The sequence below is a fragment of the Oncorhynchus clarkii genome, chromosome 18 (genome assembly GCF_045791955.1).
Source record: "Oncorhynchus clarkii lewisi isolate Uvic-CL-2024 chromosome 18, UVic_Ocla_1.0, whole genome shotgun sequence".
NCBI classification, from domain to species: Eukaryota; Metazoa; Chordata; class Actinopteri; order Salmoniformes; family Salmonidae; genus Oncorhynchus; species Oncorhynchus clarkii.
In genome coordinates this window covers 31,077,201-31,221,379 of record NC_092164.1, presented here as the reverse complement: position 1 = coordinate 31,221,379, position 144,179 = coordinate 31,077,201, and the positions used below count along the sequence as shown (strand labels likewise).

The 144,179-nt window shown below is 42.3% G+C and overlaps 1 protein-coding gene and 2 pseudogenes across 8 annotated transcripts; 1 reads left to right on the top strand and 2 right to left on the bottom strand.

Annotated features, from left to right (window-relative positions):
* The first annotated feature begins 26,296 nt into the window (after nt 1-26,296).
* Nucleotides 26,297-81,003, top strand: LOC139373325 (sodium bicarbonate cotransporter 3-like). 8 transcript variants are annotated; one of them, XR_011627561.1, is made up of 28 exons: nt 26,309-26,503; nt 40,841-40,922; nt 42,526-42,663; nt 50,963-51,101; nt 51,710-51,870; nt 52,086-52,274; nt 53,365-53,742; nt 59,336-59,418; nt 61,604-61,761; nt 62,010-62,097; nt 62,327-62,473; nt 62,994-63,103; nt 67,885-68,059; nt 70,289-70,422; nt 71,122-71,367; nt 71,566-71,671; nt 71,750-71,911; nt 72,299-72,412; nt 75,177-75,338; nt 75,580-75,705; nt 76,039-76,164; nt 76,398-76,466; nt 76,688-76,861; nt 76,981-77,118; nt 77,294-77,403; nt 77,595-77,646; nt 78,137-78,247; nt 79,059-79,160. XR_011627561.1 is itself a non-coding variant. In XM_071113721.1 (27 exons), exons 1-27 carry the CDS (start codon nt 26,468-26,470, stop codon nt 79,080-79,082), a joined length of 3,588 nt encoding a protein of 1,195 aa, XP_070969822.1. In that variant the 5' UTR covers nt 26,297-26,467; the 3' UTR covers nt 79,083-81,003. The 8 variants fall into 8 exon arrangements, 7 of the variants coding, with proteins under 7 accessions (XP_070969822.1, XP_070969820.1, XP_070969818.1 ...); XM_071113721.1 differs by lacking the exon at nt 78,137-78,247 and having other exon boundaries at nt 26,297-26,503; nt 52,086-52,235; nt 79,059-81,003; XM_071113719.1 differs by lacking the exon at nt 78,137-78,247 and having other exon boundaries at nt 26,297-26,503; nt 79,059-81,003.
* Nucleotides 81,004-83,207: 2,204 nt separating this feature from the next.
* On the bottom strand, nt 83,208-92,439 carry LOC139372296 (protein C-mannosyl-transferase DPY19L1-like; annotated as a pseudogene).
* Nucleotides 92,440-93,055: 616 nt separating this feature from the next.
* LOC139373324 (homocysteine-responsive endoplasmic reticulum-resident ubiquitin-like domain member 2 protein) lies at nt 93,056-102,948 on the bottom strand (annotated as a pseudogene).
* Between the last annotated feature and the right edge of the window lie 41,231 nt (nt 102,949-144,179).

Here is a 144,179-nt window from a genome sequence, read left to right as displayed (position 1 = left end):
CTGCTGGAAGGTGAACCTCCGTCCCAGTCTCAAATCTCTGGAAGACTGAAACAGATTTCCCTCAAGAATTTCCCTGTATTTCAAGAATTTCCAACATCCATCATTCCTTCAATTCTGACCATTTTCCCAGTCCCTGCCAATGAAAAACATCCCCACAGCATGATGCTGCCACCACCATGCTTCACTGTGGGGATGGTGTTCTCGGGGTGATGAGAGGTGTTGGGTTTGTGCCAGACAGAGCATTTTCCTCGATGGCCAAAAAGCTATATTTTAGTCTCATCTGACCAGAGTACTTTCTTCCATATGTTTGAAGAGTCTCCCACATGCCTTTTGGCAAACATGTTTGCTATTTTTTTCTTTCAGCAATGTTTTTTTTCTGGCCACTCTTCCGAAAAGCCCAGCTCTGTGGAGTGTACGGCTTAAAGTGGTCTTTTGGACAGATACTCCATCTTTGCTGTGGAGCTTTGCAGCTCCTTCAGGGTTATCTTTGGTCTCTTTGTTGCCTCTCTGATTAATGCCCTCCTTGCCTGGTCTGTGAGTTTTGGTGGGCGGCCCTCTCTTGGTAGGTTTGTTGTGGTGCCATATTCTTTCCATTTTTTTAAATAATGGATTTAATGGTGCTCCATGGGATGTTCAAAGTTTCGGATATTTTTTTATAACCAAACCCTGATCTGTACTTCTCCACAACTTTGTTTCTGACCTGTTTGGAGAGTTCCTTGGTCTTCATGGTGCCGCTTGCTTGGTGGTGCCCCTTGCTTAGTGGTGTTGCAGACTCTGGGGCCTTTCAGAGCAAGTGTATATATACTGAGCTCATGTGACAGATCATGTGACACTTAGATTGCACACAGGTGGACTTTTTTAAAACTAATTCAGTGACTTCTGAAGGTAATTGGTTGGACCTGATCTTTTTAAGGTCCTTCATATTAAAAGGGGTGAATACATATGCACGCACCACTTCTAAGTTTACATTTTCTGGTTTTTGAAACAAGTAATTTTTTTCATTTCACTTCACGAATTTGGACTATTTTGTGTATGTCCATTACATGAAATACAAACACAAATCAATTTAAATTACAGGTTGTAATGCAACAAAATAGGCAAAACACCAAGGGGGATGAATACTTTTGCAAGGCACTGTATGCCATAGTTTGAACATCTCAATTATCAGTATAAACCACATTTGTTTAATCAAGTCAGCCATATCAGCTATGTTGTTTTAAAAGGCAGTAAATGTGGCTGAATGAACTGTTTCGCTGCCAGACAAGGCTCCGTTGATAGCCAGGTGTAGCAGTGGTAAGGTGTTGGGACTACTGTTAGGACTCTGCTGTGGGGACAGCTTTATGTAGGCCCTAACAGTTTGTGGGCAGCGTTTGTCACAGTTCTTGTGCAGTTAATGTATTGTTTAGTGTTGTGTTGTGTAGCGGCTTTGCTGGCACGCATCCCACATTTATTTTATTTGTCCCACCAAGATTTACATGCTAAAATCGCCACCGCCTAGGAGTCATAATCCGTACGAGAACGTCATGTAAGAGCCATGAGAAAGGCCACAGTGGCCTCTGAGACAGAGATACAATGACATCCTCAGACCAGAACCTGAGGCTGTTTCCTCACCTCTCCAGTCACACACTATCACTGCTCTCACTGGCTAAATGGGACCACAGGCAACAACATGTTTCTGGGTCAGGAGGATTCTAAAGCTCCCCTTCAGAAAGAAAGATACGCATTGGTGCATTGAGATAGTGGTGATTGTTTTAAAGATGTAAAGTAGACTGTGTCTCAATGGGACTTTTCCTGGTTAAATACAGGTTCAGTCAAATAAAACATTTATTATTTGTAATATTTCCTCTTTGATGTGTTGGATATTATGTCAGCCGATCTGTTAAGATCATTTAACGAAAAGTCGCAGCTCAACAGATCTGTAAAAAGATAAGACAAGCATTTGGTTAACAACATGGACCTAGAGTCACCATGTCAAAGTATTGCTTTATTGGTACCAGTTTAATAAAACTTTCATGCAGTTCTCGGCATATTTCATGCCCCCCAAAAAAATCTTACAAGCAAGGAAAATGTATCTTTGACTTCTCTATTTTCAGGAACTGGTTCTTCACACATACATAGACTGTACAAACACATACAATACATCCACCCTCAAAAACATACTTTTTCTCTTTTTACCTTCATTTAACTAGGCAAGTCAGTTAAAATGAACTTGTTATTTACAATGACGGCCTAGGAACAGTGGGTTAACTGCCTTGTTCAGGGGCAGAACAACAGATCTTTAACTTGTCAGCTCGGTTATTCGATCTAGCAAGCTTTCAGTTACTGGCCCAACGCTCTAACCACTAGGCTACCTGCCACCCCATGAGCTCTGTGACACTTCCACATTCCTTTATAAGGGAGACTGGGGCTGGGTGTCACTTTTTACTCAGACGTTTTACTCTTGTGTGTTTTTCTCAGCGACAGTACATCTTACAATACTATTTTCAACATGAATATAAAGACCAAGGTCTTGGGGAGAAATGGTGACCGTTCTTATCAGTTTTCAGCGAGGTCCAGAGGGCCGCACTGAAAATGTGTTATATTTCCTTGCTGTCAAAATTTTCCAAAAATATTATTTAGCTGTCCCCATAGGAAAACCCTTTTTGGATCCAGATAGAACCATTTTTGGTTCAAGGCGGGACTCTTTGGGTTTCATGTCGAACCCAATGGGAAAAGGGATATACTTGGAACCCATTAGGGTTCTACCTGCAATCAAAAGGGTTCTTTCTGGAACCAAAAAGGGTTCTCCTATGGGGACAGCCGAAGAACCCTTTTAGGTTCTAGATAGTACCTTTTTTTCTAAGAGTGTAGCCAACTACGTCCTCCTCGGACCCTGAGAGTTAGAGCCTAGCCATTGAGGGTCCCACTCGGTGGCGCATGAATAATGCCGGAGTGAGAGAAAGAGTGTCCTGCGGCTAGGCTGCACTTAACAGTGCATTGATTTTAAACCCCCAGTGCTCTTCCCATGGGGTGGTGGAACGCACCTCTGCCCCGCCGCCTTCCCCCGTCTATCGCAACACCACATCCTGTACCCGCCTCTGTGCCCATTTGGGTGAACTAGATTGGATCGGTCTCTCCATACCCCCCCCACCCCCCCCCCCTTCCCTAGCTTCCCCATGCTGGGGGTCTCAGGGGAGCCATCCAAGGTTCAGGGGCACTAAATCTCCCACAAGACCGCAGACATGGTTTGGAGGTGGGATTGGGCCAAGTGGAGTCAGGAGACGGCTGAGTGGAACAGGTCTGTGGTCAAAATCAATGCATTGGCAATTTGAAGGAGCGCTTCAGACACATTTGGGAATTTCACATTAACTATACCCTTCTCTCCTTGCGCCTGGTAGAGCTGCACAACTAGAGAAAAACAGACGGATTACCAGGACGAGTACTCAGAGCAAGTGTCTTCACTGACATTTTCAACCTCTCCCTGACCCAGTGTGTAATACCTACATGATTAAGCAGACCACCATAGACCATATGCCCAAGAACGCCAAGGTAACTTGTCTAAATGACTATCACCTCGTAGCACTCATTCTGTAGCCATGAAACACTTTCAAAGGCTGGTCATGGCTCATATCAACACCATCATCCCAGACACCCTGGACCCACTTCAATTCACAGACTGCCCCAGCAGATCCACAGATGACACAATCTCTATTGCACTCCACACTGCCCTTTCCCACCTGGATAAAAGGAACGCCAACAGTGCATTCAGAAAGTATTCAGACCCATATACTTTTTCCACATTTTGTTACGTTACAGCCGTATTCTAAAATGTATTAAATTAAAAAATGTTCCTCATCAATCTACACACAATAGCCCATAATGACAAAGCAAAAACAGGTTTAGACATTTTTTCAAATGTATGTTTCTACAATGGGATTAAGTCCAACTGTGGTAAATTAAATTGATTGGACATGATTTGGAAGGGCACACACCTGTCTATAGTTGACAGAGCAAAAACCAAGCCATGAGGTCAAAGGAATTGTCCGTAGAGCTCTGAGACAGGATTGTGTCAAGGCACAGATCTGGGGAAGGGTACCAAAAAATGTCTTCTGCATTGAAGGTCCCCAAGAACACAGTGGCCTCCATCATTCTTTAATGGAGGAAGTTTGAAAAGCCAAAACTCTTCCTAGAGCTGGCTGCCCGGCCAAACTGAGCTATCGGGGGAGAAGGGCCTTTGTCAGGGAGGTGACCAAGAACCCGATGGTCACTCTGTCAGAGCTCCAGAGTTCCTCTGTGGAGATGGGAGAACCTTCCAGAAGGACATCCATCTCTGCAGCACTCCACCAATCAGGCCTTTAAGGTAGAGTGGCCAGACGGAAGCCACTCCTCAGTAAAAGGCACATGACAGCCCGCTTGGAGTTTGCCAATAGGCACCTAGAGGACTCAGACCATGAGAAACAAGAATCTCTGGTCTGATGAAACCAAGATTGAAATCTTTGGCCTGAATGCCAAGTATCACGTCTGGAGGAAACCTGGCACCATCCCTACGTTGAAGCATGGTGGTGTCAGGCGGTGTCAGAGGAAGGCCCTAAAACTTGTCAAAGACCCCAGCCACCCCAGTCATAAACTGTTCTCTCTACTACCGCATGGCAAGCAGAACCGGAGTGCCAAGTCTAGGACAAAAAGGCTTCTCAACAGTTTTTACCCCAAGCCATAAGACTCCTGAACAGGTAACCAAATGGTTACCCGGACTATTTGCATTGTGTGCCCCTCCCAACCCAACCCCTCTTTTACGCTGCTGCTACTCTCTGTTTATCTTATATGCATAGTCACTTTAACTATACATACTACCTAAATGGCCCGACAAACCAGTGCTGCCACACGTAAGCTAACTGGGCTATCTACATTGTGTCCCACCACCCGCCAACCCCTCTTTTTATGCTTCTGCTACTCTCTGTTCATCATATATGCATAGTCACTTTAACCATACCCACATGTACATACTACCTCAATAAACCTGACTAACAGGTGTCTTTATATAGCCTTGCTACTCTTTTTTCAAATGTCTTTTTACTGTTGTTTTATTTCACACATAAAAAAAAAAATTCTTGCACCAGTGGTTAGAGCCTGTAAGTAAGCATTTCACTGTAAGGTGAAATGCTGTTGTATTCGGAGCATGGGACAAATAAACTTTGATTTGATTTGGTGGTGGTAGCATCATGCTGTGGGGATGTTTTTCAGCGGCAGGTACTGGGAGACTAGTCACGATCAAGGGAAAGATGAATGGCGCAAAGTGCAGTAGCCTACAGGATGGAGTCTTCTTTTTTCAGCAGGAGCCATTTGCTCTCCAACCTGTGTTTTACCTCAATTGTATTTGAGGCCTGTTTTGTCTGCATGCTGTTTTTTCACAGACAGATTTTCACTATTCCTTCTTATTGGGCTACAATCCACAGCTAGGCTATTTAAAAAAAAAAGAAGCTATTGATCTTCTGTGGCTAAATTGTAGGCCTTCTCGTGATGTAGTAGGCTATTCTGAATGATTTCATTTATTTCTGAACAGACAGCAGTAATTCTATAACTTTGGCAAATGTATTTCAATTTATCAGGGGTGCTGCAGTTCCTTCCGAACCCTTTGCGTGGCTATGATTCTATAAGGAAATACATGAGATTTCCAGGCTCATGTCTATCAGAGCAGAGAGGGAAAGAGATCATAGAAAGTGAATGTCATTCAAGTTATGTGCCTGATACTGGCGTGCTTCTCACATAGCCACTGGCACGCCTTGGTCTCAAACATAGGTTACAATATTTTGCAAACCATGAACCCGGTGTTGTAACTTTAATGTGTTACAGAGTTAATGTTTAAGTTTATTCTTTGAGCTGTATCTAAAGATATTTCTTTAGATTTATTTGCATATGTAATTGTATTGGGTTGTGTTGAATTACGCTTTTTGACTGCAAGTCCCAGAATGCCTTGCGAGAGGAATGAGTGATAACGCGCCAATTATGTGCAGGTGCTGGTGATTGTGGCTGACTTTCCGATAGCATCTTACCTGCATTGCTCTGTACCGAAACAATTGTTGTTAAATGTAACGTAAACAAGTATTCTTACTAAAATAAGCTTTCGTATCAAAACCGACGTCCCGAGTCATTACTAAGAAGTTAGTGAATCTAAAATTTGGTGCCGAAACCCGGGATATGAGCTGCGACGAAGAAGTGGCTGAGGAGGAACGTCGGCATGAAGCAGAAATAATGAGACGAAAGCGGGGTACCATTCGAGGCGCAACAACGCGGATTTTGAATCAGATTGACGTGGAAATATCCCAGTCAAATCCGGATACCGATCACTTGAGTACATTGTTGGAATTGTTATCAGCTAAGGTGGACAGTTTGTTTGAACTCGATCGTGGAATTGAACAGTTAACGTCATTGGACGGATTGGAGGCAGAGTGCATGCCCGGAGGATTATAAAGAGCGCATTATCATGCTGAAGAGTCGTGCACAAAGAGTGATAACGAAGAAACAGGACGTCAATCCACTACCAGCCCGGGTGAGTGACGCTAACTCAGTAAGGCTACCGAAGTTGATTATTGAGAAATTCTATGGAGATGTCAGTATGTGGCAGGAGTTTTGGAGCCAATATGAGACTGCTATTCACAACAATGATTCACTGTGTAAAAAAGAGAAGTTTACCTATCTGAAAACATATCTCACTGGACCAGCTGCAAAGGCAGTAGCAGGACTGATGTTAACAGACAGTAACTATGATAATGCAATCACTCTACTCAAGAGCAGATTTGGAAGGAAAGATCTTGTGATTAGTGCTCATATGTCAAAGCTGCTGAATCTCACACCTGTGAAGAAATCCTCTGATCTAAATGCATTGAGGCAGCTATATGATGAATGTGAAATTCAGATTAGGAGCCTGGAATCACTGGGTGTAGTGTCAGAAACCTATGGAAGCCTACTATGCCCAATCTTACTACAGATGATTCCAGAGGACATAGCTCTTGACTATAGTCGTCAGAGGGGAGTAGATGATGAATGGAAAGTGTCTGAGATTATCAGTTTCCTACAGAAAGAGGTTCAGAGCAGGGAGCGAGCGCTACAAATGACAAGATCATACAACCAACAGAAAGAGAGCAAACCATGGAACAAGTCATGCTTCCCCAATGAAATGAAACCAAAAAGACCCAACATGCCCTCTGCTGCTGCACTGCATACAGCCAGCCAGAAGGAACAGCAAACGTGTCTATTTTGTGACAGTGCAGATCACAAATCAGAAAACTGCCCTGACTACAATATTGCTACACGCAAAGAGAAACTAAAGAACATGGGAAGATGCTTTGTATGTTTAGGACAGAGACACATAGCAAAATTCTGTAAAGTCAAAGATGTGTCATGTGGAAGCAGACATCACATTGCGGTTTGTACCAGTAAGAGGAGTGAGGTGCAACCCCCTACTGTTTCTGTAGATGCTGTTGTTTCCTCAGTTATTCCCCATTCAGTGAAGATGAAACCAGATGGACAGAACACTGTTGCTACAAATGGCAAAGGCATGGGTAGAAGGCCCATCGGGCAGGAAGATAGCTCGTTGCTTACTAGATGGAGGCAGTCAGAGAAGCTTCATACATGAAAACCTTGTGAAGGGCTTGAAGCTACCAGTAATCAGACAAGAGGCACTCACTCTTCACACGTTTGGCTCCTCTGCCCCAGCAACATCCCAACGCAACACAGTGAAAGTAATCTTGGAGAATGTCTGGGACAAACAGCAGAGAATAGAGAGAGAGAGGCAATTGAAACCCCACAAGTGTGCACAGCTGTGATGAAGGTTCCTGGTGAACGGATTCAGCATGAGCTCAGTAAAAGGGGACTGCAGCTCGCAGACTTTCCAGGAGATGACAATGATCCTGAACTCTCTGTCCTGATAGGAGCAGACTACTACTGGCAGATAGTATCAGGCAGAGTGGAGCGACTGACGGAGACGCTAGTTGCTTTAGAGAGCACCTTTGGATGGTCGGTGCAGGGACCCGTGTCCATGTCAAGTGTCACCGAGGCAACCTGCATGTTCATCCCACTTGAAGACACACTAGTCTCCAAGCAACTGCATGCATTCTGGGAGCTTGAGTCTCTGGGTATTCTAAGCGAGAAAACACAGAACTCAGAGGAAAACGAGGCTCTACAAAGGTTTGAGGAAACAACCACCTTCAAAGATGGGCGATACCATGTGGAGTTGCCATGGAAACGAGAAATGCCAGAACTCCAAGACAACTATAGAATCGCCAAGAAACGGTTTGAAGGTCTGAAGAAAAGACTGAAGAAGGATGTGACGTTGTACAGCAGATACAATGAAGTAGTAGAAGACTACTTACAACAAGATATGGCAGAGGACGTGCCCAAGGACAACGCATCAAGTGCAGACAACGTAAAATACTACTTACCTCACCATGCAGTACTCCGAGAAGATAAGGTGACAACAAAACTGAGAGTGGTGTTTGATGCCTCGTCCCATGAAGATGGCTGTCCATCTCTCAATGACTGTCTACTCACAGGACCGAACCTGAATCCGGATCTGCTCAGCGTTCTGATAAAGTTCAGACTACATGAGATCGCATTCATGGCAGACATCAAGAAAGCTTTCCTGCAGATATCCCTAGCAGAGAGAGACAGAGACGCCGTGAGATTTCTATGGCTCACTGGCCCACCAATGGGAGAAAATGAAGAGGAGCTGCGTGTGCTGAGGATGAAGAGTGGTATTTGGAGCTTCCCCAAGTCCATTTTTGCTGGCAGCTACAATCAGGAAGCACCTGAAACAATATGAAACAGAACAACCAGAAGTTGTAGAAATACTGAGAGAGTCACTCTACGTAGATGACTTCATTGCAATTTCACGCAATGTTGAAGAGGCTTACCTTGTGACAACAACTGCAAAGCGAATGCTGTCGAATGCAGAATGCAGGCATTCGAATGCAGGCACACCTCTGCAAGTGGATGACCAATTCTCCTGAATTGAAAACAAAATGGGAGGAGAGTACGACAACTGACCACCCGTTGACGTTACAAACACAAGGAGTAGTGCTGAAGGTTTTAGGTTTAGTATGGAGGCCGGAAACGGATGACTTTGTGTTTGACCTCAGGCCGTTACTGAGCATTCTAAAGCAAAAGGAAAACACAAAGAGAAGTGTTCTGCAGTCGTCTGCACGTATCTTTGACCCTCTTGGTTTCTTAACTCCCTTCACCATCAGGATCAAGTGCATGTTCCAGGAAATGTGGGAGAGGGGACTCAGCTGGGACGAAGAATTACCACCTGATCTGACACGAGAATGGCAACAGTGGAGTTCAGAACTACCCCAGTTACACCAGCTCACCATACCAAGGTGGTACAGAACAGATATGGGGCCACAGAATAACCACACCCTGAAACTACACGTGTTCTGTGATGTAAGTGAAAGGGCTTACAGTGCAGTAGCTTACTTGCAAGGTGAGTCACAAGACAGGGAAACAACAAGTCTAGTCGCATCTAAGTCCAGGGTAGCCCCACTTAAGAAAATGATGCTGCCATGCCTGGAGCTCATGGGAGCTGTGATTGGAGCGAGACTAGCAAACAACTTGATGACCACACTGAAAATGGAAGAAAACCAGATCAAAATGTGGACAGACTCGATGATCGTGCTGCATTGGATTTGCAGCTCAGCTCAGAAATGGAAACAGTTTGTTGCGAACAGAGTGACGGAGATCCAGTCCTTGACCAATCCACAATCATGGTCACATATTGAAGGGAAAACTAATCCAGCTGACCTCCCTACAAGAGGACAAACTGTTCGAAACTTGACACAGAGCGAGCTATGGTGGAATGGACCCAGAATTCTGACATCACCCAATCAGTCCGAAGAGACTGATGATAACAAGGTTCCGGATGAGGTGAATATAGAACTCAAGTCCAGTTGCCAGGTTACTGTACAACTCGCAGCAAACAGCACAGACAGCACTGAACCTGTGTTGGAGCTTGAAAGGTACAGCAAACTGAAAAGAGTGTTCAGAGTCACCGCCTGGATAAAGAGATTCATAGCCAATGCTCGTACAACCATAAAGATGCAATGTGAACTGACTGCTGACGAACTGTTCGATGCAGAAAAGTACTGGATTAAGGTAACACAACAACAGAGTTTCGGACAGGAGATCAAACTACTGAAGGCAGGAAAAAGCCTAAACAATGACTGTAAAATCAGAGAACTGCTCAGTGTAGGACACGAACACGAACTACTCAGTGTAGGAGGAAGACTGCAACAGTCCAACTTCACATTCAGAGAGCAGCACCCATGGGTTCTGCCCAATAAGTCCAGATACTCAGAAATGCTGATACAGTACCACCATGAGAAGGTGAAAGACAGAATAACTGAATCCCCACCATTCGAAGTCACAGGTGTGGATTTTGCAGGACCGCTCTATGTGAAAGAAAATGGTTCTGTGAAGAAGTCATACATTGCACTGTTCACTTGTGCTGTAACCAGAGCAGTGCATTTGGAACTGGTCTCAGATCAGTCAACAGAGACATTCTTGTTAGCTCTAAAAAGATTCATCTCAAGGAGAGGATTATGCAAGGTAATCTGCTCAGACAATGCAAAAACGTTCAAGAGAGCTGATCAGGACTTGAAAGAGCTGTGGAAGGCAATCGAAGAGCCCCAACTCTTGGCGTTCTTCTCAGAAAGGGGCATCACCTGGAGGTTCATCGCAGAGCGAGCAGCCTGGTGGGGCGGATTCTGGGAAAGACTCGTCAGGTCAGTAAAAACATGCCTGCGAAAGGTTCTTGGGAGAGCTTCACTTAATTTTGAAGAGATATGCACAGTCCTGACAGAGGTTGAAGCTATCCTCAATTCTAGGCCTCTGACCTTCGTGCACAATGAGGTGGATGAACCACAACCCCTGACCCCAGCACACTTCCTGGTGGGTAAAATACTAACCTCTTTGCCTCCAAAGCCATTTCCAGCTGACACTCAGCACCCAACGTTAAACAAGGGGGAAATGACACGCAGATGGAAGTACAGGCAGAGACTTGTGACCAGTTTCTGGAACAGTTGACGAAGGGACTACTTGCTGGATCTAAAGTCAGCACACCGCTGTGACACACCACAGCCCACCCCACTGAAAGCGGGTGACGTTGTACTCATTGGAGAAGATAACCTACCCAGACAAACCTGGAAACTAGGAAAGATTGAGGAACTGTTTCCAGGCCGAGATGGCTTAGTTAGATCATGTTCAGTTCGTACTGCTTCAGGGACTTTGTTGAGAAGACCTATTCAGTTGATATACTGCCTAGGCATTCTGGAGCAAGAGACACTCTAGTACAAATCAGAGAGCGATACTGGATCTTGAGTGCTAGGCAGCTAGTCAAGAGCACAGTGGCAAGATGTATAGTGTGCAAGAGATTCAAGACAAGGGCCGGACAGCAGGTCACTGCGCCTTTACCAAAAGATCTAGATTAACACAATTGTTCATTGGGGGGGGAGGATGTTGTAACTTTAATGTGTTACAGAGTTAATGTTTAAGTTTATTCTTTGAGCTGTATCTAAAGATATTTCTTTAGATTTATTTGCATATGTAATTGTATTGGGTTGTGTTGAATTACTTTTTGACTGCAAGTCCTAGAATGCCTTGCGAGAGGAATGAGTGATAACGCGCCAATTATGTGCAGGTGCTGGTGATTGTGGCTGACTTTCCGATAGCATCTTACCTGCATTGCTCTGTACCGAAACAATTGTTGTTAAATGTAACGTAAACAAGTATTCTTACTAAAATAAGCTTTCGTATCAAAACCGACGTCCCGAGTCATTACTAAGAAGTTAGTTAATCTAAAACCCGGGCAAGCCCAACCTGAATCAATTCTTGGAATATTAGGCTTGGCTGAAAATCTATTTTTTCACCTGCCATTTTTTTGTGGGGGCAGGAGAATTAACGAAGAGGCAACTCGATTGAACTTTTGCTGCTTTTCAAATTTTTACATTGCAAAAAGTGAAAATAATTTTTCAGCCCAGTACATCACTGGGGCAGCTCTCCCTGACATCCAGGACCTCTATACCAGGCGGTGGTGTGGACAGCCCAGTACATCACTGGGACAGCGCTCCCTGACATCCAGGACCTCTATACCAGGCGGTGGTGTGGACAGCCCAGTACATCACTGGGGCAGCGCTCCCTGACATCCAGGACCTCTATACCAGGCGCTGGTGTGGACAGCCCAGTACATCACTTGGGCAGCGCTCCTTGACATCCAGGACCTCTATACCAGGCGGTGGTGTGGACAGCCCAGTACATCACTGGGGCAGTGCTCCCTGACATCCAGGACCTCTATACCAGGCGATGGTGTGGACAGCCCAGTACATCACTGTCCAAGACTCCAGTCACCCAAGTCATAGACAGTTCTTTCTGCTACCGCATGGCAAGCGGTACCGATGCACCAAGTCTGGAACAAATAGGACCCTGAACAGCTTCTAAAGACTGCTAAATAGTTAGTCAAATAGTCCGGGTAGCTATTAGTTAACTATCTGCATTGACCATTTTTTCATTAACTGTTTTGACTTCTTACATAAGCTGCTGTTACTGTTATTTGTCTATCCTGTTGACTAGTCCCATTATCCCTACCTACAGTATATGTACATATCTACCTCAATTACCTCATACCCCTGCACATCAACTTGGTACTGGTACCCTGTGTATATAGATAGCCAAGTTATCGTTACTCATTGTGTATGTATTCCTTGTGTTATTATTTTTCTATTCTTTATCTTGTTTTTCTCTCTGAATTGTTTTCCGAAGAGCCCATCAGCAAGCATTTCACTGTTAGTCTACACCTGTTGTTTACGAAGTATGTGACAAATAAAATGTGATTTGATTTGACATCCCGTGAATCTGCAGGGAAAGAGACAAGAGACTCCTGATTTCTGCAGCCTCCTTGCATAGAACATGACCGGTTCAATACTCATCAGTGTGATGGCCAGTTAAACACTCAAATATATTGCATCATATGGAAAATATTTAAGATGTTAGGCTTTTACTGATATCATCCACAGTACTATGTGAAAAGCCTATTGATTGGCTAATCTTCACTAACCGGCACGAGTTTCTAGGGTTCTGATCAAATTTGCCTCACAATATCACATTACAGCTGAGCAACTAATCTAAAACTGTAGAAAGTTCCCCCTTACTGCTTTTATAAGAGAGTTGCTTGATGATATTGCTTTCAACCTACAGTGCCTTGCAAAAGTATTCATCCCTCTTGGCGTTTTTCCTATTTTGTTGCATTCCAGCCTGTAATTTAAAGAATAAAAAATAATCTGGATTTCATGTACTGGACATACACAAAATAGACAAAATTGTTGAAGTGAAATGAAAAAAAAACTTGTTATAATTTTTTTTTTTTTTATGTCAAACTGAAAAGTTTTGCATGCATATGTATTCACCCCCTTTGCTATGAAGCCCCTAAATAAGATCTGGTGCAAACAATTACTTTCCGAAGTTACATAATTAGTTAGATTGCACACAGGTGGACTTTATTTAAGTGTCACTTGATCTGTCACAGTATATATACACCTGTTCTGAAAGGCCCCAGAGTCTGCAACACCACTAAGCAAGGGGCACCACCAAGCAGGTGGCCCCATGAAGACCAAGGAGCTCTCCAAACAGGTCAGAAACAAAGTTGTGGAGAAGTACAGATCAGGGTTGGGTTATAAAAAAAATATCAGAAACTTTGAATATCCCACGGAGCACCATTAAATTCATTATTAAAAAATGGAAAGAATATGGCACCACAACAAACCTGCCAAGAGAGGGCCACCCACCAAAACTCACAGACCAGGCAAGGAGGGCATTATTCAGAGAGGCAACAAAGAGACCAAAGATAACCCTGAAAGAGCTGCAAAGTTTCACAGCGGAGATCGGAGTACCTGTCCATAGGACCACTTTAAGCCGTACACTCTACAGTGCTGGAGTGTTCGCCAAAAGGTATGTGGGAGACTCCCCAAAAATATGGAAGAAGGACTCTGGTCAGATAAGACAAAAATTTAGCTTTTTGGCCATCAAGGAATACGCTATGTCTGGCAGAAACCCAACACCTCTCATCACCCCGAGAAAACCATCCCCACAGTGAAGCATGGTGGTGGCAGCATCATGCTGTGGGGATGTTTTTCATCGGCAGGGATTAGGAAACTGGTCAGAGTTGAAGGAATGATGGATGGCGCTAAATACAGGGAAATTCTTGAGGGAAATCTGTTTCAGTCTTCTAGAGATTTGAGACTGGGACGGAGGTTCACCTTCCAGCAGGACAATGACACTGAGCATACAGCCAAAGCAACACTTGAGTGGTTCAAGGGGAAACATTTAAATGTCTTGGAATGGCCTAGTCAAAGCCCAGACCTCAATCCAATTGAGAATCTGTGGTATGACTTAAAGATTCCTGTACACCAGCTGAACCCATCCAACTTGAAAGAGCTGGAGCAGTTTTGCCTTGAAGAATGGGCAAAAATCCCAGTGGCTAGATGCGCCAAGCTTATAGAGAGATTTTTTGTTTCACAAATTTTTATTTATTTCGCATCTTCAAAGTGGTAGGCATGTTGTGTAAATCAAATGATACAAACCCCTCAAATGATACAATTCCAGGTTGTAGGGCAACAAAATCGGAAAAATGCCAAACGGAGTGAATACTTTCGCTAGCCACTGTAGATACCTCCCATTTTTAAACTGTGAAATCAATGCCTTTTGCTCTCCACTTTGGTGTTTTGAGATTGAAAACTCGTCATGCATTGTTATGTAGAAATGTGTATGTGTTAATATCTCCCAGTGCATGTGGGGAAGCCTAAGTAGCTTTCATGTGTGCATGATATTTCAGACTGATTTCTTCCAGCTGCATTCAGTATGGTGCATGCTTTAAGTACGGAAGACGGCATGTTTCTCTGTGTGTTAATGGGCTCTCAGCCTATTAAGACTCAGGGCACAATTAAGAGGTGCTAGTTTGATCTCCCACCTCACAGTTCTATTTCAGCTCTGCCATGTGATTATGCCTTTGGGGAGGGAGGGGGGGGGGCTCTATTTAAAGGTAGGCTCCCACGAACACTGTTGAAAGGCAGGGTTTGGCTGGTTAAACCTTTCTGTTTGACTTACAGCACTCTCATGTTGTAATGTTCAGAATGACTATGGGTATGTCTTTTATCTGAAAGACGGTGTTGGGGTTAATAACATAGAGAGACATCTGAGGACTTCAAATTAAATCGAAAGGCTTGTTGATCAGACCAAACATGTCAGGGTTGGGGATGATTGTATTTCAGTGCATTGGGATTCCAATTCAAGAATAGAACAATTTACAATAAATGTTCCATTAAATAAACAAATTATATTCTTAGGGGAAATTCAATACATTTCTAGAATTTAATGTAGCTTATGGAAATGATCCCAACCCTGTAACATTTTACAATGCATGAATTAAGAAAATATTGCAATGTCTGAGTAGTTTTAATCAAGAACTTAACTGGCCCTTCTATTCATAATATAGTTCAGTATTGTGATTTGTGTTGAGTAACTATAACCATATCTTCTAATGTGTGGACCATTCCTCCCTAGGGCAAAATTTAGTAATACTGGACTGCCACTTGCTGGTTAGAATGAGAAAGTGCATTCTAACTCTGACACTGATCAGACTCAGAAGCCTTACTTATTTAATCACAATAACAACAGCAAAAATGGTCTATATAGTTTTAATCATTGTAATACATACTTTAATAATCAATCAAAATGGTTTTGTTCCAAATTGTATAATTATATTCAGTCATGTAATTAACTTACATGACTGAATATGCCTTATATTTCTGGTTTTAATTGAGAAATGATGATGATCTCTGAGGTCTGCTGTGGAAACTTGACCTATCCTTTAGTCTAGGGACTAGCAGTGATTCTCAACTAAAGTATCTATATCCACAGTAAAACGAGTCCTATATGGACATAACCTGAAAGGCCGCTCAGCAAGGAAGAAGCCACTGCTCCAAAACCGCCCCAAAAAAGACAGACTACGGTTTGCAACTACACATGGGAACAAAGATCGTACCTTTTGGAGAAATGTCCTCTAGTCTGATGAAACAAAAATATAACTGTTTGGCCATAATGAACATCGTTATGTTTGGAGGAAAAAGGGGCGACGCTTGCAAGCCGAATAACACCATCCAAACCGTGAAGCAAGGGGGTGGCAGCATCATGTTGTGACGGTGCATTGCTGCAGGAGGGACTGGTGCACTTCACAAAATAGATGGCATCATGAGAAAATAAAATTATGTGGATATATTGAAGAAACATCTCAAGACATCAGTCTAGGGTATGTGGGACGCTAGTCCCACCTGGCCAACATCCAGTGAGATTGCAGAGCGCCAAATTCAAATACAAATTCAAATACAAAATCAAATACAAATATAAATTCAGAAAATATACAACTATTTTACATAGGTTTAAAGATTAACTCCTTGTTAATCCAACCACGGTGTCAGATTTAAAAAATGCTTTACTGCGAAAGCATACCTTACGATTATTTTAGAACATCGCCTAGCAGTCAAATCATTACAAACAGTAACCAGCCAAGCAGAAGAGTTACATAAGTCAGAAATAGAGATAAAATGAATCACTTACCTTTGATGATCTTCATATGGTTGCACTCAGAAGACATTCATTTATTCAATAAATGTTTGTTTTGTTCAATAAAGTCTCTCTTTATATCCAAAAACCTCAGTTTTGTTTGCGCTTTTTCTTCAGTAATCCCCAGGCTCAAACGCAGTCACAACAGGCAGACAAAAAATGTAAATAGTATCAGTGAAGTTCATAGAAACATGTCAAACGATGTTTATATGTCAAACTATGTTTATTTTAGCCTAAATAATCGATAATATCGCACGCATGAAAAAGCTCTGTGACACTGCAGGGTCCACTCATTCAGACAGCTCTTACTTCCTCATTTTTCAGAATACAAGCCTGAAACAATTTCTAAAGACTGTTGACATCTAGTGGAAGGCATAGGAACTGCAATTTGAGTCCTAAGTCAATGGATACTGTAATGGCATTGAATAGAAAACTACAACAACAAAAAATCCTACTTCCTGAATGGATTTTTCTCAGGTTTTCGCCTACCAAATCAGTTCTGTTATACTCACAGACACTATTCTAACAGTTCTGGAAACCTTAGAGTATTTTCTATCCAAATCTACCAATTATATCAATATCCTATCTTCTGGGCCTGAGTAGAAGGCAGTTTAATTTGTGCATGCTTTTCATCCAAAATTCCAAATGCTGCCCCCTACCCGAAATAAGTTAAATCTTGGTCGCAAATGGGTCTTCCAAATGGACAATGACCCCAAGCATACTTCCAAAGTTTTGATAAAATTGCTTAAGGACAACAAAGTCAAGGTATTGGAGTTGTCACGCCCTGACCTTAGAGAGCCTTTTTATTTCCCTATTTGGTTAGGTCAGGGTGTGATTTGGGTGGGAATTCTATGTTTTCTGTTTCTTTGTTTTTGGCAGAGTGTGGTTCCCAATCAGAGACAGCTGTCTATCGTTGTCTCTGATTGGGGATCATACTTAGGCAGCCCCTTTTCCCACATTTAGGTTATAGGATCTTTTCTTTGTTTGTTGCAGGTGTTGCACTCCGAAGCTTTACGTTCGTTGTGTTTATTGTTTTTTTTGGTGGAACATTTAATAAAGAAAATGTACGCCTACAACGCTGCACCTTGGTCCGGTCATTCTGCCACTAACGACGGACGTAACAGGAGTGGCCATCACAAAGCCCTGACCTCAATCCCATAGAACATTTGTGGGCAGAACTGAAAAATTGTGTGCGAGCAAGGAGGCCTACAAACCTGACTCAGTTACACCAGCTCTGTTAGGAGGAATTGGCCAAAATTCACCCAACTTATTGTGGGAAACTTGTGGAAGGCTATCTGAAACGGTTGACCCAAGTTAAACAATTTAAAGGCAATGCTACCAAATACTAATTGAGTGTATGCAAACTTCTGACGCACTGGGAATGTGATGAAAGAAATAAACGCTGAAATATATAATTCTCTGTCACGACTTCCGCCGAAGTCGGCTCCTCTCCCTGTTCGGGCTGCGTTCGTCGATTGAAGTCACCGGCTTTCTAGTCATCGCCACTCCATTTCTCATTTATCCATTTGTTTTGTCTTGTTTCATACACACCTGGTTTTCATTCCATAATCACATTACATGTATTTAGTCCTCCGTTCCCCTTCATGTCTTTGTGTGTGTGGTGTATGTTTGTGTATTAATGGTGTATGTTCATGCGCTATACTTTTGTTTATTGGTCCGTGTTTTTGGTCACTTAGATGTCATTTTGTGCCTATTTTTTGACCGGAATAAAAGTGTGCCTGTTTACTCTACTCTGCTCTCCTGCACCTGACTTCACCTCCCTTACACAGCCATAACATTCTCTCTACTATTATTGTGACATTTCACATTCTTAAAATAAAGTGGTGATCCTAACTGACCTAAAACAGGCAATTGTTACTAGGATTTAATGTCAGGAGTTGTGAAAAACTGAGTTTAAATGTATTTGGCTAAGGTGTATGTAAACTTCCGACTTCAACTGTGTGTGTGTGTGTGTGTGTGTGTGTGTGTATATATATATATATATACACAGTGGGGCAAAAAAGTATTTAGTCAGCCACCAATTGTGCAAGTTCTCCCACTTAAAAAGATGAGAGGCCTGTAATTTGCATCATAGGTACACTTCAACTATGACAGACAAAAGGAGAAAAAAAATCCAGAAAATCACATTGTAGGATTTTTAATGAATTTATTTGCAAATTATGGTGGAAAATAAGTATTTGGTCAATAACAAAAGTTTATCTCAATACTTTGTTATATACCCTTTGTTGGCAATGACAGAGGTCAAACGTTTTCTGTAAGTCTTCACAAGGTTTTCTGTTAGTAAAATTATGATTAAATGACTGAACAAATCATTTTAAATGGAACTGTAACTAAGTAAAACTTCTACTCTGTTATTGTATCTGATTAACAATATGAGTTCATAAGAAGGGATTGTGTGACACGGACAAGGAGTAATTAAAGTTAATGAACACCATTCCAACTAGGAAGAAACGAATGGGTTGGGGACTGTGTAAACACATAAGGTCGTTAAACTAGCGTTGAACCTACAGAAACTTAACTCTGGGGTTTTTAGATAAGACAGTGAGTGCATTCCTAGGTTTTCTGTTAATTAGAACTGTCAGCTCAGTGGTGATCGATAATGTTGAGGGGTCAAAGTTACCTGGGAGTGTGTTAGTAAGTTAGAATGAACTTTTCATCTCACTTTGTCCCGGTCGAGAGGAGGGGATTCTGTAAAAGCAATGAAATGACGTCATGATCTGTATATAAACTGTTGCTCGTGGTTAAGTAGCAGCGCGCTCCGAGAATAAATTATGTTACCTATTATTGAAAGACTGGTCTGCGTCTATTTTATGCAAACAAGAATCTTATAAATTATCATAAAATAGATTAAGGGTTTTCAATTGATGAAAGCACATTGGCATAATTAAATTACAATAACATTTTCACACACTGTTGCTGGTATTTTGGCCCATTCCTCCATGCAGATCTCCTCTAGAGCAAAGATGTTTTGGGGCTGTTGCTGGGCAACACAGACTTTCAACTCCCTCCAAAGATTTTCTATTGGGTTGAGATCTGGAGACTGGCTAGGCCACTCCAGGACCTTGAAATGCTTCTTACGAAGCCACTCCTTCGTTGCCCGGGCGGTGTGTTTGGGATCATTGTCATGCTGAAAGACCCAGCCACGTTTCATCTTCAATGCCCTTGCTGATGGAGGGATGTTTTCACTCAAAATCTCACGATACATGGCCCCATTCATTCTTTTCTTTACACGGATCAGTCGTCCTGGTCCCTTTGCAGAAAAACAGCCCCAAAGCATGATGTTTCCACCCCTATGCTTCACAATAGGTATGGTGGCCTTTGGATGCAACTCAGCATTCTTTGTCCTCCAAACACGACGAGTTGAGCTTTTACCAACAAGTTATATTTTGTTTCATCTGACCATATGACATTCTCCCAATCTTCTTCTGAATCATCCAACTGCTCTCTAGCAAACTTCAGACGGGCCTGTACATGTACTGGCTTAAGCAGGGGGACACGTCTGGCACTGCAGGATTTGAGTCCCTGGCGGCGTAGTGTGTTACTGATGGTAGGTTTTGTTACTTTGGTCCCAGCTCTCTGCAGGTCATTCACTAGCCCCCCCCCCCCCCTGTGTGGTTCTGGGATTTTTGCTCACCGTTCTTGTGATCATTTTGACCCCACGGGGTGAGATCTTGCGTGGAGCCCCAGATCGAGGGAGATTATCAATGGTCTTCCATTTCCTAATAATTGCTCCCACAGTTGATTTCTTCAAACCAAGCTGCTTACCTATTGCAGATTCAGTCTTCCCAGTCTGGTGCAGGTCTACAATTTTGTTTCTGGTGTCCTTTGACAGCTCTTTGGTCTTGGCCATAGTGGAGTTTGGAGTGTGACTGTTTGAGGTTGTGGACAGGTGTCTTTTATACTGATAACAAGTTCAAACAGGTGCCATTAATACAGGTAACGAGTGGAGGACAGAGGAGCCTCTTAAAGAAGAAGTTACAGGTCTGTGAGAGCCAGAAATCTTGCTTGTTTGTAGGTGACCAAATACTTATGTTCCACCATAATTTGCAATAAATTTGTTAAAAATCCTACAATGTGATGGCGGTGCTGGTGGTGCTTTCACTCTAGTGGTAGCATGAGACGGAGTCTACAACCCACACAAGTGGCTCAGGTAGTGCAGCTCATCCAGGATGGCACATCAATGCGAGATGTGGCAAGAAGGTTTGCTGTGTCTGTCAGCGTAGTGTCCAGAGCATGGAGGAGCTACCAGGAGACAGGCCAGTACATCAGGAGACGTGGAGGAGGCCGTAGGAGGGCAACAACCCAGCAGCAGGACCGCTACCTCCGCCTTTGTGCAATGAGGAGCAGGAGGAGCACTGCCAGAGCCCTGCAAAATGACCTCCAGCAGGCCACAAATGTGCATGTGTCTGTTCAAATGGTTAGAAACAGACTCCATGAGGGTGGTATGAGGGCCCGACGTCCACAGGTGGGGGTTGTGCTTACAGCCCAACACCATGCAGGACGTTTGGCATTTGCCAGAGAACACCAAGATTGGCAAATTCGCCACTAGCGCCCTGTGCTCTTCACAGATGAAAGCAGGTTCACACTGAGTACATGTGACAGACGTGACAGTCTGGAGACGCCGTGGAGAGCGTTCTGCTGCCTGCAACATCCTACAGCATGATCGGTTTGGCGGTAGGTCAGTCATGGTGTGGGGTGACATTTCTTTGGGGGGCCCCAGAGCCCTCCATGTGCTCGCCAGAGGTAGCCTGACTGCCATTAGGTACCGAGATGAGATCCTCAGACCCCTTGTGAGACCATATGCTGGTGCGGTTGGCCCTGGGTTCCTCCTAATGCAAGAGGAAGGCATTGATACTATGGACTGGCCCGCCCGTTCCCCAGTCCTGAATCCAATTGAGCAAATAATTTGCAAATAAATTCATTAAAAATCCTACATTGTGATTTTCTGGATTTTTTTTTCTCATTTTGTCTGTCATAGTTGAAGTGTACCTATGATGAAAATTACAGGCCTCTCATCTTTTTAAGTGGGAGAACTTGCACAATTGGTGGCTAACTAAATACTTTTTTGCCCCACTGTGTGTGTGTGTGTGTGTGTGTGTCGTCGCCCATAATGTCTTTGTTTGTCTTAGCAAATGCAGAGACGGAGAAAGATATGCTTCTGCCCCTGTGGTCCGGTCTCTGTACTGGATTGAATAGCTTTTGTTGTACAACACGTGGTGAAAATATGATTTTAAATTGTTTTGACAATGACACCTACGTAAAGCAACCGTTATTTTGTTTTCACAGCTTTAACTTCGATTTTGGGGAATGCTAACAAGCTAGCCAAGTTGCTAGCTAATGCCAACAAGAAGCTCGTGACTTTATGTTTCTGTAAAGTATATGAAGCTCCTGAGGAGGATGAGCGAATCATGGGTCTTTCCTCCTCAGGAGCCATAGATTGTTCAAATCCTGCGTCCTCTCTACTTCGTCCCCACTGGCCTTTTGAAAAAAGTCAACAGTAAGAGAGGAGAGGGGAAAGTGGATGAAAATGTTATTATATGAAAGACTCTCCTCCAATTAAGCGTCATCAGGCAAATGAGGTGTACAGGGTAGAATCCCAAAACATATGTATAAAGTGATAAACACTAATTTAGCTAATTGTGCAAGACAGGGGTGGCACTTTGGTTTAGAAATGGGTGGGACATAACCTAGCGGGAAATCTGTGGGTCCTCCCCCAGAAATGTTTTGGGTATTTAAAGCTAATTTCCTGCATTTTCACACAATGCAATATGCCGTCTCTGTTTAGAACAAAAAGTAAGCAAAAATTACCACAATTATCAAGCTAAGTAAGAGATTATTATTAAATATTAATAAGACTGAACTAGATCAATGATAATTCAATAATAAATATTGTGTTGCACCTTTAACCAGTAGCCTAACAAATGAACAACTCTTGAAAAAATACGAAGACTATTGATTGTCTTTAACTTTTTATGGCTGGGGGCAGTATTGAGTAGTTTGGATGAATAAGGTGCCCAGAGTAAACTGCCTGCTACTCAGGCCCAGTTGCTAGTATTTGCATATTATTAGTAGATTTGGATAGAAAACACTCTGAAGTTCCTAAAACTGTTTGAATGATGTCTGTGAGTATAACAGAACACATATGGCAGAGAAAAAATCCAACCAGGAAGTGGGAAATCTGAGGTTTGTAGTTTTTCAACTCATTGCCTATCGAAAATACAGGGTCTATGGGGTTATATTGCACTTCCTAAGGCTTCCACTAGATATCACAGTCTTTAGAACATTGTTTGAATCTTCTACTGTGAAGGAGGGGGGAATGGGAGCTGAATGAGTCAGAGGTCTGCCAGAGTGGCTTGAGCTGGTCAGAAATTCTCCAGTTGGAACATTATTGAAGATTTATGTTAAAAACATACTAAAGATTGATTCTATACATCGTTTGACATGTTTCTACGGACTGTAATGGAAATTGTTGACTTTTCGTCTGGACCTAGTGATCGCACCTCATGAATTTGGATTTGTGAACGGAGGTATTTGGACATAACCGATGGACTTTATCGAACAAATTAAACATTTATTGTGGAACTGGGATTCCTGGGAGTGCATTCTGATGAAGATCATCAAAGGTGAGTGAATATTTATAATGATATTTCTGACTTTGTTGACTCCACACATGGCGGATATCTGTATGGCTCGTTTTGTTGTCTGAGCGCTGTACTCAGATTATTTATTGCATGGTGTGCTTTTCCGGTAAAGCTTTTTTGAAATCTGACACAGCAGTTGCATTAAGGAGAAGTTTATCTAAAGTTCCATGCATAACAGTTGTAACTTTTATTAATGTTTATTATGAGTATTTCAATAAACTGATGTGGCTCTCAGCAAAATCACCGGATGTTTTGTAAGCAAAACATTACTGAACATAACGCACCAATGTAAACTGAGATTTTTGGATATAAATATGAACTTTATCGAACAAAACATAAATGTATTGTGTAACATGAAGTCCTATGAGTGTCATCTGATGAAGATCATCAAAGGTTAGTGATTAATTCTATCTCTATTGCTGCTTTTTGTGACTCCTCTCTTTGGCTCCTCTCTATGTTTTTCTGTGAATAGGTGCAGACCTAACATAATCGTTTGGTGTGCTTTCGTCGTAAAGCCTTTTTGAAATCGGACACTATGGTGGGATTAACAACAAGTAAAATACTTCTATGTTTGAGGAATTTAAATTATGAGATTTCTGTTTTGAATTTGGCGCCCTGCACTTTCACTTGTTGTTGTCATATCGATCCCGTTAGCGGGATCTAAGCCATAAAACGTTTTAAGACATCCTCTACAGTGCATTCGGAAAGTATTCAGACCCCTTGACATTTTCTAAAAAATGTTATGTTCCAGCCTTGTATTAAAAACATTATTCACACACTCAGAATTTATTGCTTCAACTTCAGTAGCCTAACTCCCTATTTGGGCGTGAGAGTTCAAGTGTGTCTAGTATGTGTGATCTCATGGAAATAGAGTAGGCTGCATACATGGGCGGAGAATGACGTGGCAGTTAACTTAAATATGAAATGAACGTAAATATGATTCGACTGTAGTTTACTTCAGTGTCTGTAAATAAATATTGACAATGGAAAGAAGTGGAGGGCGCTCAACCAACATGAGTCGAAGTGCAATCAAAAAATGTCATAATTGAAAAGGCACAACGCTCAGGTTAGGCTACTATAGGTAGCAAGGATTGTGCCTTTTCATTTTCAATAAGAATCGATTACCCATTTATTGGTCTCTGCCTGCAAATCGTCCTCCTAAAAGGTAGGCTATATCCTATAGGCCTGTGCGAAAACGTAGCAAGTGTTGCTGTCATCATTCTTGCTGCTTCAAGTTCAGTAGCCATACCAGTGAGATTGGGTGTGTGTGTGTGTGGTCTCAATTAAATAGAGTAGGCTATAGCTTATGCATGGGGCAGTTATCCTTCTAAGGAAATGTACTTCCTAAATAGTTTACAACATTGCCTAGAAATAGCCCAAAATATTGATCACCCATATTTCTTAGTCTGAAAGTCTTCCCACTCATAAAAGGTAGGCTATACAAATAGCTTAAGAGAAAGTGCAAGTCTCTCCTACTCTCCTATTTTCTTCAAGCTCCATATAGCATATTGGCTGATTATTTTTGCGCATTTAATATTGCCTATAGGGTGCAGAATTGATGGGACCATGGCTGGCAAGTGAGCTGTGACACATATGCCTAAAATAACATTGCAAGGCTGCGGTTGGATTCAGGACCAGTTCTTGGGGTAGCAGAGCAGTGCTGGCAGAGTGAGGTATGAAAAGCTGAGGGAGCAGGCTAAAGAAATCGGTCTGTGCAGACCTCTACTGTGCACCATGACTCCTCTACTTGAGTGACAGGGTGGGACTAGGTCTGTGTGGAAAGCGTAGCGGAGAGGGATGACTCAAGTAGAGGAGAAAACTATAAAATTGGACATTACACACGGCGTATCACATTTAACAAACCAAACATTCAATATCCGTTATAGAAGGTATAGTAAAAACCCAAACCGGTCCGTGCATCAATACCGGTATATAGTCAAATACGGTATATCGCCCAGCCCTACACAGCACAAAAACATAATTAGGGAGCCTGACCTTCAAATCCTGTTTAAAATAAATTAGCAAATTGGCCTTGCCTTGCTTTCTTATGAATTGTAGGAATGTACAATCCCCCATGTTTGTTTCAGCGTGTGTGTGTGTGTGTGTCTCAGCTGGCTTGCTTTGCCTCAGTGTGAGATTCCGAATCTGCCATTAGGTGTCACCCTGCCCCTCAGTTTCCATGGAACTGTATTTAATGTGAGGCAATGATCAGTTGTATGGCTTCGTCCTGTCTCTAGTCATTAATGACTTGTACCTTTCTGTGTTTGAGACTGAAAGAGGAAAATGGATTTGATTTAGGTAGTGTAGGTCTATTTGAAATACCAGTTTCCTCATGTTGTAGACCTAGTCTGAGTCCCAAGTGGCACCTGATTCCCTATATATTGCACTACGTTTGACCAGGACACACAGGGCCTATGTAGGTATAAGTGTGTCATTTGGGATACACAGAGTCCTTGATTTACCCTTTTCTGTCTTACTATTGCACAAGCATGATGTTACACTGACCACCCCATAAGTCCTATGTTTTACGACCTTATGGAACTGTTTGTGGACGTGGTATTCTGAGCGCATGAGTCATGAGTCTCCATGGAATTAGAAGGTGCTGAAAGATGTGTACATGACCTTGAGACTGTGATAAAGATCACGAATGTAGCAAAATCAATGGAGGCAGAGACACGTAATGAACACATCTCTGTCTGTCCTTTTCAATTCTCATCGCCCTCTGGGTAATGTCTGTGAGAAATGTGTGTGCGTGTGGGTGTTTGCCCTGAATGCCACTGTGGGTGTGTGTGTGTGTGTGTGTGGAGGGGGGGGGGGGGGTATGTGTGTCCTCTGTGTATGTCCTCTCTGTGTGTATGCCCGCCTGCGTGTGCTTTTGGCTGGGCAAATTAAATATTCATGGTTGCGGGGGATTGGCTGCTGAGAAAGGAGCGGGTTGTCGGAGAGGAGCAGGTCTGTTTTTAAGGCAGGCAGTGCTCTGCTCTCTCACTCCGTATAATCACAGACGAGCCGGCAAGAGCAGCCCAGTATTCCGGTGTCTCAGTTGGAGCTCAGACACACACAAGTCCACATACACGCTCATAGAAACACACACACGGGAGATAAGAGAGAAGAAGCCAGCTAACGCCACAGCTGCCTCGGCTGCCACTGATGTTTTAGCCCAGATGGCGGGGAACTGTGAAGGGGAGCATGTGCTGACGGTAGGTCTGCTCTGCTCTGATAACATGAGTGTGTTTTTTTTGTGTGTGTGTGTGTCTTCTCCATCTCTGACATTGTCTTGCTGTACCGTAGAATAGTGGTCGTGGTTGCAGAATAGAATAGAGGGTGTTCTATAGGATGTATCTCAAAGGGGAAGAGAGAGGGCAATAATGTGGTAAAGGGGAGAGTCCCTGCATGTCTCTTAGAAAGGAAATGGTCATTCCCGCCCTTCACTAGCCGGAATGGGAGAAAGAGACAGGAACAAGATATAGCTGCATTAAAGAGAGACCAGGAGAGAGAGAGAGAAGGGAGGGAGAAGGAGGAGCGTGAGAGAGGAGCAGAGGAGGAAAATGTGGAAGTGGACTAGAATCAAAACAAAACAGAGCATGCTCCTTTGATAAAAATTGATAGATTAGGAATAGGATGTTTGTTTATCCATTGAATGGAAGTTGATGTCAGTCACACTGAGGGAAATAAGAAATGATAGGGTATTGAAATAGCCTAGATAAGAGGATAATGACAGGGAAGGGAGAATATGTAGACACCTGTGGTTACTAGGTTGTACATACAAGGAGAGGAAAATGTGTTTTTAGAGAGGAGTGGAAATGGTTTCCATTTCTGTGTAGCCTATGCTTTAGCCTATTTTCTGGGGGCGGGGGCATGCTATTTTCTGCTGCCTCTGGTATTGCGTTTGGCCTGTGTGTGACAGTGGAGATACAACTCAGGGGACTGGCGTGTCTATAGAGCTATGCAACTCCTCACTTATGTCACCTCCCCTGCCTGGAACGAGGCCCAGTAACAACATCCTGGAATAGAGGTAACCTGGCTGGGTCCGAAATCACTCCTACACTAAACCAGAGTCACCCACACCGATAACATTCACAGTGACAAGAACCAGGGTCGAATGCACAGTGAATTTAATTGAAAATGGAAGTCCCCATTTTAACAGATAGGCTATACAGTAACTGACCCTTCACACACACACACACACACACACACAGTTGTGATGGCCATGGAATTTTGGATTACGGTAATTGGACAGCCAAATGAATTTTTGGGGGACTCACATTTTCTCATCTCCTTAGCTCATAACTGCATTTGCTGCCATGTGCTGCCATAGAAATAGAATGAATAGTCCCCATTCAAGTCAATAATGACATAATGGGTGGACTGGCGGCCATTGCGGGTGTACCCATAGAAGCAAAGCAAGGAAGTGTGAGCAGGAAGTGTACCCATCAATATTTGCTGTGATTTGTTGATTAAACTCAACTGACATTACAAAAAATACGTTCCATTGCATGAGCCACATCAGTTAATATCATTTGAATTAACATTCTACATTACCATGGAAAGGGAAAGGGAAAGGGGAATACCTAGTCGATTGTACTGAATGCATTCAACTGAAATGTGTCTTGCAAAAGTATTGGGCAATACTTCACTTGACACCCAGCATCATAACACGTTATGACACGGTCATAACCACGTCAAAATATATCATAACAGCTGACATAACTTGTCGTAGCACATATATTTAGAACTGTTGTGACATACACTACATGACCAAAAGTATGTGGACACCTGCTCATCGAACATCTCATTTCAATATCATGGTTGTGGAGGCTGTCTTTTTAGACTTCAGTGCAGCTTTTGACATTATTGATCATAGTCTACTGCTGGAAAAACGTATGCGTTATGTTTTTACACCCCCTGCTATAATGTGGATAAAGAGTTTCTTGTCTAACAGAACACAGAGGGCAGCTTATTAAATATAATCCAGTTAGAATCAGGAATAATTTGCAAATAAATTCATTAAAAATCCTACAATGTGATTTTCTGGATTTTTTTTCTAATTTTGTCTGTCATAGTTGAAGTGTACCTATGATGAAAATTACAGGCCTCTCATCTTTTTAAGTGGGAGAACTTGCACAATTGGTGGCTGACTAAATACTTTTTTGCCCCACTGTAAAGCACCCACAATCATCGCGGGATGAACGAGTGACGAATTTCCGGCCAAGGGTGGTCCATTTAAAAATCATTCCTTCCTCCCTCGCCCCTTTCCCTGCAAGTGTATACTCGTCAGGCGTCATGATAGGTCATCAGAAGGGTCCACTTAATTTAAGGGCTGTGGAGATAGGATGTCTTTTAAGTGTTTGGACCGCATCCTTTGGCTACATTGAATGTTTTTTTTTAGCTACTTCAAACAGCTGACATATTCTTGCTTTGAGTATTCCTCTTTGATTTAGAAGAAACTGTTGCACAAATGTAGGTCTACACCATCACTGGTATTATCAGGCTGTATAGCTAGTTACGTTTGCTCTGACTCAGCACATGTATTAGCTAGTTAGCGATTGTTTTTTATTTAATACATTTTAGAATATGACTAAGGTAATAAAATGTGGAAAACGTAAAGAGCTCTGAATACTTTCCGAAGACACTGTATATAGTATATATTGCAATATTTTATGGCTGGTTATGACACCTACATAAGAGTGTCAAAACACACAAAACCTACCACACATGGCAAAACATTCCATTACACCAGTGGTTCCCAAGCTTGTTAATGTACCACCAAGTATATTTTGTTCTGCCTGGAGTACCCCTGAAGTACCCCCTCATGTGAATTTTACCAGTAGGCCTATGGTCTCATGAGTCTTTTCAAGTACCCCCTGTGGATGGGCCAATTACCCCTTGTTGGGAACCACTGCATTACAACATAGCCTACATGTCAACAGGCTATGGTTATATCACCTTTTTGTTTTCTTCACCATATTAAATTATCATTGAAATTGCACACATATTGATGTTAAGCATGCAGCTACCCCAATGCTCTGTTGCAGATTTAGGAGCAGATTTTAGGAGCAGGCCAAGACACCCTCTTTTTGACTGATGACTGATATAAGGGCATGCATGTGATAGGCCTATCTGGCTTGTATGATTATGATGGTCATACACTTTATGACACTGTCAAGAAGCATTATTGTCTTAGTACAATTACAGTGACATGGGATGGTCATAATGCTTCAGGACCGTGTCCTAAAGTTATTTAAAATATGATAATAAAAAAAACGTGACTGTAAAAACAACAAAAAAGGATTTAAGAAACCAACTTTAAAACTAGAGCAAACTTCTTGGCAGGGAAAAACGAATTTCAATAAATTTGGGTTTTGACACTCTTATGTAGGTGTCATAACTAGCCATAAAATAATGCAATATATGTCACAAAGGTGTAAATATTTGGTTCATGATAGTGTTATGACAGGTTATGTCATGGTTATAACATGTCAGAATGTGTTACCAAGTATTGTGTCACAATACCAGAGGGCCAATGTGAGTGTACCTATGAGTTTACCAGTCAAATTGCCAGGGTTAGAGGTTCCAAGCCAGGTCTATTCATTCTATTTACCAGTCAAATTGCCAGGGATAGAGGTTCCAAGCCAGGTCAATTCATTCTATTTACCAGTCAAATTGCCAGGGTTAGAGGTTCCAAGCCAGGTCTATACATTCTATTTACCAGTCAAATTGCCAGGGTTAAAGGTTCCAAGCCAGGTCTATTCATTCTATTTACCAGTCAAATTGCCAGGGTTAAAGGTTCCAAGCCAGGTCTATTCATTCTATTTACCAGTCAAATTGCCAGGGTTAAAGGTTCCAAGCCAGGTCTATTCATTCTATTTCGATGTGTGCTGCTGCTGCATTGTGGGGGGCATTGCCTAGGCAACCAAAGTGTCCTTTGCTCGTTTCTTGTTTCAGCAAGGAGCTACAAAGCATCATCACGTTGTTAAGAGCATGTTACCGTAGAAACCGACTCTACTGCACAAATGCCCCCCCTTGCCCATCTTTAGTTTTCATGGCAGTCTTCATCCGTAACCGTCAGTTACACGGTTATACTGTAATACGCGCTGCTGTTGACATTGACAGCTTTAGATCCGATGCTTCTTGTGTGTCATTGCCTTGAGAACATACACATCATAGAGTATTTTAATGTCAAGTCATGCTGTTTTTAGACTGCAGGACGTCCCTAGTCCCCCAAAAATCATATTTGTCTACAGTTCTCTACGGGGATCCAGTCTTTTGGGTTCAATAGATAGGTCTATCACCTTTTTATGCTTGGCTGGTGAACTCTAGAGTGATCCTTGATGTCTGTGAGAGGTTTTGCATGATATTATGTAAACTATGGTGTGATCTTGGAAGGTGTCAGAAGCAGAGGGGGCTGGGTGCGCTTAGGGCACATGGGTTAGCTATGGGGTAGAGGATGAGATGACTTTGTTATTGCTAGGGAGGTTGGCTGCCAGCTTTGCCCCCACCCCTTGTTACCCCCTGGCCTTGAATGAACAGGGTTGGGAACGGCTTATCCCAAATGAGGCTCTATGCATGCCCCCCATTCTGCTGCTCTCTCACACTCCAGGTGACGTTATGGTCCCTGGGTCGTGAGCCCCCCCATTTATAGTCCCCCTCCTCTCTCTCTCTGTTAGGGACAGTCAGACCTTGCTGTCCCCCCCCCCCCCCCCCCCCCCCCATCTGCAGCTGTGTTCTGTGGGTAACTGGGCATGACCAACCAGCTCCCATGGGGGTTATTTTGGACTGGAGTAGCCGCAGCAGCAGGTTGCATAATGTGTTTTGAAATTGTGATGAGCGGAATAAACCAGCTCTGATTCTGAACACATGTGCTTAACTTACCCACAACATGGACTCAAGAAATGAAATGCATACCAAACACACGCTGCCTGACACACATACAATAAACAGCTTCACATGCATGCTAACAGATTTCCGCAGGCACTAGGCCTATTTTAAGAGGCTTTGAAGTGGTAATGAACCTGGAATAATCATAATTTCTCAGGTGTAAACATTGGCTTAGTATAGCCTTGGACTATTTGATGCCTTGTATCCATCACAATGAACAGTCAACAACAGTAGCAATGCAGTCCACTGAGCCAAGCCCAGCATCATCAGTCCAGCACTCCTAGCCCACTATCAAACCCCTTTCTTTATTTCTTGGCTCACCTCTCACCTTCTTGGCTCACCCCTGAGTGTGCAAAGCTGTCATCAAGGCAAAGGGTAGCTACTTTGAAGAATGTCAGATATATTTGGATTTGTTTAACACTTTATTGGCTACTACATGATTCTATATGTGTTATTTCATAGTTTTGATGTCTTCACTCTTATTCTACAATGTAGGAACTAGTAAAAAATAATGAAAAACCCTGTAATGAGTAGGTGTGTCCAAACGTTTGACTGGTACTCTATGTAGTAGCTCATGAGATTGGAGGCTCAGTTCAAGAGGGGCTTGCATGGTTCAGTGAAGAGAGAGCAGTCGGAGCAAATGAGACTCCAATGCCAGAGAGATGTGCTCTGTGCATATCATGTTCCTATCCTCCCACTGTGTGTTTAACATCCTCACCTATCGAATCAGCTCTCTCTGCTGCTTAGCAGCAGTACTTATCTGTGTTTAGTGGGATATCTCAATGCCTCCTCCAATGGAGGAGGATGTTTCAAATTTCTGACGGTATTTGACAATACCTGAATATACATTTTGTTTGAGCTGTTTATGACCCTACGGTGGCAACACTTAAATGATAAGTTATTTCAATGGGGGTTTCTCCATTCTGATTGTTTTATACTGTTCAATAAAACTTCAACCAAAAGTGTGTCTGATTTGAGATCATTTCCCCACTGCCACGTAGGGCTGCACGATTTTTTCCAATTGCAATTTAGATAAAAACAGTTGGGTGAACTGTTGGAGTCATGGAAATAGAACGATTATTCAAATTCTATAGTTAGAAAGTAATATTGGGCCGGGGAGGCGTTTATAGAATCTCTTTGGAGGTGTTATTGTTACAGGGTAGGAACCAAAGTGTTGGTCAGTGTTTCCCAGAGGAGTGGGACCCTATGATCTTTGGCTACAGTTAATGTTTTCTTTTACTTCATGTAGCTAACATATTGATGCTTCGCCTATTCCTCTCTGATTTAGAAGATACTGTTGCACATTCAGGCCTACACCAGCACTGGTATCAGGCTGTATTAGCTAGCTATGTTTGCTCTGAATTAGTACAATTATTAGCTAGCTAACTAGCGATTAGCATAAGTGGCTAACACAAGTTGCTAAGAAAATACAAAATAGCTGTTTGCAGACAGTAAGATACACAAACGAATAGTGTAATTATAGAACGCTTGTGGATTTATATTAAGAATCAAAGCTGAAAGCAGCATCATTGTCATCAATATATTGTTACATCTGCTGCATTGACCATGCAAACCAAAGAGTGAACCAAAGAAAATACAGTAACTGACTGTGAACTATCGGTAAATGATCTCGTGGTCGAGCAACAACAAGTGCTCTCCTTGAGTGACAGGAGGCAGGGATTGGTGAGAGAGAAGGAGAGGGATGACCCAAGTAGTGGAGTAAACTATAAAAAACGGATTGGCGTATCACATTTAACAAACCAAATATCGAAATATATCAAATCAAATGTTATTGGTCACATACATGTGATTAGCATATGTTATTGCAGGTGTAGCGAAAAGCTACCTTCTAGCTCCGACAGTGCAGTAATATCTAACAAGTAATATCTAACAAATTACACAACATATACCCAATACACACAAATCTAAGTAGGAATGAATTAAGACTATATACATATATGGACGAGCGACGTCAGTGCGGAACGGACTAAAATACAGAAGAATAGTATAGAATACACTATATGCATATGAGATGAGTAATGCCAGATATGTAAACATTATTACAGTGACTAGTGTTCCTTTCCTTAAAGTGGCCAGTGATTTCTAGTCTATGCCTGTAGGCAGAGGCCTCTAATGTGCTAGTGATGGCTGTTTAATAGTCTGATCGCCTTGAGATAAAAGCTGTTTTTCAGTCTCCCGATCCCAGCTTTGATGCACCTGTACTGACCTCGCCTTCTGGATGAAAGTGGGGTGAACAGGCAGTGGCTTGGGTGGTTGATGTTCTTGATGATCTTTTTGGCCTTCCTGTGACATCAGGTGCTGTAGGTGTCCTGGAGGTCAGGTAGTTTGCCCTGAACGATAGCTAAGAGGTCGGTGAGAGTGGAAAGGCAGTTTACCAGTTAACTTACAACAGCCCGTCCCCTGAACGATAGCTAAAAGGTAGGTGAGAAGGGAGAGGCAGTTTACCAATTAACTTACAACAGCCCGTCCCCTGAACGATAGCTAAGAGGTAGGTGAGACGGTGATGAAGCATACTTCATGAGCTGTAACCGTAAAACAACTGGTATTTGGAAAGTTTGAGGTGAGGGAGAAAGTGTGGTGGAACAAGTTTTGTTAACATTATTAAGTAACGTTATCTTGCTAGCTGGATCGATTTCTCCGTTAGATAGCCAGAGAAATGTTTAGCAACATTAGCCAACTTAACTGATAAAATATTTGAATTCATGATGTGAAAATTTGCTGGCTAATAATGTCAGACAGCTAACATTAAGTACTTAATGTTACAATATCAGATGAGCTAACGTTAGTAACCAAAACAATTCGCTATAGTATTAACTGGTATACGACTCCTTGCCGTTCCTCAAGTTATAACGTGTTAGTTGCTTACTGGACCCTGGCAATCTGTGTGAAATGTTAGCTAGCTAACGAACTAACTGCTATCTGCGAACTAATGTTTTCCCTTTACAGTATGTGGTTAATTTTCAGAATAAGAGAATTAGGTGAAAATGAGACTTGCTTGTTAAACAAGTGTAGCTGGAGCTGGGCCTGGCTTAAGCTGGAAGCCACTATAAAGGTGAAAGAAACCCCACACACTTTCCCTCTTTCTCACTTTTTCAATACAGTTGATAAAAAGGGTTATGCCAGGTGTACTCTGCCTGAAAGAGATCAGTTATGCCAACAAAGGGTATCATGCTCTACTGGCACATTGTAGAACCGTTGTCCATAGGCACATGTACAGTGTAATAATGTGTAGCCCAAAGATATTGCTTTTGTTGTGTTGAACGTGACAGAAACACGTGTGAGTGAGGGGGGGGGATTTAATTTTCTACTCAGTGAACTATTTTTGCATACATGTAGCCTTGTGCACTTGATTGATGTCTACTATAGTGGCCACTATAATAAGGTAAAAATAGAATGCCTGTTAGTTTCAATCTATTTCTACTTTAAGATGTTTTTTCCCCCAGGTGGAATATTTAGATGTGTGGTAAAAAGTATTCTATTATAATATTATAAAGGCTGTCATGGCTAACTGCAATATTAGTGTATTGTTTTTTTCTCAAGACTTGAGTGTCATTCGCAGTAAAGTCTAGGCAACAGATAACATTGGATTGCTTTCTTTACATTTTTTTTCCTACGAGCTAGGTTCACATGAACCACTTTTTATTTTACACAGCAACTGATCATGTAGATCATATTCTTTGTTCAATTAGTTAAAACCTACTAAAACCTAAAACTACTACTGTTGTGTCGTCTGCAAACTTGATGATTGAGCTGGAGGCGTGCTTGGTCACGCAGTCATGGGTGAACAGGGAGTACAGGAGGGGGCTGTGCATGCACCATTGTGGGGCCCCAGTGTTGAGGATCAGCGGAGTGGAGGTGATGTTTCCTATCTTCACCACCTGAGGGCGGCCTGTCAGGAAGTCCTGGACCCAGTTGCACAAGGCGAGGTTCAGACCCATGGCCTCCAGCTTAATGATGAGCTTGGAGGGTACTATGGTGTTGAATGCTGAGCTGTAGTCAATAAACAGCCTTCTTATAGATGGCGATTGCATCGTCTGTGGATCTACTGGGGCGGTAAGCGAATTGAAGTGGGTCTAGGGTGGCAGGTAAGGTAGAGGTGATATGATCCTACAAGGTAAAGTAAAAACCCAAACCAATCCTTGCATCAATACCGGTATTAGGGTAAAATACGGTATATCTGGACAGCACTCCTGGTTTTACAGAAATAAAAGCCAAAACACTAGAGAATTGCACTAGCAGTCTCTCCATGCTGCTTACCTCACAAGACCTAGCCCGCCCCCTGTCACTCAAGGAGCACATTTGTTGTTCCTTGACCACGAGACACTTTCGTTCAGTCTGCATGGTCAATGTAGCACATGCAACAATGTTGATAATAACAATGCTGTTTCCACTTTACGTCTTAATATAAATCCACAAGCATTCTATAATAACACTTAGTTTGTTTCCTACATCTGCAAATCAAATCAACATTAGCAAACAGCTAGTTTGTCTTTTCTTAGCAAGTTGTTACTAAATTGTATTCGCCACTAATGCTAATCGCTACTTAGCTGGCTAAGTGTACTGAGTCAGCTATGTAGGTCTCCTAGAAAATACTGACCAACACTTTGGTTCCTACCCTGTAACAATAACCCTGGCATTATAATAATAATAATATTATAATAATTATTCTATTTCCATGATTCCAACAGTTTACCCAAGTGTTTTGATCTAAATCAAATCGCAATTGCATCATAAAAAGAATGCCTAGTTTTTCTGCCAATATCGTGCACCCATACATGGCAGTGTGGAAATGATCTCAAATGAGTGCAGAAACTGCAGAAATGGATGAAAATGCAGAAAAATATTTATGGTTGAAGTTTATTTGAACAGTATAAACCAATAAAAATTGAGAAAACCCAAATCACTTACAATGTATGTGTTGCCACCCTAGGGTCATGCCCCTACTCATAAGTCAATGTATTATTCCAAAACATAAAATAACATCAGAAATTAGATAAATACTGTGATATGATATTTTGGCCATATCGCCCAGCCCTATAGGAGGCACAGGCAGGTCAAAAATAGTCTCATCTCCCAGTCACAATACCTCATGTGGGGCTGAAATAGACACTGTGGTGGGTGCTGGAGAGTTGAGAGACCTCTCTGTCATCGTCAGGGGGCCATAGGAAACAGTGGGAAATATTGTGAGGAAGCAGAGTGATGATCTCTTATTACATTTGGTTGGATTCTGGTCACATATCAAGTGTAATTAGTAGACTAGGCCTATTGTGTGTTTCTGCCCTGCTTGTCAGGGCTGAGTGTCTGTCACTAATACAAAACACAGTGTTTTTTCCTCTTCCTGTCTGACTGCACTGCCAGCCAGGCAGAACCTCCCCTGTTCCTCTGCACTGCCTGCCAGCCAGAATCTCCCATGTTTCACTGCATTGCCTGCCAGGCAGAACCTCCCCTGTTCCACTGCACTGCCAGCCAGGCAGAACCTCCCTTGTTTAAAGCAAATTCATGGTCAATCTCGAAAGTGTACTGTCCTTACATCATTTACTGCGATGCGGCCTCTGCAGAAGTGAGCACATTCACACTTGCGCTTCGCAGAGCTGTTGTGAAGGAAGTTGTCAAGGAAGTCAGTTTGTGTGTTTATACAGGATGTGCACCCCTACCTACCCAATCATGTGAATGCAGAGCTATAGGGAGCCCTCCGCGTTGTTAAAACATTTGGGATGCACACGGCGATGCCTTGATTTGAGGCTTGATTTGGTCTCCGCAAGCTTCCAGAGGCTTTGCAATTGAGTCACAAAATCCGTACGGAGCATCCGGACCTCATTGCCTGATCAAGCATAAATTGGCTTTTACCTGCACTGCCAGCCAGGCAGAACCTCCCCTGTTCTACTGCACTGCCAGCCAGCCAGCCAGGCATAACCTCCCCTGTTTCACTGGACTGCCAGCCAGCCAGGCAGAACCTCCCCTGTTTCACTGGACTTCAAGCCCACCAGCCAAACATAACCTCCTGTTCCACTGCAATGCCAGGCAGGCAGAACCTCCCCTGTTCCACTGGACTGTCAGCAAGCTAGGCCATACAGAGTGCAGCTTGCATTATTGAAGCCCCACAATTATTGGTGTAACTCCCACAGTTCAAAGTCAGATGCTGAGCACTGCTGATTGTGCTGGTTAAAAGGTAGACTCAGCAATGCATGAAGTAAACGGAAATATCTTGTCGAATTCAGCAACAACCAAGACCGTTGGAGCATGAGGCTAACTCCACTGTTTTGGTTCTGTAGCTATCATGTTGTAGCTGGGTGAAGCGCACCCTTGCACATGCACAGATACTCTGTGTGCCTGTGTGAGAGCAGTGTTGCATTGCGCTCATCTGAATATCTGCGCTGCTGCTCATACCAACATCGCTGAGTCAGTTTAATATTATATTATTTTAAAGCCCATCTAGTTACCGATGCGTGCAACTCCCACAGTTCAAAGTCAGTTGCTGAGCTTTGCTGATAGTGCCAGTTAATATTATATTATTTCAAAGTCCATCTAAGGACTGATGCTGCAAATTTGGGCAAGCTTTAAAGGACTGTTTAAAAAATATATGTTTTACCATATCTCTATTTTTGATGAAAGCACGCATTTGCTTGTGCACTAAAAAGTATTGCTCAAATCCAACAAAACAGAATATAAAATACTGAAATTACACTATTTCACGTGTACAACATCTGCATCACTATATTATAGTTTTGCAGTTTTTAAAAGGACGTTCATTAGTGTTTTTGGAGCTTTGTCCATGTTTTCTGCACGCCCACATTCTGCCGAATGAGCCTGAGGAGGTCTATCGCTGGTCGGGAAAGTTTCTCAGAACCAAGTGAAATCACATAAAAAGTGTCTGTACACTTTTATAGCATGCCATCCTTTAAGCATGATGCTGCAATGCTCTGACTGTTGATAGGCCTAATTCAATGTGTCAATGTTTGAAACTATTAACTTTTTTATTAAATTACCCCATTTCTGGGATGCCATTTTGCATCACAGCATCAGTACATTTATGATAAAAGAATACATCTACTTACTTACTGTAGCCAAACTGATTTATGTTACCTTATGCTAATACTGTTCCAGTACAGGTCTGTGAGGAATAATTAAAGCAGATATGTGACCCACCACCTGGATTCGGTCCTACTGTATGTACTGTAGCAAAATTTGAAGCTCAGAGCTAGAAAAAAAATCTCATACACTGCAGTTGTATGGTAGTGTACTAAACAACCAAAGGTTTCAAGACTAAAGACTGGGTTATACTACTGCTATCGACATGTCTGTATACAGTTGTTGCAGTGACATTATGAACATTCTATTGTCGTATGACATCAAACTTGTTCTTGTCGTTATGAAAAAGTATAAACACAAAAGCAGTCTGGTGGTCCAAAATAGCATAACTGGTGTATTTTAACACCAATAAACCAATTTCTTTCAAAATGTATCTAGTAAACCAGGCAACTAAAAAGCAACTTTCTAAACAATGCTTTGGTTAGTTTTTAGCTTGTTAGCTAGCTAGCTAATGTTAAGTTAGCTGGCTAGCCAGTTCAAATAATGACCACATCATATAGCTGACAAAGTATTCATTATTACAGGAAAATAAACTCACAACAAGATACTTCTTTACAAGTTAATTACAGAAAATAGCTTGGTTGTGAGTGTGATTAAATAAAAGCAGGGCATTCTACCAGATAATTTTAGAATTTGGACACTGTATCGTTGGCCTAACATTATATCCTAATTTGACTTTGGTGCATGTTTTGACTTTCATGTGTCATGTTGTTCTTCACATTACCGCCTCTGTTAAACACACAATATCAAATAAAATCTAAGTTTATTTTTCACATGCACAGGATAGAGAAGGTGTAAACGGTACAGTGAGCTGGTTACTTGCATAGTGGGGTCTTTTGTTTAAACATGTAGTTAGCTTAACTAGCTAAACAATGAACCATAATCCCAACTCATAACGTTACTATCCTGCATGAATCTACAGGTAGCTAAAGCTAACCGAACTAGGTTCAACGTTAGCTAGCTAGCTAACATTAGGCTATAACACGCAATGCAAATGGCTCTGAGATAAGAATAATATTACTACACAGATCATACATGTAACGTTGGCTAGCAAGCCAGCCAGCTAACGTTAGCTAGCTAACAGTACGCTTTAACTTACAATGAAAACAACTTTCTGACAAAATTTGAAATGTATAATATCTAAAAATGTAGCTAGCTAGACTCTCTTCCACGTATACATGGATGAACGCTTCTCCCACTCTGTCACGGATGCCATGGTTGCCCTTAGTTTGAAGATGTAATCCGGAGACAGGGGTTTTATACAACAGCTTTTTGTGTGTTCTCTTTTCGACTCCCTCCACATACTTGCAATCAAACACCTGAATTTTATCCTTCTCCTTAGCTATCATACTCTGCTTCCACCGAACATTTCACTGATTTCAAAACTCTACCCTCCAGAAAGTGGAGAGCATTAGCAACACATTTGCAGTTCTTTGTGATATCTTTCAAAAATATGCGTTAGAAAGGATTACCTACACATACTGAGCAACTCATGTTATAGACGGAAACGTGCTACATGGCAGACCAATCCAAATTAATTTCTCGGCATGTCCAGCCCATCCATTATCCCAGCCAATCGTGGCTAGTGGGAAGGTTCCTTCCTTTTTCCGTGGCTAAACCAACTAGGCTCATAATTTAACAATTTTATTTGTATTTACAGATGGCATACAAGTTTGTTATTAAGGCACATGAAAGTTCATATGTTCCTGAAGGCATTTCTGCCAAAAAACGCATTCTGTAAGAAAAAAAAGGATTACGTTCAAATGCCTCTTCTGTGAACAAGTCACATATAGGCCTAACCCCCTAGTGTAGGGGGATTAAAATCTTACCCTATAAGTTCCGGAGCTTGCTGGTTTTCTGTTCTACCTGACAATTAATTAATGATACCCACCTGTTGTCACAGGTCTAAATCAGTCCCTGAATAGAGGGGATTTTCTTTTTTAAGCAGTAGAACTGGCTTTGAGGTCCAGATTTGGATTTGAGGGCCCTAGTGTACCTCACAACAAAGATCTCCTGGAACACGCCTGTGATAAAGTACCATTACCTTTCCTTCAGAGGATGGAAAAATAGGAATCTCAAGCCTCGTATGACCATCCTGATCTCACGAGTGTACGGTATTCTGTTTTGCTGCACGGATTCTGTTAAATGAAGCAAAACAAGAGTGCAGTGGTCAGGATGGTGGATCAGGCTAACATTTCCTAGCCCAGGTGCAGGAATACAGTCAAATAGGCCTAATCCCGAAGACAATACATAATAATAGACTGTTATTCCTGAATCCTGAAATCAAATCAAGCACAAATGCTGTGTGTCAAAGCAGCTTGTTCTCTGCAAAGGCACCAAAAGCTGTTGTTCCTGTTGTTCTTTGAATATCAGACAAACATCCATCTTGTTGGTAATTTCGGTAGTACCTATACTAATGGCTGAAGGTGCTGTGATACCAGTCTGGTGGTCTTATAAAGTCGTTTTTATAAGCCTCTGGCTCAGTCGCGGTTTCAACTGTCAGTTTATTAGTCCATTAAAGGCCTAAAATCTCTTTCCATCTCTCTTAGGGTCTGGACGAGGAGGCCATCATTGACCTCGGGAAGACCAGCTCCACCACCAACACCAACTATGAGACGGAAGACCTGGAGAGTAAGTCTAGTCTAGACTTCTTCCCTGGTCCATACAGCCCTACCAACTTACTGTACCTATGTGTATGTCTATGCCTGTGTGTTAATTCCTGTGTGCAATGTGTTGGAGAAATGGTGTGCTAGTTGAATTGGCTCAATTCAGTCAATTGAATTGAAATTGAACTCAACCCTGGTTCCAGTCAGCCTCTGTGAATGTACCAGTTTGTGTACCTGCCTTTATTACTGTTGTGTCTAGATGCCCGTTTTTCTGTCTCTGTGTGGATGATTTCTGTCCACATTATAGGCCTAGATACGTGCTGTGAATAGAAAGAACAGGTGTTGCTGGTTTTGTTTCTCAGGGGGCCTTGGCAGATTAAAGCCAGCCCCAGCCTGGCTCTCCTCACCTGGGTGTGGGGTATGTTCATTAGCCAGACAAACATGAGCCCACTGACATATGGCAAATGTAATTGAGCTTAACTGTTGTGTACGCCTTTATTCAAGTCCAGCTGGTCGTATCACATGAAAGTACTGTACATATGACACGGTGGTGTCTGACACAGTGGTGTCGCCTTACAACCCAAACATTCTCTGCCTATCTGACTATGATTAGCCGCAAATCTGGCCTCTGATTATCTGGCCCGTCTAGGTAACAAAGCTAGCATTTTCTCTCTGAGCTGTACATTCCAGGGGATTTCAAACACGACCTGTGATTATCTCTAATGGGTACTGAGAACGCCTACCAATCACCTGCCTAGTTCCCCAAGCAGAAATAGGCTGCATGTTTCATTGGAGCTTGCAGTGAAGTACATGGTATGGTTGACTAAGAGAGTACTAAATGGTCAGTAGACTGTCTATGGTCATACAAAACAGTATGATGAGTAACTTTTTATTAGACATCAATGTGTATGTCATGAAATTAATGACTACTTTCAATTTATGTAGGAAAATCGAAATAAACAAAAACTGAGATGCAAGGTTTTTCCAGGAAGCAGACGATATTTGAGTTATAATTAATTTAGAAACAGAGCTGGCAGCGAGCCAGTTGTTATTGAAACCAATCCTCTGTGGTCCTTCTCCTGGGAACGAGGCAGAGACAGGAGAGTGTTTTAAAGGAAGTGTCATTGCACAGCTAGCAAATAACATCATTACCACATGTACTGTACATGTTCTCTTTCTCTCTCTCTCTCTAGTTTGCCATTCTCTCTCTCTCTATCCATTATCCCTCTCATTTCCCCTGTTTTGTTTCTGGTATTTTTGTCTCTCTTCATTCCTCTCAAACACTATATCCCTCTCTCTATCGCCTTTCTCTTTTTCTTTGTATATCCATCTGTTAGGCTCATGTCTTTCTCTTATCTTTTCCTTTTCCTTCTCCCCTTCTTATGTATTGTTTTCATCAGCTCTCCCAGAGTATCTCTCAAATCAAAGTAGAATGACTCATCCTCCCAAAACATCTATTGGCACAAGAAAACTAGGACATTTGCATTTCATAGCAAGAATCCAACAAACAGTGGAAATAAACAAATATGAAAAAAGTGATGGTATTTTTTCCTGTCTAAGTAGGTTATTCACAGGAAATGGAGCCTGGTAATCTGTAAATCTCTCTGGTTTGGTGTGGTGTGTCTCAGGCCACAGGGCGGTCTATGTCGGGGTCCATGTGCCGCTGGGCCGGGAGAGCAAACGCAGGCACCATGGCAGAGGCCACAAACATCACCGCAAGAGGAGGGAGCGGGAGGAGGACCGCGAGGAGGAGGACCCCACTTATGGTAACTAACTTCTAGCTTAAAGTCCAGTTAAAAGCATCAGCTGACTGTTAGAAATGTTAGTAGAGGTGCTGACTAAAGGATTAGTAAACGTCAGACACTTTATAGGCTGACAGAAATTGCTGACAACAATTAAATAGGTTAACAATTTTCATCTATTAAATTGTTGGGAGCATACATAGAATGTGCGACTTTCTTTGTTTTTACCCAACAATCTTCTACCTTCCTTGATGCTCTTTATGCATCTCCTCATGCAATTGAATAAATGTGTGGTGGAACATATGGCTAAATAGACTTAAATCTATGTTGTTACCCTACATATAGTAAGTAGGCTATCATGGGGTAATTTGGATAAAGAGTCAGGGCTTTTAGTGTCGTGCTAATGTCCCGGTAGACATAATCATAATGTATTGGAATCGTGTCAACGCAAAAACTCCCACCACAAATTGCCCTTAAACATTTTCCCCCATGTGATTTGTAACAAATTACTTTATTTGTTGACATTTCTTAATTTTCACAAGCATCCCCCCTAAAAAATGACAACTAACATAATGCCCCTTTTACCCCCCCCCCCCCCCTTCCTTCCCACACAGAACATCACTCTCCCCAACACATACACAGAACAACATGCTACATGCTACACCCCCCCCCCCCCCCCCCCCCCCCCCAGTATTGGCCTCAATTATGTACAAAATAACAAGACAGAGTGTCCTCAAAATCAAATAATAGCAGATAAATGAATCAACACAAATACAATATACACTCACTGGCCAGTTTATTACGTACACCCGTATAGTACTGGGTCGGACCCACCTTTGCCTCCAAAACAGCCTGACACAAGGTGTCGTAAATGTTCCTTGCTTGGTGTCAAGGGACTTAACGTGTGCCAGGAAAACCTTCCCCACACCAGTACACCACCGCCACCAGCCTGTACCGTTGAGACCAGGCAGGATGGGTCCATGGACTCATGCTGTTTACGCTAAATCCTGACTCGGCCATCAGCATGACGCAACAGCATTCGTCGGACCAGGCAATGTTTTTCCACTCCTCAATTGTTTGTTGTTGGTGATCGTGTGCCCACTTCAGCCACGTTTTAGCTGATGGGAGTAGAATCCGGTGTGGTGGATTAGCCCATCCAGATCGACAAGTTGTGTGTTCCGAGTTGAAGTGTTATTTTTATACAAAAGTGTTGAGAATGACACAAATATTAATTTCCACAAAGTTTGCTGCTTCAGTGTCTTTAGATATTTTTTGTCAGATGTTACTATGCAACACTGAAGTATAATTACAAGCATTTCATAAGTGTCAAAGGCTTTTATTGACAATTACATGAAGTTGATGTAAAGAGTCAATATTTGCAGTGTTGACCCTTCTTTTTCAAGACCTCTGCAATCTGCCCTGACATGCTGTCAATTAACTTCTGGGCCACATCCTGACTGATGGCAGCCCATTCTTGCATAATCAATGCTTGGAGTTTGTCAGAATTTGTGGGTTTTTGTTTGTCCACCCGCCTCTTGAGGATTGACCACAAGTTCTCAATGGGATTAAGGTCTGGGGAGTTTCCTGGCCATGGACCCAAAGTATCGATGTTTCGTTCCCTGAGCCACTTAGTTATCACTTTTTTATTTATTTTTATGGCAAGGTGCTTCATCATGCTAGAAAAGGCATTGTTCGTCACCAAACTGTTCCTTGATGGTTGGGAGAAGTTGCTCTCAGAGGATGTGTTGGTACCATTCTTTATTCATGGCTGTGTTCTTAGGCAAAATTGTGAGTGAGCCCTTGGCTGAGAAGCAACCCCACACATGAATGGTCTCAGGATGCTTTACTGTTGGCATGATGCAGGACTGATGGTAGCGCTCACCTTGTATTCTCCGGACAAGCCTTTTTCCGGATGCGCCAAACAATTGGAAAGGGGAAAAATGACTTTACCCCAGTCCTCAGCAGTCCAATCCCTGTACCTTTTGCAGAATATCAGTCTGTCCCTGATGTTTTTCCTGGAGAGAAGTTGCTTCTTTGCTGCCCTTCTTGACACCAGGCCTTCCTCCAAAAGTCTTCGCCTCACTGTGCGTGCAGATGCACACACACCTGCCTGCTGCCATTCCTGAGCAAGCTCTGTACTGGTGGTGCCCCAATCACGCAGCTGAATCAACTCTAGGAGATGGCCCTGGCGCTTGCTGGACTTTCTTGGGCGCCCTGAAGCCTTCTTCACAACAATTGAACCGCTCTTCTTGAAGTTCTTGATGATCCGATAAATGATTGATTTACTGTAGGTGCAATCTTACTGGCAGCAATATCCTTGCCTGTGAAGCTCTTTTTGTGCAAAGCAATGATGACGGCACGTGTTTCCTTGCATGTAAACATGGTTGACAGAGGATAAAAAAATGTAAAACTGAAATATCATCTTTACAAGTATTCAGAACCTTTACTCAGCACTTTGCTTAAGCACCTTTGGCAGTGATTACAGCCTCAAATCTTGGGAGCGTTGCTGCACAGTTCAAGTCCGGGCTCTGTCTGAGCCACAAAGGACATTGAGACTTCTCCCGAAGCCACTCCAGCGTAATCTTGGATGTGTGTTTAGGGTCATTGGAAGGTGAACCTTCGCCCCAGTCTGTGGTCCTTAACACTCTGGAGCAGGTTTTCATCAAGGATCTCGCTGTACTTTGCTCTATTCATCTTTCCCTCGATACTGACTCGTCTCCCAATCCCTGCTTCTGAACAACATCCCCACAGCATGATACTGCCAAACCCATGTTTCACCGAAGGGGTGGTGCCAGGTTTCCTCCAGATGTGATTCTTGGCATTCAGGTCAAATAGTTCAATCTTGATTTCATCAGACCAGAAAATCTTGTTTCTCATGGTCTGAGAGGCCTGTAGGTGCCTTTTGGCAAACTCCAAGCAAGCTGTCATGTGCCTTTTACTGAGGAGTGGCTTCCATCTGGTCACTCTACCTTAAAGGCCTGATTTGGTGGAGTGCTGCAGATATGGTTGTCCCTCTGGAAGGTTCTTTCATCGCCACAGAGGACCTTCGGGTTCTTGGTCACCTCCCTGACCAAGGCCTTTCTCCCCCCGATTGCTCAGTTTGGACGGACAGCCAGCTCTAAGAAGAGTCTTGGTGGTTCCAAACTTCTTCCATTTAAGAATGATGGAGGCCATTGGGTTTTTGGTGGAGGCCATTGGGTTTTCAATGCTGCAGACATTTTTTGGTACCCAACAAAACCTGCCAAGAGAGGGCCGCCCACCAAAACTCACGGACCAGGCAAGGATGGCGTTAATCAGAGAGGCAACAAAGAGACCAAAGATAACCCTGAAGGAGCTGCAAAGCTCCACAGCGGAGATTATAGTATCTGTCCATAGGACTACTTTAAGCCTTACACTCCACAGAGCTGGGCTTTACAGAAGAGAGTCCAGAAAAAAAGCCATTACTTCAAGAAAAAAATAAGCAAACATGTTTGGTGTTCGCCAAAAGGCATGTGGGAGACTCCCCAAACAAATGGAAGAAGGTACTCTGGTTAGATGAGACTAAATTGAGCGTTTTGGCCATCAAGGAAAACGCTATGTCTGGTGCAAACCCAACACCTCTCATCACCCCAAGAGCACCAGCCCCACAGTGAAGCATGGTGGTGGCAGCATCGTTCTGTGAGTATGTTTTTCCATTGGCAGGGACTGGGAAACTGGTCATAATTTAAGGAATGATGGATGGAAAATTCTTGAGGGAAACCTGTTTCAGTCTTCCCGAGATTTGAGACTGGTGACGGAGGTTCACCTTCCAGCAGGACAATGACCCCAAGCATACTTCTAAAGCAACACTCAAGTGGTTTAAGGGGAAACATTTAAATGTCTTGGAATGGCGTTGTCAAAGCCCAGACCTCAATCCAATTGAGAATCTGTGGCATGACTTAAAGATTGCTGTACACCAGCGGAACCCATCCAACTTGAAGGAGCTGGAGCAGTTTTGCCTTGAAGAATGGGCAAAAATACCAGTGGCTAAATGGGCCAAGCTTATGGAGACATACCTCAAGAGACGTGAAACTGTAATGGCTGCAAAAGGTGGCTCTACAAAGTATTGACCTTTTGGGAGTGAATAGTAATGCACGCTCAAGTTCTCTGTTCTTTTGTATTTCTTCTTGTTTGTTTCACAATAAAACATATTTTGTATCTTCAAAAAGTGGTAGGCATGTTGTGTAAATAAGATGATACAAACACCCCCAAAAATCTATTTTAATTCCAGGTTACAAATGAACAAAATAGGAAAAATGCCACAAGCCACTGTACTGGACAGGTGTGTACCTTTCCAAATCATGTCCAATCAATTGCATTTACTACAGGTGGACTCTAATCAAGTTGTAGAAACATCTCAAGGATGATCAATGGAAACGCACCTGAGCTCAATTTCGAGTGTCAGTGCAAAGGGTCTGAATACGCATGTAAATAAGGTATTTCAGTTTTTTATTTTTAATACATTTGCGAACATTTCTAAAAAAAACTTTTCACTTTGTCATTATCGGGTATTGTTTGTAGATTGATTAGATGTATTATTCATTTAATCCATTTCAGAGTCTGGCTGTAACATAACAAGAAGTGGTAGAATTCAGAGTCTGAATTTTTTACGAATGCCCTGTATACTACATAACCAAAAATATGTGGACACCTGCTCGTCGAACATCTCATTCCAAAATCATAGGCTTAGTATCAATGTGTTCCCCCCTTTGCTGCTATAACAGCCTCCACTCTTTTGGGAAAGCTTCCCACTTTTTGGGACATTGCTGCAGGGAATGTCTTCCATTTAGCCACAAGAGCATTAGGGAGGTCGGGCACTGATGCCGGGTGAATAGGCATGGCTTGCAGTCTGCGTTCCAACTCATCCTTAAGGTGTTCGATGGGGTTGAGGTCAGGGGTCTGGGCAGGCCAGGTAAGTTTTTCCACACCGATCTCTGCAAACCATTTCTGTATGTACCTCGCTTTATGCTGAGGAAAGGGCCTTTCACAAACTGTTGCAACAAAGTTGGAAGCACATAATTGTCTACAATGTTAATTTATGTAGCGTTAAGATTTCCCTTCACTGGAACTAAGGGAACTAGACCTAACCATGAAAAACAGCCGCAGTCTATTTTTCCGACTACTCCATACTTTACAGTTGGTACTATGCATTCAGGCAGGTAGCGTTCTCCTGGCATCTGCCAAACCCAGATTTGTCCGTCGGAATGCCAGCTGGTGAAGCTTGTTTCATCACTCCAAAGAACGTGTTTTCATTGCTCCAGCTTCAAATGGCGGTGGGCTTTACACCACTTGGCATTGCACATGGGGATCCTAGGCTTGTGTGAGACTGCTCGGCCATGAAAACTGATTTCATGAAGCTCCGAACGAAGTTCTTGTGCTGACGTTGCTTCCAGAGGCAGTTTGGCTACGAGGACAGACGATTTTTACGCACTGCGCACTTCAGCAGTCGCCGGTCCTATTCTGTGAGCTTGTGTGGCCTACCACTACGCGGCTGAGTCGTTGTTGTTCCTAGATGTTTCCACTTCACAATAACAGCACATACAGTTGAACAGGGCAGCTCCAACTGGGCAGAAATTTGATGAACTGACTTGTTGGAAAGGTGGCACCCTGTGACCGTGCCACGTTGAAAGTCACTGAGCTCAGTACTACTGCCAATATTTGTCTATGGTGATTGCATGGCTATGTGCTCGATTTGATACACTTGTCAACAACAGGTGTGACTGGAATAGCTGAATCCCCTAATTTCAGTGGGTGTCCACATACTTTTGTATATATAGTGTATATGGACACAATCCAGTTGTTCGTTCTATATGTTCCGTTCTTATCCCTTGCTTTCTAGCTAGCCAACTAGCTACGGCTAACACAGTCACTACCTCTGCAGCCAGAATAACAGCAAAGAAGCTGCATTTGCGTTTGTTTAAGCTGTTTTCTAAATCAAATCTGAAATCCAGGTTTATTTGTCACGTGCGCTGAATACAACAGGTGTAGTAGACCTTACAGTGAAATGCTTACTTACAGGCTCTAACCAATAGTGCAAAAAAAGGTATTAGGTGAACAGTAGGTAGCTAAAGAAATAAAACAACAGTAAAAAGACAGGCTAAACACAGTAGCGAGGCTATAAAAGTAGCGAGGCTACATACAGACACTAGTTAGTCAGGCTGATTGAGGTAGTATGTACATGTAGATATGGTTAAAGTGACTATGCATATATGAAGAACAGAGAGTAGCAGTAGCATAAAAGAGGGGTTGGGGGACACACACAATGCAAATAGTCCGGGTAGCCATTTGATTACCTGTTCAGGAGTCCTATGACGGCTGGGGTCTTTGACAATATTTAGGTCCTTCCTCTGACACTGCCTGGTGTAGAGGTCCTGGATGGCAGGCAGCTTAGCCCCAGTGATGTACTGGGCCGTATGCACTACCCTCTGTAGTGCCTTGCGGCCAGAGGCCGAGCAGTTGCCGTACCAGGCAGTGATGCAACCAGTGCTCTCGATGTTGCAGCTGTAGAACCTTTTGAGGACCTCAGGACCCATGCCAAATCTTTTTAGATTCCTGAGGGGTGAATAGGCTTTGTCGTGCCCTCTTCACAACTGTCTTGGTGTGTTTGGACCATTCTAGTTTGTTGTTGATGTGGACACCAAGGAACTTGAAGCTCTCAACCTGCTCCACTACAGCCCCGTCGATGAGAATGGGGGCATGCTCGGTCCTCCTTTTCCTGTAGTCCACAATAATCTCCTTAGTCTTGGTTACGTTGAGGGATAGGTTGTTATTCTGGCACCAACCGGCCAGGTCTCTGACTTCCTCCCTATAGGCTGTCTCATCGTTGTCAGTGATCAGGCCTACCACTGTTGTGTCGTCTGCAAACTTAATGATGGTGTTGGAGTCGTGATTGCCATGCAGTAGTGGGTGAACAGGGAGTACAGGAGGGGACTGGGCACGCACCCCTGGGGAGCTCCAGTGTTGAGGATCAGCGTGGCAGATGTGTTGCTACCTACCCTCACCACCTGGGGGGCGGCCCGTCACGAAGTCCAGGATCCAGTTGCAGAGGGAGGTGTTTAGTCCCAGGATCCTTAGCTTAGTGATGAGCTTTGAGGGTACTATGGTGTTGATGTGAGCCATTACCAACCTTTCAAAACACTTAATGTCTACAGACATGAGTGCTACAGGTCTGTAGTCATTTAGGCAGGTTGCCTTTGTGTTCTTGGGCACAGGGACTATGGTGGTCTGCTTGAAACATGTTGGTTTTACAGACTTAATCAGGGACATGTTGAAAATGTCAGTGAAGACACCTGCCAGTTGATCAGCACTTGCCCGGAGCACAAGTCCTGGTAATCCTTCTGGCCCCACAGCCTTGTGTATGTTGACCTGTTTAAAGGTCTTACTCACGTCGGCTACAGAGAGCATGATCACACAGTCGCCTGGAACAGCTGATGCTCTCATGCATGCAGCTCGCGGCTGTGCTTCCCTTTGTAGTCTGTAATAGTTTGCATGCCCTGCCACATAAGACGAGCGTCGGAGCCGGTGTAGTATGATTAAATCTTAGCCCTGTATTGACGCTTTGCCTGTTTGATGGTTTGTCGCACGGCATAGCAGGATTTATTGTAAGCTTCCGGGTTAGAGTCCCGCACCGTGAAAGAGGCACCTCTACCCTTTTCCCTGTGTATTTATCCCTGTGTTTCCTGTCTTTCTGTGCCAGTTTGTCTTGTATGTTAGTCAAGTCAACCAGTGTGTTTTTCCTGTACTCCTTTTGTTATTCTCTTTCTGATCATCCTGCCTGTTTTGACCCCTGCCTGAATCTGGACTACTTTCCCCCCCTGCCTGCCCTGACCTTGATTCTGCCTGCTCTTCGGTACCTTTTGGACTCTGAACTGGTTTTGACCTTTTGCCTGTCCACGACCATTCTCTTGCCTTACCCTATTGGATTAATACATATTGTAAGACTCCAACAATCTGCCTCTTGTGTCTGCATCTGGGTCTCACCTTGTGTCATAAGTAGTTTGTTGCAAGCAAACCTGTCAATATGACAACCCGAATTCAAAAATATCTGAAACCAGCTGCTCAAACCAGAAACAAGGGAGCAATTCTGACGTTATTGTTTTGCTGATTCACTCAGTCTTGAGTTCCGGCTCTGTTCTTTCACATTTACCTTTTTCTACTCCCACCACAACACATTTAATTATTCCACTCTTTGTAATGCAGAGGAATTCACAGCACTCTATCCAGAAGCTAAGCTTTGGCTCCTGCTCTTCCCACACTCTCCTCATCTCTATATCTCCTGTCATCTCTCCCTGCCTGCCCCATCTAGACACACCCTCCCAGCGGGTGCAGTTCATCCTGGGTACCGAGGATGATGATGTGGAGCACGTCCCCCATGACCTTTTCACCGAGTTGGACGAGCTGTCTTTCAGGGACGGGAGCGCCACTGAGTGGAAGGAGACCGCCAGGTAGGTCACAGCCCAGCCCAGGTTCCAGACTCCCTACTCCAGGGTCCATGTGGCTTTAGAGAGGCCATATTTTTATGCCATTCTTTGTTCATTCAGGCCTAGATTCAACAGCACTTTATTGGTGCCGTAGGTTTTCCCTGAAATGTTGATGACTTTAACTAATTTTGAAGTAGTCTCCTAGACTGTGGTAAAAGATTCAGGGAAACTGACTTTTTAAAGCTAAAACTGTACTGCTGCTAGACTGTTGGGGAATGGTTACGTGTCTTGAATATGAATGTGTGATTAATGGGTAAGATTGACAGAGCTCTACTGCCTACAGGTCTGACTGTGAGTCTATCTTAGTCCTCCTCCATAGCCATGGCACCATCGCCATCCCAGACATTGTCAGCCTACGCTCACGGGCTCGGACACAAATACCCAGCAATTTACTGATCTTAAAAAATGAGTTAAAAGCCTAAAAAACTGAATCAAAGGTTTTCCATTACCTCTCAAAAGTGAACACCTCAAGGCAAGGCAAAATGTCTGTTTCTGCTCAAGTTGTTCTTAGACAGCGTTTGGGAAATGGAAGTATGAGTATTGAAGCCATATTCGTGTGTTGTGTTGTGTAGGTGGTTGAAGTTTGAGGAGGACGTGGAAGATGGAGGGGAGCGTTGGAGCAAGCCCTACGTGGCCACCCTGTCTCTACACAGCCTGTTTGAGCTGAGGAGCTGCATCCTCAACGGCACCGTCATGCTGGACATGAGGGCCACCTGTATCGAGGAGATTGCAGGTACAGAAGACGTTTGTGTGTTCACATTTGCATGCTCTACGATTAGCTAGATTTGTGTGTGCACCAGAGGTAAAAAATGATAAACAATGATAAAAAGTTGGTTGAATAAGGTGAAATTGAATTGATCTCTCTCTGTGTGTGTGTGTATGCAATCTCATTTGCAAATGAACAACAATACAATGCGCCCGTGTCTGTGTGTGTCCACGTGTGTCCAGACATGTTGATTGACAGCATGGTGGCGTCTGGCCAGCTGAAGGAGGAGCTGCGTCAAAAGGTGCGTGAGGCCATGTTGAAGAGACACCACCACCAGAACGAGAGGAAGCTCAGCAACCGCATACCGCTGGTGCGATCAATCGCAGACATAGGCAAGAAACATTCAGACCCGTTCTTGCTTGAGAGAAATGGTGAGATCCCCTGCGCCGCGCACACTCCATTTCTTTTTCCTTATCTTCAAAGGGCGTTGAAATAATCTATGTAATCCTTGGTATTCCAAAAAAGGAAAGCTGACAGCATCTCGTACATGTGACCACAACAATCATGTATGTGATGTTTGCCATTTAGCAGATGTTTTTATTAAGTGACTGACAGTGAGGTGAGTGCATACATTTTAGTATGGGTGGCCCCAGCGGGATTCCAATCCACAACCCTGGCGTTGCTAGCGCCGTGGTCTTACCAACTGAGCCACACAAGACCAAATCCACCATGGCTGTTCAGGAGGTGTCAAACTAGTGATGTGAGTAGATGCTACGATGAGGACATAAGCCTCATAGAGACAACTACTACACCCCAATGTGAAAGAGAAATCTGGGTGCGGATGGTGCAAGCATGTGTGGCTGCCCTGTCTCAGGGTTTTGCTTCTGAGAATTAACAATGGCTTCTACTCCATGTTGGAATGGTTGGGGTAATGCTCTTCTTGCAGTTCAATATGTTTTGTTTACTGAGCATGACCTCAGGTTGTGGTGTGTGTGACTGTTTATGTGAATGAAATAATTAGCTTGTGCTACAGTTCCAATGCTCTCTGGTCTCTGTCCTACTGTCACATTTTGTTTAATTAATGCAATGTTGCCTGGGTATAAAATATGTGTGACATGTCATATATTGCATAGCTTGCTTGCAGTGTATGTATACCAAACACGAGACCTGTATGTACACCTCTTCTCTTGCCTGCAAGCATCTCTCTACCCAAAATGCTCTCCCTTAGTACAATATATGTCACTGTGTGATTGGTGAGTGGACAAGCTTATTGTTCTGTGTGGACATCTCACCTCTCTCACCGTTCCCCTGCAAGAACCTCTCGACACCTCTGTCTCTTTCTAACCACACTCCTCCCAAGCTCCCCCCACCTTCCTTCTGCCACCAGATAATGCACCCCTAAAACCACCTCTCTGATGAAATCCTCCCTCATATGTTTCTCCTTTTACCCTCCTTATTCTTTTTCCCTTTCTTCTCTCCCTCCTCTCCCTTCTTTGTTGTTGTGTCTGCCTGCCACTCCAGGGGAGGGCCTCTCTGCCTCCCGCCACTCCCTGAAGCCGGGGGCCTCCGTCTCCAACCTGTCCCAGAGGCGAGAGTCCCGGGTCTCCATCCTCCTCAACCTCCTCCTGCCAAACTCCTCCTCCACCTCCGCCGGGGGGCCCTCCACCGGACCCTCGCCCCTCACCACCCCCCAGAACACGCCTCCTACTCCCCGCCGCTCCCCAAACCCTCCCCGCGCTTCTGGCCCCGCCCCGGTCCGCCAGGCCATCCCTGAGGTGGTGGTGTCACCGCCTGAGGACGACGAGTCTCCACCCACCGCCATTACGAAGGATGAGGAGGCGTATTCCGCTCGGCAACCGTCGCTGCAGACTAGAGGGCTCCAGCAGCTGCCCTTAGAAGGCAAATATCTGTGTAGCCTGCCAGTGTGAGTCACGGCTTGAACAGAGAACACTAGCACCAGCATGCTGGCTGTGCCCTCCTTCTCTACCCTACCATAAATCTATTATCAACCCCCAGCAATGTTCACTTTTTATACCCCTCCATTGACTCAACAAGACCTCACACAGCTCTCTCTCTCTCTCCACCTCACTCGGTTTTTCTCTACCTCATTCCATTCTTGCATACCTCTCTGTTTCTCTATCAAAACATCTTTCTGCACTCTCCCTTTCTCTCATATCGCGCTCCATTCCTAGACTATTTCTTGTTCACATTCCTTTCTCTCTATCTCCACCTTTCTTCATCCAGCCCTTCCACACTACCCTCACCTTGCTTGGCTTGGTCCCTCCACTTCTCTTTGCTCAGTGTGTGTGCATGGCTCTTCTCGAGAATGGAAAAAGTGTTTTTATCATTTTACCATGCCATAGTTCTGCAGTGTCCGACATCAACGAGGGCCCGCTGTCCCGGGGCCAGTGAAAACGTGTGTTGGGCCAGTAACTTCTCAGTGCATTTTGGCATTCCAGTTTGACATTTACCTGCTGTGTAATCTCTCATGGACAGATCTACGTAAACATAACTGGTACCGTAGAATCTCTTGGGAAGGAATGGGATCCGTGGGATAGAGAGCAGCAGTAGTTCTGGTGTTTTTTTTGTTGTTGTTTTCTGTAGCTGGTTATTTGGACATATCACGATTTCGCAGGTGTGAGCATCTTTCGAATTTCGGCAATGGGAGGGGGATCTTCGGCCCCATAACTTGTTCTGGTTCCGCTCCTCGTTCTAGCATCTCTTCTCTCAACACGTATGGACCCAGAATCGAGCAGCTGACTACAGGAAACTTTCATTTGGGGTTAACCAAGATTATCTGCTCTGTCGCTGTCTTGAAAACCATTTGAAGACTACACGTGGAAAAGTCATGCTATTTGTATTTCAGCAATATGATTGGTCATTCATTCAACCATACTCCTCGCGAGTCAATTTCTCGAGCAGTACATACTGTAAGCTGATGCGTTCACACGTGAGCTGTCCAGAATAAAAAGAAGCGCTCACCAATCCATTTCCTTTAGGAAAATTTATTTATAAACGTAAACCTTCAATAGTGAACATATAGTGCTAGCAATATGCTGGCTACTGTTGATAAAAAGACGCCTGGCATTCATCTTGGCTAGCCTACTTTAGCCAGATTAATATCTTCTCTTTTGAAAGGCAGTTGTCATAATGGGGAAGCATCCTATTCTTAGATCCTCTCAAAATAACATACAAAAGTGAATGCAATTAATACAATGCAATTCTAAATAATGATTTTGCTAGATATTGCTAGATTCTATTGCTCGATTATATTCTACAGCATAATAACCAAATGTAGCCTATTACTAGCTAAACATAGAGAGAAAGCATGCCAACCTATAGGCCCTGTATGACCCCAATGCATTTTAACTACACCATGTTCGGGCCAGTAGAGATTATATTTGGGCCAGTGAGAAGAGAAGGTCACCTTTCACTCTGGTTCTGTGATTATTTCTTTGTCCACTTTTTCATTGCAAACCTTTTTTTTATTCATTCAGTCCTAAAATGAGACCCTGAAGGCGTTTAATTGACTGCAAGTTTTCCATCCCTTGAGGCCTGCTTAGTCTAGTCAGTGTAATAGATGAGTCGACATAATATTCTGGGTTATTTTTCCAGTTACTGTCACTTCTCTCCATGACTGTCCCATTGTGAATATACTGTACAACCTGGACAGACTTAAAAAACGTCAAATATCTTGTATTTTTCCAGAGCAGCATCGTTTGGCGCCTCCTCCATAATTCCTGAGTATAAACACACACGTCTCAGACGTTTTCCCCATAAAGAGTCTAACAAGGAACTCCTACAGTACATGTGCAAACAGCATGCTAAATATAAAGCCATAGAGAGGGGTTGAGGTGGGAGGGTTTTAACGTTGACACGTAACTCTCTCAGTTCCAGTGACATCCACAGTGACTTTTTTGTTCTTCCCGGACTTGGATAGTATTTAGCCCCTGTATTTATAGCAGTGTGTGTAGAAGAGAGCTGAACTGGAAGGCTGGGTCATGAGAACTAGAGACTTCTAGTTTGGAGGGAAACATGATTTAAGGTGGGCAACTGGTTGTCTTATTATAGGTACTAGTGAGGTTCTGTAATCTTCCATTACTTCTGTCTAGGAGACAACGTTTGCCAAGAAACTATATACTGTACTTGACCACCTTGTGAGTATCGCTCGAGTGAAGTTTGAATCCCATGTTTGACAACAGTTGCCAAGAAACCAAATACTAGACACTTACTTCACCTCGTTCTGAGTATCGTTCATTTGAGTTTGAATCCCATGCTTGCGTAGACAGGAAGTGTAGGATGATTTCTAGGAACTATTAGGCTAAACCTTATAACACCCAAACCAGCTATCTCACCCACAAAATTGCTTGGTAAACCACCTCTCCCTAATGGCAGGCTATAGAGAGTTATTGTAGATTCAATAGAGCGTCAAATGCCTTCATTGCATCCGACACACGATGAATGCAGCTGCTCATTCCTGATCAGGCCCTGGGGTCACTTTAGGCTATTCTTCACCGTTAGTGTCCGCTAACAACATAATTGACCCTGAGAGTTATAACTGCAATCTACACTGTATCAGCATCAGGGGAGTCAGATCATCATCAGTCTTCCAACCAAGGCTTATATACAGTTGTGAACTAAATATATTGGCAGCCTTGCACTTTTCTTAAATAATTCCCTATTTCATATAAAATAAGTTGAACTTGAAAACAACATTTGGTCTCCACACCTTTTGTTATTGGATTTTCAACATTGCAGAACAAATTGTATTTTTGTAAACTTAAATTGGCATGGACAAAATTGTTGGCACCACCCTGGAGCTAGTACTTGGTTGCACAGCCTTTGGCCAAGATAACTGCCAACAAACATTGCACTCCAAAACACCTTGATAATCTGCTGATTTCATGCTGTCTTGTACACATTGAAGGACCCCAGTGCCAGAGGCAGCATGGCAACACCACAGCATTAACAAACCTCCCCCGTGTTTGATTGGGAGGGTGTTCTTTTCTTTATTGAATGCTTCAATTGGTGGTTGGTAAACATAGGAAGTCCCCACTGCTGAAAGAGACACAAGAAAGCCTGATTGAACTTCTCATAAACCCACCTTAACAAGCATAAATCCTGGGGACAATGTTCTGTGGACCAATAAAACAACATTTGAGCTCTTTGGAAATACAAATCAGCGCTGTGTCTACTGACAAATTAATCACACCCTCCTTACAATCAAATATGGGAGGTTTGATAATGATGTGAGGTTTCTTTACTGACTCTGGTCCTGGGGGCCTTGAACGTGCACAAAGCATCATGATCACACTTCCTCAATTCAAAAATGATGGTGACACTTTCCCAAAGATGGTTTGGTATAGTTCAGAAACTTTGGGAACCAAGCTCGAGTTATCAGTGTTATCACTGTTTTGTGAAATGTCATCATCCCAGAAAAAGAGTGAGAACTTTCTCTAGTAATACTAGTCCTGTGTGAGTGGGGCTATAGCCGTAATAATAACATGTGCAGAATTAAGCTTTTCTTGCAGTAAAATGATACACCAAATGTAGGAAGAATTTGGACTTGGGAACAGGATTGGAGAAATATGATTAATTTATTTTTGAACATGTGAGAATACAATGCTCAGTTAGCACCTTCACAGATGGTATCTTTATCATAAAGCGTCATAATATAAAAGCTGATTAGTATTTCAACCACATAAAATATGCATCAAAGCCGAACTGAAATCCCATCAGAAACAAGTTTGGTCGCTTTCACAGCCTTCTTTTTCCTTACAGCCGGTCAAACTGATGTCATTAGGACATTTTAAACAGAAAATCTTTCCTGTTTTATTTTTGCTTTATTGTAATGTTATTTTCTCCCCAGGCCCTAAACTTCTTTGCTACGCAAAAGAAGACAGAGAAAAATTGACCGATGTCAACTAGATTGAAGAATTAATTATTCAATTGATCTATTACATTCTATTTAGTCTTCTAGGGCAACATATAAGAAGCTACATTAATCTAATTATAGACAAGTTGACTAACAAATAGCCTACCAAAATGTCAGAAATTATAAGCAGAAACATCTAAAACAGGCAACACCAAATAACGCACGCCTGTCAAATCGTTCTGCAGTCTTTGACTGGAGCCTGTAGCACATGTTCTATATATGCAGGTTAGGGTTGGGTGCGGAGCTCAGATTTTCACTTTGTCACATAGTCGGGCAGTTGTGGATGGGTTATTAGCAATTAGCAATTGCGGATGAACAAACGGCTGACCCATGCGCCAATAATTTTGTCCATGCCTTTTGTATTTATTTTCTGAATTAAAATTGACTGAAGTTTACAAAAATAAAATTTGGTTCTGCAATGTTAAAAATCTAACAATAACATATTTTGTACTTATTTGAGAAGAAATGGGGAATTATTTAAGAAAAGTGCAAGGGTGCCAATATATTTGGCTACAACTATATATACAGTACACCTGCTCACCTTTTGACTGCCGGATTCTTTAGTAAGAACTGTCTAATGCCACTGCAGCACTCATGTCACAGTACCACACAACATGTAGTGTCAGCTCTTGGTATGCAGATGAAGACAAATGATCATAGAGTCAGTAGTGTTTGTCCTCAGTGTGCCCCTGGTTTTGGAATGATATGATTTGATTAGTCAAACTTGTTTACTGTACATATAGCGTGGCCTGAGGTCCAGCATGGAGCGCGCATTCCGGGTTTAAGCTTCTGGATGCAATCTCCCCTAATCCCTGTCACTCCCAGGGGCTTTGTAGGGAATGTGAGCAATAGCGCTTCTGTTCGTCCCAACATGGCTGCCTCATAGCCCGCAGGGACGAGTTAGAATAGGTCACAGGTCAAGGATGACCGTCACCCATTCATATTCATTTGAACATTCCTCTACGTTCTAGGTGACTTGAGACGGAGGGAGTGGAGTGTGTGGTGTCGCTATGTTACAGTTCATTCATTTCTGTGGTTCTTTCCTCAATGCACGTCTCCCTCGCTGAAGTGCTGGCGTTTCCTGTGTACGGCTCACCTCACATGGCTATAGGGCGCATTGAAGTTGAGGTGCAATTTCTTGAACCCTTACCACTGCAGGCCATAATGAAGTTTCATTATGTTGTCAATTAATTAAGTCTTTTGAGATTGTATAAATTGAACATTGTATCAAATACTATTTAGCAGTATGCATCGGTAGTCTAGGCCTATACAAGAGAACCTATAGAAAAATAATTGTAATTAATTGATCAGAGTATGGCTGCATAATTTTTGTATAGATTAAGGCTTCTCAAATTAAATATGAGAACCGGTATTGTGTTTTGATGCTTTGCAAACTGTCTGCATATGAGTGATATATGAAAAACACAATATTATCAAAAGCAGGCATTCTAATCTCAGTATCCACAAGAATGCATTGAGCAGCAGGAGCCCCGGTGCTCCAGAGCTGACATTGCTAACACTCTTCTGCCACTATCCCCTGTCTGTTTGTCGTTTCAGGGCCACTGATATCCACACACTCTGTCCCCAGTAACCTGGATAGCAGCAGCAAGGCCGGAGACAGGAGGCCCTCCAAAGTTGGGGTCAGTAAAGATAATAGCAATGTGGACTTCAGCAAGGTAACCCCTGCTACTGGGCAAAGAAACAGATGGCAGTTCTGCTTCTAGCTCCTAAGAAACTTTGCAACAAGCATTTCACTACATCACAAGTGTTTCGCTACACCCGCAAAAACATCTGCTAAATATGTGTATGTGACCAATAAAATTTTATTTTCACCACATTCATCCAGAGGACCAAGACAACCATCATCAATCCACAGCTCTTACTCTCTGGGCATAATAAACATCACCTGCCTTCTATAACCAAGAACCAGTCTCAAAGTTAACTGTACAGTGTTTTATTTCAATAACTGGATTTGGTTCAGTGAGCTCTCCCTCATTATATCATTTTACGACTCTTTCATCGATGTAATAAGTAGGCTGGCGGCCATGAGGAGTCATCAGCATCTAACCAGCTTTCATGTGTATGCCAAGAAGAAACTTCTTACTGGGGGAGTCTAATCAAGAGAGGGAGACGTACTGTGTGTGTTTTTGAAAAGAGGGAGATGCAGATATGACCCATCTCAGTGGGCAAGGTTTCCCAGCTCTCTTAAATAGTTCACGCAAACGACCTTGTGACGAAAGGAACTCCATTGCCCTGTACTGCCCTTATATTCTCCCTCTACGCCAGTGGTTCCCAAACTTTTGGGTGCGCCCCCTAGGGGAACTCAGTGCGGTGTTCAACTTAGTCTTGAAATTGGGTAGTGCATCATCCGTATTCCTCTTGTCATGTCAGTCATTGCATACCTCAGAGAGCTATTTATAACTTTATAACAGATCAACTAGCCCATGCCAGCTAACTTTTCTTTAGCTAGTTTTTTTAGCCCATGTTTGAGTCACTCAAATATCACATGAATACACATTAGACATGGTAAAATGTATAGAATTGCAAAAAAATAGCTTTAAAACGGCTAAATCTTCTCTGCACCCTATGAGAAAATGTGTTGAATTGCAGGAAATAAGATTTAAACCTGCAAAATGTTATCTCCACCAGCAAGAGGGTTGTGAACAGTGCTTGTGCCCATAGAAATAGACATGGGGGGGGGGGTAGATACTCCAGGTAGATACTGTAGGTAGATACTTTCCCAATATAAATCTGCATTCCCGTGGGCATCCCCCGGGACCCGACAGACATCATTGCAGTGTGGTTGGCATTTTTCAAGCTATGGGTGTGGGGGTCAGATAAAATTTGGGCTGAAAATGTTGTATGGTATATCCCCACTGATTATTTAGAACAGTTGTCTTTCTGTTTTGTATGTGTTATCTATTGTATTAGTTAGCATAATACAAAAAAATCCCCATACAAATCTGTCAGTTTAAGCTAGAGATTTGTTTTGCATTGGATGAGTCTCAATCCGCCGATGTCGCACTTTATCTGCGGTGAAAGGTGGCAGAGCTAGAGCGGTGTTTGCTCTACGATCCCCACAAGCGTCTTGGGACTCATCTGAAGTCGGTACAGCCGATCTGCCAACTTCTGTCTGTAGCATCTGAACAGTTTGGGCTACTCGCTAATATGACCCCTTTGTGGAAATGTGAGACTCTCATGAACACGTGCATGTGGTTTTGCTCTAGGTCTTGCACGACTCGTCTGAAGGTCCCCCGGTACCAGTTGAAAAAATGAATGAAAGTATATGGAGACTGTTAGTGCCACAAATAAGGGGTTATATACATGTCAAAACAAAATGAAACATGTTTCCTTATCTGTCTTATATCTAAGATATAGGACAATTAATACGATAGCCTAATATAATGGGCCACTTGAGAATCTCGGGTATTTTAACCCATTAGCCTATTTTTGTGCATTTTGATCTTGCCTAGGGTGGCAACATTGCTAGGACCAGGGCTGCAAAGCGAGCTATGTCACATACACCTAAAATAACATTGCGGGACTGTGGTTGGGTTCGGTATCAGTTCTTGCGGGAGCGGTTGGGAGTCGGACAAGAACTCAGCAAGAGCTAGAGGGCACAGTATGAAAAGCAGTGGGCGGGAGCGGGATGAAGAATTATTTCCTGCGCAGACCTCTCTCCCTAACACTAACACTCTCGATTCAACTAATCAAGCCTTTGCTAGGGCAACAAAAAACTCAAATGTGCTTTGGGATTGGGAGACACTCTCTTATAATGTTGTTACTCCCTAAAGTCTCTCTCTCTGTCCCATTCGGGTCCTATAGGTGGACATGAACTTCATGAAGAAGATTCCTCCGGGCGCTGAGGCGTCCAACGTGCTGGTAGGTGAGGTGGACTTCCTGGAGAAGCCCATCATCGCCTTCGTACGCCTGTCTCCCGCCGTCCTCATCACAGGGCTCACGGAGGTGCCCGTGCCCACCAGGTAGGTACACTACATCTCTACACCCACTCTTTCACTGGTCTTTCTCTGTCTAACCTGCTTGTCCTAGGCTTTATTCATGCACCTGCTCCCCTACAGTAACCTAAACTATTTGGAGTCATATGTCCTATCACCAAATACACTCACTTATGTTGGGTTTTGAGTAAAATACATTGTATTAGCCTATATCTGTCCATCTACATATATTTGCGTTGAGTCTAATGTGTGAAAATGGTTTGTGTCCTCTACAGATTTCTGTTCCTGCTACTGGGTCCACACGGGAAAGGCCCTCAGTACCATGAGATTGGCAGATCCATGGCCACACTGATGACAGATGAGGTCAGAGGAGGGGAGATGTTTTACGTGCTGTTTGTGCAATTATTATTTTATATTCTTATCAGGATTAGTAACATTCATTCATTAACATTAATTATATCCCCCCCTGACATGTATAGAACATAATAACCTTGAAACCTTGAATCCTTAGGTGTGGCATTCAGATTAGATACATTTTACGTTAGTTAGATCAACATTTAAAAGCTATACTCTTTCCTGCATGTCTCTGTAGATATTCCATGATGTAGCGTACAAAGCCAAAGACCGGACGGACCTGCTGTCTGGGATAGATGAATTTCTGGACCAGGTGACAGTTCTGCCCCCAGGAGAATGGGACCCCACGATACGAATCGAACCCCCCAAGAACGTCCCATCGCAGGTGTGGGTCTAAGATGACAATGAGCTTGCCTATAATCAGAAAATGAACAAACCCATACAAAAATATATATACATAGATGTCTGAAGTTAAGTTAAACCTGATGTTAGATATTGGTCACATATTTAGTGCTCTTCAATCATGATCCTGGAGACCCCCAAGAGGTGCAGGCTTTTGTTTCTGCCTAGCACTAATACACTTGATTAAACTAGTCAAGGGCTTGATAATTAGTTGAATCAGATGTGGTAATACTAGGTTGGCGATATAGCCTGCACTGCACCACCTGTAGGCCCCAGGACCAGGATTGAAGAACACTGGCTTGCATGGTAGTTTTCCATGATGTTTTTGATGATGTGTATGACTGTGCCTCCTGGTGGCAGTAGAGGATATGTCAGCCCTGTAATAACTTAGTCATGCATGCATACATGTGGGTGGCCCCAGTGGAAATCGAACCCACGACCCTGGCGTGGCCAACTCCATGCTCTACAAACTGTGCTACACCTATAATGACTCTCACCTTTAGATGAAGAGGAAGATACCCTCCCAGCCCAATGGGTCGGCCTCACCCTCTGGGGAGATGTTGGAGGAGGATGAAGGCCACGGAGCTGGGCCCGAGCTGCAGAGAACCGGACGGTGAGTTAGACATATGAATTCACAGGGGAGGTTTCCCGGGGCACAGATTAAGCTTAATTCTAGATGTAAAAGCATTTTCAATGGGGATTCAATTTTGAGTTTGTTTTTTAGTCCTGGATCTTAATATGTGTCTGTGGAAACTGCCCCATAGAGGAGAGTTGATAAGGCAAAATAATTCAAGGCGAAAGATCCGGGTGCCTTGCGAGGATCAGGTGGCAAGTGGCTAATCTGCCCTTGCCTTCCATTTTGCTAACTAACATTCAATCGCTGGAAAATAAATGGGACGAACTGAAATCACATATCTTATCAACGGGACATTAAAAACTGCAATATCTAATGTTTCATCGAGTCGTGGCTGAACGATGACATTAAGAACATACAGCTGACGGGTTATATACTCTATCGGCAAGATAGAACAACAGGGGTGGGGCCCTATGCATTTATGTAAACAACAGCTGGTGCACAATATCTAAGGAAGTCTCAAAGTTTTTCTCACCTGAGGTAGAGTATCTCAAGGTAGAGTATCTCATGATAAGCTCATGATAAGCTGTCTACCTAGAGAATTGTCATCTATATTTTTCGTAGCTGTTTTACATACTACCACAGAGCGAAGTTGGCACTAAAACCGCACTCAATGAGCTGTATTCCGCCATAAGCAAACAGGAAAATGCTCCCCCAGAGGTGGCGCTCCTGGTGGCCGGTGACTTTAATGCAGGGAAACTTAAATCAGTTTTACCACATTTTTATCAGCATATTAAATGTGCACCCAGAGGGAAAACAATTCTAGATCACCTTTACTCCACACACAGTACAAAGCTCTCCCTCGCCATCCATTTGGCAAATCTGACCATATCCTCCTGCTTACAAGCAAAAATGTAAGCAGGAAGCACCAGTGACTCGGTCTATAAAAAAGTGGTCAGATGAAGCAGATGCTAAACTACAGGATTGTTTTACTAGCACAGACTGGAATATGTTCCGGGATTGTTCCGATGGCATTGAGGAGTACACCACATCAGTCACTGGCTTTATCAATATGTGCATCGAGGACATCGTCCCCACAGTGACTGTACGTACATATCCCAACCAGAAGCCATTGATTACAGGCAACATTCGCACTGAGCTAAAGGGCAGAGCTGCCAACTTTCAAGGAGCGGGACTCTAACCCAGAAGCTTATAAGAAATCCCACTATGCTCTCAGACGAATCATCAAACAGGCAAAGCGTCAATACAGGACTAAGATCGAATCGTACTACACCGGCTCCGACGCTCGTCGGATGTGGCAGGGCTTGCAAACTATTACAGGCTATAAAGGGAAGCACAGCATGAGAAACATGCATGAGAGCATCAGCTGGTCCAGATGACTGTGTGATCACGCTCTCCGCAGCCGATGTGAGTAAGACCTTTAAACAGGTCAACATTCACAAGGCTTCTGGGCCAGACGGATTACCAGGACGTGTAGTCTGAGCATGCGCTGACCAACTGGCAGGTGTCTTCACTGACATTTTCAACCTCTCCCTGTCTGAGTCTGTAATACCAACGTGTTTCAAGCAAACCACCATAGTCCCTGTGCCCAAGAACACCAAGGTAACCTGCCTAAATGACTACCGAACCGTAGCACTCACATCTGTAGCCATGAAATACTTTGAAAGGCTGTTCATGGCTCACATCAACACCATCGTCCCAGAAACCCTCGACCCACTCCAATTTGCATACCGCACCAACAGACCCACAGATCTCTATTGCACCCCACACTGCCCTTTCCCACCTGGACAAATGGAACACCTATGTGAGAATGCTATTCATTGACTACAGCTCAGCGTTCAACACCATAGTGCCCTCAAAGCTCATCACTAAGCTAAGGACCCTGGGACTAAACACCTCCCACTGTTACTGGATCCTGGACTTCCTGATGATCTGCCCCCAGGTGGTGAGGTTAGGTAACAACACATCCATCCAGGACCTCTATACCAGGCGATGTCAGAGGAAGGCCCTAAAAATTGTCAGACTCCAGCCACCCTAGTATTAGACTGCTCTCTCTGCTACAGCATGGCAAGCGGTACCAGAGCGCCAAGTCTAGGTCCAAGAGGCTTCTAAACAGCTTCTACCCCCAAGCCTTTAGACTCCTGAACAACTAATCAAACGGCTACCCAGACTATTTATGCATAGCCACTTTAATAACCCTACCTGCATGTACATACAGTGCCTTGCGAAAGTATTCGGCCCCCTTGAACTTTGCGACCTTTTGCCACATTTCAGGCTTCAAACATAAAGATATAAAACTGTATTTTTTTGTGAAGAATCAACAACAAGTGGGACACAATCATGAAGTGGAACGACATTTATTGGATATTTCAAACTTTTTTAACAAATCAAAAACTGAAAAATTGGGCGTGCAAAATTATTCAGCCCCCTTAAGTTAATTACTTTGTAGCGCCACCTTTTTCTGCGATTACAGCTGTAAGTCGCTTGGGGTATGTCTCTATCAGTTTTGCACATCGAGAGACTGACATTTTTTCCCATTCCTCCTTGCAAAACAGCTCGAGCTCAGTGAGGTTGGATGGAGAGCATTTGTGAACAGCAGTTTTCAGTTCTTTCCACAGATTCTCGATTGGATTCAGGTCTGGACTTTGACTTGGCCATTCTAACACCTGGATATGTTTATTTTTGAACCATTCCATTGTAGATTTTGCTTTATGTTTTGGATCATTGTCTTGTTGGAAGACAAATCTCCGTCCCAGTCTCAGGTCTTTTGCAGACTCCATCAGGTTTTCTTCCAGAATGGTCCTGTATTTGGCTCCATCCATCTTCCCATCAATTTGAACCATCTTCCCTGTCCCTGCTGAAGAAAAGCAGGCCCAAACCATGATGCTGCCACCACCATGTTTGACAGTGGGGATGGTGTGTTCAGCTGTGTTGCTTTTACGCCAAACATAACGTTTTGCATTGTTGCCAAAAAGTTACATTTTGGTTTCATCTGACCAGAGCACCTTCTTCCACATGTTTTGTGTGTCTCCCAGGTGGCTTGTGGCAAACTTTAAACAACACTTTTTATGGATATCTTTAAGAAATGGCTTTCTTCTTGCCACTCTTCCATAAAGGCCAGATTTGTGCAATATACTTGTCCTATGGACAGAGTCTCCCACCTCAGCTGTAGATCTCTGCAGTTCATCCAGAGTGATCATGGGCCTCTTGGCTGCATCTCTGATCAGTCTTCTCCTTGTATGAGCTGAAAGTTTAGAAGGACGGCCAGGTCTTGGTAGATTTGCAGTGGTCTGATACTCCTTCCATTTCAATATTATCGCTTGCACAGTGCTCCTTGGGATGTTTAAAGCTTGGGAAATCTTTTTGTATCCAAATCCGGCTTTAAACTTCTTCACAACAGTATCTCGGACCTGCCTGGTGTGTTCCTTGTTCTTCATGATGCTCTCTGCGCTTTTAACGGACCTCTGAGACTATCACAGTGCAGGTGCATTTATACGGAGACTTGATTACACACAGGTGGATTGTATTTATCATCATTAGTCATTTAGGTCAACATTGGATCATTCAGAGATCCTCACTGAACTTCTGGAGAGAGTTTGCTGCACTGATAGTAAAGGGGCTGAATAATTTTGCACGCCCAATTTTTCAGTTTTTGATTTGTTAAAAAAGTTTGAAATATCCAATAAATGTCATTCCACTTCATGATTGTGTCCCACTTGTTGTTGATTCTTCACAAAAAAATACAGTTTTATATCTTTATGTTTGAAGCCTGAAATGTGGCAAAAGGTTGCAAATTTCAAGGGGGCCGAATACTTTCGCAAGGCACTGTAATTACCTCGACACCGGTGCCCCTGCACATTGACACATTGACTATGAATCGGTACCCCCTATATATCCCCACTATGGTTATTTACTGCTGCTCCTTAATCATTTGTTTTTCATATCTCTTACTTTTCTTTGGTATTTTTTTGGTATTTTCTTAAAACTGCATTGGGCTTGTAAAGTAAGCATTTCACCTGTTGTATTTGGCGCATGTGACAAATATAATTTGATTTGAAATAAATGTTATTCGTTTTGAAATTCATTAAACATTTTTAAGGCAAAACATTATTGAAACTGTTTATGAAGTCAAAAATTAACGGCATACAATTCCTACATACTGTGACAAGTCATGAACATAACTGCACAGCACATAACCACGGATATTGAATGGTTGATTTTAATGTTGTATAGATCATTATGACTGCACAATTACGATGCTGGCATAAAATGCTGGCATAAATAGAGACTCAGGTTCTAGGTGTGAAAGCCTCTGTGATCACGTGGCTGCTTGTAGAGTGTGTTTATTTGTAGAGTGTTTATTTGTGCTTGTGTAAGTTAGGTGAGTGTGTGAGGTAGAAAGATGGGCTGACTGGTATCTGGGTCTGAGAGCAGGAGTGTCCAACCCCATAGGGAAATGTGAATGAATGCTTGTGAAATAAGTGTCAAAATATCTGTACCACCAATGAACTGCCATTCACCTACTGTGATGCCCCCCAAAAGTTCTCTGCAGGCTCCAAAAAGTAATCTGGCAGACCCTATTGATGATGGTCTGAAAATGTTATCTGCTGGTCCTGAAAAAATATCTGCCGACCCTATGGAAGGTCCAAAAGAGTCGACAAATGTGTTATGGTCCCCTATATGGTATAAAAACCAAATCCAGAAGTACAAGATGTTATCTGGGGTACTCTACCCCATTAGTATAATGCTGCTACTTCAGTTAGCCTGCTGCAATGTGTTGTGGTTTTCCCTTCCTATAGGATCTTTGGAGGCCTGGTGATGGATATAAAGCGGAAGGCCCCGTTCTACTGGAGCGACATCCGGGACTCGTTGAACCTGCAGTGTCTGGCCTCCATCCTGTTCCTCTACTGCGCCTGCATGTCCCCTGTCATCACCTTCGGAGGGCTGCTGGGCGAGGCCACAAAGGGCAACATAGTGAGTGGGTCCTTGTACATGAGTGTCAATGAATGCCACTCCGATTACATCTGTTTGTCTTCTATCTGTGCTATGTCACCTAATACAGTTGAAGTCGGAAGTTTACATACACCTTAGCCAAATACATTTAAACTCAGTTTATCACAATTCCTGACATTTAATCCTAGTAAAAATTCCCTGTCTTAGGTCAGTTAGGATCACCACTTTATTTTAAGAATGTGAAATATCAGAATAATAGTAGAGAGAATGATTTATTTCAGCTTTTATTTCTTTCATCACATTCCCAGCGGGTCAGAAATGTACATACACTCAATTAGTATTTAGTAGCATTGCATTTAAATTGTTAAACTTGGGTCAAACGTTTCAGGTAGCCCTCCACAAGTTTCCCACAATAAGTTGGGTGAATTTTGGCTCATTCCTCCTGTCAGAGCTGGTGTAACGGAGTCAGGTTTGTAGGCCTCCTTGCTCGCGCACAATTTTTCAGTTCTGTCCACAAATTTTCTATTGGATTGAGGTCAGGGCTTTGTGATGGCCACTCCAATACCTTGACTTTGTTGTCCTTAATCCATTTTGCAACAACTTTCGAAGTATGCTTGGGGTCATTGTCCATTTGGAAGACCCATTTGCGACCAAGCTTTAACTTCCTGACTGATGTCTTGAGATGTTGCTTCAATATATCCACATAATTTCCCTTCCTTATGAAGCCATCTATTTTGTGAAGTGCACCAGTCCCTCCTGCAGCAAAGCACCCCCACATCATGATGCTGCCACCCCCGTGCTTCACGGTTGGGATGGTGTTGGTGATGGTGTTCTTCGGCTTGCAAACAGTTTATTTTTGTTCCATCAGACCAGAGGACATTTCTCCAAAAAGTATGATCTTTGTCCCCATGTGCAGTTGCAAACCAAAGTCTGGATTTTTTAATGGCGGTTTTGGAGCAGTGGCTTCTTCCTTGCTGAGCGTCCTTTCAGGTTATGTCGATATGGGACTCGTTTTACTGTGGATATACTGTAGATACTTTTGTACCTGTTTCCCCCAGCATCTTCACAAGGTCCTTTGCTGTTGTTCTGGGATTGATTTGCACTTTTCGCACCAAAGTACATTCATCTCTAGGAGACAGAACGTGTCTCCTTCCTGAGCGGTATGACAGCTGCGTTGTCCCATGGTGTTTATACTTGCGTACTATTGTTGGTACAGATGAACGTGGTACCTTCAGGTGTATGGATATTGCTCCCAAGGATGAACTAGACTTGTGGAGGTCTACAATTTGTTTTCTGAGGTCTTGGCTGATTTCTTTTGATTTTCCCATGATGTCAAGTAAAGAGGCACTGAGTTTGAAGGTAGGCCTTGAAATACATCCACAGGTACACCTCCAATAGGCTAATTGACATCATTTGAGTCAATCAGAAGCTTCTTAAGCCATGACATAATTTTCTGGAATTTTCCAAGCTGTTTAAAGGCACAGTCAACTTACTATATGTAAACTTCTGACCCACTGGAATTGTGATACAGTGAAATAATCTGTCTGTTAACAATTGTTGGAAAAATGACTTGTCATGCACAAAGTAGATGTCCTAACAGACTTGCCAAAACTATAGTTTGTTAATGATACATTTGTGGAGTGGTTGAAAAACAAGTTTTAATGACTCCAACCTAAGTGCATGTAAACTTCCGAATTCAACTGTTTCTGCCAGTCACTTAGCTGCTTGGTGAAACAGGTTTACAGCAAGGTCTTACCCTATTTGTTTATCACTAAAAGCATATAGGATGCATATCACTATAAGCAAATAGTAGGTGCTTAGATGGTGTCCCTCTTCCTCATTGCGAGCTACTCTATATACTGTCTCTGTGCTTTGATCCTGACAATGACTTACACACACACACCCTACAGTGACCCTAGATGTCTTTATTAGGAGGGAGACTGTTGGCATAGCGAGCGTCAGCGCGCCGGGGTGTGTGATGTGTCTGAGTAAACTGACCAGATGACGAGTGGCGGAGGGATATTACAATTGGCAGGCCGACGTGGTGAAAAAAGCAGAGAAGTTTATCTAGGAAGTCTGATGCTAGGCGGTCTGGAATGTCAGTTTTAAACATATGTATTATGTTATGTGGGGTGTTCTGTTCGCTTTGCCTCTTTTCCCCTTAGTCTCCCAGTCTGTCTAGTTCCTCTATGTATTTACCCCCTCGTCATCCTCCCCTTTTCCCTCCCTCTTTTCCTTCTCTTGCTACAGAGTGCCATAGAGTCTCTGTTTGGGGCGTCCCTCACAGGAGTGGCTTTCTCTCTGTTTGCGGGGCAGCCCCTCACTATCCTGGGCAGCACGGGGCCTGTCCTGGTTTTCGAGAAGATCCTCTTTAAGTTCTGCAAGTGAGTGCTACACCGATCCTGGTTACACTTATTCGCACTGTGACCTTCTGGCGGTAGCAACCTGCAAGGACAAGTTCCCTACTGACATTTTGGGATTTCTCATTTGTTTCTCAGTAACTCCCTGAGTTTTATATACTGTACATGTACAGTAAGTTACAAGGCCTGGAGTTTTTTCTGGTCAAGTCACATGGTCAGGAAAAACTTTGGGCCCTAACTAGGTTTTAGAGAAGTTGGGACAGACTCAAGGTCATTATTGATGAATCCTCAATCATTTCATAAGGCATAGTCCGAGTGATTGCGCCTCCCCTACAATTGTCATAAACGCTATGCTTTAAGCTTACTGCTTCCAGTCCCTAATAAGATATGGATGTGAAAATAAATACACTGAAAACACCCAAAGTACATCATCTATACAGCTAAAATCTGCAGACAATGCCATGTAAAAAGAAGTTGACATTGAGGTTAAATAAAGTGTGATTTCTCAATTTACCTAATTTTGCTAACCATTACTTTAGACAAAATCAAGACATTCATATTTTTGTAATGTTTTTAAAATTTTAAATCTTACATTTTGAATTTGAGCAAATTCTAAATTTGCCATTAATCACAAAATCTTGCTAGTTAACTCAAATACATTTTTAAATCGTTTGACAGCCCTAATATTGAGTCTTGATCTTAATTACCGTACTATCCACCCAGGGACTACGGCCTGTCCTACCTGTCTCTGAGGACCAGCATCGGCCTGTGGACGGCCTTCCTCTGCCTGGTCCTGGTGGCCACAGACGCTAGCTCCCTGGTCTGTTACATCACCCGCTTCACAGAGGAGGCCTTCGCCGCGCTCATCTGCATCATCTTCATCTACGAGGCCCTGGAGAAGCTCTTCCAGCTGGGGGAACACTACCCCGTCAACATGCACAACGAGCTGGACAACCTCACACTCTACTCGTGAGTCAGGGTCAGAGAGCCTCGATGGAGGGCAAAAGACACGAGAAGTGGGCACTGCCATTTTTCCGCTTTCTTCAGGCAATGTATCTTTTCTATTTGGATTTCTGTGTTTTAGATGTTACCACTGACTATAAAAGGGGAGCTTATGGTTTTGTGCTATTTATGATGGGGAGTGTAAGATTTATTCTCTTGTCTCAGGTGTCAGTGTTCTCCACCGGCCAACGCCTCTGCTCAGGTCTTGCAGACGTGGAACGAGACAGGACACACACCAGACTCTATCTCCTGGAACAGCCTCAACGTATCGGTTAGTCAGAGGACACACACACTGCAAAAACATCTGTTGAGCCTGTGTATTTCTCTGACCCTTTACACTCTTTGCCAGATGTGTAACCTGCTCCATGGAGAGTTTGCTGGTCCTGCCTGTGGTCACCACGGCCCCTACATCCCAGATGTCCTCTTCTGGTCCATCATCCTCTTTTTCACCACCTTCTTCCTCTCCTCTTTTCTCAAGGAGATCAAGACCGAGCGATACTTCCCTACAAAGGTGTGTTATTCACTTGGGAGCATGGTGTGTGTGTGTGTGTGTGTGTGTGTGTGTGTGTGTGTGTGTGTGTGTGTGTGTGTGTGTGTGTGTGTGTGTGTGTGTGTGTGTGTGTGTGTGTGTGTGTGTGTGTGTGTGTGTGTGTGTGTGTGTGTGTGTGTGTGTGTGTGCGTTCATCTAAAATGTAAATGTGTGAACTGGTAAGTTTTATTGTGCTGCATCAATATTCACAATTAACTTCAAGGTCTTCACATTCTTCCCACACAATATGTTCCACATTTAGCTATTACTGTTAGCTACTGTGTAGGTGTTCCCACTGAGTGAATTTTAATGACTTTGTTTTTTACACGTTACCATGATTATGTATTGTGGTTAATATGGGTTGTGCAGGTGCGCTCCACCATCAGTGACTTTGCCGTGTTTCTGACCATTATGATCATGGTGCTGGTGGACTATCTAATGGGCATCCCCTCTCCTAAACTCAACGTACCCGACCGCTTTGAGGTAGGACCCCCTTGACTTATTCCACATTTTGTTGTTACGGCCTGAATTAAAAATGGATGAAGTATTTTTTTTTAATCTCATCCACCTACACACAATACCCCATAATGACAAAGTGAAAAAAAAAACATTTTTTTGTGCAGAAATATTTAATTTACATAAGTATTCACACCCCTGAGTCAATACATATTAGAATCACCTTTGACAGCAATTACAGCTGTGAGTCTTTCTGGTTAAGTCTATAAGAGCTTTGCACACCTTGATTGTACAACATTTGCCCATTATTCTTTAAAAAACTTCTTCAACCTCAACTTGGTTGTTGATCATTGCTAAACAACCATTTTCAAGTCTTGCCATAGATTTTGAAGTAGATTTAAGTCAACTGTAACTCGGTCACTCAGGAACATTCACTGTTTTCTTGGTAAGCAGTCTAGTGTCGATTTGGCCTTGTGTTTTAGGTTATTGTCCTGCTGAAAGGTGAATTCATCTCCCAGTGTCCGGTGGAATGCAGACTGAACCAGGTTTTCCTCAAGGATTTTGCCTGTGCTTAGCTCTATTTCATAATTTTTTTTATCCTGAAAAACTTAACAATTATGATTCTGCCACCACTATGCTTTAAAGTTGTGAGAGTGGTGTTCGGTAATATGTTTGGGGCAAATCCAACACAAAACTTTCTATTCAGGACAAAAAGGAATTGCTTTGCCACATGTTTTGCAGTACTACTTTAGTGCCTTGTTACAAACAATATGCATCTTTTGGAATATTTTTGTTCTGTACAGGCCTCTTTACACTCTGTCAATTGCGATAGTATTGTGGAGTAGCTACAATGTTGTTGATCCATCATCAGTTTTCTCTTATCACAGCCTCATGGTGAAATGGTTTCCTTCCGCACCAGCAACTGAGTTAGGAAGGATGCCTAACTTTTTTGGTTACTACATGATTACATATGTGTTATTTCATAGTTTTGATGTCTTCACTATTATTCTACAATGTAGAAAATATTAAAAATAAAGAAAAATGCTGGAATGAGTAGGTGTGTCCAAACCTTTGACTGGTAGTGTATATACACTACATGGCCACTGTGTGTGTCCACAATCAGCTCCTTCGTTTTGATGACATTGAGGGAGAGGTTATTTTCCTGGCATCGCTACGCCAGGGCCCTCACCTTACCCCTGTTAGCTGTCTTGTCGTTGTTGGTAATCAGGCCTACTACTGTTGTGTCATCTGCAAACTTGATGATTGAGTTGGAGGCCTGCTTGGCCACACAGTCATGGGTGAGTACAGGAGGGGGCTGAGCACGCACCCTTGTGGGGCCCCAGTGTTGAGAATCAGCATAGCACAGGTGTTGTTGCCTACCTTCACCACCTGGGGGAAGCCGTCAGGAAGTCCAGGACCCAGTTGCACAGGGTGGGGTACAGACCCAGGGCTTAAGGATGAACTTGGAGGGTACTATGGTATTGAAGGCTGAGCTGTAGTCAATGAACAGCATTCTTACATGGGTATTCCTCATGTCCAGATGGGATAGAGCAGTGTGCAGTGCCAATGGCGATTGCATCATCTGTGGATTTTTTGCTGCGGTATGCAAATTGCAGTGGATCTAGGGTGTCTGGTAATGTGAAGGTGAATTGATCCTTAACTAGCCTCTCAAGCACTTCATGCTGACAAAAGTGAGTGCTACAGGGCGATAGTATTTACTTTCAGTTACCTTCGCTTTTTGGGGTACAGGAACAATCTTGAATCAAGTGGGGACAGCAGACTGGGATAGGGAGAGATTGAACATACTGTAAACACTCCAGCCAGCTGGTCTGCGCGTGCTATGAGGACGCGGCTAGGGATGCCGTCTGGCCCGGCAGCCTTGCAAGGGTTTTACTCACGTCGGCCACAAAGAACGAGAGCTCACAGTCCTCAGGAGCGGCCCATGTCAGAGGCACTGTGTTATCCTCAAAGCAGGTAAAGAAGGTGTTTAGCTTGACCGGAAGCAAAACATTGGTGTCCGCGACATGATTGGTTTTCCCTTCATAATCCGTGAATGTCTGGAGTCCATAACACACACGTCTCGTGTCTGAGCCGTTGAATTGCGACTCCACTTTGTCTCTGTACTTACGTTTTGCCTGTTTGATTGCCTTACGGAGGACATAACTGGACTGTTTGTATTGGACCATATTCCCAGTCTCCTTGCCCTGGTTAAATGCAGTGGTTTGCACTTTCAGTTTTGCGCGAATGCTGCCATCTATCCACGGTTTCTGGTTTGTATAGGTTTTAATCGTCACAGTGGGAACAACATCCCCTATACACTTCCTGATGAACTTTGTCATCGTGTCAGTGTAAACGTCAATGCTATTCTCATAAGCACATACAAAAACACACACAATCAAAACCACACACACCACAACTGCTGCTGGACTTCTTTTTAATATTCCACAAAACACTTTGCTCTCCATATCCCACTTCCCTGGCACACTTGTAAATATCCTAATGCAAATCTGTTTGAGTGATTCCCTTATGTTTTATACTTCTGCTAAAATGTTATTCAATTTGTGTTCCGTTGAGCTTCTATTCTATTAATTTATGTTTATTACTTTATTTTTCTATTATTGTTATTGCATTGTCCAGAGTTGAACCTGCAAGCATTTAATTGTACTGTGTTCCTGTGCATATGACCAATATACTTGAACTTGCACTTACAAGCTCTTGCTAGCGAACACTATACCCTGACTGCAAGCCAGTAGCTTCAGTTTAAAAGCTAACTCTATGCTCTGGTCTACAGCCTACCTCCAAGCATCGCGGCTGGCTGATCTCCCCGCTGGGCCTCAACCCCTGGTGGACCCTGCTGGTGGCGGCGCTGCCCGCTCTGCTCTGCACCATCCTCATCTTCATGGACCAGCAGATCACCGCCGTCATCATCAACCGCAAGGAGCACAAGCTCAAAGTGAGCAAGCACTGGTTCATGGCATAGACGTCCGTAGTCTACAGACTCCATTTCCACTGTCAAGGTGGAACAGAAACATGTTTACAGAGATGTTGTTCTGTCACCTCGTTCTGCCCATTATATTATCATTCACTGTGTTGAATGTAGCAATTGTTTTCAATTCGGTGGTCCAGCTATACTAAAATGGCTTTTTATCCTCTTCTTTACCCCCCTCGTTTCCCCCCTCTTCTCCGTCATGTAGAAAGGCTGTGGCTACCATCTGGACCTGCTGGTGGTGGCGGTAATGCTGGGGGTTTGCTCCATCATGGGCCTGCCCTGGTTCGTAGCCGCCACCGTGCTCTCCATCTCCCACGTCAACAGCCTCAAGGTTGGCAAGTCTTTGTTTAGTCTTTGTTTATGTCAGTGGTGTCAAACTCAATTCCTTTTTTTGCTCCTCCCTTTTACGCGATTGATCAATTCAGGTCGTCGATTAGTTAGGAACTGCCTTCCCCTGGTTGTCAAGGTTTTAACCGGACACAAATGGAAATAACAAATAAATGAATAACACTCGGCCCTCCAGGGGTTAACTAAGGAATTAAGTTTGACAACTCTGGTCTAAGTGAGTTATGGATTTGTTATTTGTGTTAATGTACAAGTCTGGGGGAACAAATGTGTTTCTCTGAGTATAATAAATATGAATCTAATGTAATCAAATCTAAAGGTGGAGTCGGGCTGCTCGGCCCCAGGAGAACAGCCCAAGTTCCTGGGCATCAGAGAGCAGAGAGTCACCGGCTTCATGATCTTTGTCCTCATGGGCTGCTCTGTCTTCATGACCTCCGCACTCAAGGTGACAGCTCTTTGGGTTTCAGAGAAGTGTTTTATTAATAATCCATCTTTATTTTCACAAGACAATGGGACACCAATGCCATGACAGGCAATGTGAATGATAAGCAGTTTGACTGTTATACAGTATGTTCACCTTACAGTTGAAACAAGTGTCATGTCATTTTTTAAAGGCAGTTTATATCCCATGTATTATTTATTATATACTGTATGTTCAACTTCTGCCCCACCCTCCAGTTCATTCCTATGCCAGTGCTATACGGAGTCTTCCTCTACATGGGAGTCTCTTCACTCAAAGGCATTCAAGTGAGATTATATTAAATGACATGATTGATTGAAGATATGATCAGTGTTTTTTTCTTCTTTAAAAGTAAAGCAATGCCTTGTCTGTAATGATGAGCTTACTCCTTTGTAATTAATCTCTCTTTTATCAAGAAAAACATCATCACATTTAAACTCAAAGAGCGTGTTTCATGACTAAAATATGAAATGAACAATAAACGGGTCTCTCTCTCGCTCTCCCTTAGTTCTTTGACCGTATCAAGTTGTTTGGTATGCCAGCCAAGCACCAGCCTGACCTGATCTACCTGCGCTACGTTCCCCTGTGGAAGGTCCATGTATTCACCCTGGTGCAGCTCACCTGCCTCATACTGCTGTGGGTCATCAAGGCCTCGGCAGCTGCCGTCGTATTCCCAATGATGGTAATACCCATAGAGAGAAATGTGCTATAGCAATACTACAATCATACAATCAAACCTTCTGTATGAGTCTGTGGTCCTTTTGCTCCCTCTCCCTTAAAATATCCTATTTTTGCTTAAAGGTGCTGGCCCTCGTCTTCATTCGGAAGCTTCTCGACTTTTTCTTTACCAAGAGGGAGCTCAGCTATCTGGACGACTTGATGCCCGAGAGCAAGAAGAAGAAAGAGGATGACAAGAAGAAGAAGGAGCGGGAGAAACGGGTAACACACACTAATACTTTTAAAGCCATTAGTTCACTGTCTAGCACGCTAACATGACCTGTCCCCACAGAAATCAAATGACTAGAACGGGCAAAGGGGCTCAGACCTTGGCAATTTACCTGCACCCTCATGGGTACACTCTATTGTAATTCTCTGCGTGTCCCCTTGGTCCCAGGAGGCCCAGGCTTTATTGCTCATAGAAGAACAGGTGGGCGTGAATGCTGTGAAGGTCCATTATGACGGTGGGAACCTGCTCAAGATCCCAGTCAAAACTCTCTCAGGGAGGTGAGTGCTGCCCACCATTCAACCAGTGTACAATACATTATACTGGATAGCTAAATCAAGGACATGCTTTGTCTTTGTATTATATGATTTTGTTATACCATTCACATTTTTCCTCAATCTCTACTGTCTTGGTATTGCATGTAAAGGTAACAGTGATGATGTTAGGTCTGTAACGTGTTTATCTTGAACAGATCGTACAGAATAATCGCTCATACCCTCCCAGTGGATGAAGAGGCGGTAGGGGTGGGTGTCTGATATATCCAGCCCACGTGCTGAGTTTTAACCCTACTCAGTAATATACAGTAACATCAATGAGCGCATGGCCAAAATCGTAACTTGGCTATTTACTATACCTGTAGATGATGCCTTTTTATTGAAAACACACTCCTAGCGTGTTGCGTTTGTGTTTTGGCCGGGATTGTTATGATACATAATGCTACATGGTATCATGGCAAGGTAAAAAGGCTCTAAAACCATGTGAATACTAATGACTAATGTACACATTGATTACGTAGAGAACTCACCGCAGACAATCATTGTCCAAGAGTAACAATTGGCAACAGAGAAATTGTTACACATAAGCCAGTACATATTTTTAGTGCAAGATACAATGACAGGGAACTGGTGCCAAGTAGTCATGTGTGCACTTCAATCTTTTGTTTGTTTACCTTATCCATATGCATGCATCTCTATCTCCCTTCCCCTGTTCTGTCCTGTTCCTCGCTGCATGTAGCTCATGTGACCTCGGCAATGTTAATATCTCTGAGGAAATGGCCAAAAGCGGGGCATGCAAAGCAGTGGCGATGAGCGCCGACTTCGGCCCGTCTATGAAGCGTAGCCGAAGGTAGCTATGCTGAAAATGACTCAGCTGACCGCCGCACCTTCTAAAAATTGAGGAGCTTTTTTCCAGGCACACCTCAGGTCTACTGAAATCTCACTAAGACAAGATCACATTGATAACTCACCCCTTATAGATCAAATAATGATATTATATTCTGTGACTATTCTAATCCAATAAACTAGTCTACTTAATTCTGTGACTAGCCCATTAATTAATAGGTATGACAAGAACAATGCATCCATTCTTATGTAATGAAAGTATTAAGTTATTGCTTTTGCTGTCATAACTTGTGTAATGTTCAGTTGCATGTATGTTGTGACATCTACATTTAGTGTGGATGTTTGCATAAAACAAGACTTGATTTTGTTTTCCTGAATATTGTATTTGCCTACAGATGCATTCATATATTACAATATATATGAATGTATCTTCTAATATATTATATTACATTACAGCATATAAATGCAAAGTGTTCAAGAGGCTTTGCCCTGATGTTCTGACGTCCTGAGGATCTAACACGATGCTGACACATTTAGTGTTTTTACCCCAATTATAATGGTTAACAGCATACTTTAACACATGAGCCCGCCATCTTCAAGTTGAGAGTGTTAACAACTGTCTATACTTAGAGCACGGAATGAGCTTTGAGTTTCATTTCAGCATCTCTGTCTGACATTCTTTCAGACAGCATTGCACTTAAATCAGCAACACATTTCCTGCTCATCCTTTACCCATTGATATTCTGGCCCAGCACAGCACAACCAGCCCGCTGATGCTTCTCTTCCCATCCATCTCTCTCCCTTGTCTCTGGCAGCCAGGAGAAGGTGGCCTGTGTTAGAGTCAATATGGACACCACCGAGGCAGGAGGGCAGAGTTCAGCCTTGGAGACGGCCTTGTGATTGAGGAGACCTTTGTCCTACCACCCTCTAACCCCACAGAGGGCCACTCTGTTACAGTGAGCAAGGTGAGAGGGTGAGCTAGACCTGGAGCAGAGAAGTCAGACTGGTCTCTGGAGAAGCCCTCGGTCAACAGTTGAGCTCCAGTTACCTCCAGTGGTCCAGTGTAGCTCTGGGGATCCCGAGGCCCCCTCAGCACACAGAGGACTAACTTCCTTGCAGTGGAGAGCACATTACTAGGATATAAATAAACCAGACTGACACTGCCCACCGACCCCCACCATTTTGGGTCAAACTCCAATGTGAACCAATTATTTCCCACCCATTGCCACAGCTGCCAAAAGATGGGGCCACCACTGCCACACTGATGCGGAATCTTCTTCGATTGTCATGTATGCGTGAATTTACTTCATTTTAAAAGGTATATTTTCTCATCAAAATTTGAAGCGATATTTTGTAAAAAATAAATAAATTAAGATTCACATCCTGAGACATTCTGGTCTCTGTCAAATGTACTATACACAAACCAGCTACACCAGCTCCAGAAGCATGTCACTCAAGCAATGATTCAGGTTGTTATTTCTGTGATTTCAACAGTGCAAACTGGTTCCATCATGACTAGAAACTGGTGATCTAAACTGTTGCAAACCAAAAGAAGAATGTAGACATTCAAGCATCTATACCCCATAATCTTTCTTGGTTGTGAAACATTGACAGAAAGGTTGGAGTGGCAACCTCTTTTTACTGCCCTTGTACTGTATCCGTACTGTATACTCTGCAAGTTGCATTTTCAGTATTGATATCGCTGCTCAGATCAAGTTGTTCAGCAATTTTTTTTGTCACTGTTGTGCTGTTTTAGTGGAATTGTGTGCTTTTTATGTTTTAATGGACAATTTAAAAAAATACTAATTTAAGGATAAGGAAGTGATGATATGAATATTACAATAAGCACTTTAGATTTGTTTGCCAGTAGGAATTAGTGCACAGGCCTGAATTGAGTTAAAAACATTGAATCTGAAGATCCACAAAACTGTTGCTGAAATGTCTAGAAAAAGCAACGACTCAGGAATCTACATGATTTCTGATTGTGGAAAGTTCTTTACTCTCATTTGTCTCACTACTCATACCGTATTTCAATAGAATAGCCTATTTCTCTTATTGTTGGGACAATTCTTTTTGATAAACAGGAAAAAAAATACATCTAAATTACTGTGCCGTTCAGTTTTCTTCTAATAGCAATGAACGTTATTCTGTGCAGTAAAACTGTATTGTACAACTTATGCTGCACATGTTTTAATACTTGTCACATGTAAAAAGTAAGTTCAGTATTACAGACATTTACAAAAAATGAGCCGTAAAATGTATTGCAATTATATATTTCTAATTTGCTTAGCACACATGCTCCTGATTTAGCAATAATAGACGAGTGATGTGAGTACAATGCGATGTGTGGAGTGATGGTTCTATTGAGCTGTCTAGGGGGAGTTTGTCAAACCCCATCCACTTTGTGTGTCTGCTCTATTGACTATGTTAGTGTGTCGCTGATTATACAGACAATAGCTTATGTGCCTTGTGAATGCTCTTTGTGTCTTTTAGTCATACTGTAATCAAACTTTTCAGGTAGTACATACACAAACACACAGCAGTAATGATCTGAATGTTTTTGTGAAAATCATATCCTCTTCAACCAAACCGGCAAACTGAACTGATTAATAAGTTACAAATATTAACTCATTAGTACTTCATTGTGCCCATTTTCTGTCAAGATATATACTGTATGTTTCTATGTCACAGATGTAGTGTTTGTTCACAAATAGGAAGAACTGTAATGTACAGTAATCAAATAGATTGTTTTATGCAATATCAGTGAATGTGCACCGAATTATTGCAACTTTAATATCACTGGTGAAAATGACAGAATTCTGACACATTTCTCCAAACCTTTTTTTTTTTTAACAAAACAATAATTTCAGTTTGATTCAGAATTCAGATAAAATGTTGGCTATTTCAAGTATGCCATTTAGCAGACGGTTTTTCCCAAAGCAACTTAGTCATGCGGGCATACATTTTACATTTGAGTGGTCCAGGGAATCGAACCCACCACCCTGGCGTTACAAGCACCATGCTCTACCAACTGAGCTCCAAAGGACCACTTTAGGACCATATACAGTGGGGCAAAAAAGTATTTAGTCAGCCACCAAGTGTGCAAGTTCTCCCACTTAAAAATATGAGGCCTGTAATTTTCATCATAGGTACACTTCAACTATGACAGACAAAATGAGAAAAAATCCAGAAAATCACATTGTAGGGTTAATTAATTTATTTGCAAATTATGGTGGAAAATAAGTATTTGGTCACCTACAAACAAGCAAGATTTCTGGCTCTCACAGACCTGTAACTTCTTCTTTAAGAGGCTCCTCTGTCCTCCACACATTACCTGTATTAATGGCACCTGTTTGAACTTGTTATCAGTATAAAAGACACCTGTCCACAACCTCAAACAGTCACACTCCAAACTCCACTATGGCCAAGACCAAAGAGCTGTCAAAGGACACCAGAAACAAAATTGTAGACCTGCACCAGATTGGGAAGACTGAATCTGCAATAGGTAAGCAGCTTGGTTTGAAGAAATCAACTGTGGGAGCAATTATTAGGAAATGGAAGACATACAATACCACTGATAATCTCCCTCTATCTGTGGCTCCACGCAAGATCTCACCCCGTGGGGTCAAAATGATCACAAAAATGGTGAGCAAAATACCAGAACCACATAGGGGGACCTAGTGAATGACCTGCAGAGAGCTGGGACCAAAGTAACAAAGCCTACCATCAGTAACACACTACGCAGCCAGGGACTCAAATCCTGCAGTGCCAGACATGTCCCCCTGATTAAGCCAGTACATGTCCAGGCCCGTCTGAAGTTTGCTAGAGAGCATTTGGATGATCCAGAAGAAGATTGGGAGAATGTCATATGGTCAGATGGTAAAAACTCAACTCGTCGTGTTTGGAGGACAAAGAATGCTGAGTTGCATCCAAAGAACACCATATCTACTGTGAAACATGGGGGTGGAAACATCATGCTTTGGGGCTGTTTTTCTGCAAAGGGACCAGGACGACTGATCCGTGTAAAGGAAAGAATGAATGGGGCCATGTATCGTGAGATTTTGAGTGAAAACCTCCTTCCAATCAGCAAGGGCATTGAAGATGAAACGTGGCTGGGTCTTTCAGCATGACAATGATCCCAAACACACCGCCCGGGCAACGAAGGAGTGGCTTCGTAAGAAGCATTTCAAGGTCCTGGAGTGGCCTAGCCAGTCTCCAGATCTCAACCCCATAGAAAATCTTTGGAGGAAGTTGAAAGTCCATGTTGCCCAGCAACAGCCCCAAAACATCACTGCTCTAGAGGAGATCTGCATGGAGGAATGGGCCAAAATACCAGCAACAGTGTGTGAAAACCTTGTGAAGACTTAGAGAAAACGTTTGACCTCTGTCAATGCCAACAAAGGGTATATAACAAAGTATTGAGATAAACTTTTGTTATTGACCAAATACTCTTTTCCACCATAATTTGCAAATACATTCATTAAAAATCCTACAATGTGATTTTCTGGATTTTTTTTTCTCATTTTGTCTGTCATAGTTGGTGTACCTATGATGAAAATTACAGGCCTCTCTCATCTTTTAAAGTGGGAGAACCTGCACACTTGGTGGCTGACTAAATACTTTTTTGCCCCACTATTACACTGACCTCACTACTGCTGTCAGTCAAGCACAGAAAATCCTCCTGTCATGTTATTGAATACCATAACATAGGACGTAAAGAAAAAAAAAAAAGTTTTTTACTTTGCTGATAGAAAGCAATAAAAAGTGTGTAAAATGTCTTATTTCTCTCTCCATATTTAACTCAGGTGCAATTCACACCATCAGCATGTGAAAGTACACAGTGCACAATACGCAGAGCTTTTTAAGGTGTTCAAGAGAAATGCGTTGTCCTGTAGAGAAAAAAAAAGACACACTATTGAAATTGCACATGTTTAATCAAAATGATGTCCCTATATTACAAGGTCCTATTTGGCATCTTTGGGGATTTTCAGCACCTTGTAGACTTTATTCTCGAACATTGTGGTGAAGTGAGGTCGGGAGTCGATGGATAGGAGGGTACATAGCGGCAACTTTCCTCTGTTCTCCTGATCCTCCACGTCCCAGATCTCAGGCATGCTGCAGCCTGGCCTGTGAAGTATAGCACAGTTAGATTGGAATCCGAGATTGAGAGAACATAGGGCTTACTACAGGGCTTTGTTCATTTGGCACCAAAAGGAAGGAAACAGACTGAAACGGGGAGGGAAAGTGGCTAATAAGAAACCTGTTTTAATTTTCTATTGCAAAATGTTTTATGCTTTATAATACCACCATGTTTACCTGGAGCGTCGGTTACACCAGGAGTCCTCCAGGATGAAATAGTCTGCCTGCAGCTGCATCAGATTCCTCTTCACCTCCTTGGCCGGATTACGGCTTGTACATGGTGTACACCAACTTGGTTCTTTCCCTGTGGAAATATGTTAGACGTAACTTACTGACAAACACAACGGGTGGTGTCTCATCAGATATTGTTGCAAAGTATAACCCATAGGGGAATTGTAGCAGTCTTACTTCTGCCAAGTGTCCTCGTAGTGGGGATGATTCACGATGGCTCTACCAGTGGACAGTTTCACACTCGCCATGGTTGGCATGGAGCCAGCAAACACAGCATCTTGGAACACACACAATTTAATTTCCCTTTTTGCAGCGCATTCCTTGTATCCCTCAATACATTTTTTGCATTACAAAAAGTACACTAATTCAGATCTATCCTAGATAGTAATGCATCTACAGAGCTTAGCAGCAACTGAACTAGCTCGGCCTACAACTGTATGCCCACTAATCTCATGCCCCTGAAAAGCACACGCTAGGAATAAGTCCTAATGTGACATGACTCACTGGGCATGGTGTTGGCATTGATCCACTCCAGGAGCTGCTCCTGAGGCAGGTTGCTGAAGTCTCCTACGATTCCTCGCTGGCTCTGGAAGTTGGCCACGCCCTGGATGGCCATGATGGACAGGATGCCAAACACAGTGATGTGGGACTTGAAGTGCTCCCCTATCCAGCCAAACAACTGCGGAGCATTGGAGAACATGTATACCGGCAGATCAATGAAGACCCAGCGTAGATCATTTATCAGGCAGTCTTTATTAGAAATCCATTCACAAGGACATTTGATTTGGGGGATGTTTTTCATTATTATGTGCTCTGACTGCCTGGCATAACCCTAATGCTGGTGGAGTACAAATAAGAGATTCATTTGTTTCATTGCACTAGCCATCTGTCCACTCTTTACGCTAGATCAGCATGGCTTCTATAGCTGGTATGATGGAAGTCAATTAAGGAAAATGGAAAGTGATCCATGTGATTTCTATTGTCTCTCCATGCCTGTCTGTTTGTCTCTGTCAGTGTCTTGTCTACAGACGTCTCACCTGTCTAGAGCAGCTCAGGGAGGCCATGAGGCACATCAGCGGGGCTAGGAAGAGTTTGATTCTCATGACCAAGATCGCCAGCACGGCAAAGGCCACCAGCTGCAGACTATGGTACACCATCTGACACACACAACCACACAAGGGCAGGGAAACACAGTGGAAGTTATGAGCGCTGTAATGATTCATGAGTCATTGTGCCTTCAAAGAAAACAGCTGCTAATATGGGCTGTGATGTTGTTTTGAAAGTGAAAATAAGTAGCTAAGTTGGCTTACCTCCCCATTAGCAAACTGTGCCATCCTAAAATATGATAGAAAATGTTTGCATGAGGAAGCTATCAGAGATCTGTAGGTGGCGCTAGTGTCCAGCGAATATAATACTTAATGCTACTTGTTGGATTGGAAGACTTACTGCTCAGTGTCAATATCGACGTCTTCTTTAGAGTCAACTCTTTCGCGCCTAAGAGATCTCCAGACTTCTTTAATTGCCTTCAAAGGAATTATTTATAATACTACAATATACACTCAAATGGACTTAAATGAGCTGCAATGTCAAAATCGAGAATAATGTGTCTCACCTTTCCAGAAATGATGGCTACAATAACTATGTTTACCGGGAGTATCAATGTCTTAACGTATCCCAACAAAGTCTGGAAACAGAATACAGCATAAGAAAAGCACTTAGGCAAAAAAATAAAAATAAACAACCAAATAGTAGTGTCAAAAGTAAGCTCGGAGGCAGCACTGATGAAATTAAACCTACCTCCAGCTCCATAAAGTCGAACTCTGCAGCACAGGTGTACATCAACGTGTGGAAATCCTTGTAGTTGGTCAACTTGGATCTGATCAAGTTGCCAATGTGAGCCTGTGGGAAATATAGAGAAACACACAGTGAGGTTAAAGTCATACAGACATTCACACCTTCATATGGAAGCATTTGAAACAGGAATTGACATTAAATGAGTAGACTCCATCAGTGAAAGAAAAAGGAAGGAGAAATACATTGTGGGGAACTTCATGGGTCACTCATAGCCCACGTTAAGATCATGCTGAACAGACTTTCATCTAAGAACTTACATCATTGGACGCTCCGAGGATGAATGACATGAAGAATTTGAGAAGCACAGTGGAGGTAAACCAGGCAATACCTTGAACAAACTGAGGATTTAGAGAGGAAAAAGTTAACATTCAAAACCTGTTATATGTTGCAATGTGCCACTAAATAATGCTGTGTAATTGCATGTTACGATTGGGGGTAGAGTGGAGACCCTTGGGATGGTATAATACCATGGGAATTCAATATATTTCTCTTAAAGTCATGGAAAAATGGCAAATTCTGAGGAACGTAGTTTCACCAATTAACCCCAGCATGTAACTAAATAACTAACATTATTATACACAAATTATTCAAATAGGATTTCATACAATTGTGACGATTCCAAGTTTGCAGACTCTTGTGATATCGTCTCTCAGTGCGATGATGGCCTGGAAAACACCACCATACAGGTATGAGGAGTGACAGAATGACACTTGTGTATTCAGGCATTTCAGTCTATTTCCCAGTCAACTCACCCAGCCAGCAACCAGGGAAGAAATGTAAAAAGATGTCAAAAGTTCCAATTTCCCAAACAGCATGACAAAGCAGATGGCAAATGAAGCCTGAACGGAGAAATAAATAAATAACTTTTGTTCAGCAAATCAAAATACAGTGATTCATCATCATAGCATAATTGATGAACATTGTTCATGTTGGAACTGTTCTATCACCAATTTCACAACCATAGCGGATGCTAGTATGTTTCTAAGCCTTAAACCTGTGACGATCATGTCTAAATATCAATTCAGTAGTAATACTTACCAAATGCACAACAAGTAGTGATTTCATCTTGGAAGTGGAGATAGCCCATAAAATAACAGGCAAACAGGCATGCAATCTGAAGAGGCAGACAACATAGGCATTTCAATTCATTGTCACTGTTATTGTACAGCTAAGGAGCTTCAGTACAATAACATAATCTTTTACGATGACTGGTACATCCACAGGAACGTTACCAGGCTATTTTCCAGGCATGCATTTTTACCTCGGTGTGTGGATTTATTTACCTGAGTTAGCAAAACAAACTGGGCAAATGGCCAAGGAAGAAGGAACAACACATTACAAGCACCAAGAGCTACTAGGGATCTTCTTTCATGTTTGGAACGCCTACAAAATTATACAAAGACAACAGTATTATTTGCATTTATACATTTTCAGTGACATACACTGGGTGTACAAAACATTAGGAACAACTGCTCTTTCCATGACATGACTGACCAGGTGAACTCAGGTGAAAGCTATGATCCCTTGTTAAATCCACTTCAATTAGTTTAGATGAAGGGGAGGAGACAGGTTAAAGAAGGATTTTTAAGCTTTGAGACAATTTAGACATGGATTGTGTATATGTGCCATTCAGAGGGCGAATGGGCAAGACAAAATATTTAAGTGCCTTTGAACAGGGTATGGTAGTAGGTGCCAGGCACACCGGTTTGAGGGTGTCAAGAACTGCAACGATGCTGGGTTTTTCACACCCAACAGTTTCCTGTGTTTTATCAAGAATGGTCCACCACCCAAAGGACATCCAGCCAACTTGACATAACTGTGGATTGGAGTGAATTTGTGCCAGCATCCCTGTGGAACGCTTCCGACACCATGTATAGTCCATGCCCCGATGAATTGAGACTGTTCTGAGGGCAAAAAAGGGTGCAGCTCAATATTAGGAAGGTGTTCCTAATGTTTTGTACACTAATATATATAAATGTGTCTCAGTTATAAAACACAGATAGGACTTTGAAAAGAGTGGTGAAACCCAAGATGATGGTAAATGGTTTAGTTCAAAGGCATGTAAACTGAATATACCTGAGAATGCGTGTTAACAGCAGCATCTGCAGGACAAAGAAGGGATAGGAGAAGCTCTCCCTCAGCGGTGGAGTCCACATGACCCGAGTGCTCTGGAATACATAGCATGAGTTAAGATAGCATTCACCACTAGCCAACCGCCATGATGATCTAAGTTTACATACACTGTATGAAACAATCAAATGACATTCATCTCAAAGAAAACATTAATTGTATAGTGAGGAAACTTTAATATGGATTGCACTATGAGAACACAGCTCCAAACTGCAAAACTCTCACCTCTCCATGGTTGAAGAAGAGACACAGGACAGTGACGACCCCTCCAAACGACTGCCACTGGAAAGAACCCCCCCCCCCCCCACAAAAAAAAAACATCAGATTGTCTCCTAGAGTGGCAAGGGGCACTAAAACAGCATGGATACCCAAGATGATGGTTTTATGGTATACCATAGTGATAAACTAGCCTGGGTACCAGTCTATTTGTGCCATCATGCAAATCCTTGTCATGGCTTACATGACAGCATGGAGTACGCAACAAAACAAACAGATCTGGGACCAGGCTAGTGAGAAACCAACAACAGTAAGAACTCATTACCTTAGGTAAGTCCCGTAGATGTAGAACAGGCTCATCATTACCCCATTAAGCAGGAAGACACAGGAGACATAGAAGTAGGCTGCATCCCCCATGCCTAAAAGTGGGAGAAAATTATATTCTCAGTGTCAATTTACTGTGCCTCCCAGTCCTGACAGTGTGGCACACTATATTACTACAAGACACTATTTACAATGCATAGTAGGGTTGGGCGGTTTCCAGATGTTCAAACCGCCATACCGTTTCTGTACATTACCGGTGTATACAGTATTATTGGAAGTGCACACAAGGGGTGCTATAAGAAATGTTAAATAACAATTTAGCCAACAGGGATCTTGATCCAGGAGGGGATTTAATGTCTCTAGTCTGGGTACCAGTCTTTTTAGCTAACATTCTACTTCTTGCTAGTGGTATGGATGATCGATTCCTCGAATCCTTGCCCGTCGACTCCCGGTGTCGACCCCCATTTCTGGGTGTCAAGTTTCGATTCCGCTAAGAATCGACTTCAGAGATTCAGTATTTTTACAATGGAGGAACTAGTTGCTGTCGTCTACTTCGAGAACAAACTCTTGCATCTTTCACAGCAAAGAAAGACAGAGCTAGCGATATAGCGGTATAACTCAATAACTAATTCACCATTTGTCACAGAAACAAACTAGGTATGATTTATTCTATAAATGTCTAGCATACTTTTACGACCTTTGTTTTGAGGACAAATTCCAGTTTTGATTTGATAGAGGGCATGTAGTCTATCAAATTTTTATTTCTATCAAATCAAAACTGGAATCTTTCCTCAAAACAAAGGTTGTAAAAGTATGCTAGACATTTATAGAATAAATCATTTCAATTTTTATGTTTCTGTGCGAATCAATTAATTATTTATTGATTGATTTTTACAATTTTAAAATGGCTTTTGGCGAATGTCTGTTGAATGTCCAAATGTGTGAATATAAAACCAACTTTGCCTTGGTCGCAGGCAGGCAGACAGACTGTCAGAACCATGCACATAGCAAGATACAGATGACCATAATATAGCTTATTTCTTGTATATCAATGCCTCGTAAATTCACCAAAAGTATATTAAAGTATATATTAGGCTATCAATGACTATGGCTAAGCTATTCTTCATAGTGCCAGTGAACTGAAATTGAACATCTCCAAATGCATCAGTTTAATTAGGTGCAATAAAAAGTATTGTGTCTATAGTTTATTTAATGAAACCCTGGCTGACTGTTGATGTCCTAGGCCAAGGCTCTCCAACCTTGTTCCTGGAGAGCTACCGTCCTGTAGTTTTTCACTCAAACCGCAGTTGTAACTAACTAGACTCAGTTGATAAACTATCTAATTATTGAATCAGACGCACTAGATTAGGGTTGGAGTGAACCTACAGAAAGGTAGCTCTCCACGAACAGGGTCGGAGAACTCTGTCCCAGGCAATAGATCTCAAAGCAGGTCGTCCGTGCAAAACTTTTGGGAAATGGCAAGTTCACTTTCTCATCCATAAACACATCTCAAGTGCAAATATGGTTCAGCAGCTTAATTATTGTGATCACATTTCATCAATTTAAATATTATGGGAACATCTATACATTTGGCAGCCAAGCACGAGTTATCAGTGTACCTACCCTATGACGTTAAAATATCTTCACGCCTACACTAAAAACCTCCAGGCTTCCGTCATAAGAGTAAATTATATTTGAAACATTTCGGAATTACAGGGGGGGAAATGTATCTTGTGTGAATCGTCCTCTGGAATAACGCACATGCTTGGATAATAATTACAAAACCAACGTCTCTAGTAATACCCATCCGAATAGGACTATAACATGGCAAAGAATAGGTTAATCAGCGTAGTGCGTTGTGTCATCCCATGTCGTGTGATCCATCAAGACTGCACACAGCAGAGAAATCACTGAAATATTCTAGTTCCTACACATCAACTATATTCAAACAAAATAGGCCTTTTATGGGCTAAGTAGATGACCAAATGGGCAGCATCATGCTCATGTCAGTCCCCTAGAACGCAAATGTAGCCTTCCTGGTGGGACTCTGCAGTAGTGAAATGATGTATACCTGTGCACATTCGTTTCAGCGTGGTTTTTTCCCCCGGAGTCGACTCCAACCGCAGGAGACGGAGTCGCACAAGAGTTGACTACTTTTCAACTCCAGCCACAGGAGTCAGAGTCGTGCATGACTACTCCTTGCTACTCCATGTCATTGCCAAAGAGGCAATATCAACGTTCAATATGCAGCTGGATTGATGGTGGAGTTGCTCATTAGTTGTTGGAAATATTTTCCATGACAACATGAATTAGACTTATTACAAATTCAAAAAACAAACATTTAGCTGTTAGCTAGGCAAGTTGTTGTATTTTGAGGCTTAGCAAAGAGGTTTTGTGGTTGGAATTGCAGTACATATTTAGTTTGAGAATTTAGAGGTGAGCTAGCAACTTTTGACAGACTGGTTTCCTCTGGACAAACAAAAAATGGTTGCTTAGCAACCGGATACCAACATGTTCTGTGGAGAACAAACGTGAGAGTTCCAATATTTTGATTATCTTTGTGATTGGAAGATAGCTGTGAGGGTTATCGAATCAGGATCATTAACTCTGTTCTCCTCGAGCTCATTAATGATGTAATGTTCATATTTGACGATGGCAGAAAGGCCAGTCTCTTTTCAAATGACAAGGAGTGGAATGTTAGCTAAAGAGACTGTACTCAGCAAGGCACTCAGGCTAGAATGTCTCTGCTGTAACCAAGAAGCTAGGTATTAACATCTAGCCAATTAGCTAGCAAGTTAGCAAACCAAATGCAAAGCTGGAGCCCTGCGCTGGATATAATTTATTTGACACATCCTAGATTCCTTATAGTTAGGTGGGGTAGCCCCCAACCCCAAAATCATACGTTCGGTATTTTGAAATATACTGTATCGCCCAAGCCTAACGCAGTTATTTTCAAGGAGTAGTTGTACCTTCACAGCTCTCTACTGGATTCAGTCCATCTGCTCTGTTGACATTCCAACATGCCTTGGTGGGGATTCCAAAGAAGTCCATGGTGCCAGTGTAAATCCTGAACAGGCTGCCAAGGAAAACTTATCAACAGAGAGGGGATCACTGGAATAAACACTCTGTAACGAAGAAACAGAAGAACAATACAATGTTTTTGAGATCCACTGCACTGCACAATTAAATGATCGCCATTGTTTATTTTTTGTCTTTATTTGGTGAAATAAATAAATGTTTGCACTTGCATATTTATAAAATGCAAAAATCTTGCTTGCAAAATAATGACATAGTTCCAGCTCCTGTAGTACCTCTGGGTACAGATTGAACCTCTTCAGAGCATTGATAACAAGAGGATACTCAGAGAACCTGTCGTTCATGATCAGGTGGAGACCATGCAAAAAGGATGGCGCGTTGATGAAGACCTTGAAATAGGAATAATACAGACCCTGCCAAATAAAACCAACATGTGAGTGAACTGGATGCTGAAATTGCAGATGAGACTATTTTTGTACCAATGTGTCCACTTCTTCAATAACACAGGATGTCAAATCTAAAGCCCCCTTGGAATGGCAAATGTGTGAAGCAGTGAAGGACAGGAGGGATATGTTTCAATTGGTCCATCTCAACATTTCTCTTACCATTTCTTTTTCAATCGAAGATAGGTGTGAAAAGTGTTTGTCATTTTCAAAGAGGTTTGTTAGATGAGCCCTAAACAAAGTGTTAGACATGACATCAGCAAGGGGAAGTGTCTGTCTGTCAGACTGAATGACTTGACTGAATGAAGTATAGGCCTAATCCTTTAGACTAATGACGTCCACATTTCTACATCTGGCCAACATTTGTAGGTTATAACAACATACAGTACCTGGATAGGGAACTTACCAATGTAGAAGTCCAGCCAAGACAGCTGTCAAAAAGATGTACACAGGTTTGTCATCAAAAAATGAATGCTCAGTCATAGGCTGATGAATAACGTTAACTATTACGTTCATTAATAGATGAGGCAACTATTGAAACTTACCAATAATGACTGTGATTCCAATGTTCATAAAATACCGCACAGTTATGCCTACTTTATCTCGAATAAAAGCAGTCAGACCCGTCAGAAACGCCATCTTCGGTTTGCAAAACGCAGAGAGAAACACATTTTCGTGCTTGTCGTTTGTTGACATGAAGAGCAAATGCAACGCGTTTACCCTTTCCATCATTTGGGATGTCTTTGGTTGAGTTGAACAATTCCTCGTCACTTTCAGGGCAAAACTGGGCCTGGTCGCCTGACCGGCGAGTCTTCATAGCCATGTCCGAGAATGCCTCAAAATATGACATAAGTGGTAGATACACCAGGTAGGAACTCGTTTGAGTATTTTCAAATTGTTATTTTCTTTGTCAAAAGTTAAAGAAAATTAGCTAACGTTAGTTTGCTAAATGCCATTTTTCTGGCCACTCAAGCTCAAAGGACGCACCGCAATTGAACTAGCAACCATGGAAACCCAGGATCAGCATTCTTCTAAAACGGTTCTGCTGCGCAGTCATTTATGAATGCGTATTAAAAACATTAGCTAATATTCGTCTGGGTTGAAAGGGTCGCGTATCACGTGGTTCTGAATCACTAGTCAAAGGGAACGCGTACCACACTTGTGGCATACCACATTCACCATATGGTGTGATTGGTAAGATTTTCAAACATTTTAATCTGGTGCTTTTTTATACTGGATCAAAATGTTTTTTTAATTTTTTTTTAATTGTCTTGTTTTCATTCATGACTCGAACAAACGAACGTGAGGTTCCATCTGAACTGAAATTCATATTACCCTCATATAACACAACAAATAGGATTTAGGGTGGTGTTCTTTAAAACTGATTGTTTGATTCAAGCCAGTCCTACAAGTTTATATTAAATACAATATTACACAGATTTACAGTTCACATACTTTATTTATTATTTCACTCAAATAGGTTTAATTATCATGGTATTAAACATAATATTACACAGGGATGTCCTTTTTCCCCAAAGCGCATTGTTGTTCACTTCAAAACCAGTTTAAAGCCTTTCTGTTTGTGTGGCTGAGTGACCACTCAGTTCTTCTGTAGTGCCCTGTGATCCAGTAGATGTACAATGATTGTGTAGACAAGGGTGAACTCGCTGGGCATACTAAGATAGTGTATTCAGTCCAGTCAGTAGTGCCATTCTCACATGGCTCATTGGCTCAGTTGGCAGCATTGGGTGGCCCCTCAGGTATGAGAGACATGAAGAACGTGACAATAAAAGACCAAGTCGTAGAGAGAAAGCCAGCATGGGGAATACCATTGGGATCCTCCAGTCCTTCCTCTCCACTGTCCCCATCATCGGCCTTCATCCATCACCCGCTCCTGTAGGCCAAACATGGCAACACGTAAATTAGTCACACAGAAACTGGAATACTGGATAAATGTTTTCCTCTAACATTTCCAACAAACTCTTTCCATCAAAGACATATTTGCTACACGCATCAATGCAATTGTAATCATTCACCATAGCAATACCATATTATGTTACCAGACATGCATTACATAAATAATTCATCACTGCTATTACAAATTAAATGACTGTATAATTCAAGGAGTTATCTGTCCTGGGATGCCTTTGGTTGAGTTTAACAATTCCTCATCGTCACTTTTTGGGCAAAATTGGGCCTGAGGCACTTTAACCTTTAGTTTACGGTCAGAGGTCAATAATGACCTACCATCTCTTGGAGGTCATGATGAAGGTCTGCCTCCATCTCATCCTGTTGGGGCCCATATCCATGGTTCTGAAATTCATTCTCTGGGTTAAAAGGGAACCACCCTGCTTGGTGCCTAACGTAAATACAGAAATAGCCATTGACAAAACCTGTGATCCATAATGGGTGACTGTTCACAACACATTTGTTGGGTCAAAGACCCAAGAAGTCCCAGATAGAAAGGTATAGGGTTAATATAAAGGATTCAGAACAATCTCATTTTCAATTTACTGTCTAGCCTGGTCCCAGAGCTGTATAGCTAATGCTATGGATATTGGCAAGATAGCACATACAGATCTGGGTCCAGTCTAGTATGTCACTTAGCAGGGACACATAGTATTAAGTTGAGAGGGTGCAGGGGAATACTCACAGATATAGCAACAACATGGCGCCCATCACCATGACAAAGCGGCTAAAGGAGGAGTAGAAGTAGACTATGCTGAGCAAGATGGCGATGCGTGACACCGTGTACACCCAGTCCAGCCAATCACGGTTCTGCTCTTCTTCATTTAGATGCACCTCTCCTCCCTGGGCGTTCATCTGGATGTCAGGCTCGCCACGGCGCTCCTCCAGGGGAGGTGGGTTCAGAGGATCTGATTGACCGGGCTGGGTCGAGAGCAGGTCAGTCCTAAAGTGGTGAGATGAGGCAGCCAACATCTGACTGAGGGGCAAAAGAGACAGAGAAAAGAGAGAGAAATGGATGTAAAGAGAAAATAATCAGCGACAGATTTCATGAGAATATTCAAAAATCTGCATAAAAACGATATGCACATTTTCCCAACAGAGATAACTCCATCAAATGGACTTGTTGCGGATAAAAGGTTGTGCATGATGACATAGTGCGAATAAACATTTATTTTGCGGTTGAATTCCCATGTACCGTATAAAAGATAAATGGGTTTCCATCGCTCGGTAGCCTAATAAACTGCATGATTTCCCGAGACGTTGTCACGACCGTCGTATGAATAATTGGACCAAGGCGCAGTGAGTAGAGTTCCACATTTTAAATGATAGTGAAACTTCCAAAACAACAATGAATATAACAATCGTGAAATACGTAGTGCACATAGACACTCACACAAAACAATATCCCCATAGCAGGAGGGAAAAAAGGACACACTAAGTATGATCCCCAATTAGAGGTAACAATTATCAGCTGCTTCCAATTGGGAACCATACACACACCAACATAGAAATATAATACCTAGAAACCCCCCTAGTCACGCCCTGACCTATTACACCATAGAGAGCCCTCTGCGTGACAGACGTAGTGGGAGGACTACACACCATATCATTGCGTGACTTCAAGTTTACTTTGATATGATAGTTATTATATAAACTTTTGCGCATAAAGGCATTTCCATCACCATTTCTCACATAATTATTTTAAAGACACAAAAAGATCCAGCCATGCTGAAAAAACACATTTTCTGTAAACAATTATGAAATTGTAGTCATTTTTTTTCCCCCATCAGCCCCGTCTTGACTTTTTTCACACGTCAATTCATACTGAAAGTCAGATAATTGTGATTGAATCTCAATGATCGCATATCTCAACAAGGGCAATTGAGCATATTGTCCAACTGTTGTTGTGAGACAGCAGACTTACTAGTGCATGTAGTATTGCCGGGCGTACACCTGCTGCCACCACAGCAGCGTCATGGGATTGTACTGTATGCCAGGGTAGGCTGGCATGTTGTTGGTAGGGCCTTGCTGTGGAGAGAACTGGTTCCACATGTAGCTGCAATAGAAGTACACAGCTACGGGTAAACAGTTCGGCATTACCTGTAGAACAATTAACACATACAAACACAAATCTATTAGGAAGTGAGAGCTCTCAACAGTACTCCACCTCTTGGACAATCATAACATGTGGCCAGAACTAACAGTGTTATAATTGAGAGGTTGGTGTATAAGGGCTTACGCTTGCATTAAGGCAGGGTGTGCTGCATGGTTAGGGGCGGGGCCTGTGTGATGTCTCAGCCCGTCAGAGCGCTCTCCAGTGGAGGTTGATTGGCCATCTTGGCTATGGGAGGAGAGACGGGGGCTCTGACCCGTCTGAGAAAACCAATCAAGAAGTTGATTATTTTACTTCTGACTCCACTTAACAAACTTCAGTAGCTGTGTGGATTTACAACAGAGAGTAGGCCTAGGTTAGCCTTGTCCCAGATCTGTTTGTGCTCTTGCCAACTCCATAGCTCATTGACAAGCCATTTTTTGGCATGACAATGAGTGACAAGGAGTTGGCATGATAGCACAAACAGACTACAACTAGTCCTAGGTGTGCTGGGATGATGAAATTAGTGGCAATGAACAGAGCAGTAGGATAGGTGTTGCATGCATAAGGGTAACTCACCGTGAAGCCAGTAGAGGGGACTCCAGGGGCCTGGTTACTGTGGCTGATGTGGAGCTTGGGGGACCCAGGAGGGGTGCGAGATGCACACACCAGGTGGACAACGTGGTACTCATCCTGCTGTAAGAGTCATCCGTGGCCATTAGCAAGGACAGCCACACTATTGCATTGACAAAGTACAATCATCAGAGGAATCAGCTTGACTTTAAGAATGAGATCTAGGATGAATGCATACATTGCTGTAATCTCTGATCAGAATATCTATGTCAAGATGAAAGATAAATGAATGCAGCAGACAGACCTTTCTGAGCACATCTTTCAGTATTAAGTGATCCAAGAGGAGCTTCCCAGAATACACCAGCCTCTGGTCTTTGAAGCTCTACAATAAAAATCAGACAGTTGAGAACATAGTAAGCATTTCATTGTAAGGTTGTATTCGGAGCGTGTGAGAAATAAACGTGGATTTGATTTGATAGACCAGATTTATTATCTGACCCTGCTGGTCATGTATGACAGTCTTGAAAAACGATCTGGTCTTAATGGCCACATCTACTCTTAAATCTCTAGTCAGAAGAGCAACCAGAAGAGGACTGGCCACCCATCGGATCCTGGTTCCTCTATAGGTTTCTTCCTAGGTTCCTGCCTTGTATCAAGTTCTTAGCCACGGTGCTTCGGTCTCTACATTGCTTGCTCTTTGGGGTTTTATGCTGGGCATCTGTAAAGCACCTTGTGACAACTTCTGTTGTAAAAAGGGCTTTATAAAATATATTTGATGGATTGATTTGATAACCCCTGAAAACAGGGGTTTTCCTTTCGCTTTCCTTCACTTTGGGTCCAGAGAAGATTCCCTTTCACTTTCTTATAATTCATAAGAACATGTAAGTAGTAGTGATTGAAATAACTAGAATAGCTTAGACTCAGCTGCCAGACTGTGACGGAAGAGACTTGGAAGGATGGCAACGCGAGACTAGTCTTACATGCTGACCACACCGATCACGTTCCGTGCGCTGCAAAATAAATATACACATACATGTTATTCAGTAATTTCATTCAAACAGCTTGAGCGGCTGCATAGCCAGGCACTAAAATAGAACTTGGTTAGATTTTTGACACTTGATGCACTGGAAAGATGAACTAAGGTCCACACTCCAGTCCAGTTGGTGGTGGTAATGCACTTTAAAGTTGGTTGCCAACCGCCATAAAGTCTACAGAAGAAAAAGAATGAAGGAGGAGTGATTACTAGAAACCAACCAGGTTTCCCCTTTTATCTGTGGATTCATTGTCAGAGTAGAGAACACATGATTTTGTGTGACTCATGAGTCAATATTCTACAAAGAAGAAGAGGACCTTGTTCCTTTCAGGTAAAAGAACAACCCAATGTTTATATCTCAGGTCAAATTAGCTAGCAACAGCGCTCAAGGTCTCCGCTAGGTAAAGCCCCGCCTTGTTTCAGCTCACTGGCCACCATAGCAGCACCCATCCGTAGCACAAAGCCAATTCTTCCTTTGGCGGCCTCTCCTTCCAGTTCTCTGCTGCCAATGACTGGAACGAACTGCAAAAATCTCTGAAGCTGGAGACTTACCTCCCTCACTAGCTTTAAGAACCAGCTGTCAGAGTAGCTCACAGATCACTGCACCTGTACATAGCTAATCTGTAAATAGCCCATCCAATCTACCTCATCCTCATACTGTATTTATTTATCTTGCTCCTTTGCACCCCAGTATCTCAACTTGCACATTCATCTTCTGCACATCCTACCATTCCAGTGTTGAATTGCTATATTGTAATGACTTTGCTACCATAGCTTATGTATTGCCTTATACCTTTCTTATCCTACCTCATTTGCACATGCTGTATATAGAGGTTTCTACTGTATTATTGATTGTATGTTTATTCCATGTGTAACTCTGTTGTGTGTCGAACTGCTTTGCTTCGCAGTTGCAAATGAGAACTTGTTCTCAACTAGCCTACCTGGTTAAATAAATAAAGGTGAAATAAAAAATACAAATAACTTGCCTACAACTTTAAAGATGCAAAATATATTTTGTGTGAAACAAACATAAAACTTGAGCGTGCATAAATATTCACCCCCCCCCCCCACCCAAAGTAAATGCTTTGTAGAGCAACATTTTGCAGCCATTACAGCTGCAAGTCTCTTGGGGTATGTCTCTATAAGCTTGGCACATCTAGCCAATGGGATATTTGACCATTCTTCAAGGCCAAACTGCTCCAGCTCCTTCAAGTTGGATGAGTTCCGCTGGTGTACAGCAACCTTTAAGTTATACCACAGATTCTCAATTGGATTGAGGTCTGGGCTTTGACTAGGCCATTCCAAGACATTTAAACCACTCGAGTGTTGCTTTAGCAGTATGCTTAGGGTCATTGTCCTGCTGGAAGGTGAACCTCCGTCCCAGTCTCAAATCTCTGGAAGACTGAAACAGGTTTCCCTCAAGAATTTCCTTGTATTTAGCACCATCCATCATTCCTTCAATTCTGACCAGTTTCCCAGTTCCGTCATATGAAAAACATCCCCACACCATGATGCTGCCACCACCATGCTTCACCTTGGTGATGGTGTTCTCTGCGTGATGAAATGTGTTGCGTTTGCGCCAGACATAGCGTTTTCCTTGATGGCCAAAAAGCTCAATTTTAGTCTCATCTGACCAGAGTACCTTCTTCCATATGTTTGGGGGTCTCCCACATGCCTTTTGGCGAACACCAAACGTGTTTCCTTATTTTTTTCTTTAAGCAATGGCTTTTTTCTGGCCACACTTCCGTAAAGCTCAGCTCTGTGGAGTGTACAGATTAAAGTGGTCCTATGGACAGATACTCCAATCTACGCTGTGAAGCTTTGCAGCTCCTTCAGGGTTATATTTGGTCTCTTTGTTGCCTCGGAATAATGCCCTGCTTGCCTGGTCCGTGAGTTTGTGGGCGGCCCTCTCTTGGCAGGTTTGTTGTGGTGCCATATTCTTTCAATTTTTTAATAACGGATTTAATGGTGCTCCGTGGGATGTTTTGGATATTTTTTTGTATCCTAACCCTGATCTGTACTTCTCCACAACTTTGTCCCTGACTTGTTTGGAGAGCTCCTTGGTCTTCATGGTGCCGCTTGCTTGATGGTGTTACAGACTCTGGGGCCTTTCAGAACAGGTGTGTATATATATATATATATATATATATACACACTGAGATCATGTGACACTTAGATTGCACACTGATGGACTTTAATTAACTAATTATGTGACTTGGGAAGGTAATTGGTTGCACAAGATCTTATTTAGGGCCTTCATTGCAAATGGGGTGAATACATATGCTGCACCAATTTTCTATTTTTTAGAACTTTTGGAAGCAAGTAATTTTTTTCACTTCACCAATTTGGACTATTTTGTGTATGTCCATTACATGAAATCCAAATAAAAAAACTATTTAAATTACAGGTTGTAATGCAACAAAATAGGGAAAATGCCAGGGGGATGAATACTTTTGCAAGGCACTGTATGTGACTTGTTAAGCACATTTTTACTCCTGAATTTATTTGCCATAAAGGGGTTGAATACTTCTTGACTCAAGACATTTCAGCTTTTCATTAGTAACATTTTTGCTCAACATAATTCCACTTTGACATTATGGGGTATTGTGTGTAGGCCAGTGACAAATCTCAATGTAATCCATTTTAAATTCAGGCTGTAACACAAAATGTGGAAAAAGAACAGGTTTGAATACTGAAGGCACTGTACAGTTTAGTTAATCGGATTGACGGGATTTAGGAAACCAAGGATTAGGCTAGACGTATTAGGGCAATGACAGCGTCAGTGGTAGCGAGACATTTTTGAGTTTACATTGACATTCTTGTGATGTCAGTGCTACAGTAAAGCTGAAATCTAAACCAAAATCGTATCTTTTCAACAGACTGTTTTTGTTAAGGCTCCGTCACCTGGTTAATACTATTATGGTAAACAGTAATGAGATCGATGACACGAACCAGAGAAGTTGGAGAACACACAACAGACGGAGATTACTAGACAAGAGTGCTGTTAAGTGCTCAGTGTTTACAATGATTACGGAGCAGGAACCGTTATTAAATCAGATTATAGGGGAGAACAAAGTAATCGCAGGGCTCATATTCCAGCCGGACGTCAAATCTACACTTTCAAGCCAAGAACATGTTCAAATATATGCTTAGCACAACCTTTTTATTCATTGCTTTTTCTTCCAGCTTTTCTCTGTAGAGTAGTTTGCTAAGGTGTGTTTTGACATTCTTTCAGATGTGGTTATGGGTTATAAAGTCTCATTCCCACAGGTAATAGGTTTTCACATCACTGACATTAAGCTATGCATTTCAGTAATATGACATGACTTCAAAAGTGTTGGCCTACATATAAGCAGATGTATTTCCAGGTTAGGAAATCACTGTGTAGCAAAAAGCAATTACTGGGGTAAACAGGATGTTGGTGCAGAACATGTGAAGCTATAAAAATGCAATTATTGTCTACATTAGTTTTTGCCACGTTTATTTTGTTAGACACCTTGAAGCATACTTTTAAATTATTATGTGAGCTAAACATAAAAATATATATTTTTAGAATGTACTAATCTTACTGTCCCCACTACAATTATTATTTATTTATTTATTTATTAAATACATGTCATTTTGGCCTTGAATCATTTCATTGAAACATGAGGACTGCTTCTTCTGTGGAGTGCCTATATGGCCGACCGGTGACTTCGAAGCCTCTCAGTGGCCAATACATAGCATCAGCAATCCAGGGTTTATATACAATGCATTTGGAAAGTATTCAGACCCCTTGACTTTTTCCACATTTTGTTACGTTACAGCCTTGTTCTAAAATTGATTCAATTACTTTTTTCATCAATCTGCAGACAATACCCGATGATGACTAAACGAAAACAGGCTCTACATTTTTGCAAACGTATATAAAAATAAAAAAAATACCTTATTTACATAAGTATTCAGACCAATTGCTATGAGACTCGAAATTGAGCTCAGGTGCATCCTGTTTCCATTGATCATCTTTGAGATGTTTCTACAAACTGATTGGGGTCCACCTGTGGTAAATTGGACATGATTTGGAAAAGGCACACACCTGTCTATATAAGATCCCACAGTTGACCGTGCATGTCAGAGCAAAATTCAAGCCATGAGGTCGAACGAATTGTCTCGGAGCTCTACGGACAGGATCGTGTTGAGGCACAGATCTGGGGAAGGGTACCAAAAAATGTCAGCAGCATTGAAGGTCCCCAAGAACACAGTGGCCTCCATCATTCTTAAATGGAAGATGTTTGGAATCACCAAGACTCTTAGAGCTGGCCACCCGGACAAACTGAGCAATCGGGGGAGAAGGGCCTGGGAGTTCCAGGGAGAACTTTCCAGAAGGACAACCATCCCTGCAGCACTCCACCATCAGGCCTTTATGGGAGAGTGGCCAGGCGGAAGGCACTCCTTAGTAAAAGGCACATAACAGCCCGTCTGGAGTTTGCCAAAAGGCACCTAAAAGACTAACCATGAGAAACAAGATTCTCTGGTCTGATGAAACCAAGATTGAACTCTTTGGCCTGAATGCCAAGTGTCACGTCTGGAGGAACCTGTTTTTGCATTGTCATTATGTGTTATTGTGTGTAGATTGATGAGTGCTGCAGAGATGGAAAAAGCTAAATAATCAATTTTAGAACAAGGCTGTAACGTAACAAAATGTGTAAAAAGTCAAGGGGTCTGAATACTTTCCGAAAGCACTGTACATCATTGATCTGAACAGACCTCAATCTCACTGTACGTAAGCCAACTCACCGGTTTACTGGGATATACATGTGCGATATGGGTTTTTAGTTTCTCCACTGTCCAGTTCAGGAAGCAGTTGATTGTCTGGTCATCATACTTCTGGTTGGGTGCCTTGATGACAAGGATAACAGGACTGTCGGCAACACCCTGGTCCATGTTTTAAACCATCAGTGAGTGTCCTCTTGGAGTCTTATGGTGCCTTGCACATATCCCAGATATGTTGGGCTGGAACAACAGAATGCTGGAACAGAACGGTCTCTCCCAATGCGGAGGACTACTAAATATGACAAATCTCCAGCTGCAAGATGTAACGTTAGCTAATACTGGGGCACAACATTGAAACCTGGAAAAAAAGATGAAAGCCACATTGTTTGGACAAGTTTACCCTGTTATGCAAGTGAAGTCAAATGGACTTACACCGACTAAATCTCTAGCTAGTTAGCCATCTATGGTTTGTCAGAACAGAAAGTGGCAGGTATAAATGAGGATCACCTCTGATAATGCTTAACGTTACTTGAGAACTTCACAGATATAACTTTAAAAAAAGGTACGACATTGACTAAGTACTATCTACTGCAGGCTTGTCAATCAGGTAAAGTGAGTGTTAGCACATATAGCTAGCTAGCAACCAGCCTATGGTACCAGCAGAAGTTTCAGCGCTAACGCTGGCTAGCTAACAACAGTTATCTTAGGTTATCCTAAATGTTGGTAAAGCAGATGACGATGATCAGTCTCTCGCAATATCAGGCCGATAAAATATATTTACCCACCTTAGCTTCCAGCGACTGAACTTTAACTTGATCACCTTTAATTAAAGATCAGTTACAAATCCTTGAATATAATCTAAATATCCGACGTGTTGTTGTTGGCCTGCTAGCTAGCTGCTAGCTAAAGGAAGTGGAAATACATTATCCTGTCTAAAACAGCTGTTCTGCCCACATTCGGAATTCGTGTGAAACGAGTCTGAAAAACGGTAGTACATTTCGTTATATGCTTGTTATATACTCGCTGTATTACATTTATACTAAACAAAAATATATAATTATCATATTTTACTGAGTTAGTTACTGAGTTACAGGGGGGGGGGGGGTCTGGTTTCTGTGCATCTAAAACTTATTTCCTGCATTTTCACACAATCCTATATGCCGTCTCTATTTAGAACAAAAAGTAATCAAAAATGCCCACTGTCATAGAGCTAAGTAAGAGATCATGAAATATGTTTAAGTGGTTAATAAGACTGAACTATATCAAAGGTAATTAAATAATACATAGTGTTACACCTTTACTAATAGCCTAACAAATGAGCAACTCTTGAAAAAAAGACTTGATTGTCTTTATTAAGACATCCTCTATATCAAATTTCAGCCAGACCAACCAGCCAGCCTGAGCCGCCTGCACACCTGACCCCCACTAGTCAATTACTCTCTCCCAACACAAGTTCCTTCCTAGTTCCCACAGAATTTTTTTTTAGTTCCCATAAAAAAAATTATATAAAAAACAAAAAACACATACACCTCAATTATACATTAACACACAGAAACAGCAAATCCTCCATATAATTAATCTCATAGGCCTAATAGTACTGTAGAGCTCTTTTTACTTGTACACAATATAGTTGGGTCGCCCCGTCCTGTCCCTAGGGGTCCACCACCCTGCAGCACCCCAACCCAACACACCCCACTCAGCTTTAGGATCTTAGTGAACATTCATTATTGGTTTCGGGTGTGTTAGGCCGAGGCCAGAGTGAAAACCCACAAGACGGCAGACCCCCAGGGCCAGGACTGAGCAGCCCAGCAGCTAGGGATTTCCTAAATAGGTATCTCCCCTGACGTGGGCATGTTTTCAATACAGACTCCTTTGGTCGTACTGTATTCCATAGAAGGCATCCAGAATGTATGAATGTTGCCGAGTATTCACTTGATCTGGTAATAAATCAAAACTAGTGATAGATAACTTGACATTGTGGGAGGATAACCAACCTTCCAGTTAATGGCAATGCATTTCTTAGCTGCTATAAATGCTTGGTTACACAGTTTCTTCAGATAAGTCTCCAGTATCAACATTTCCAAACAAACAAAAATAGGGAGAATCTGTAAACATGCTGAGATAAAAGAACATACTCTTTGCAATACTCTCAAATGTTATTGGTCACATACACATGGTTAGCAGATGTTAATGCGAGTGTAGCAAAATGCTTGTGCTTCTGGTTCCAACAGTGCAGTAATATCTAGCAAGTAATCTAACAGTTCCCCAACAACTACCTAATACACACAAATCTAAAAGGGGTGAATGAGAATATGTACATATGGATGAGCGATGGCCGAGCGACAAAGGCAAGGTGCAACTAGATGGTATAAAATACAGTATATACAGTGGGGAGAACAAGTATTTGATAACCTGCAAAATCGTCAGTGTTTCCTACTTACAAAGCATGTAGAGGTCTGTAATTTTTATCATAGGTACACTTCAACTGTGAGAGATGGAATCTAAAAAAAAAAAAATCCAGAAAATCATATTGTATGATTTTTAAGTAATTAATTTGCATTTTATTGCATGACATAAGTATTTGATCACCTACCAACCAGTAAGAATTCTGGCTCACACAGACCTGTTAGTTTTTCTTTAAGAAGCCCTCCTGTTCTCCACTCATTACCTGTATTAACTGCACCTGTTTGAACTCATTACCTGTATAAAAGACACCTGTCCACACACTCAAAGACTCCAACCTCTCCACAATGGCCAAGACCAGAGAGCTGTGTAAGGACATCAGGGTTAAATTGTAGACCTGCACAAGGCTGGGATGGGCTACAGGACAATAGGCAAGCAGCTTGGTGAGAAGGCAACAACTGTTGGCGCAATTATTAGAAAATGGAAGAAGTTCAAGATGACGGTCAATCACCTTCGGTCTGGGGCTCCATGCAAGATCTCACCTCGTGGGGCATCAATAATCATGAGGAAGGTGAGGGATCAGCCCAAAACTGCACGGCAGGACCTGGTCAATGACCTGAAGAGAGCTGGGACCACAGTCTCAAAGAAAACCATTAGTGACACACTACGCCGTCATGGATTAAAATCCTGCAGCGCACGCAAGGTCCCCCTGCTCAAGCCAGCACATGTCCAGGCCCGTCTGAAGTTTGCCAATGAACATCTGGATGATCCAGAGGAGGAATGGGAGAAGGTCATGTGGTCTGATTAGACAAAAATAGAGCTTTTTGGTCTAAACTCCATTCGCCGTGTTTGGAGGAAGAAGGATGAGTACAACCAAGAACACCATCCCAACCGTGAAGCATGGAGGTGGAAACATCATTCTTTGGGGATGCTTTTCTGCAAAGGGGACAGGACGACTGCACCGTATTGAGGGGAGGATGGATGGGGCCATGTATCGTGAGATCTTGGCCAACAACCTCCTTCCCTCAGTAAGAGCATTGAAGATGGGTCGTGGCTGGGTCTTCCAGCATGACAACGACCCGAAACACACAGCCAGGGCAACTAAGGAGTGGCTCCGTAAGAAGCATCTCAAGGTCCTGGAGTGGCCTAGCCAGTCTCCAGACCTGAACCCAATAGAACATCTTTGGAGGGAGCTGAAAGTCCTATTGCCCAGCGACAGCCCTGAGACCTGAAGGATCTGGCGAAGGTCTGTATGGAGGAGTGGGCCAAAATCCCTGCTGCAGTGTGTGCAAACCTGGTCAAGAACTACAGGAAATGTATGATCTCTGTAATTGCAAACAAAGGTTTCTGTACCAAATATTAAGTTCTGCTTTTCTGATGTATCAAATACTTATGTCATGCAATAAAATGCAAATTAATTACTTAAAAATCATACAATGGGACTTTATGGATTTTTGTTTTAGATTCCGTCTCTCACAGTTGAAGTGTACCTATGATAAAAATTAGACCTCTACATGTTTTTTAAGTAGGAAAACCTGCAAAATCAGCAGTGTATCAAATACTTGTTCTCCCCACTGTATATATTCATTCATATATATATATATATATATATTGGGGTTAAATAAATATATAAAACAGAGATGTTTAATATATGTATATTAAACATCTTTTGACATTGGTTCTCCCTTAACAATTACATTACATCAATCTGGAAAAGGGCGGAACAGCTCTTCCGGATGTGAACATGAAACAGATTTTAAATTCACTGTCTATAACCATTTCAAAGTGGAGGAGACACAGGTGGAAAAGTAACCCACTATGGCCTCTCTGTTCTCCCAATCTATCCTTACACTGAGTTGTGCAAGGCAGATCAGGTTTCAAGCATCTGGTCAGCACTGCCTGGCTTTGAGTCAACAGATACTGACAGCAGTGACGAACGATGTTTTCGGCCAACCAGAACACAGGCTGTAAAAGAAAGTAAATAAACTTCTAGTGACAGTGATCACACATAAATCAGCATCTCCAAAACAGTTGGATGAATGGTCAGAAACTTAAGCATCCACAAGACGTGGTTATCAGAGTTATGCAGGTTCCGAGTGAAACCAAACACATCATAAAAGAGAAACCAAGTGTGTCATTATTGCGGGATTTCTGGTCACTGGCAACGAGAATGTCGGAAAAGAACTTGATTTTATGAGAAGTGGCCAGGAGAAGGGTCCGTCTAAGGGAAAATGGAATCAGGACAACAGCCCCAATGACACAATACTTGTGCAGAAATTTAAGAAGCTCTCTCCGGCTCAGCAGCAGACTTTGTTGGATGCTGTGGAGGTAAACTAATAGACTCCCGCTTACGTCCCATCTCAGCTGGTGTACACATGAAATCAGATGGAATATATGTGAACATGATGGTTAAAAACTTTGCAGTAGATACGGGTGCTGAAATCACTGTATTGCCCAAATCTTATGCAAAACATGTCCTCAGTACACCGGCAAGAAGATGAGAGCAACAGGAGTGGGTCCAATATATTGGTCCAATGAAGATTGATGCAGGGATGTGGATAGGCTCATTTAAAACAACCTATTTTAGGCCTTGATGTTATTATGCAACTTGACTTTACATTGAACATTTCTGAAGGAAAGGTGACGTGGCAAATTAGGCAACTGCAAGGCTCTGCAGTTCAGAACCTTACTATTTGGACTACGAAGAAAAATGGGTGTGTAACTTTGGATATCGAATCAGTGTGCTTGACAGGTGACAATATCCCATTAGCAAGGAAGCTATGGACGCTACTAAAGTAGTGATTAAAGATCTGTGGTTCATGGGTATAGTTGAAAAGACACCATGTAATCCAGCTACTCTGAAGCTTCCTCAGATACCACATTACTTGAACACGACTGTCATGAGTTGTTTTGGATTAGCTCTCTGATGGGTTTATAGTCATTCATTGGAAAACCCTGAGGTTCTTATACACAGACGGTTCAAGCATTGTGGGGGGGGGGGGGGGGGGGGCGTGTGAGGCAGGCTGGGCATGGTTACTTACTACAATGTACAATGTGATAATACAGGCATGTTAGATTTGAGAAAAGCAGACGTTCACTTTATGAGTGACACAATGCTTAACTATTGTACACAACTCTAATGGGGAATAACTCCCGAGGGGGGACATGACATAGTACCAGGACAGTGGGTGATAATAAAAAAAATATGTAACAGACACATTAAGGCCAAAGTGGGAAGGTCCTTATCAAGTTTTGCTCATGATGAGGTCAGCAGTGAAAGTCCAGTGAAAATCACAATGGACACACATCATTCATTGCAAGGTTGTCCATTTTGATGGCAAAGCGGAGCCTGGAGAATAAAGAACTGATTGATTAGCAATCGGGGGTCAATCTCCGGTGAAGAAGCATGGTAAGATGATCAGAACCTGATAAGCTTCTATGTTGTATACCGCAGTCGCCATATTAGGGATATCTAGGTGAAATGTCCAATGTTTTCCTGAAAATTGGGACAAGCTTACTTAGGGAAGTTTTGATATTTCACATGTCTTGAAACCGGGATATGTTACTCTCACTTTTTTGTTTCCTTTGTTACAGGTTATGAGAATCTACAGTCGGAGGCTGCAGCAATATCCCTTGACTGTACCTGAAACGATACAAGATCACCAGTGAAATGTAACCAGTGGAATGGAAGAAGAATTCCTAACGAATGGCAGACAGTCAGAACATCATTTCCAATAGTTATCTATGGGACTGATACCAGTGTGGAAGAGCTGGTCATGTCTAATAGCTATCTATGGGACTGATACCAGTGTGGAAGAGCTGGTCACTTTTAAAGGGACTTTGTGAATGATTACATTCACAATAGGACATTTAAATATTATTGTATTGCAGACAAGTGAAAGATGTTTGACATTTCTTTTCTCGTGAGTTTCCTCCTAATTCTGAATGTGGGTGCGGTTTCCATTTCTAACACGGAGATGCATCAGCAGGATGAGGGACACTCGGGCGTCAATACGTTTCTCTCTCTACACAATGCCACAGTTGTCAAAGTAGTTGCGGTGTTTGTACATCTTCTCCATTTACATCAAGGGCAGGTATTCCATTAAGGGTTATTCCTTTTAACCAGAGTGAAATGTTGGGTTTCTGGAGCTATACCAATTAACATAAGGCAATTATTGGTACTAATATGGGTGATAATTTTGAGTGTCACATGTGAGAGTACCTAGTTCTCCAGTACCTTCCTTAATTTGAGATTTTCAATTACACTAATCAGCGACCACCTTACCTAGTATTTACACATGTCCCTGTTTGGGTGGTTGTTTTAATAGGTCACTCTGAATTTGTCTCAACTGCACCAGGACGCGTTTGTCAAAGTAGGACAGAGTGAGCAGACAGATCTGCCTGTGACGGTTGAATTGATTCTCAGTAGGGGACTTACTTTATCTGTGGATCCTATGCCTATTCCTGGTTACCAAAGTTGTGGAAAAGGTCGTGTTATTTGGAATATGTAAAATATTCTGTGAATTCTCCTTTTTCACAACGTCATAAAAGGGATATCATAAGATTCATCAATGGTGTCTTTTTGGAGATGAGTGTCAGTGGTGTTCACAAGAATGTGGTAGGGATCATAAGGCTCTTCGTCATCACTGCAAGCCTCATGATTGTGGTCAATGTGCCCGTTGTAACTGTCCTCGGTGCTGTAACGAATCATGCGCTCTCAGATGTGGTATCACAACTGTTAATACCTCTTTTCTATAACTTTGTGTGAAATCTATTTCTTATTGCAACGGCAAATAATATATGCCCTTTGTGTTTTATAGGAATGCAAGGTGTTTCATGTAAATGATTTGATTCTTACTGCCAAGGTCTTTTATTCTGTATACTTTTTCACATTTTCTATTGTTTTCTAAAAAGACATTTTAACTATTTTTAAAATGGTCTAGGGGAGAGTATAAGAATATTTTGAAGATAAATACACTATGCAGAGGACTAGAGTTAACGATCAATAGGAGTTGGTTTTCAGTTCAATATTTGTTTAGAATCTGTGGGATGTCAGTCCTGACGCCAACATCCCGGAGTCACCTCTTCACGTTGAGACTGGTGTTTTGCGGGTACTATTTAATGAAGCTGCCAGTTGAGGACTTGTGAGGTATCTATTTCTCAAACTAGACACTAATGTACTTGTCCTCTTGCTCAGTTGTGCATCGGGGCCTCCCACTCCTCTTTCTATTCTGGTTAGAGCCAGTTTGTGCTGTTACGTGAAGGGAGTAGTACACAGCTTTGTACGAGCTCTCCAGTTTCTTGACAATTTCTCACATTGGATAGCCTTCATTTCTCAGAACCAAAATAGACTGACGAGTTTCAGAAGAAAGTTATGTTTCTGGCAAATTTGAGCCTGCAATCAAACCTACAAATGCTGATGCTCCAGATACTCAACTAGTTTAAAGACCAGTTTTATTGCTTCTTTAATCAGGACAACAGTTTTCAGCTGTGCTAACAATTGCAAAAGGGTTTTCTAATGATCAAAATTTGCCTTTTAAAATTATAAACTTGGATTAGCTAACATCGTGCCATTGGAACACAGGAGTGATGGTTGCTGACAATGGGTCTCTGTACACCTATGTAGATATTCCATAAAAAAATCTGCCAATAGACTCTTGCCAAGAAGGAGATCAAGGAGGGTAAGAGGAGCATTGTATTTAAAGACACTGCACCGTAGCCGAATAGAAAATGAAGAAAATGTATTATTTTCTACATTGTAGAATAATAGTGAAGACATCAAAACTATGACATAACACATATGGAATCATGTAATAATTCAAAAAATATATTTTATATTTGAGATTCTTCAAAGTAGCCACCCTTTGCCTTGAAGCTTTGCACACTCTTGGCATTCCCTCAACCAGCTTAATGAGGTAGTCACCTGGAATGCATCTTGTTAAAAATCAGTTGTGTTGTGACAAGGTAGGGGCGGTATACAGAAGATATCCTTATTTGGTAAAAGACCAAGTCCATATTATGGCAAAAACTGCTCAAATAAGCAAAGAGAAACAGTCCATCATTACTTTAAGACAAAAACCATCAAGCGCTATGACAAAACTGGCTCTCATGAGGATTGCCATAGGAAAGGAAGACCCAGAGAGACCTCTGCCGCAAAGGATAAGTTCATTAAAGTCAACTGCACCTCAGATTGCAGCCAAAATAAATGCTTCAGAGTTCAAATAACAGACACATCAACATAAAGTGTTCAGAAGAGGCTGCATGAATCAGGCCTGGTCGAATTGCTGCAAAGAAACCACTACTAAAAGGACACCAATAATAAGAAGATACTTGCTTGGGCCAGGAAACACGAGCAATGGACAGATCTTTGGAATCATTGTAAAAAAGAATGTTCTTAACGGACTTGCCTAGTTAAATAAAAGTTACATTTAAAATTAGACTGGTGTAAAAATGTGTTTTTTGGTTCCAACTGCCGTGTCTTTGTGAGATGCAGAGTAGGTGAATTGATGATCTCCGCATGTGTGGTTCCCACTGTGAAGAATGGAAGAGGAGGTGTGATAGGGTGGGGGTGCTTTGCTGGGGACACCGTCAGTGATTTATTTAGAATTCAAGGCACACTTAACCAGCATAGCTACCACAGCATTCTGCAGCGATATGCCGTCCCATCTGGTTTGTGCTTAGTGGGACTATAATTTGTTTTTCAACAGGACAATAACCCAAACACACCTCCAGGCTGTGTAAGGCCTATTTGACCAAGAAGGAGAGTGATGGAGTGCTGCATCAGATGACCTGAACAGCATTCTCACATATGTGTTACTTTTGTCAAGGTGGGAAAGGGCAGTGTGGGGTGCGTCTTCTGTGGATCTGTTTGGACGGTATGTGAATTGGAGTGGGTCAAGGGTTTCTGTGATGGTGTTGATGTGAGCCATGACCAGCCTTTCAAAGCACCATGGCTACCTTCGTGAGTGCTACGGGGCGGTAGTCATTTAGGTGACGTTCACTTTCTTGGGCACATGGACTATGGTGGTCTACTTGAAAACTTAATTGGTCCGCGCATGCTCGGAGTACACGTCCTGGTAATCCGTCTGGCCCCGCGTCCTTGTGAATGTTGACCTGTTTAAAACTTCATATGGCTGGGGGGCAGTATTGAGTAGTTTGGATGAATAAGGTGCCTAGAGTAAACTACCTGCTCCTCAGGCCCAGAAGCTAAGATATGCATGTTAGTAGAGTTGGATAGAAAACACTCTGAAGTTTCTAAAACTGTTTGAATGATGTCTGTATAACAGAACTCATATGGCAGGCAAAACCCTGAGAAGAAATCCAACCAGGAAGTGGGAAATCTGAGGTTTGTAGTTTTTCAACTCATTGCCTATTGAATATACAGTGTCTATGGGGTCATATTGCACTTCCCAAGGCTTCCACTAGATGTCAGTCTTTAGAACCTTGTTAAAGGCTTCTACTATGAAGGAGGAGGGAATGAGAGCTCTTTCAAATCAGGTGTCTGCCATGAGCCGATCACGCTCGCTCCCCTGAGAGATAGCTGCATTCCTTTTAATTTCTAAAGACAAAGGAATTCTCCGGCTGGAACATTATTGAAGATTTATGTTAAAAACATCCTAAAGACTGATTCTATACATCGTTTGACATGTTTCTACGGACTGTAACGGAACTTTTTTACTTTGTCTGGACCTAGTGATTGCGCCTCATGAATTTGGATATGTGAACTAAATGCGAACAACAAGGGAGGTATTTTTACATAAATGATGGACTATCAAACAAAAAACATTTGTGGAACTGGGATTCCTGGGAGTGCATTCTGATGAAGATCAAAAGTAAGTGAATATTTAGAATGCGATTTGACTTTGTTGACTCTTTGTTGACCATGTTGTTGACCACAACATGGTGGATATCTGTATGGCTCGTTTTGTTGTCTGAGCGCTGTACTCAGATTATTGCATGGTGTGCTTTTTCCGTAAAGCTTTTGAAATCTGACACCGCGGTTGTATTAAGGAGAAGTGGATCTATAATTCCATGTGTAACACTTGTATCTTTTATCAATGTTTATTATGAGTATTTCTGTAAATTGATGTGGCTCTCTCACCGGATGTTTTGGAACTACTGAACATAACGCGCCAATGTAGACAGACTCTTGCATATAAATATGAACTTTATCAAACAAAACATACATGTATTGTGTAACATGAAGTCCTATGAGTGTCATCTGATGAAGATCAAAGGTTAGTGATTCATTTCCTCTATTTGTGCTTTTTGTGACTCCTCTTTGGCTGGAAAAATGGCTGTGTTTTTCTGTGACTAGGCACTCACCTAACAATCGTTTGGTGTGCTTTCGTCGTAAAGCCTTTTTGAAATCGGACACTGGTGGGATTAATAACAAATGTATCTTTAAAATGGTGTAAAATACTTCTGTTTGATGATTTTTTTTAATTATGAGATTTGCTGTTTGAATTTGGCGCCCTTTCACTGGCTGTTGTCATATCGATCCTGGTAGCGGGATCTAAACCATAAGAAGGTCTTGTTAACATCAGCTACGGAGAGTGTGATCACACATCAGGTACTCTCATGCATGCTTCAGTGTTGCTTGCCTCGAAGCTCAAGGCTTAGTTTCCCTTTGTAGTCTGTAATAGTTTGCAAGCCCTGCCACATCCAACGAGCATCAGAGCCGGTGTAGTAGGATTGGATCTTAATCCCGTTTTGATGCTTTGCCTAGTTAATGGTTCATCTGAGGGCATAGCGGGATATATTATAAGCTTAATGTCCCACTCCTTGAAAGCGGCAAATCAAGCCTTTAACTCTGTGCGGAGGTTGCTGTAATCCATGGCTTCTGGTTGGGATATGTACATACGGTCACTGTGGGGACGATATTGTTGATGCACTTATTGATGAAGCCGGTGACTGAGGTGGTATACTCCTCAATGCCATTGGATGAATCCCGAAACATATTCCAGTCTGTACTAGCAAAACAATCCTGTAGCGTAGCATCCGCGTCACCGCCTCCGTATTGTGCGAGTCACTGGTACTTCCTGCTTTAGTTTTTGCTTGTAAGCGGGAATCAGGAGGATAGAATGGTCAGATTTTCCAAATAGAGGGTGAGGGAGAGCTTTGTAATGAGTCTCTGTGTGTGGAGTAAAGGTGGTCTAGAGGTTATTTTCCTCTGGTTGCACATGTGACATGGAGGTAGAAATGAGGTAAAAACAGATTTAAGTTTGCCTGCATTAAAGTCCCCGGCCACTAGGCGCGCCGCTTTTGGATGAGCATTTTCTTGGTTGCTTATGGCCTTATACAGCTCATTGAATGGGATCTTAGTGCCAGCATCTGTTTGTGGTGGTAAATAGACAGCTACGAAAAATGTAGATGAAAACTCTTGGTAGATAGTGTGGTCTACAGCTTATCATGAGGTACTCTACCTCAGGCGAGCAACACCTCGAGACTTCCTTAATATTAGACATTGTGCACTTGCTGTTATTGACAGACACAACACCACCCCTAGTCTTACCGGACGTAGCAGTTCTGTCCTGCCAATGAATGGAAAACCCAGCCAACTGTATATTATCCGTGTCGTCGTTCAGCCACAACTTGGTGAAACATAAGATATTACAGTTTTTAATGTCCCGTTGGTAGGATAGTCTCAAACGGTGCTCATTCAGTTTATTCTCCAGTGATTGCACGTTGGCCAATAGAACGGAGGGTAGAGGCGGGTTACCCACTCTCCGATTAATTCTCGCAAGGCACCCCAATCTCCGCCCCTTGTCCCTCCATCTTTTCTTCACACAAATGACAGGATTTGGGCCTGGTCTCGAAGAAACAGTATATCCTTTGTGTCAGACTCGTTTAAAGAAAAAATATTTGTCCAGTTTGAGGTGAGTAATCGCTGTTCTGATATTCAGAAGCTCTTTTCGGTCATAAGAGACGGTAGCAGCAACATTATATACAAAATAAGTTAAACAATGCGACAAAAGACAAATAGCATAGTTTGTTAGGAGCCCGTAAAATGGCCGCCTGGTCTCCGGTGCCATCCAGATTGTGGATTTAAAAGAAAACAGGAGTTGTTGGCGTACAATGACACATTTGTTTTTAAGCTCTGGATTTCTAGCTCCTTGATATTAATGTTTGATCTGATTTTAATAGATAGATAACATTTCATTGGCCATAATAGATATGCCGATAGTGGACAACCTTTTTTTATTCTTCTTGACAGTTTAATACTTTCTGGAAAGTAGCCGTTATTTACTATCTTACACCTGGGATTACTATACATAACTTTAACCCATTTGTATAAAATATTCTCCAAAATTAAAATAGTCCAGGCATTTATTTACATATAAATTCTAGTCGTACTTGTCCAGATAATTACAGTATGACACCTTCAAATGGGGGAACTCAATGCATAAAGTGCTTTAATTTCTAAACAGTAAAAGTGTATGAAAATACCCTCAAATAGGTGACATGCTGTACTGTATTTGATCTCAAACCCAAAATGGAGTATAGAGAGCTAAATTAAACGTTTTAGCTTCACTGTCCAAATAAATACGTAGGGGAGTGTATGCCTCTTGCAGAATAGAAGGGGATTTAGCCAAATTGAATTTAACATTTATATTACACATTCTACCTGTCTATCCAAAGTTTTTTTTTTGTCCGATCCTAAAACCTGGTCCATGTTTGAAACATGTTTTTTGTCTGTGGTGACCGAATTAAGCTCAAAAGCTTTGGAGGGGGAATAGCTCAAATAGGTTTGGAAACCTCTGCCATACTGTGACAGTGGTATACAACAGCAGTGCAATTTGACTTGTCACCACTAGATGACAGAGAAGCTCTAGAAGAGATCGTCAATTAGACTCTAAATTGTTGATTGGTAGCTGATTTAAGACTAGTTAACTTAGGTTGCCGAGTGCCATGTACAATGGGTTCATTATGTGACAAAACTATCTTCAGATAAAGATGGGAAGTACATGGCTGCATTCCAAAAGGCATCTGTTCCCTAAATAGTGTCTTGCTGTTGACCGAGACCCATAGCTAAAACAATGTTTTTTAGTGTGCTATGTAAGAAATAGGGGGGCATTTGGGATGCAAATGTTTCTTTGAAACAAAAAGTATCTCATGAATAGACCTGGAACCAACGTATTACTGCTGAGCACTATGACTGTGGGATTGAAAATAACCCATTTGGAGAGTTAATGGCTTTTACCCCAAAAGTACTTAGTGTGGGTATGTTCAGCTGATGACATGAAACCGTAATAGACCTTACTTAGTCTATTCATTCTACAATGGCGCAGGAAGATATTTCTCTTGACAACATGTATATAGTTTTCATATTGCGTTTCTGCTTTTTCTGTAAATGACCTTGGGCAAATGGAGGCGTTAGGGTAAAAACCTTCTAACATGATTGACTATTTTTGTATTTGTTTAGCAGTAGACTAGTCTACATCCACTGGAGACTGTAGGTTCCACCCACTAACTGTTTGGGGACACATGATTGATGGTCACCCCTTGACAATATTGTTTGTTTTTTGAAACTTCCTCTTTACTTTACCAAAAACTTATGCTAGACCCAAGGTAAACTAACCCCTCAGAGACACTAGGATACAGTGTCTAGTGAAAGTCTACACCCCCCTTTGCACAGTTTTCACATTCTGCTGCCTTAAATTTAAATTCAAAAATGCAATTTAAAGTGAGAAGACTGCAAAACTCCGAATGGATTAATTCCGTTTGTTACATGAAACCCTGATAGACCTTGCTGTGACAATTAATTATACAATGGCACAGGAAGATAGTTTTATAATCTGACTGTTCTTCGTATTCCATTTCAGCTTTTTCTGTGAATGACCTTGAGCAAACGGAGGGTCACCACTTTTAAACATTCAAGAATTTTCCTGCAAACGGTATAGGCTACTTTCTTAGAATACCGTGGAATACAGTCTTTGAGAGTGCATGAAAGTAGTGTACAGGGATCATCTTCCTGTCAACTGTCTTTCTGCCACATACTGTATGTCTGGGGGAAGACACAGACATGTTACCAAGGAGGCATGTACTGCCAGCCTGCCCATACTAGTCCCTCAAATGGTCCACACTGCATTAGCAGCTAAGAGATGTCTAATTTATTTCATTATCTTCTCCCTGTGTTAATACGTCCATTTATTTCCCTTACACAAAGACATTTTTTTCACACTGCAGCACCAAAACCCTCCATGGGCATTACTCTTTGATGACACTTCCTGTGTGTTACTGGTGTTGGAGGAAATGCAGCAATAGCAGGGGTCCAAATCAAAACAGCAATAGATGTGATTACATGACAAGACATAAGGCTTTTTACTCCTCTAACGCTTACTCACAAGCTTTTTTCAATCTTATTTGTCAACAGGTGATGAAAATAATTTAAAAGGTCCACTGCGATTGGAATGAGATATATTCAATCTTATCTAGCCTATTCTATTCAGCAGGCTAGATATAGGACAACTCAGAGGATGTGTGCGTATAGGTTGCTATAGTGTACAGTAAGTAGTTCCATCTGATTTGATGTCCGATATGAACAGTAGATGGAACAGATTTGAATTAATTCAGAGTTGTCTAGGCTCGATCACACAATATGCAGGTTAATTCAATCCAGTCTCTAACCCCCAAATGAATAAGAATTTACCTACACTACTTAAATAAACCCATGCCCATTTACAGCCCAGGGAAAAATCTTCTGATACCACAGCTATTAACGCTGTTTATGTTGCACAGACAAGGGCTTTGAACAGGACATGGAACAGTAGTGAATGCAGATTAGAACTCCAGGTGCACTGAAACAGCTCGTCACTCCTGCTCCCGCTCTCCTCCCTGGCGCTCAAGGGTGCCAGGCTCCCCAGCGATTATTGGACTCAACTGGACTCTATCATCTCTGTCATTACCTTCCCTATATACAGTTGAAGTCGGAAGTTTACATACACTAACGTTGGAGTCATTAAAACTAAATTTACAACCACTCCACAATGTCTTGTTAACAGACTATAGGTTTGGCAAGTCAGTTAGGAAGTCTACTTTGTGCGTGACAAGTAATTTTTCCAACAATTGTTTACAGACAGATTATTTCATTTACAATTCACTGTATCACAATTCCAGTGGGTCAGATGTTTGCATTCACTAAGTTGACTGTGCCTTTAAACTGCTTGGAAAATTCCAAAAAAACCATGTCATGGCTTTAGAAGCTTCTGATAGGCTATTTGACATCATTTGAGTCAATTGGAGGTGTCCCTGTGGATGTATTTCTAAGCCTACCTTCGAACTCAATGCCTCTTTGCTTGACATCATGGGAAAATCAGCCAAGACCTCAGAAAAAGTATTGTAGACCTCCACAAGTCTGGTTCATCCTCGTGAGGAATTTCCAAACACCTGAAGGTACCACATTCATCTGTACAAACAATAGTGCGCAAGTATAAACACCATTGGACCACGCAGCCGTCATACCGCTCAGGAAGGAGATGCGTTCTGTCTCCTAGAGATGAATGTACTTTGGTGCGAAAAGTGCAAATCAATCCCAGAACAGCAAAGGATCTTGTGAAGATGCTGGAGGAAACCGGTACAAAAGTATCTATATCCACAGTAAAACGGGTCCTACATCGACAACCTGAAAGGCCTCTTGGCAAGGAAAATTATGTGCATATATTGAAGCAACATCAAGACATCAGTCAGGAAGTTAAGGCTTGGCCGCAAATGGGTCTTCCAAATGGACAATGACCCCAAGCATACTTCCAAAGTTGTGGCAAAATGGCTTAAGGACAACAAAGTCAAGGTATTGGAGTGGCCATCACAAAGCCCTGAGCTCAATCCCATAGACAATGTGTGGGCAGAACTGAAAAAGCATGTGCGAGCAAGGAGGCCTACATACCTGACTCAGTTACACCAGCTCTGTCAGGAGGAATGGGCCAAAATGCACCCAATTTATTGTGGAAAGCTTGTGGAAGGCTACCTGAAATGTTTGACCCAAATTCAACAATTTAAAGGCAATGCTACTAATTTAGTGTATGTTAACTTCTTACCCACTGGGAATGTGATGAAAGAAATAAAAGCTGAAATAAGTAATTCTCTCTACTATTATTCTGACATTTCACATTCTTAAAATAAACTTGTGATCCTAGCTGACCTAAGACAGGGAATTGTTACTAGGATTAAATGTCAGGAATTGTGAAAAACTGAGTTTAAATGTATTTGGCTAAGGTATATGTAAACATCTGACTTCAACTGTATATAACCTTGTTGATTTGAAGATTAAATGTTGAAATGGTGCCGGAAAGCGGAGGTAGTGCTCCTGTTGTCTTTGTGCTGACTTGCGGTCCATCGTTCTAAATCAGTAGATGTTTAGTAAACTGTCGAACATGCTTGGCCACGGCTATATTGTAATTGTGCTAGCCCTAAATGAAATGAAACTGAATTGCAAATACAAATTGAAAAACTAATAGAAAAACAAAAAAAACACTATAATAACCTTGGTCTTAACTCAACTCACTGTAAGCCTGATGTAGAATGTGCTCTTCTGAATTAAAATTAATGGATTGGTCACAGACATGAAAGTGCCACTAGCTTACACTGGGTGGCGGTAATGAGATGAAAGTTGAAAAACTAAGCAAGTTCACAGAAGAGCTTCTATTCCTATATGTGTTTGGAAACCTAGAGGGGAACTTTTTTTTTGTTTACAACAAAGGCTCTTTTTTATTTGATAAAACGAGTCTAGTAGAGATTGCTTAAGGAGCTTTGTAGAAGTAAGTGAATAACCCTGTAACCTGGCCCCTTGTCTATACAAAATTGTGGGGGAGAGTGTTCTTTGTTGTGATGTCAAAAGTCTACCAGACTAAATGCTTTGTGGAGACAGCACTGTTATGTTCAGTAAGCTGCAAATGAGCTCTATAGTCAATTGCTTTGCTCTTGCATATACCTCAGAGCAATTCATCTTTCAAAATTGAATTGAGAAATGATAGTGCTTTGCAGTTGATATGCCTCAATTCCATGCAGTGTTCTTCAATGCATCTGTTTAAACCAATCATCAAACCCTTGATTTACGGAATAAGGTGTTCAAGGCTGGAACAACCCCCCACTTCTCAGACATTTTAAAACACACACCTTTGCAATGCCAGGGAAAGGTGATTGCATTATATTCAACATTTATAATGCAATGAGCAGGATGAATTCTAAGACAAATCATCCAAACCAAGCAATTGATCTCATTCCTGTGTTTGCATGCGCACTAAGTGCTTTGACTGGTGAGTCCCTGAATGCATGTTCTTTCAGGCTGCAGGATTCAGATCAACATGTTTGACTTACTAGGAACACATAGCCTCGAACACCTAACTAACCCTTGTTTCTTCAGCATACATCAATATGTAGAGAGAGAAGTTGCTAGTGGAGATGATGACTGACTCTTTCTGGTCTCTAACACACCAGCGGTCTACTCTCAGCCTCAGAGAGTGGCAGGAGCTGGCTGCTGTCCCCATGGCAACAGGTTTTTCGAACTCCAGGAGAGCTCCATCAGCATAACCGGATTTCCTGAGAAAACAGAGGGAGGGAGAGGGAGACTGAGGGAGAGAGGGAGGTGGAGAGAGAGAGAGAGAATAGGTTAGCAAAGTCCCACCAAGTTTCTGAAAGAGGTTTCTGAGGTGTCCTGTTCGATGAAAAAAATCGAAGCCATAAAACGTTTTTGCCACTTTTTTCGAGTGTGAGACAAAAGCACTTCTGACTTTTTAGCTTCCAACAGTTATATCACTGCATAAGTTAGTGCTAAGTGGATATTGGCAAAAAACAAAAACAATTGGAGGGCCCAGTGTAATGCTAGGTGAACATGGTACATACTGAAAAAGCGTAAACATTGGTGCTCAATGTCCTCAAAATCTTCATTCCATTCATTAATGTATGGGCGTAACAATATATTTGCTCACATTGTTGAGCTTAAACTCTGCACTGTTCAGCACATTGTCAATGGGTGAATCATGTTTCCGGGACGTAAGCAAAGCTCTATACTTTCCCTTTTCCATTCACCGCTGAGCCTCAAGACTTCCGTGGTATACCTAAGTCAATAATGGGTATCGGGATGAATGAGATCAGCCTTCAGAGTCTGACTCAGACTGTCTGCTTATTCACTGTAATGGCACTCAGTCCTGAGACGGAATAGGTAGACCAATTTAAGAAACGCTGTGAGGTCATTTGCTCACTCATTGGACAAACTTGTTTCCTCAGGTTGACAACCGGCCTGTTAATTTGGGGTACAATTTTCACAATGGAGGTGGAGCGTCATTTAAAGCGGGGCTATTTCCGGCCCAGTTAGTTGTTGTGTGCTAGCGTGGGCCATCATCGTTTGGACAAGATTCCTCAGTCCTTGTGTAATGACTCCACCATGGTTCCACCATTGAGACGTATTGCCATCTGTGTGCACATGTAACAGTCGGTGCCTAAGGGTTATTTCTGGTACCCACCCACCCCAATCTTTAGGACAGAGAACCATGAATAATTCGCCCACACCCCATTGGGCGGACCTCAGACAGGAACTTCTTGTCAAGGGCATGAGTGAAAAAATACCCCCCATTTAGCTAAATGAACACTTAGCTACACCGACCAAAAATAGTTACAAAGGATACAATCACCAGTGTCTATCTAGATGTGTATTTATATTCAAAAGTCACCCAAAATGGAATCTGCACCCAACACGGCAAAAGGCACCTGCTCCCGAAATCAACAATTGACACATTTTCTGATTGCTTAAACCAAGAATGGTAGTAATGATAGAAAAATACACGTGTTGACTCATAATACACAAAAAGGGGCTTATTCATATGGGGTATAATTGGTTTTGAAAGACTTAGAGCCATTTCATTGTTGGTGTTGTCTGGCTTACGCCTAACTCTCGAAGTCCTCTGGAATGGCTCTATTTGATGTTGTTGGCACATAATGTCTATAATGAAGGGGGCTGTGCTTTTACTGGTTGGCTGTCCTCTTTCTCACTCACCCACATGCACAGCCACATAGCCCCAAGCACTGCCCCCTTCCATTACAACAATTGGATTTTAAAATCCATGTCTCAACCCCCAAAGAAAAAAGTACTTTTGAGACAACCAATCAAACCCGTATCTCAATTTCTTTTTTTTTTTTTCTCCCATTTTCGCCCCAATGTAATGGTATCCAATTGTCTAATCACTGCGACTCCCATATGGACTCGGGAGAGGTGGAGGTCGAGAGCCTGTGCGTCCTCCGAAACACAACCCAGCCAAACCACACTGCTTCTTTACATAATGCCTGCTTAACCCGGAAGCCATCCGTACCAATGTGTCGGAGGAAACACCGTACACCTGGCGACCGTGTCAGCGAGAATTGTGCCCGACCCGCCACAGTAGTCGCTAGAGCATGATGGGACAAGAACAGTCCTACCGGCCAAACCCGGACGACTCAGGGCCAATTTTGCACCGTCCCATGGGTCTTCCTGTCGCGGTCGGCTGCGACAGCGTCTGGACTCAAACCAGGATCTCTAGTGGCACAGCTACCACTGCAATGCAGTGCCTTAGACCACTGTGTCACTCGGGAGGCCCCGTAGCTCAATTTCTGAGTGAATATTGCAATAAGAAACAACCTCCTTTCCAGACCAGTGTGTCACAGCTCTCCCTGCACTGTGAGTCATGGTTGTTGAGTCAGCCAGGCTAATATTCCACCAACAGCCCATGTAAATTGACCATGGACTTGGTGTTACATAATTGTACTCAAAAGCAACCTGGCACCAGTTTTACCCCTTGTTTTTTTTTTTTTACTATTCATACAATGTTCGGTTCTCTATCATACAATACTAATATCCAGTCCCTGTTCCAGCCACTGCTTTAGTCCACTGCTCAAAGCTTTTTCCCTCTGCTGTCACCAAATGAAATCACATTTTATTTGTCACATGATTTGTAAACAACAGGTGTAGACTAACAGTGAAATGCTTAGTTACGGGTCCTTTTCAAGCAATGCAGAGTAAAAATATTGAATCAATATAGAAATAGTGACACGAGGAATAGATACAGTGAATAACGAATAACCATAATGAGTAAAAATAACATGGCTAAGCAGCAGCACACGTGTGTGTGTGTGTGTGTGTGTGTGTGTGTGTGTGTGTGTGTGTGTGTGTGTGTGTGTGTGTGTGTGTGTGTGTGTGTGTGTGTGTGTGTGTGGTCAGCATGCATGCATGCCCATGTTATGTGTGTGGGCAAGTGTTTGGGTGTCAGTGTAAGTATGTGTGAGTGTGTGGGTAGTCCAGTGTGTGTGCATAGAGTCAGTTGATCAGCTCCTTTTGTCTTGCTGACATTGAGGGAGGGGATATTGTCCTGGCACCACACTGCCAGGTCTCTGACCTCCTCCCTATAGGCTGCCTCATCGTCGTCGGTGATCAGTTCTACCACTGTCGTGTCATCAGCTAACTTGATGATGGTGTTAGAGACGTGCTCTGCCACGCAGTCATTGGTGAACAGGGAGTACAGGAGGGGACTAAGCACACACACCCTAGGGGCCCTAGTGTTGATGGTCAGCGTGGCGGATGTGTTGTTGCATACCCTCACCGCCTGTGGGCGGTGCATCAGGCAGTCCAGGATCCAGTTGCAGAGGAAGGTGTTCAGTCCCAGGGTCCTGAGCTTGGTGATGAACTTGGAAGGGACTAAGCTGAGCTGTTGGGACTAAGCTGAGCTGTAGTCAATGAACAGTATTCTTACATAGGTATTCCGTTTGTCCAGGTGGGTAAGGACATTGTGTAGTGCAATAGAGATTGCGTTATCTGTGGATCTGTTGGGACGTTTTGCGAATTGGAGGGGGTCAAGGGTGTCTGGGATGATGGCGTTGATGTGAGCCATGACCAGCCTTTCAAAGAATTTCTTGGCTATAGGTGAGGGCCCACGGCCATGGTCATTTAGGCAGGGTACCTTGGTATTTTGGGGCACAGGGACTATGGTGGTCTGCTTGAAACAGGTTGGTATTACAGACCACGTCAGGAATAGGTTGTAAATGTCAGTGAAGACACTTGCCAGTTGGTTAGCGCATGCTCTGACTACTCGTCCTGGTATTCTGTCTGGCCCCATGTCCTTGCGAATGTTAAACTACTTAAAGGTCTTACTCACATCGGCTTCGGAGAGCGAGATAACACGGGTCGTTCCATGTTTTTCAGCAAGCCATGACACCCACCATTTCAGATAGGTTTGAAATCATTTCTGCAGTTAGAAACAGAAAAGTTAGCATTCCTGCAACATTATTTTGTTGAAATATAATTTGATCTCTGAGAAATAAACCGAATTGATAGCACCTTAATTGTCCATTTACATTTATAGGATTCATATAATATTCCTAAAATATAGTACCTTACATTCGATTGGACCAACATTTTTTCTAACAATGTGCAAGACATGAGGAAACCCAAAAAATTATCAAAAGCCACCCACAGACCCCCACACCAATCCCAACCCAACAACGAGTATACATTATAAGTTCTCTATGTCTAACAAGTAGTATGGAGCTGCAGCTCTGGGTATTGCTTCCTTATCATACAGTTGAAGTCGGAAGTCCTTAAAATTTCAACAACTCCACAAATTTCTTGTTAACAAACTATAGTTTTGGCAAGTCGGTTAGGATATCTACTTTGTGCATGACACAAGTAATTTTTCCAACAATTATTTACAGACAGATTATTTCACTTATAATTCACTGTATCACAATTCCAGTGGGTCAGAAGTTTACATACACTAAGTCGACTGTGCCTTTAAACAGCTTGGAAAATTCCAGAAAATTGTGTCATGGCTTTAGAAGCTTCTGATAGGCTAATTGACATAATTTGAGTAAATTGGAGGTGTACCTGTGGATGCATTTCAAGGCCTCCCTTCAAACTCAGTGCCCCGTTGCTTGACATCATGGGAAAATCAAAAGAAATCAGCCAAGACCTCAGAATAAAGATTGTAGACCTCCACAAGTCTGGGTCATACTTGGGAGCAATTTCCAAAAGCCTGAAGGTACCACGTTCATCTGTACAAACAATGGAGACACCGTGCGCTTCACCGCATAACACGGTGCCTGACCAGTACCACGCTGCTTCTGGTAAGCACGGGAAGTTGGCTCAGGTCTATCGCCTGACTCCGCCAATCTCTGCGCTGCCTTGCCTCATATCGCCGCCTCTCAGCTTTAGCTGCCTCTAGTTCTTCCTTCGGGCGACGATATTCCCCAGCCTGTCTCCAGGGTCCCTGTCCTTCCGATTTCTCCTCCCAAGTCCAGGAGTCCTGAACCCTCTGCTCCTCGTTACCACGCTGCTTGGTCCGTTTGTGGTGGGTAGTTCTGTAACGGTATTTGTCGTCTGAAGAAGAGGAATCATCGGACCAAAGCGCAGAGTGGTAAGTGTTCATGATTGTTTTATTAAAACTGAACACTATAACAAAAATAAACAAGAGAATAACCGAAACCGAAATTAACTACCCACAAAAACCCTGTGGGAAAAAGCTACCTAAGTATGGTTCCCAATCAGAGACAACGGTAGACAGCTGTCCCTGATTGAGAACCATACCCGGCCAAAAACAAAGAAATACAAAAACATAGAAAAAGGAACATAGAATGCCCTGACCAAACCAAAATAGAGACATAAAAAGCTCTAAGGTGACAATCTAGGCATCACACGGAACATATCCACAGCCAAACTCATTCCATAAACTAGTCTAAATAGCAGGTTAAATAAACAAAATATAATTTAGCAACCTAACAGACTTGTTTACAATGTAGCACATCTCTGGTGAGAACAAGGGGGCCAAAATGTAATATTGTTTAAAAAAAGAGATACGTGTCAGCTAAATTCTTTATGACGGCAGCCATGTACACTACCATTCAAAAGTTTGGGGTCACTTAGAAATATCCTTGTTTTCCTTGAAAACAAGTATGAAATATAGTCAAGACGTTGACAAGGTTATAAATAATCATTTTTAATTGAAAAAATTATTGTGTCCTTCAAACTTTGCTTTCATAAAAGTATCCTCCATTTGCAGCAATACAGCCTTGCAGACCTTTGGCATTCTAGTTGTCAATTTGAGGTCATCTGAAGAGATTTCACCCCATGCTTCCTGAAGCACCTCCTACAAGATGGATTGGCTTGATGGGCACTTCTTATGTACCATACGGTCAAGCTACTCCCACAACAGCTCAATAGGGTTGGGATCTGGTGACTGTGCTGGCCACTCTGTTATAGACAGAATGCCAGCTGACTGCTTCTTCCCTAAATAGTTTTTTCATAGTTTGGAGCTGTGCTTTGGGTCATTTTCCTGTTGTAGGAGGAAATTGGCTCCAATTAAGCACCGTCCACAGGGTATGCCATGGCGTTGCAAAATGGACTGATAGCCTTCCTTCTTCAAGATCTTGTTTACCCTGTACAAATCTCCCACTTTACTACCTTCAAAGCAGCATCACATTGCCTCCACCATGCTTGACATATGGCGTCAAGCACTCCTCCAGCATCTTTTCATTTTTTTCTGCGTCTCACGAATGTTCTTCTTTGTGATCCGAACACCTCAAACTTTGAACACTTTTTTCCCCAAATTTTCCTTTGTCCAGTGTCTGTGTTCTTTTGCCCATCTTAATATTTTATTTGTATTGACCAGTCTGAGATATGGCTTTTTCTTTGCGACTCTGCCTAGAAGGCCAGCATCCCGGAGGCGCCTCTTCACTGTTGATGTTGAGACTTGTGTTTTGCAGGTACTATTTAATGAAGTTGCCAGTTGATAGATTGATGGGTTTCAGAAGAAAGTTATTTGTTTCTGGCCATTTTGAGCCTGTAATCGAACCCACAAATGCTGATGCTCCAGATACTCAATTAGTCTAAATAAGTAAGGTGTCTGTTTCTCCAACTAGACAGTCTAATGTACTTGTCCTCTTGCTCAGTTGTACACCGGGGCCTCATACTCCTCTTTCTATTCTGGTTAGGGCCAGTTTGCGCTGTTACCAAGAGAATTCTCTTCGATTATAATCACAGCCGTATATATCCCCCCCCAAGCAGACACATCGATGGCTCTGAACGAACTTTATTTAACTCTCTGCAAACTGGAAACAATTTATCCGGAGGCTGCATTCATTGTAGCTGGGGATTTTAACAAGGCTAATCTGAAAACAAGACTCCCCAAATTTTATCAGCATATCGATTGCGCAACCAGGGGAGGAAAGACCTTGGACCATTGTTACTCTAACTTCCGCGACGCATATAAGGCCCTGCCCCGCCCCCCTTTCGGAAAAGCTGACCACGACTCCATTTTGTTGATCCCTGCCTACAGACAGAAACTAAAACAAGAGGCTCCCACGCTGAGGTCTGTCCAACGCTGGTCCGACCAAGCTGACTCCACACTCCAAGACTGCTTCCATCACGTGGACTGGGAGATGTTTCGTATTGCGTCAGATAACAACATTGACGAATACGCTGATTCGGTGTGCGAGTTCATTAGAACGTGCGTTGAAGATGTCGTTCCCATAGCAACGATTAAAACATTCCCTAACCAGAAACCGTGGATTGATGGCAGCATTCGTGTGAAACTGAAAGCGCGAACCACTGCTTTTAATCAGGGCAAGGTGTCTGGTAACATGACCGAATACAAACAGTGCAGCTATTCCCTCCGCAAGGCTATCAAACAAGCTAAGCGCCAGTACAGAGACAAAGTAGAATCTCAATTCAACGGCTCAGACACAAGAGGCATGTGGCAGGGTCTACAGTCAATCACGGACTACAGGAAGAAACCCAGCCCAGTCACGGACCAGGATGTCTTGCTCCCAGGCAGACTAAATAACTTTTTTGCCCGCTTTGAGGACAATACAGTGCCACTGACACGGCCTGCAACGAAAACATGCGGTCTCTCCTTCACTGCAGCCGAGGTGAGTAAGACATTTAAACGTGTTAACCCTCGCAAGGCTGCAGGCCCAGATGGCATCCCCAGCCGCGCCCTCAGAGCATGCGCAGACCAGCTGGCCGGTGTGTTTACGGACATATTCAATCAATCCCTATACCAGTCTGCTGTTCCCACATGCTTCAAGAGGGCCACCATTGTTCCTGTTCCCAAGAAAGCTAAGGTAACTGAGCTAAATGACTACCGCCCCGTAGCACTCACATCCGTCATCATGAAGTGCTTTGAGAGACTAGTCAAGGACCATATCACCTCCACCCTACCTGACACCCTAGACCCACTCCAATTTGCTTACCGCCCAAATAGGTCCACAGACGATGCAATCTCAACCACACTGCACACTGCCCTAACCCATCTGGACAAGAGGAATACCTATGTGAGAATGCTGTTCATCGACTACAGCTCGGCATTCAACACCATAGTACCCTCCAAGCTCGTCATCAAGCTCGAGACCCTGGGTCTCGACCCCGCCCTGTGCAACTGGGTACTGGACTTCCTGACGGGCCGCCCCCAGGTGGTGAGGGTAGGCAACAACATCTCCTCCCCGCTGATCCTCAACACTGGGGCCCCACAAGGTTGCGTTCTGAGCCCTCTCCTGTACTCCCTGTTCACCCACGACTGCGTGGCCACGCACGCCTCCAACTCAATCATCAAGTTTGCGGACGACACAACAGTGGTAGGCTTGATTACCAACAACGATGAGACGGCCTACAGGGAGGAGGTGAGGGCCCTCGGAGTGTGGTGTCAGGAAAACAACCTCACACTCAACGTCAACAAAACTAAGGAGATGATTGTGGACTTCAGGAAACAGCAGAGGGAACACCCCCCTATCCACATCGATGGAACAGTAGTGGAGAGGGTAGCAAGTTTTAAGTTCCTCGGCATACACATCACAGACAAACTGAATTGGTCCACTCACACAGACAGCATCGTGAAGAAGGCGCAGCAGCGCCTCTTCAACCTCAGGAGGCTGAAGAAATTCGGCTTGTCACCAAAAGCACTCACAAACTTCTACAGATGCACAATCGAGAGCATCCTGGCGGGCTGTATCACCGCCTGGTATGGCAACTGCACCGCCCTCAACCGTAAGGCTCTCCAGAGGGTAGTGAGGTCTGCACAACGCATCACCGGGGGCAAACTACCTGCCCTCCAGGACACCTACACCACCCGATGTCACAGGAAGGCCATAAAGATCATCAAGGACATCAACCACCCGAGCCACTGCCTGTTCACCCCGCTATCATCCAGAAGGCGAGGTCAGTACAGGTGCATCAAAGCTGGGACCGAGAGACTGAAAAACAGCTTCTATCTCAAGGCCATCAGACTGTTAAACAGCCACCACTAACACTGAGTGGCTGCTGCCAACACACTGACACTGACTCAACTCCAGCCACTTTAATAATGGGAATTGATGGGAAATGATGTAAATATATCACTAGCCACTTTAAACAATGCTACCTTATATAAATGTTACTTACCCTACATTATTCATCTCATACGCATACGTATATACTGTACTCTATATCATCGACGGTATCCTTATGTAATACATGTATCACTAGCCACTTTATACTATACTATGCCACTTTGTTTACATACTCATCTCATTTGTACATACTGTACCCGATACCATCTACTGTATCTTGCCTATGCTGCTCTGTACCATCACTCATTCATATATCCTTATGTACATATTCTTTATCCCCTTACACTGTGTACAAGACAGTAGTTTTGGAATTGTTAGTTAGATTACTTGTTATTACTGCATTGTCGGAACTAGAAGCACAAGCATTTCGCTACACTCGCATTAACATCTGCTAACCATGTGTATGTGACAAATAAAATTTGATTTGATTTGATTTGATTTCTATGAAGGCTGTAGTACACAGCGTTGTACAAGATCTTCAGTTTCTTGGCAATTTCCTGCATGGAATACCCTTCATTTCTCAGAACAAGAACAGACTGATAACTTTCTTCTGAAACCTATTTGTTTCTGGCCATTTGGAGCCTGTAATCGAACCCACAAATGCTGATGCTCCAGATACTCAATTAGTCTAAAGAAGGCCAGTTGTATTGCTTCTTTAATCAGACAACCGTTTTCAGCTGTGCTAACATAATTGCAAAAGGGTTTTCTAATGATCAATTAGCCTTTTAAAATTATAAACTTGGAATCGCCATTGGAACACAGCATGCCATTGGAACATAGGAGTGATGGTTGCTGATAATGGGCCTCTAGGCCTATGTAGATATTCCAGCTACAATAGTAATTTATAACATTAACAATGTCTACACTGTATTTCTGATCAATTTGATGTTATTTTAATGGACAAAAAAAATTGCTTTTCTTTCAAAAACTTTTGGAAGGTAAGTGTATGTTTACGTTTGACAAGCGAAAACTCCCTAATCCCAGAATGCCATTCACTATAAAACACAAATAAACAAAGTCAAAGTCAAGGTCAACTTAATTTGGCCACTTTTCAGCATATTACAAATTGCTTGTTACAGTGTATACAAGAACCAGAGTACATGACTTGACAAATCATTTACAGGTTTTGACAAATCACAAAGCAAATGAAATGTTACCACCTCACAGATTATCACCTCTTGACCAGCTCAACAAGGTTACCAGATTTGGATGAAACCATTTTAGGGTGGTTTGTAGGGGGTGGGTATATTTCATTTGTGGAAGGTGGAAATGGGGCAAGGTCTGAGATGGCAATGAGTAACCATAGTTACAATCTAAGTCACTCCTGACAGAAAAACGTAACTTTTGACAGATTATGATAGAGTAGAGATAATGTCCGGTTTCAAGTAGAAATATTGTTTTATTCTGATGAAGAATCTGTGAGTCAGATAAATCAGTGACGAGGAATACACCCCCCCCCCCCACCCAACCTTTTGGACTGTGAGCGTGAAGTGTCTGAGGACAATGGTGCCCACCCCAACCTTGCAGGCAATGAGGTTAAAGTTGAGGAGAATGGTCCCCGCTGCTGGAGATCTTGTCACTTCACACCCTCAGAGAAAGACTTGAATGACACCAAGTCTGGCAATACAAAGCACCCTGCCTACCCCCTTGACCTAAAATATTTGACTAAAACATAATAATTTCAAACCTTGCTTGCATTTGTATATGATCACGTGTCTCTCTATTATGCGTGGGAATACTTGTAAACAAATTTCCCTAATTAAAAAAATGTTTTTGCTAAGAAAACACTCGCGGTCCACCAGTTGGGGAAACCTGAGCTAGGGTATCACGACTGCCATACTCTGCCATACCCAGTTGCCTGTAAGCAATCTATTGACAAAGTATGACAGAAACCCATGCTTTGGTTTAGTTGGCCACTGTTTCAAAAGCATTATATTTTTAATTTGTGGCACAATTTCAATGCAAGTCAATGGTACCTTTATTAGCATTTTCACGATTCATTTTCACGATTCATCATCCTAAAGTATCAAAAAATGTATTATGTAACTCAATTATGTTACTTATGGATGATTTGGATATGAAGCACAAAAATGCTAATGTATTTACAATTGACTTGCATTGGATTTGAGCCACTAGGGCTAAGAATGCGATATGGTAAGGAAACCAATATGTCATATTGTAATTTGGGTGAACTATCTGTAAAACCTGACGCCCTCTGGTGGCATTTTCTAAGAGACTCAAATTATAACATACCTTGTACATTTTGATTTAAAAACTATAAGTTCTACAAACACATGCTTAGTACTGTTAAAAACGTAAGAACCGTAGGATTTTGACACAGGTGTATAGCAACAATGTGACTATTACAGAACCAGAGCAACAAAATAGCAGAATTGGTAGCAGAAACAGTAATACAGCTGTTATCCACAGCAGCGCCATCAGCAACCAGCCATCAGTGAACAGACACACATCAACTCGCAAAAATACTAAAATGTCCCACACCCATCAGCCCACCAAAAGACAGAAATGTCACTACTGTAAACACGGAGTTTTACAAAGAAGTCTTGTTTTGTGGGAAGAGTGCAGTCAGAGCAACCCACCAGTAGTAAAACCTCCCCCTGTTTAGTCTGTTGTTTGGATAAGACAGAGTATGAATGGCAGGAAGAACAAGGCAGACATGTCAGCACCATCAGAGGAACAACTGTTGATTCATAAAAAAAAACTATCACATATCAAGTGCTGAGAACATTTATTTGGATGTTCCAGCCATCATCTTTTGTCAAGATAAACCACGCTCATATCATCCAGCAATCCAAGCATGGCTTGTCTTGACAAAAGACTAGCGATTTGAGCGATAAACGGTTGAAGTGAAAAGTGCTTGCTTTTAGTTTAAAAGGTTGCTCTACAGTGAGAGTGCATTCGTGAATGGAGCCGTAAATGTGTGTTGCGTTTGAACAACCTAAAGAGTCGGGCGAGTGTTTTCTATGACAACGTGGGTAAAGATTCAAGTTCATTAGAATGCAGTTTGAGTCCCATACTTAGGCCTCATTCACCTGAGACATGAGGGAAGAGACAGGTCGTCGGCTGTGTCACAAATGGCGCCAGGCGACACCAGCCTGTTGATCAAAGTCTTTAATTAACAAACGTCTCGGGACTTCTTAGGTCGTCTGTGTCCACAATTTGTTTAATTGGAGATCCAGCCAGGCATAGTGTGATAAGAATATTGTAAACCACTATGGCACTGTCATGTCGAATTGTGTCCAGCTGCTGCACATGCAGTAGGTAAAGAAAGAGCAACATGGACTTTTAAGGGAAATTTGTTTGCCTTCCATTTTGGGATTTATATTAGCCTACAACATTTGCGTAGAAGCATCATTCCAGCATATCACACCTGCATGGAAGGACATCATATAGGCACTGCTGTTAGTTTGAGAATACGGTGCATTCAGAAAGTAACCAGACATCTTTGACTTTTCCACATTTTGTTGTTAAAGCCTTATTCTAAAATGGATTAAATACTCCCCCCCCCCCTCCCCTCATCCATCTACACATAATACCCCATAATGGCAATGCAAAAACAGGTTTTTAGAAATGGTTGCAAATTGTGATTCTGAAATTCTTTGTTTTGGACTGTACACTATGGAGAGTTCCCTGAAGACCGTTGGTTCCAGACATGATATATACTGAAAAAGATAACACAACATGCAACAATTTCATTGATTTTACTGAGTTACAGTTCATATAATGAAATCAGTCGATTGAAATAAATTCAGTTGGCTCAGCCATGGGTGGGCCTGTGAGGGCATAGGCCCACCCACTGGGGAGCCAGGCCCAGCAAATCAGTCTGAGGTTTTCCCCACAAAAGGGCTTTATTACAGACATAAATACTCCTCAGTTTCATCAGCTGGTCTCAGACGATCCCGTAGGGGAGGAAGCTGGATGTGGAAGTGGAGGTCCTGGGCTGGGGAGGTTACACATGGTCTGTGGTTGGGAGGCCGGTTGGAAGTACTGCCAAATTCTCTAAAACAACTTTGGAGGTGACTGATGGAATTTAATGTTAATTTCACTACCATGGCAACCACTCTGGTGGACATTCTTGCAGTCAGCATGCCAACTGCACGCTCCATCAAAACTTGAGACATATGCGGCATTGTGTTGTGTGACAAAACTGCACATTTTAGAGGGACTTTTATTGTAGCCAGCAGAAAGAAGGTGCACCTACAGTTGAAGTCGGAAGTTTACATACACCTTAACCAACTACATTTAATCTCAGTTTTTCACAATTCCTGACATTTAATCCTAGTAAAAATTCCCTGTCTTAGGTCAGTTAGGTTCACCACTTTATTTTAAGAATGTGAAATATCAGAATAATAGTAGAGAATTACTTATTTCAGCTTTCATTTCATTCATCACATCACTCAATTAGTATTTGGTAGCATTGCCTTTACATTGTTTAACTTGGGTCAAATGTTTCGGGTAGCCTTGCACAAGCTTCCCACAATAAGTTGGGTGAATTTTGGCCCATTCCTCCTGGCAGAGCTGGTGTAACCGAGTCAGGTTTGTAGGCCCCCTTCCTCGCACACGCTTTTTCAGTTTTGCCCACAAATGTTCTATAGGCTTGAGGTCAGGGCTTTGTGATGGCCACTCCAATACCTTGACTTTGTTGTCCTTAAGCCATTTTTCCACAACTTTGGAAGTATGCTTGAGGTCATTGTCCATTTGGAAGACCCATTTGCGACCAAGTCTTAACTTCCTGACTGATGTCTTGAGATTATATATCAATATATGCATGTAATTTTCCTCCCTCATGATGCCATCTATTTTGTGAAGTGCACCAGTTCCTCCTGCAGCAAAGCACCCCACAATAAGATGCTGCCACCCCTGTGCTTCACAGTCGGGATGGTGTTCTTGGGCTTGCAAGCCTCCCCCTTTTTCCTCCAAACATAATGATGGTCATTTTGGCTAAACAGTTCTATATTTGTTTCATCACACCAGAGGGCATTTCTCCAAAAGTACGATCTTTGTACCCATGTGCAGTTGCAAACCGTAGTCTGACTTTTTTATGGTGGTTTTGGAGCAGTGGCTTCTTCCTTGCTGAGTAGCCTTTCAGGTTATGTCGATATAGGACTCGTTTTACTGTCGATATAGATACTTTTGTACCTGTTTCCTCCAGCATCTTTACAAGGTCCTTTGCTGTTGTTCTGCGATTGATTTGCACTTGTCGCTCCAAAGTACGTTCATCTCTAGGACACAGAACGCATCTCAAATAATGATTGGACCAAGGCGCAGCGTGCATAGAATTCCACATGTTTAATAAATAATAAACTCACCAAACAAAACAGAAGAAAAATGAAACGTGAAGAAAATGCAGTGCTCACATGTACTATACATAAACAAGATCCCACAAAGTGGAAAAAGGCTGCCTAAGTATGATCCCCAATCAGAGACAACGATAGACTGCTGCCTCTGATTGGGAACCAGACCCGGCCAACAAAGAAATAGAAAACATAGAATAAACATAGAAATAATAAACTAGAACACCCCCCCAGTCACTCCCTGACCTACTCCACCATAGAAAATAAATTCTATGGTCAGGACGTGACAAACTGTATGTAATGATCACACTGTTTAATCAGCTTCTTGATATGCCATACCTGTAAGGTGGATGGATTATCTTGGCAAAGGAGAAATGCTCACTAACAGGGATAATTTTTTACTATATTTTTCTATTTCACCTTTATTTAACCAGGTAGACTAGTTGAGAACAAGTTCTCATTTACAACTGCCTGGCCAAGGTAAAGCATAGCAGTGTGAACAGACAACAACACATAGTTAGTTACACATGGAGTAAACAAGTCAATAACACAGTAGAAAGAAAAAAAGAGTCTATATACATTGTGTGCAAAAGGCATGAGGAGGTAGGCGGATAATTACAATTTTGCAGATTAACACTGGAGTGATAAATTATCAGATGGTCATGTGCAGGTAGAGATACTGGCGTGCAAAAGAGCAGAAAAGTAAATAAATATAAACAGGATGTAAACACTTTTGTGCACAATTTGAGAGAAATAATATTTTTGTGCGTATGAAACACGTCTGGGATATGAAACATGGGTCCAACACTTTACTTGTATTATTTATATTTCTAATTCTCCTATAATCCCTGTCTTATTTCCTTCTGAAATATCAAGAGTAACTGCTTGTTTGATTTTAGGCCCTCTAATCCTCGTTCCCTGTTTGTGACTCTGATTCTGTATCCTATCCCATTAGTACATCATTTTGCATTTACAACCTCCATTATTCATTCATCCTGTACATTCCTTGTTTTATCCTGGGTATTTCTGATTAAATCGGATGTGTTTTGTAAAAATATCCACTGTCTCCAAGAAAGCATTGCCTTGTCATTTTAAGAATTTAACTGCCTTCAGAATTATAAGTTTCCCATACTTATAATTGTAACTATTTTATAGCAAGTGGTTCCCCATTAATAATTTCATAGTAAGAAGTGTACACACTCCCTTACACTATTGCAGTTATGAATTCAACACCATGCTCTCTCATCCCCAGAGGGCACAGCACGTTCTGTTGCTTGGGGGCGCTAATTGCCCCATTGGCATTCCGTGCAGTGCAGCCGGAAGCTGAGGCAGCACCAGACAGATGATTCATTCCAGCCTTGCGACGGGGACCCTGTAAACTCGTGATCTGAGTTCATGCTTATGCCACTTCCGTTCAGAATGTATTGCTCTCTTCCATCTCTACTGCCCTTTGTGAATTTGGGTTGTTTAGCAAATATTGCATCTGGTTAGGGTCAATTCCTCTCCTTTGAATACTGATAAGGTGTACACGTCCATTGCATCTACATTCAGTGTGTTAGTTCTGTAATTGAAACTTAATGCAGTCTCATGCGGCAAGGAAATGTTCCCTTATATTCACCTACAATGTACACCGCCTTTATGTACGTAGTAAGACTAAGCTTTTGGGTGACGTCCAATGACAATATAGCCTAGATGTGGTTGGAACACAATAGTCATGGTTTATAAAGCACAGTCTAATCCTCCTCAAGTACCTTTCTACCAGATAGGGCTTACTTTTCCTGTTGAGAAATGTTTTTTCTTCATACTGAAGTTCATTACATTTATATAGTGTACATTTGTCTGTTGAAGCTAGCTCGGCTCTCACGCTCTATCCACTTTGCATTGCTTATCTCTTCAGCACTATTGAAGATTACATCAGAGCCATCCCCTGCATTTTTTTGTGATCTGTTTTCAGAGCGATAACTTGCCTTTTGTGTTATCTGTTGTCATTGTGAATTCCTGTGATTCCTAGAAGTCTGATTCACCTGAATAACACATATGGAATCAAGTAGTTCCCAAAAAAGTGTTAAACAAATCAAAATAGATTTTAGATTTTAGATTCTTCAAAGTAGCCACCCTTTGCCTTGATGATAGCTTTGCACACGCTTGGAATTCTATCAACCAGCTTCACCTGGAATGCTTTTCCAACAGTCTTGAAGGAGTTCCCACATATGCTCAGCACTTGTTGGCTGCTTATCCTTCGCTCTGGGGTCCAACTCATCCCAAACCTCATTCCCTGTTTGTGACTCTGATTCTGTACCCTATCACATTAGTACATAATTATGCATTCATAATCTCCATTATTTATTCATCCTGTACATTCCTTGTTTTACCCTGGTTATTTCTAAATAAATCGTGTGTGTTTTGTCAAAATTTCTGTCTCCAAGAATGCATTGCCTTCAGAATTATACGTTACCCTACTTATAATTTTAACTATTTCATAGCTTCTTGCTGACTTATAGCAAGTGGTTCCCCGTTAATAATTTCATAGTAATAGGTGTACATCATGGCGACAGCTAATGGGGATCCAAATAAAGAGGAAAGATCATCCTTTTACAGCATGGGTTCTATTCCTGTTTTGAGTGATAGGCCACCCTCTATCATCTTAATGTCACTCAACCCCTTCTGTCTTTATTTCATTGTAAGCCCTTCCTTTACTGGCTGAACTGTGAGTCAAGTAGTGGATGACACAGACTAGTGCATAACAATACAGCACTTTGGGCTCCCGAGTGGTGCAGCAGTCCAAGGCACTGCATCTCAGTGCTAGAGCTGTCACTACAGACGCCCTGGTTTGAATCCAGGCTGTATTACAACTGGCTGTGATTGGGAGTCCCATAGGGTGGTGCACAATTGGTCCAGCGTCGCCCGGGTTTGGCCAGTGTAGGCAGTCATTGTAAATAAGAATGTGTTCTTAAATGACGTGCCTAGTTAAATAAAGGTTACACACATTCTAGTTAGGATACTATGACAACAAAAACCCAACATTTTATTTATTCCAGAGTTATTTTGTTGGATTTTTACAAAAGCCTGTGCAAAAATACTATTGATGTTAAATTACTCTGTTTTTCTCTATTTCTTTAACTCTTTCTCAGGACTCAATCAAGGACTCAACCTGTTTTTTTTTATTAATGTGTGTGCTGATAGTTATCTGAGGGTCTGCATTAGAAATTGTTAGAAAACAAAGATTGCAGAGTCTAAAAGCAGATACAGCATTTCCATGTGTGAACTATAGTTCTACAGAACAATAATGTCGTGTTCATGTTTTCAACATATAACTGACACTATGTCCGTCCGGCAGGCTACTGCTTTGCTTTGCACCTCTTAGCAGGCGCCACATCAAGGTTCTGCTTCCATTCACAGTCACAGGTGAGACTCTTTTACCTCAGTGCACTGATCTGATTGACATGTTCTTCATAGTCCAGCTGTTTTCCTGCCTCTGTGTCTCAGTGGTCCTTGTGTTCTTTCCTCTCCGATGTGCGTCATTCAGAAGCGTGTGCCGTAAGCGTCGACCACTCCTAAGCTGTTGCCATCATTGATTTGCAGCATGTGCAGTCACAGAGGACAGGCTCGCATTCAGGCCTCAAACTTGGGCTGCCTCTCTCTGAAATATAGGACAAGATTCATATAGGATCAATGATGACCACAGACCATACAGTTGATTGGGGTGAACAATTTGTAATTGATGTCGCCCCATATATTTTATTTAAAAAAAAAATATTTCCTAAGAACACAATTTAATTGGACATAGAAATGTAAGGCATGTCTTCTGCTTAGGGATCAAACCTCTCTTTTCATCCAGAGGAAGCAGTTATTTTCCTGATATTTTTCATTGTAACCCCCCCCCCCCCATCAATGACCTACCTCCTGCTGTGACCTGACCCACTATCCCAGCTTAAACCTCACAACATTCCATTGCCTAGACAGCTAGTCTTCCACAGGTCCATGGTTGCACAAATCGATCCAAAACAAAATATTTTTTAAATACTAATTACAATATCATTGCATCTGTTGATTCAGATCCTCAATGACTGCTTAGTGCTTAGTCGTCCGATGAGAGTTATTCCCTTGGAGCTCAGTGCGCACGCAGGTGACACAGAGCTAATAACTCAGGTGGGCTGTATTGGAACATTGGGGATGAATCAGGACTTCCTTTATCTTGATAATGTAGTACTTTTGTTCTTTTTTAAAAGGAGGGATGCAGTCCCACTGCTCTCATATTTTATTTTTATTGGATCGGATAGACGGAGAGGAAAGAGTTGCTGGATTTCAACCCATGACATTAGGTAGGTCACCCTAAGCTACTTGAAATTAAGTATTGTTTTGTTTCCATCCTCGGTTCAGTTCTTCCCACCTAACGGCTGTTCGTGGTTGTTTTGAACCGTCTTGTTGACATCTACTGACCAGCTGCAGCAGCCCTCAGATCAGAGAGCGTCCTCGGGCGTTTCCTGGCTGCACAACACCCCAGCAAACCTGGTCGCATCTTGAGGATCCTCTGCCTCAATTAGAGGAACATATTTGCAGGGTTAACAACAACTTCCTTGTAGCTAACAGCTTCGCTGCACTACCTCTGGAATCAATGGAGGTTTAGCAGAAGGAGCAGGTGTTTCCGGGGCTGCTGCTGTGTTCCCTGCTAGAGATGGCTTATGAGGTGTTGTCAGTAGGGCAGCAGACACGCTTGAAGGTATGTTTACTGCCTCTTCCTCCTGTTTTGTCTAGTCACATTGAATCTCCTCTGTGGTCTTTTCTCTGTGGTTGTGTGTGGCTCAGTTGGTAGGGCTTGGCTCTTGCAGGGATCGATTCACGCTGGGGCCACTCATACGTAAATGTATGGATGCAGTCTCTTTAGATAAAAGCGTCTGCTAAATTAAATCGATTATTGTATTATATAAACCTCTTCTTCCCCTCACCTATGTCTCTACCAGACAACATTTTATGCACCTATATATTCCATGAGGCACGTGCAAGAAAATGTGTAGTAAGAAAGGTTTGTCTCGGTGTTGATGTCATACCTGTCTGGGAACATCAAGCATGTGCCTTTTGTGCAGGCAGGTGACTATAACTTGTTTGAGATGTAATGGACAGCAGTGTTGGCTGCAGAGATGTCTGCTATATTATTGAATTTCAGCATTTTATTGAATCGCAGCTTTTCTGTTTACTTCCGCCCTTCCATCTCTGGAGACCCTGTGTGTCGACCCCTTCTGATCCAGCCTCGCTTTCTCCCTGCTCCTATAATTTCACACACACCGTCAAGATCAATAGGCTCTCTTTGTCTTTCATTCACTCTTTCTCTCGCTCCCTCGCTTTCCCTGCATCCTCGACCCTCCCTCTCTCTACCTGGTCACTGATGTCTGTGTCTGTTAATGTGCTGTTATTCAGACAGATGCCGTGTTCAATAACTGCAATCAGCCCACGCAGGGTTTTTCTGTGTGTGTGTGTGTGTGTGTGTGTGTGTGTGTGTGTGTGTGTTTGAGGGAATGGAAAATGGTCTTTGTTTTGCTCTCTCCCAATGACGTCAATAAAATGGAAGGGAAGCGGAAGCTGTAGAGAATATAAGAGAAAATTAACACCTACGGCAATCACTTAAGCACCAGCTTACTGTGCAGGCAATTGCAATAAAGAGTTGAGTGCCAGGACCTCTCAAAAGGTAACTTATTTTATATCATTCTAGTCTCCTGGAGGCTCATCCGGAAACCTGTACCATTGTGACACTCTGTCTACGTGGCTTCCTCGCCTGCTGGGTGTATATTTGTCTGCAGTCCACACACACACTCTCTCCAACTGCAGTCTGCACAGTCACAGGCATTAGTTTCTTTCTCCTTGTGTCTCTTAAAACCTTGCGTCCTTGTCTATATAGTCCACATGCAAAGCCAGTCAATATAATGCATGCCTTTCAGACAAAAAAAAAGTGAACTTCAATTACAACAGCCATGAACCTTTTCACTGGATCATCGCAGCTAGCTAGCTACAACCCGAGTGACTACTCCTGGCTAACGTCTGTCCCGAAGCAAGCACCAATTAGCCTGGAGCTAGCCAATGCTAGGCCCATTCTCCCGTCTAGAGCATATTGGACTGTTAGCTGAATAGATCCATCGGCCAATTTCTTGGGACACTATACCTATAACTAACAGTATGCTTTAACTTGCAATAAAAATAACTTTCTGACTAAATTAGAAACGTATTTCTGAAAATGTAGCTAAACTTTACCTGCATACATGGATACATGGTTATACTGGATCCATTTAACTCTGTGTTGTTTGTAGCTACATCCGTAGCTACATTTGACCAGCGTTGTGTCAAGTTACTCCGCTTCACACTGACCGTGGCGTGTGCAGAAAGTGTCCATCACTTTTTCCAACTGATCTGTCGAGAGCGCCTGCTAAATTCAGGGCATCAATGTTGTTGAGAAAAGTAGAAAAACTTTTGTAGTTCTCGATGGCTAAAGTTATATCTTTCAAAAACGGTGCGGGAGAAAGGACTGTCAACACATACTGAACAACTCATGTTATAGACAGAAGCATGCTACATGGCAGACCAATCCAAACTCATCTCCACATGTCCAGCCCATACATTATGTCAGCCAATCATGGCTAGCTGGAAGGTTGCATGCTTTTTCCATGGCTAAACCAACTAGGCTCACAATTTAACAATTTAATTTGGATTTATGGATGGAATACAACTTTGTAATTAAGGCACATGACAGTTCACATGTACGATAAAAATACATGTGTACATTCAAATGCTGCTACTGTGAAGTAGTGACGTGTGACATACGCCCAGTTTCCTGAAACGAGTCCCAAATGTACTTTGTTGAGGTCCCAAATAAAGCATTCAAACACAGTGTGTGTCAATTTCACTCCCACCAAAGCCTTGAAAATTTAAGCTCCTCCCATTTCCCTCTATTGACAATGATATAGTGGGTTCTGGATAGGACAGGATAGGAAATCACAAAGAAACATTGGCCTCAACTGTAAACATTCTTCTGAGAAAATAAACATCCATCTCTTGAGATTGATATGTTCCTATTCCTCAATTGTTTGACATATTCACATAGACGGGTGAAGTGTTTACCAACAAAACCGATGCGTGCGCAACTGCAAGGCAAAAACAGACAGGGCTGTCTTACAATCAAAGCATGTAAGCTATATTTTGTCAGATTTTTTTTTCAATTGAAAACATGAATACATTTGCCCAATAAGCAGTTGTTGCCTCTCAAATACATGGTTACAGTGTATGAGTCAAAACACATCAAGACAAGAGATATTATCAAGAACAAGATACAACTAGCTAAAACAAGCCATCTACAATTCACCACACAGCAGCTTCTTTTCATTGTTGCTAGCTATCTGACCATTCAGAAGGCAACAACACACAGCCTTTTACCTGTCTATTCCTCCATTATTTAACATATCCCTGACTTGGTAGCAAACTGACGTTCTCTGTGCACTGTTCATAAATATGTATTTTGTATGTCCTCAAGAACTGTATTATTTCCTTTTCTTGCCTGCCCAGGAAGATACTTTAATAGAGGGAGGAAGTGTTATTTCTAGTTCTCATAATAAAAAGATCACAAATCCCAGTCAACTAAAGCACTACCAAGTGGGAATCTGGTCGAGGCATATAAAACATATTTAAAACAAACACCTGCTTGTAATATCTAACATCCATTTAAGCACCTTTTGTATTTTATGCAATTGTTTACCTGTTGTGTAAAAATGCATTGAAAATGTAGGGATGAAGATTTTCTCTCACACTCTTATATTCTTATTAATGTCACGCCCTGACCTGAGATATCTCTGTTTTCTTTAATTTTTGGTTAGGTCAGGGTGTGACTAGGGTGGGTACGCTAGTTTTTGTGTTGTCTAGGGGTTTTTGTATGTCTAGGGTTTTTGTAGATCAGGTGATTTGTATGTCTATGGTGTCCTGATATGGTTCCCAATCAGAGGCAGCTGTTTATCGTTGTCTCTGATTGGGGATCATATTTAGGGAGCCATTTCCCTTTGGTGTTTGTGGGATCTTGTCTATGTGTAGTTGCCTGTCAGCACTCGTTTGTATAGCTTCACGGTTTGTTTTGTTATTTTGTTAGATTGTTCAGTGTTCATTCTTTTAATAAATAAGAATGTACGCATACTACGCTGTGCCTTGGTCCGATCCTTATAACGAACGTGACACTTAAATCTCAATGACACATTTTACACATTCCCTGGGCTATCGACTGTCTAGCTCAGAGAAATGCCCACAAGCACACACCCGTAACAACCTTTCTTTAACTGAAAAATTATAAATAATTAACTTTGCCCCCGTTTATGAACTGTCCAACCAAACTGTTCAAAATAGCCTAGCCTTGGAATAACTGGAAATAGATACATGACAGATTTTTTGCTACACACATCCACGGCGTGCTGCAAAACACAAACGTGTGTGTTGACCTTTATTGCAAACGCCTGCAAACACAATCACATTGAAATAGAAACCAATATTAAGGGAAAAGGTCAAAGTCATTTGCCTGCCACCAAAAGCCCTGACGTTCTCTGTGAGTGCAGAATACTCTGGAAGTATGGGAAGAGAGGATTAAAGTGTAATCCAAACTCATCCTTCTTTACTGGAGGCGGAAATGGCAAAGAAGCTCAAGGGAAACGCTAAGTCACTTGGAATACTCAGGTGCTACAGCACAGCGTCAGTAGATGAGCGTCTGAGATATGCAGTGCAGATGGGGGGAATTGAAACAAGCGGAAAGACCAGGCCAGACAATTGAACAGTAGGACCTTGAGGCTTCTCTGACATAAGAACAGGGACCTTGAAGAGCAGGGATGTCAATAGAGTGTACCACATTTAACAAAAGTAATGTTAAGCCCCATGGTTTTATCCTTTTGTCTTGGCAATTTTGCAAAGACAGAACATCCCACACAAAGCACATGAATGTGACAAATTAATTAAGCCTGTTAAGGGAACTTCCTCCCTTGCTTGTGACTTCCCCCCTCCCAGGGTAAGGTTATTGGTTGTTAGGGAGTGCAGAAGGATGACACTGCAGTTGTCAAGGACAGTGTGTACAATTCCGAGCCCTTTTTTAGTCAAACCTTACCCATTCTTGAGTCAATGCTCCTCACCCATTTTGAGTCAATCATCACCCCTTCTTGACTCATTCCTCACACTTTAGATGGATTTCCAATGCCCATTGGGCGGCAGGGTAGCCTAGTGGTTAGAGCGTTGGACTAGTAACCGGAAGGTTGCGAGTTCAAACCCCCGAGCTGACAAGGTACAAAATCTGTCGTTCTGCCCCTGAACAGGCAGTTAACCCACTGTTCCCAGGCCGTCATTGAAAATAAGAATTTGTTCTTAACTGACTTGCCTGGTTAAATAAAGGTAAAATAAAAAAAATAAATAAAATAAAAACTGGGGCAAAAATTCAGCTCTGGCATTTTAGCCACACTAGCCCACATCACCGCACAAGTGCGCACACGTACAGCAGGAATGTCTACCAATGGCATGCCCATATTTTTGTGAGAAATTCCACTGGTCACGCAAAAAATGTATGATGTATAAATAGCAATCACTTTAGATTACAGACTGAAAAAATACTTTACTAAGGATTAGTGAATTTTTATTAATGTGGGAGTAATGATCAATTAATTAACACAATTTAGAACTGCCTTATAAATTACAGACCCTTTAAAATAGTGTTAACCATGAATAAACACATATATTAGACAAAAAAGAAAATCACTGAATACTGCCTTATAGATAAACATTGGCTTATACATTGCATTCAGAAAGTATTCAGACCCCTTTACTTTTTTCACATTTTACGTTACAGCCTTATTCTAGAATGAATTAAATGTTTTTTTTCCCCAGCTTTATCAATCTACATACAATAGCCTATAATGACAAAGCAAAAACAGGTTTTGGGAAATTTTTGCAATTATATATATACATATTTTTGGAAATATCACATTTACATAAATATTCAGACCCTTTACTCAGTACTTTGTTGAAGCACTTTTGGCAGCGATTACAGCCTTGAGTCTTCTTGGGTATGACACTACAAGCTTGGC

Coding starts and splice junctions, on each gene's coding strand:
- LOC139373325 (XM_071113716.1), top strand. CDS start 26,468: ATGGCGGGGAACTGTGAAGGGGAGCATGTGCTGACG. Junction 59,419..61,603: donor GGAGGCCCTCCAAAGTTGGG/GTCAGTAAAGAT, acceptor CGGGTCCTATAG/GTGGACATGAACTTCATGAA. Junction 78,248..79,058: donor TCTATGAAGCGTAGCCGAAG/GTAGCTATGCTG, acceptor TGTCTCTGGCAG/CCAGGAGAAGGTGGCCTGTG.